Raw genomic sequence first — 144,179 nt, 5'->3', positions numbered from 1 at the left:
GACCCAGACATGGAATACACACAGACACAAGCCTCAGTGCAGCCAGGACACTCTGATTTATTCAACCAATGAACACAAAGTTCTTGCAAAATTGAGCTCAAGATTTTATTTAATGAAACTAAAACAAGCAAATCAGCAAACTTGAGTTTGAGAGTTGAACAAATAATAAATCCATCATACAATCGAACACGCCGTATATACAGTTTAATTATACAAATAGACACAAGTTTGATCTTCACAAAATTGAAGTGTCGGATGGAATTGAACTTAAGATGGTTAAACAAATGCACTTCATTCTGAGGAATAGGTTTAAAGATATTTCAAGGCTGTTCCACTTTTTCATCGATATTTCGTGCTGGCAAGAAGCCGCTTGACACAAATTGTATGAAAGATGTTTACACTCAGGGCAGTGCCAATCACTTTATAAAGTCAGAAGTCACACGGCACCAGGTTACGGTTCAACAGATCTATTTGAAATCAGACCTGTTTCCAGAGCGCTGCTCCACATCATGACTGCACACCCACCATCAACAGCAAATCTTCCTCTGCTGGACTCTGCAACTACCATTCCCAAACACTTAGACACATACAGCCCGAGCTCCCTCTGCTGGGGAGTTAAATGGTTTACATGCATATACACACACACAAACGAATGTTCCCCCCCCCCATCCCAGGGACTGTGAATATTTAACACACACACACACACACACACACAAACAACCATGGTCTCCCTCTGCTGAGGACTGGAAATGTTAAAGATGTTTAAATTCAAGATGTTTACACAACCACCTGATGAAGGAGCAGCGCTCTGAGAATGAGTGCTTCCAGATAAAGCTGTTGGTCTCTTACCTGGTGTTGTGTGATTTTTAACTTTGAACTCAGGGCAGTGTCAATTACAGCACACATACTACCAACAGCAATCTCCCTTCGTTACAGTCACAGTCACAGCTCGATCCCCCGTGTTGGAGGCTGGAAATGTCAGATTGTGGACATAGATACCACTATTACGCGTGGAAACACCTCCCACCTTGTACATGGCAGGTCCTCATGTGACTCAGCCAATGTTGTCTATCTTATACATTGCAGGCAAGGATGCCCGGAGGCATGGTACATTGGGGAAACTGAGCAAAGGCTACGACAACGGATGAATGGGCACCGCACAACAATCAACAGACAGGAGGGTTCCCTCCCAGTTGGGGAGCACTTCAGTGGTCCAGGACATTCAGCCTCGGACCTTCGGGTGACCATCCTCCAAGATGGACTTCGGGACAGGCAGCAGAGAAAAGTGGCCGAGCAGAGGCTGATAGTTAAGTTCGGTACCCATAGGGAGGGCCTCAACCGGGACCTTGGGTTCATGTCACATTACAGGTGATCACCATTGCACCACACACACACACAGATATTCCTATACACACACACTCTCACATACACACGGACACAGATACACTGACGTGCACACAGACACCCATACACACCCTTATAGACACACACTTCCACACTCACACATGCACCCCCTCACAGACTTAAGACACTCTGCACCCACTACACATACACACACACATACATACACTTTCTCACACTCACAGCCCCCATCCCAGACACACACACAGACAGACAGACAAAGACCCACATGCACACATATATTTTGTGGGGTGAATTTGTACTTGCAGAGTTAATTGCACTTTGCTCAAAAACTGCACGAATTTATGTAAAACTCTGGTATCGCACTTTTTAGATTAGAATCAATCTAAACATCAGATCATAGACAGAGAACACAGGGGGATAACACCTTCAACATATTGTCTAGCTATCACCATTGTTAACAGCTAACCCGAGAATGCAACTTTTAAAAAAAGGGTTTTGTGATTTACACATGAAAGAAATGAAACTATTACTGTATTCTAACAGATGAAAGGCTTAACAGATAATCAATTTCTCAATGTATAATTTCAGTTACATCACACTGTAAATTTTTGCTATACATTCTGTGTTACAATTGAGCCCTCCACTATCACCTGATGAAGGAGCGTCGCTCCGAAAGCTAGTGTGCTTCCAATTAACTATAACCTGGTGTTGTGTGACTTTTTAAACTTTGTACACCCCAGCCAATCACCGGCATCTCCAAATCATGGAAATGTGTTTTACACACACACACACACACACACACACACACAAATTTTTCTCTCTGTTGGTGACTGGAAACACTGCACAGATAGACAAACACATGCACACACAAAATTTATAAAAGTACTTCATAGCGCATTAGTCCCATGATATGAGGGATTGTGAGCGGCATCTAATGATCTCATTCACACCAAATTTCAATATGTTGGGAATAATTTAAGAACAACAGCACAACTGGACAAAAGTCTCATCGTAGGAATGGCAGACATTGAGGTTTTTCAGCTTTGGACTGCTGGAATGGAACAGCAATATGATAACACTACACATATGAGAAGAGATTTAACAGCACTCCGAGATGAGAGAGCAGTTAGCACTGTAGATGAACAATGTATAGACTGGCTGACTGGGAACTCCAGTGCTTACAAAGACCACATAGCAAATATGCTGAATTTGATAGAGTATTGGATAGTCCATTTCCACAGGCAATGCCAATTTCTGCTGAAACCCCACACTCCAGCAGTTGTACACAGCTGATTGCTCTCAATGGTCTGGTTTAATAAAGAGGTAAGCCTGCATAGAGAGTTACAGGCCTGACAATTCCTCTTACTTACACTTACCTCATTGAACAAATTGCATCCAGCATTTTAATTTTAATATACCTATTTTACAAATATAAAAGCTCAACATATCAAAAGCAACAGTTTGAGAGCATTATCTTTATCGAGCCTATCTCAACATATATTCAAATATATCCGGAAACTTCTCAGACCTGTTCTGGTGACAATCTGGCTTCCTTTTCAAGTCCTATTGCACAATGGGAATCCATGCTATAAAGTTGTTTGAGACATTACATTGCTGTAGATGGTGTCCTGATGTGTTGGCATTTGAGAGGTGCTCTCCTGATCAGTAGATTTACTTCGAGGCTGACAGAGAAATCAGAACTAATATCAAAAAAGTGAACAAGAGGGTAGCAAAAGAAAAGTAGTAAATATTTCAGCCAATGTACAATCTGCATGATCCAAGTCAAGATTAGAGAGGTACTGGAAAAGCACAGCAGGTCAGGCAGCATCCGAGGAGCAGGACAATAGATGGTTTGAACATGACCCCTTCATCAGGAATGAGCGTGTGTAATATTTTCAGTGATGAAGGGCTCCTGCCCAAAATGTCGACTTTCCTGTTCCTCAGGTGCTGCCTGACCTGCTATGATTTTCCAGCACCACTCTTAATCTTGACTCTGACCTCCGGCATCTGCAGTCTTCACTTTCGCCTCATCTGCATGGTCCCTCTACTGAGAACAATAAACTCCCTCCTCTTCTGTTCCTCAAGGCAACTGACAGTTGCCAGCCCTGGATTTCTAATGAGTCCTTATTTCAATGATATTTTGCTGTGAGTTTGAGCACAATCCCTGTTAGTGCAATTCAGTGCAATTTGGGAAATTCAATCCATCATTCGTTTCAATTCTCTTGCACACACCCAGATGGGCAACATGGAAGCTCAACTCTTGTGGTGCACAGTATGGAGAGTTATCAGACCAGCCATTTGTGGAATCGCCTCTGTGCAGTGCTGGGTTGGTTAAAACAAAACTAAATATCAATCCCTCTGAAGAATATCTGGCTATTTCAAATTCACCAAGTTGGTTGAGCTGCGTTTTTGGACATCATAACAAATAATATCGAGGGGGAAGCAAGGATTTGTAATGACTAACCTTATTGTCCTGTGTCTTCAATTTGTTGCTTATTATGGAGCATCCAAAAATTAAAATGACAATCGATATGACGAGTTCCAGAAATGCAAGGAGGAAGAGGGCGATGACGAGGCCTAAGCGATACCTCTGTGGAGAAGCAGCAAGAATATGTTAAAGGCATTTTGAACCAAGTTGCATTTTCCAAGTCCATCAATTGCATGCCCAGAAACAAGGAAATTGATCTAGACACCCAAAGTGAGTATTAGGTTGGTGAAACATTACATTTGATGCAATGGGAGTTTAAGGGATTTTGCACATCCTTTGTCACTGACAAAGGAACAAGTCAATTTCACTGCCATGATATCCAACTGAAAAGGAAACCCAAGTCACTGGGTAATGGGGAGCTGTGAGGAAGAGTGAAGGAAGCAGTGGATTAGGATGTGAAGCAAAGGGTCAGACAATGTGAGGATGGTCCAGTGGCACATTCATTAGCACCATCGCCTCGCAGTACTAAGGACCTGAATTCAATTTCACACTTGGGCAACTGTCTGCCTGGAGTTTGCTGTTCTCCCTGTTTTTGCATGGGTGCTCTCTCACAGTCCAAAGATTTTCAGGTTAGGTGGATTGGTCATGCTAATTTGCCCGTAGTACCCAGGGATGTGCATCTGCATCTCCAGCATCTGCAGTACCCATCTCCGCCCAAGGATGTACAGGCTGGCTGTGGTAGCCATGGGGAAATGCAGGGCCACAGGATGAGGCGAGGGTCAGTGGCAATCTCGATTTACCATAATCTGCTTCCACATTGTAGGAATTGTATGTACATTGGCAGTTCCACCTAAGAACTCCATGTGAATGCGTAAATTACATTTAAAATTAGAACCTCTTTCCTGTTTTTCCCCACATATTCTGTAAGATTGAGAGTATCAATGTAATTCAGTCATTAAGATACCAACCAGAAGGGTCTTTCAACTCTTCATGTTGTCATAATGTGATTTTTCTTTATTTTCACTTCTTCCGGGAAGGGATTGTGGGGCTAATCTGACATGTACATGGGTAAGAATGTGTGTCTGAAAAGATATTGCGAGGGATGCGAACATCAATTGCAACGTGTCAAACACACAGCATTAGCTCCCCATTGACCCGATACCATAAACCACTCAAATTGACCCATTTTTAAAAACAATGATTGCTGTAAATAAAGAATTAAGTTTTGTACTTACAGCCAAAGCAATGGACCAAGAATCACAAACATTTCCTGAATAGCAGACAATATCTGTTGTCCAAACGTGCAGGTTCATGGAAACGTGGATGACACTTGCGACAGCAATAAGGGCACTGACTGTATTCATGATCAGGTAAGCCACAAACTTGGGAGAAAAAGCAATGTTTAATCCAGACATCTGTAACTGTTGGTAATATCATAATGCTGCAAGCATATTACCTTGACATTGGGAAAGGCATTTGACACGTTTTTAAGTCATGTTCATGGGATGTGTGGTGTCACTCAGTCTGTTGTTAACATCCCTCTCTAATTACCCAGAAGGTAGTTGAGAGTCACGTGTAGGTCACATCAGCTAAGGCTGGCAGTTTTCCTTTTCCAAAGGATATTGTTGAAGCAGATTGGATTTTACGACAATGGCCAATGGTGACATTTTTCTCCCAGATTTTTTAAAATTCAAATTTTACAATGTGCCGCGATGGATTCAAACTCTAAACCACAGAGCATAGGTTTCAGAGTCTACATCACAAATTACACTGACACTCAGTCCAGTGACATTGCAACTTAGATTGGTTAACCCTGCCACTAATTTCTAACATTTCAGGACCCACTCAATACTCATTATGATTAAAACTTCTGATAATTCCCCACTTATCTACTGTTTTAAAAGGAAGCAATCACAAACTGCCCAGAGTGCAGAACAACCTTAAATCGCTTCAGGTTGAGGTGATTATTCTCGACATTCTCTGGTTCTGAAATACCTCCTTAACATTTAGCCTGAGGAAGCAGATGGCAATAATTGTCACTTGCGTCACTCATGTTTGATTCTAACCATGTAATCTTTCCTTTACAATAAAATAAAACCCAGAAATTGCTGGAGAAACTCTTCAGGTCTAGCAGAATCCGTGGAGAGTAAGCAGAGTTAACATAGAAAATGTTTTTGCTTTGACTATAATGAGAAAAAGGTTGGTATATATGCTGACGATGGGGGCATGGGAGAGGAGGAGTAAGCAACAGGTGGAGATGGAGCCCAGAAAGAGAGAATAAAGTTGAACAGACAAAGAATGGGTTAAGGTCAGCCTGGAAGAATAAATAGTTTCTAATGGGGACCAATGGTGCCTGACAATGGGTTGATTGAGGTTGTAGCCTATGTGACAACAAGGCCTGGTGTTGGACTAGAAAAGTGTCCAAGGCCGGTCATTATTGTCAGGCTGTGGAAGCGATGGCCTAATGGTATGATTGCATGGTCCGTTAACCCAGAGACTTGGGTTCAAATCCCACCACGGCCAATGATGGGGCTTGAAATCAATAAAAATCTGGAATTAAGAGTTAATGGTAACCATGAAACCATTGTCAATTGTTGGGTTCACTAATGCCTGTTAGGGAAGGAAACTGTTGTCTGGCCTTGAAGTGACTCCAAAAATGCACTATGTTGACACTAATTTCCCTCTGAAACAGCTTCACAATCCATTCAGGTCAAAGACAGAAAGGGAATAAATGCCAGCATTACCAGTGACATCCCACATCCCTGACAGGATTTCTTAAAAAGTCCTGAAACAATCTGGTTGCCATCATTATGATCCACACACTGTCGAACCCAAAATAAAAACAAAATATGTCCACAGTTATGCTGGTAGTGAGAAATATTTTACAATAAGTGGGTAGAAATTAGGAGAGCATGACTGTTTCCCCCACTGAGAGGAGGAGCTGGAATCTGCAATGCAATGACTTGAAAGTGTTGAAAAGACACAGAGCAAACAGATTCAATCTTATCTTTGGAAGCGACTCTTAACCCCTTAACAGGGGGTCAATGACCACAGCTATCTGCTTGGTGAAAGGAAAAATGAGTCATTGCTTTGCACGTTCAAAGAAATAGCACAGCAATTTGTGCTAGTTGAGTTTCATAGATTGTAGATTCGATTGTGTCGAGTAAAAGATAACCTCAAGAGGAAACTGTGAAGTCAGGCTGATCATTACAAGGGTGTTGCAGTACAAAGTTGCACATACAAATATCCATCTTGGAGATGAAGCTTAATCCAACGCAAGAAGCAATGACATCAAATGTTTGGAATGGCTGCCACTACCACATTATTGGTACTGGAATGACCTTGTGACTGAAGATAAAGTAGCTGATTTGTACTGGTCATTTCATTTGGAAGAATGCAGTATATGAAGTAGCATAGGCCTGATCACGCTATCAATAAAGCATTCTGCTAAACTAGTCCATGCTAACTGGCATTCTCCTGCTATAGTTAATCCCCTAAATGTCAACAATGTTTTCTTTTCATTACACTCTCAAGAGCTTCTCCAGTTTCCAGTTAAATACGTTCATTGATGAATTAGAAAAGAACTTGAAGAGAAAGAACACAGAAATTTTGAAGGGAAAAGGAGTGAAGGAGGTCATTCTATCAATCCCACCTTCCAAACACGATGGCAAAATAGCCTTGGATATGATCATTGGCTCATTGTAAATCTTAAGGCTAGTTTTAATTCACATATTAACCAGTTATTATGAGCGATTTGAGGCAAAGCTATATCCACGCAACACACATCCACGAGTCTGTTGCCATGTGCTTGTAGATTGGGAAATTAAGGTTTCAGCTTTCCCTAATTGTAGTGGGGACAGAGCTAGAAGATTATCCACTGGGAGACATTTGAGCCTTTCATGAGATCAATGAATATCCATTGCCCGAACCTGCTGTGGGAACCTTCCGAATGCAGGCTGCCTTCCTTAATTCGGGATGGTTGGTGTCGGCCACTGTATTAGGAACTACTGGCAACCCTCTGTCTCCTGTCACAGTATCATCTCTCAGCTCTGGTATCTGCAGTTGATCCTATGCTGCCTTCCTAAAGCCAGCCCATGGCATCAGGTCCCCGATCCCACGTTATCTGATTGCTGGTGGATTGAAAAACCTACTCACTCTCTATTTTCCCCTTGTGCCTGAGATTTAATAACACAGCACGTCCATATGCTCTGCCTGTCCATGATGTTGCTCTCAACCTAATCCCCGCCTCAGCAAAAACACAATTATCATCAATCCATAGCACAAGTAAAGTATTTTGTTAAGTGTGAGGTGTTCTCGGCACTCCTCAGTGATTCCCAAATGGGAAGATTTTCCACGTGTGCTCAATTAAAAACCTCATTCATCGATTCCCCTGTACATAGAGTGCTGGAGTCATGGAGCTGTGCTGCATGGAAATGGGTTGGTCTAGCTTATCTCTCCACACTTCAGGCTCACTGCCTTTATTCCTGATGAAGTGGCTTTTGCCCGAAGTGTCGATTTCGCTGCTCCTTGGATGCTGCCTGAACTGCTGTGTTCTTCCAGCACCACTAATCCAGTGGTTAGCACTGCTGCCTCACAGTGCCAGGGACACAGGTTTGAATCCAGCCTAAGCCCCCCTCTCTGTGTGGAGTTTGCATATTCTCCCCATGTCCTGGATTTCCTCTGGGTGCTCCGGTTTCCTCCCACAATCCAAAGATGTGCAGGTTAAGTGAGTTGGCCATGCTAAATTGCCCATAGTGTTCAAGGATATGTAGGTTAGGTGTATTAGTCAGGGATAATAGGAGACGGAAATGGGTCTGGGTGGGTTACTCTTCAGAGGGTTGGTATGAACCTGTTGGGCAGAAGGGCCTGGTTCCACACTGTAGCGATTCTATTCTATTCTATAGACACAGACCCTTTGATCCAACTTGTCCATGCTGACCAGATATCCTAAATTAATCTCCTCCCATTTGCCAGCACTTGTCCCATATCCCTCTTACCCTTCCTTACTCACTTACTCATCCAGATGCCTTTTAAATTTTGAAATTGTACCAGAATCCACCACTTCCTCTGGCAGCTCATTCCATATATGCACTATCCAGTGAAAAAGATGCCCCTTAGGTCTCTTTTAAATCTTCCCCCTCTCATCCTAAACCAATGCCCTCTAGTTTTGGACTCCCCTACCCTGGATAAAAGATCTTGGCTATTCACCCTATCCATGCCCCTCATGATTTTATTAACCACCATCAAATTTACTTGGACCACCTCAGGTGGAATCAGTCTCAACTTTGCTTGTCATACAGAAACTCTTCACCTTCCTGTCTGCTGCTGAGTTATTTGCGTCATCGATAGTCACAGGTGAGGTGCCGGAAGACTGGAGGTTGACTCATGTGCTGCCACTGTTTAAGAAGGGTGGTAAGGACAAGCCTGGGAAATATAGACCAGTGAGCCTGACCTCGATGGTGGGCAAGTTGTTGGAGGGAGTCCTGAGGGACAGGATGTATATGTATTTGGAAAGGCAAGGACTGATTAGGGATAGTCAACATGGCTTTGTGTGTGGGAAATCATGTCTCACAAACTTGATTGAGTTTTTTGAAGAAGTAACAAAGAGGATTGATGAGGGCAGAGCGGTAGATATGATCTATATGGACTTCAGCAGTAGATGTGATCTATATGGACTTCAGTAAGGCATTCGACAAGGTTCCCCATGGGAGACTGATTAGCAAGGTTAGATCTCATGGAATACAGGGAGAACTAGCCATTTGGATACAGGACTGGCTGAAAGGTAGAAGACAGAAGGTGGTGGAGGGTTGTTTTTCAGACTGGAGGCCTGTGACCAGTGGAGTGCCACAAGGATCGGTGCTGGGTCCTACTTTTTGTCATTTACATCAATGATTTGGATGTGGGCATAAGAGGTACAGTTAGTAAGTTTGCACATGGCACCAAAATTGGAGGTGTAGTGGACAGTGAAGAGGGTTACCTCAGATTACAACAGGATCTGGACCAGATGGGCCAATGGGCTGAGAAGTGGCAGATGGAGTTCAATTCAGATAAATGTGAGGTGTTGCATTTTGGGAAAGCAAATCTTAGCAGGACTTATACGCTTAATAGTAAGGTCCTAGGGAGTGTTACAGAACAAAAAGACCTTTGAGTGCAGTTCATAGCTCCTTGAAAGTGGAGTCGCAGGTAGATAGGATAGTGCAGAAGGCATTTGGTATGCTTTCCTTTATTGGTCAGAGTATTGAGTACAGGAGTTGGGAGGTCATGTTGCAGCTGTACAAAACATTGGTTAGGCCACTGTTGGAAAGATGTTGTGAAACTTGAAAGGGTTCAGAAAAGATTCACAATGATGTTGCCAGGGTTGGAGGATTTGAGCTATAGGGAGGGGCTGAACAGGCTGGGGCTGTTTTCTCTGGAGCATCGGAGACTGAGGGGTGACCTTATAGAGGTTTATAAAATTATTAGGGCCATGGATAGGATAAATAGATAAAGTCTTTTCCCTGGGGTTGGGGAGTCTAGAACTAGAGGGCATAGGTTTAGGGTGAGAGGGGAAAGATATAAAAGAGACTTAAGGGGCAACTTTTTCACACAGAGGATGGTACGTGTATGGAATGAGCTGCCAGAGGATGTGGTGGGGGCTGGTACAATTGCAACATTTAAGAGGCATCTGGATGGGTATGTGAATAGGATGAGTTTGGAGGGATATGGGCCAGGTGCTGGCAGGTGGGACTAGATTCGGTTGGGATATCTGGTCAGTATGGATGGGATGGACCGAAGGGTCTGTTTCCATGCTGTACATTTCTATGACTCTATAACTATCCCATTGTATTGTTCGGCTTGAGAATATTTTTTGGAAAGCTTGTCTCCACAAAGCACCCGAACAGTACAAGAGAGAATGATTCCCTTTTGAAAAATGAGCTTCTCTCTGCTTCTTGACTTCTGAATGTTAAAAGTCTTATGAGTTAATATTCATTCAGAGATATAGGCGTTCATGCAATCCCATTCTAAGTCATTTGACACATTATGTTGAAGCCAGCATTCTGTCTATGATGTGTAACTCTGTGCCAGTAACTCCTGACCATTGAGCAGTCCGCCAAATTTCCTTTTCCACTGCAGTCAGTTGAAATGAAACTTGGTCGGGAGACAAAGCAGGTTGCTGCTGTGCAGATTACCATTTTGAACGACTGTCAAATGTCAAGGTTAACCACATTTATACACGCCTGAACTGACCAATAGGACGTGACTCTCCACATAACGTATCTCGTAACCAAAACTTCAAACTCAATCATCTTTCCCAGCTTTTCAGTTCATTATTCAAATGGAAAACACATGTGGTGGTTACTTACCCGAACAGTAGATATTGTCTTTTCCACAGTATGCCATATAAACCCACAAAGTACAAACTGAAAAAGACAACAGAACTTCTGGTAAAGAGACCTGTCTCTGATGACAACAATTTGCTTGATAGTGCTATGGAGCAGGGACCGAGAGATTCAGGTACATGATACTTTGAAATTTGTCTCACAGTTGTGAAGATGTTTAACATGCTTGCCTTTAATGCTCAGATCTTAGAAGTCTAGGAGTTAGGACATCATTTTGAGATTATATAGAACATTGGTGAGGCCTCTTCTAGATTATTGTGAGCTAGAGAAAGGATATTGTTAAATTGGAGAGAGTTCAATTATTAGGACGTTGCCAGGAATGGGAGGTTTGAGTTATAAGGAGAGACTGGATAGGCTGGGACTTCTTCACTGGAGCATGGGAGGTTGAGGGCTGACCTTATACAGGTTTATAAAATCAAGGGGGCATAGATAAGGTAAATAGCAAAGGTCTTTTCCCCAGGGTTCGAGAGTTTAAAACTAGGAGATAAATATTTAAGGTGAGAGGAGAAAGTTTTAAAAAAGATATGAGGGGACAACTATTTTTTAACACAGAGAGTGGTTTGTGTGTAGAATGAACTTCCAGTGGAAATGACGGATTCAGGTTACAACATTTAAAAGACGTTCGGATAAGTACATCAATAGGTAAGGTTTGGAGGGATGTGGAACAAACGGAGGCAAATGGGACTAGTTTAATTTGGGAACATGGTCAGTGTGGAGTAGTTGAACCAAAAGGTCTGTTTCCATTCTGCATAATGCTATAACCAATTAGATTGCCTACAGCATGAAAACAGGCCATTTGGCCCAACAAGTCCTCGCTGACCCTCTGAAGAGGAACACACCCAGCACCATTGCTCTCCCCTATATTTACCCCTGACTAATACAGCGAACACTATGAGCAATTTAGAATGGTAATTTCATCTGACCTGCAGATCTTTGGATTCTGAGAGAAAACTACTCAGACACAGGCAGAATGTGCAAACTTCACACAGACCGTTACCCAAGGCAGCAATTGAATTCAGGTCCCAGGTGCTGTGAGGCAGCAGTGCTAACTACTGAGCCACCCTGCTACCCCCAATACATGAATACAACGAACTGGTGATTGGCAGCGAGTCTTTGGCATCTGCACTTTGTTCCCAATTTCTTTCTATTCATTTTTATCTATCAGGAAAATGTATGGAGCCAAAGCTAACCAAGCATTTATATTTGTTGGCATTCTTCTGTCTGATTAGAACGCTGTCCAAGAATGTCAAAAACAGATAAACCTTTGGTGGATCTGAATCAACATGGACTTAAAGAAATGGAAAAGAGTGTTTTGTAAATGGTCAGATGTTATGCAGAACGTAAGAGTAGAGAGAGTCAGGCATCGATTCGGGGAATTACTCATATGTGGCCATAGAATGTTCATATTCATTTGCCCTTTGGAATTAAAAGTGCAAATGATAACTTAGGGAGTGAAAACTACTTTTCAATTATAGTAGTGTTGAGCAAAACTGAAAATAGCACAAAGGCCCCTTTAATATACTTGCAGAATGTGAGGTGGAATAACATGCTGTATTGAATTTACTGAAATAGTGTACACCTCAGTAGAAGTCATATGGTGCCTGTACAGATTTAGAGATATTGTTTTTTATAGGGCAGAAAAGAAAAGATACTTTGTTGTAAAAATTCACCAAATTTTGGTTTAATACAACATGTAAATACTGTCAAAGCATTTATATATTGAGGACTATATTTGTTTCTTAAAACAACTTGGTTCACTATATATATTATAAAACAATAGATACATTATCATTAAATATCAAACAGTATACATATTATCATTATATATTATACTTTGAGGAATAGATAGCTTTATGTCTGTATTCTTAACAAAAAAAAACTTTAGCAGAGCTTGGGGGAATATGTAAATCAAAACTTCAAGGAATGAAAGTGCGTTCCTGTTTGAAAAGCCAAAGTGATTGAGTCCCTATCCTTTACAACAACAAAAAATGACTGAGTGGTGACTTATAACTATGCAGGAAAACATTCAAAAGGTTCAGTAGGAAAGAAAAAGGAGTCTCCACAGGTGGAGAGTCCAATGGAAATAGGTCTGAATCTAAGAATGGTTCTAATCAATCCAAAGGATGTGTGGGGAATCACACTTCAATCTAATAATAGTGAGAATGTGAGAAACAGAATAATTTTGATGAACAGATTTAACATATCTGATCTGTTACCCATTCTAAGGTGAGGTTTTGCCTTTTATACATTAACGTCCAGCTTCAAGATGAAACAACAGATTAAGAAAGGTAAATTTTCCATGCAGAAGAAAGTTGGGCAAAACATCCTCTTCTTAGGAGTTGAGGAGGAGTGAATAGCTTCCAAAATGGCATTGAGTACATTGGATGTATACATACTGACAGGCCGATCCACCACTGGATTCTGTATTTCCCTTCCATTGACACAGGTCGCAGAATTAATGGCGTCCAGCAGATTATAAAAAATACTCCCAACACAATCTGCACAAACTAAACAGAAGGAATATCACATTGTGCAATCACCGTATGTTATTCAAATTCAAACAAAGTCTCTCTGGGTTGGAGAGAGATGGAAATGAAATTGAAGAAAGTAACAATGCAAGTAAAACCACTTAGAAATGTGAAGATGATATTTGGGTTATATTCAATGCGTGGTGGTCTCCAACATTGAACACTGAAAGACCTCGTGTATACTTTTCAGGCATATTGCAGTAATTTGTCAAGATGCTATCGACAGTATGTATTGGACCTTTCATCCAGCAGTCAGAAGGACGAGAGCAATGAATACATGGAAAATATATGACTCCCAGTCAAGCTCTGAGTCAGGCAGACTCATTAAAAATTACATATTATCAAGCAATGGATATATGATGATTAAATATCAAACAGTAGATATATGACCATTATATATTATGCGTTATCAATTAGGTGATATAGGTTCACTATATATTCTCGAAAAGGAGAGTCATGGAGATGTACAGCATGGAAACAGACCATTCGGTCCAACCCGTCCATGCCGACCAGATATCCTAACCTAATCTAGTCCCATTTGCCAGCACCCCGGCCCATATCTCTCCAAATCCTTCCTATTCATATACCCATCCAGATGGCTCTTAAATGTTGTAATTGTACCAGCCTCCACTACTTCCTCTGGCAGCTCATTCCATACATGTACCACCCTCTGTGTGAAAAAGTTGCCCCTTAGGTCTCTTTTATATCTTTCCCCTCTCACTTTAAACCTTAGCCCTCTAGATCTGGACTCGACATCCCAGGGGAAAGGCTTTGTTTACTTATCCTATCCATGCCCCTCATGATTTTATAAACCTCTATGAGGTCACCCATCAGCCTTCGATGCTCCAGGGAAAACAGCCCCAGCCTGTTCAGCCTCTCCCTATAGCTCAACTCCTCCAATCCTGGCAACATCCTTGTAAATCTTTTCTGAACCCTTTCACGGTTCACAACATCCTTCTGGTAGGAAGGAGACCAGAATAGCATGCAATATTCCAACAGTGGCCTAGCCAACCTCCCAACTCCTGAACTCAATACTCTGACCAACAAAGGAAAGCAGAACATTTATCTGAATTAAACGCCATCTGCCACTCCTCAGCCCATTGTAATCTGAGGTAACCTTCTTCACTGTCCACTCCACCTCCAATTTTGGTGTCATCAACAAATTTACTAACTATACCTCATGTTCATATCCAAATAATTTATATAAATGATGAAAAGTAGTGGGTAAAAGCAAATTATTGCGAATGCTGGAATCTGAAACCAAAAGAGAAAATGCTGGAAAATCTCAGCAGGTCTGGCAGCATCTGTGAGGAGAGAAAAGAGCTGACGTTTCGAGTCTAACTGACCCTTTTCAAAGCTGTAGCGTGTAGCTGAAAAGTAGTGGACCCAACACCAATCCTTGTGGCACTCCATTGGTCACAGGCCTTCAGTCTGAAAAACAGTCTGAAAGTGGGTGGCACGATGGCACAGTGGTACAGTGGTGAGCACTGCTGCCTCACAGCGTCAGAGACCCGGGTTCAATTCCCACCTCAGGCGACTGACAGTGTGGAGTTTGCACGTTCTCCCCGTGTCTGCTTGGGTTTCCTCCGGGTGCTCCGGTTTCCTCCCACAGTCACAAAGATGTGCGGATCAGGGGAACTGGCCATGCTAAATTGCCTGTAGTGTTAGGTAAGGGGTAAATGTATGGGTGGGTTGTGGGTTGGTCTGGACCGAAGGGCCTGGTTCCACACTGTAAGTAATCTAATCTAAACCCTCCACCACCACCCTCTGCCTTCTACCTTTGAGCCAGTTCAGGATCCAAATGGCTCGTTCTCCCTGTATTCCGTGAGACCTAACCTTGCTAACCAGTCTCCAATGGGGAACCTTGTCAAAAGCCTTACTGAAGTCCATATAGATCACATCCACCACTCTGCGCTCATCAAGCCTCTTTGTTACTTTTTCAAAAAACTCAATAGATCTATTCTCATTATATATTATGTGTTGTGAAATAGTAGGTATATCAGCATTATATACCTATGCTATCAAACAATAGATATATTAATGTTATATGTTATCAAGTGTTGGATATATGATTCCTAACAGTTGCTGGAACATATACTTGAATATTGAGCCTTACATCATGTTAGAATTCTCGTCAGCACATTAAATGCACTGGTTCAGAAACATGGACCTTTCCAAAGATAACTGGGAGCGGACAAGAAATATGGTTCTTCCCAGAATCTTCCATATTCCTCATGATTTATTCTTGATATAATTCATACACTAATGCCTGTGAACTTGGTAACTGTGTTTACATTTCTCTGACAAGGTGATTTGAAATGTTTAATGTTGATGAGACAGGGTGGTGCATTGAAGAAGAATCTTTGACCGAGGTGGGTTGGTGTTCCACACTGGTAACTGACAAGAACCAGGAACAACTTGTCTTCATCTCAGCATTTTGTCATGTCCTTCCACCCCTCCTGCTTGCCTTCCAATTAGCTACATCGTATTTTCAATATGAAGCAAGCCGAGTGAATCTCTTTTATCTCATTTGTCATCAGCCTGTGAATATTATCTGAAAACTATTTTGTTCAAAGCATCTTCAAAGGCAATTGCTAATAGTGAGGACGAGGAAAGGGATTTTTTTTTGTGATTTACAAAATGCAGACTTACACCCAATGATTTGTGTCTTCCCATCTGAGTCGCTGAGGCGGATCCTGCTCCAATGGGTAGGTCAGTCTGGGGGCTCTGATATCTCTCTGCAGCGTTACTTGTCCCAGATTCCGCAGTCGGACAGGAACCAGCAACCCAAGGGTCACTGTTCAGCGAAGTCTCCATGTCCCTAGATGAAGACCTGCATGAACGAGAGGGAAGTGAATCAGATTTAAAAACTTAATGTTTCATGTTATTGGGGAGAAACTAAGTTCATTTCAGCCTGAGAGTGCTTGTTTTGTGGAAACAAAATTAAGTTGCCAGACCATCTAAAGCAATCCATTCAGAAGTTAATTCTTCCCTTGATGCTTTCAGTTTGGTTTGATTTAACAATTCAGTTTACACAGCTTTGTGATTACTCAGTTGTACTTATTGAGGATTTTAGTTATTTTTGTCTCTTTATTCAGAGGAATATTTCAAGAGAACATTCTCTCCAAGTCTTCAAGTTTGGATGCTGGCAGCAATCGATTTTCAATCCATGTCTTTCTATACCCTCCCACGCTCTGATCCGTTACCTCCCTTGAAACATGACATGCCCAGCTATAATCCAAAGGGCCCTCGGCATTTATCAGATTTGCCCAAACGGGCGACTGCGTTGGCAGCAACCTTAGGCTGAATTTCACAGGGATTGGAACAATTACCTCCCCAGAGAGGTAATCCCTTGTGCGTCATTCTGATGATGCCCTCCATTCATTATCCCTTGGTCCCAACATTGCTGCTTTTACTGCAAACCTCACCTTTACCTAACTACCCACTTGTTTAAATTAAGTAGGACATTCAGAATTCGTAATTTCAGTTCTTTCTGGTTTTTTTTGCCAGACTGATATCTCACTCCCTTCTTTTCAAGTTTCAGGTTGCACTTTTAAATAATCTGTGTTTTGCCTCACGAACCTAATGATGCAAACACTTGCGTAAATATTGCAATAAAAAGATCAGTTAAAAATAATCAAAAGAGTCAGACAGCATTTTGCTGGTAAATGGGCAAATGACACAGGAACAGCAAATGACAAGGGAACACATGATGAACGGCAGGACCCTGGGGGATCACTAAAAGGAACCTGGGTGCTCATTTACCTTGCATAAAATGGCAAAGAAAGTAAACTTACCCTTAGTAGTCGACAACATAGAGTTTAAGAGCAAGAACTTCACAAAATGTTGGTTCGACCACAGTTAGACCATGGCGAGCAGTCCTGGAATCCACATGGTAGGAGGGATACGACAGCACTGGAGAGAGTGCAGAGGAGATTTACCAGGATATTGCCTGGTGTGGAACAGAGGAGTTTTTCCAGGATGTTGCCTGGTCCAGGGCAGAGGAGGTTTTCAGGATGTTGTGCGGGCTGGAGCAGAGGAGATTTACCAGGATGTTGCTTGGTCTGGAGCAAAGGAGATTTCCCAGGATTTTGCCTGGGCTGGAGCAAAGGAGATTTACCAGGATGTTTTCTGGTCTGGAGAGTTTCAGTTCTGAAGAGAGATTGGACAGACTGGAGTTGTTTTCCTGAGGTCACAGAGGGACACGTCTCTGAGATATATAACATTATCTTGGCAGGGAGAAACTTCTCCCCTTATGGAGGGGGTTCAATGACCGTGAAGAATCGATTGAGGGTAAGGGGCAAGAGATTCAGAGGGGATGTGGGGAATTTAGATGAGAGTGGTCTTGGAGAAGCACAGCAGGGCAGGCAGCATCGGAGGAGTTGGAAAATAATTTTCCTGCTCCCCTGATGCTGCCTGACCTGTTGTGCTTTTCCAGCACCACTCTAATGTTGACTCTGATTTCCAACATCGACAGCCTCACTCTAGGGGGATTTATTTTCACCCGGAGGTGGAGGGTATCCCGAGCTCATTGTCTATAAGGGTGGTCAAGGCAGAAATACTCATCACATTGAACAAGTATTTAGGCATACACTGGCAATGCAGGAGTAGACAAAGACTAGGAGTCAAGTGCTGAAAAATGGGATTGGAATAGATAGGTGGTTATGTTTGACTGGCGATGGGGCGTAGGACATTTTCCTGTAGATCTTTGACACAGAAAATGCATTTTGATATAAACGCTGTACCTGAACAGACTGACCCGACATTCAGTGGTTGTGATTTGTTGTCCGAGTTGGGGGAACTGCTGTATACACCAATGAAGGACAGTAACACCAGCACACGACTCGCCTTTTGTAGAAAGTTCCAACTACATTTTTGGAGAGCAATTCACTGGAGCTTTCACGTACAGTCTATCGCGGGAGCAACAGAATATTCACTCAAGGGAAGCCATCACGTCGCGATATGTTTACAACTTGGAATGAAGGTATTGACTAGATCGGTGCCAACTGATTTCACCTCCCAGATCCACATTTCTTTGCTGGAAGTGCCATCGGGCGAGGCATTCACCGGGTCTCACTATTGTACTGAGAGCCGTAGCACACGGTTGAAAGATTACCATGAAAACCGCACATGCTGGAGAAATTCAGCGGATCTGACAACATCCGTGGAGAGAGGAACAGTGTTAACCTTTCCAGTCCGGAGTAACTGTACTTCCCAGGTATTTCTTTTTTCCCAGAAAGATTACATTAATTGCACAACAAACAAAAATCCCCAGAAATTGTTGGAAGAACTCAGCAGTGCTGGCAGTATCTGCGCCGAGAAATCAGGGTTCCCATGTTCAGTTGAGTACTTGTTAGGAAAGATGAACCCCGATTTCTCTTGCACAGATGCTGACAGATCTGCTGAGCTTTTCCAGCAAATTGCTGTCACGGCTCTGATTTCCCAGCATTAATTCCGGCTGATCCCGAAAGCAAAAGTAGTTTAGTTTTAAAAAGGAATGGTAGGAAATGTAAGGACAATCCCACCTGTGGTGGCCGATGACCTTTGGGAAAGGGAATCTCAGACCTGGAGACTTGTTCCCCCCCACCTCTCTCGGCGCACACTCCGCTGACGGGCATGAAACCTTCTTTTTGGAGCTGGCTGAGATTGCTCACTTCAGAGGGAATAAAAGCAGATTGGTAAAACCAGCCGCCAAGGGGTAAGATTAGGTTCCCTATACTATGGAAACAACATTGAACATAGAAAAATACAGCGCAGTACAGGCCCTTCGGCCCTCGATGTGGCGACGATCCAAGCCCACCTAACCTACACTAGCCCACTATCCTCCATATGCCTATCCAATGCCCGTTTAAATGCCCATAAAGAGGGAGAGACCACCACTGTTACTGGCAGGGCATTCCATGAACTCACGACTCACTGAGTAAAGAATCTACCCAGAACATCTGTCCTATACCTACCACCCCTTAATTTAAAGCTATGCCCCCTCGTAATAGCTGACTCCATACGTGGAAAAAGCTTCTCATGGTCAACCCTATCTAAACAACTCTACTCCGACGAGTAACCCATCCAGACCCATTTCCCTCTGGCTAATGCACCTATCGCTATAGGCAATTTAGCATAACCTGACCTGCATAGATTTGGATTGTAGAAGGGAACCGGCGCAGACACTGGGGGAACGCACAAACTCCAGACAGACGCCCGAAGCGGGAATCGAAGCCGGGTTCCTGGTGCTGTGAGACAGCAGTGCTAACCACCGAGCCACCATGCGGCCCAAGAGAGCCACCACTTCTTTTTGGGCAAGACCATTCCCACTATCGCCGCTGGCGTGCATCACCCTCAGTCTGATTGAGGCCAAGTGTGGATTCTCTTGTGCTGAAGTTGGTGGTGTTCCTACCTCTGAGTCAGGGAGGTCCTGGGTTCAAGTTCCACTTGCCACAGGAGGGTGGACTAACATCACTGAACAGGCTTATAGCCAAAACATATCTTTGTGAAAAACTGAAGGAGGAACCAATAATATGCTAGAAAGACTCCCCTGGCCGAAGCCGTTTGAGTAGAAACTTCCAATGAACTAACTTGCTGCTCACGCTGTATTTGGGAACAGTAAAGAACTTTCAGCTCGTCGTATGGAAGTCTCAAGTCAAACTGCTTAATATTCAGGTAAAATGTTTAACGTGCCCGTTCTGAAGGGTCAATGGACTTGAAATGTGTACTGTTTTCTCTATCTTACAGATACTGCCAGACCTACTGAGTTGCCCCAGCAGTTTTTGTGTCTGAGTGTGTTTGATGTGCCTGTTTCGGTCCGGACTTTAACCAAACGTCTCTAGTTGGACTCACTTACCTCGAAAGACTTCACAACAGCTGAAACACGCAGGGAAACTGCCGAGTTCTGCATGGCTCGGTGATGTGTACTGACATCAAAGCCCCCCTTATCTCGTTCACGAGGTAAAGCTTTTTTTTCACTGATGAGCACGGAAAACGACAAGCAATGGGTTTAACAAAAGTTTTGGTGGTTTAAAATGGATATTGTTGCGAGATGATTTGGTGGCTGAGCGAGAGAGAGAGAGAGAGGACGCGTGGTCAGCTTCTAGCTTCCGGTCCCCACATGATGTCCTCGCCTTGACCCGTTCCCCGTTCAGCTACAGACAGTGTGAGTGGGGGAACCTCGTCACAAGCCGTGCCTGCCGCCTCAATGCACAGCTCAGAACTGTCAAAGGTTTTGCACATGGTTCAGTCGCCACATCCAGTGGTTTCAACACCTGCACTCGCCGAGGCAGGTGCCCAGTTGAGTCCACCTTGCCTCAAGGCTGCAGTTACCTCCCTCTGCCAAATCCAATTCCTTATTTAACTTAAGCGTTTGGCCATTTCTCAGGTCTGCTGAAATAAATCGAAGATTTATAACCGAGTGAAGATTTTGAGGTAATGTCACCAACTGAAGATGTACAGACTTGCTGTGGTACATGCACAATTGGGAGGTGTCTATTTTATTAACACGTCACTGGCTCCCCCTTCCCCAATTACCCAGAGGGCAGTTAAGAGTCTACCATATTGTTGTGGGTCTGCATTCATATGTAGGCCAGACCAGGTAAGGATGGCAGTTTCCTTCCCTAAAGGACATCAGTGAACCAGATGAGTTTCCACCCCTCAGTGGACATTGGTTTCATCGTCATCATTTGACTCTTCATGCAAGATGTCTTTTTTCTGAACTGAATTCAAAATAGATGCAAGTTTGCTCGCTGAGTTGGAAGGTTCATTTTCAAACGTTTCGTCACCATGCCGCCCGTGGTGGGATTTGAACTCGGGTCCCCTAGAACATTTCTTGGGTCAATAGTCCATTGATGGCACCACGAGGCTATTCCCCGCCCAATTCCCTTTATCACGAAGGCTGCACGCCTCAGTTGTGAGGTCAGGAAATATCTCCGGATTGAAATGACAGCTGCCAGTTTCTTCCACGGTTGTGATTGGGGGATTCTTCCCACACATTGTCACTGGGAGCATTTGGCTTTCCTGCCAACTGTATTAATGATGTAAGTGGAGTTAGGGATTGACTGGCCAATATGTAGCTGACGAACTGATGGACACCATCCAAAAGGGTTACCACATCAGTTTTATTTGCCAATCCAACATCCCGCTGGTGTTGAAGCTGTTGCATTACGATTCCCCAAGGTCCATCTCGAAAGAATACTTTTATTCCCCCGAATAATTTGCTGCAGATTCCTATATTTGGAGCTGTATAAGTCCCTATTGCTACACTGTCAGGTTTTTTTTCTGAGTGTTTCTGGTACCCCTCCAGTTAATTCTTTTTCTAAAACAACAACAAAAAGTGTTACAGAGTTTAATTGAATTGTACTTAATTTACAGTTTGCATTTTAATACGGTTATTAACTATTTACAGTTCCCACCCGTATCCACCTCTGCCTTTCATAATTAATTCACAATGACCTACTTACATTCGGATACCATGTGAAAAATGTTTTCTTAAAATAGAAAGTAGGTTTTCAGTTAATGTGCTGTGGGCAGACCAACAATCAAGACAGAATTGGTTCAGATTAAAGGTACCAAGGCTCAACATGAGGAACTTTTTTTTAATATGGCAGTAGGTAATACCCGAAATTCTTGACTAACCACGTTAAATTCATAACTTATTAAAAGCAGGCAAGCATCCCTTATTCGCTACCATTCACTTGCATATTTCCAATAATGCAGAATTGTTAAAATGCTAAGGTCAAGACATGAGAAAATTGGTTGGTACTTTTCCAAAACAAAATACATATTGAGGTTATACAGGGCATTGGTGAGGCCTGTTCTGGGAATTGTGTCCAGTCCTGATCACCGTGTATTGGAAAGGATATTATGAAGCTGGAGAGGGTTCAGAAGAGATTTATGGAAGAATTGAGTTAGAAAGGAAAGCTGGACAGGCTGGGACTTCTTTCCACTGGAGTGTAGGAGGTTGGGCGGTGGCCACATAGAGGTTTATACAATCATAACGGATATCAATAGGGTTAATGGTTAGTGAATTTTCCCCTAGGCGGGGGGGATTTCAAAGTAAGGGGGCATATTCTTAAGGTGATAGGAGAGAGATTTAAATAAGACATGAAGTGCATTTTTTTTTACAGAGGGTGGTTTGCATGGGCTGGCTGGTGGGTGGGTGTAGAATTGAAATATTTAAGGGACACTTAGATAAGAGCATGAGCAGGAAAGGTTTAGAGGGATATGAGCCAGGAGTAGACAGGTGGGACGAGTTTAGTTTGGAATTACGGTCAGCATGGACTGGTTGGACCGAAGGGCCTGTTTCCGTGCTGGATTACTCTATTACCAGAGGTTACGCTTTTAAGGTGAAAAGTTTAAAGGGGAATACACGCGGCTAGTTCACACACAGGGTGGTGGGTGTCTGGAACACGATGCCAGCAGATGTGGTAGAGGCAGGCACAGTAGATTCATTTAAGATGCGTCTGGACAGTTATACCAGTGGGTGGGGAGCAGAGGGATACAAATGCTTAGGAATTGGGCGACAGGTTGAGACAGTGGATTTGGATCGGCTCAGGCTTGGGGGCCGAAGGGCTTATTCCTGGGCTGTACATTTTATTTGTTCTTTTTTCTTTGTATTGTATAAGGTGCAGCGAGGAGGCAGAAAAAAAAGTTTTAAAATGCAAAGATTTATAGGGCGTGTGGTAATGACCTGAAGAGGACAGGAGGAATTACGGTCCATGAGCGTTGGGAGGAGCGAGACACGACTTCCCAAAACTGAGGGGAATGATTTCCAATCTCCAGCCCAAAGCAGGGTTCAGCCACATTACAGGAAAAAAAAGTCACAGAAAACTTAAAAGGAATCAGCAAACTATGGTTTAATATCGCTCAGGGTAAGGACTTAGATTTTGACAGGAAAATAAACAGATATTATCGTTCACACTGACAATGTGAACTTTGCAACGCATTTTGACCGTAGCAGAGGCAAGCCGGCACTGTTCAGAGTGAATGTTCGTATCGCTGACAGGAGCCACACTGGAAAGGGGTTATAAGGGAAGAAGAAACGGGGAAAGAAGATCATGTAGATCGTACAAATCCATTCAGCAAAGATAGCCTGACAGATGGGTCAGGATTATATATATATATATATATATATATTTGGAGCCTGACAGACATATTTGGAGCATTTTCTTAAGGAAGTGCAACTGAGCAGGGAAGGGTTTGCTTGGTCAGATATTGTTGGGCAGGATTAATTAATGATACCTGATTTTGAAGTCAATTCCCCAGGGAACGGTGATCGTAATAAAGTGGTGGGTGGTAATTGCACAGTCCTCATAGGTACGAGTTCGTGAGTTGTTCTTGTGATTCTATTGTAGAAATTACACTTGTCACCTGAGTTCAGTGCTTGCGAGTCAACCCCCTGGGTCATCAGCTGAAGACAGGCAGACCACACAACCTTCATATAATAAGGTAAAAACAATGACTGCAGATGCTGGAAACCAGATTCTGGATCAGTGGTGCTGGAAGAGCACAGCAGTTCAGGCAGTATCCGAGGAGCAGTGAAATCGACGTTCTGATGAAGGGCTTTTGCAGTGAACTGCTGTGCTCTTCCAGCACCACTGATCCAGAACCTTCATATAATTCCAATTCAAAGATGGAAGTTGTCTTTACTGGATAGGGTCATTATAAAGTGGTGTGAGACATCAAATGCCGGTGGTAGGTAACTGGAGACAGTCAGTCAGCAGAATTCCAGTCCAAGTTTTGATTCGATCGATTTACTTATTTATTCATTGTCATGTGTATCTTGTTCTAAAAGTGCAGTGGAAAGTATTGTATTGCGTCGATAGTCTCCGGCGCCGTCTTCAAACACAGAAAAACAAACCAAAACGTAGTTGAGTTACTTGTGTGGTTTTCTATAATGAAGAATAACTGTGGAATTAAAACTGTATTTTTAACCTATCGAGCGGGGTCTCGGTGTCACATGGGGGGTGGGGTTTTGTGGGAGTCCTTCTTTCTGAGTTGACCGTTTTTTTTTCAATGGTGCGTTTGGAAATAGCCAGCCTGGTTAATGCTTGAGAAAGTTAGTAAGAGTCTGTGTCGGCTTTGGCACCGGTGAAGCATGAATTGCATGTCGCCCGTGAGAGGTCGAGCATTAAGTCCAGACTAGGACTGGAATGGAGTAACTCTAGATCGGGGGGGCTCATGGTGCAGAGAATTAGAACCTTGTACTCAGTTCGTGACAAAACCATTAAGGGGAAGTCGACACATCAGTTGAAGATTAAAGTGAGAAACTCACAACGAGTCTCCGTCAAAAGACAATTGGCTTCGTGGCTGTTTTGAGATCTGGATAAAGTTAAGAATCACACAACGCCAGGTTATAATCCAACAGGGTTATTTCGAACTACAAACTTCCCGAGCGCTGCTCCTTCGTCAGATCACCATGAGATCTGGTTGGAATTAGTTCCTTTCGCAGTTTGAACACAACCATATACTCATTATCTGGTGGATGATGCCGCCATGGGGGCTAGCACATAGATGCCTTCATTGGCGGTGTTATAATAGCGGCATGGTGGCTCTGTGCCTAGCATTCGCTGCCTTATAGCACCAGGGACTTGGGTTCGATTCCAGCCTCGGGTAGTTTGCACATTTTCCCCATTTTAGATGTGCAGGTTAGGTGACTTGGCCAGGCTGAATTGCCCATAGTGCATGAGCCAGGAGTAAGTGTAGAATATTTGGATAGGGGAATGGGGTTGCTCTGCTGAGGTTTGGTGTGGACTATTTCCACACTGTAGGGATTCTACGAATTCAAACTCAATAAGATGAGCTTAACAGGAATAACTCCGACGGAAGGAAAACCATGAATCACAGTTTACTTCAGAGAGTAATGACATACCTTGTGACTCAGGTCCAAGCGGAACCTTAGTTGACTGGAATCCAGGAGTAGAATTCAACTTCTAATGTATGTCGTTATGACCACAATGCCCCTCAATTAATGTATTGTTATAACGTCTGTATTTGCTTGTGAAGCATGTTATAATACAATTGGTGAAAATGAGGCAATGTTTTTGCTTCAAATCTCTATTCATTCTAAAACATAAGCATCAAAGAAATTTCACCGCCAGCTTGACACTGAGATAGAACAGAGGCTGGAAAGAATTCCTTCAAGCGGAGCAAAGGAATTGACAAGGGGGGTGGAAACACGCTTGGATAGCGTGGAACAGGCTTGGGATAGAAAGGCCGGATGATGATAAAACAGGGTTTGATATTTCCGCAGATATTTCGCACATTCTCAATCAAGGCATGTTTTGTTCAGAGAGATAGAGAGAGAGAGAGAAGAGAGGAGATAATTACTCTCTGGAAACCAACCAAACTCGGGCCATCAGAAGCTCTGGATCGTAAGAGACTCATAGAAATGTTCACAATTCAGCAAAGGCGAGGGATGACCCAGAAGATCTGTTTCATGTTAAAAATGGCGATTAGAATAATAAGAAACATGGAAATGAAGTGTAAGGGTACAACGGTTAAAATATTTGACCACACCACATTAACAAGAACTTTCACGCGTGTATAAAAAAAAGGAAAATAAATGACAACATGTCCTGCAGACGGTAAGGACTGGGCCAAGAATAATGACAAATGAGGACACGGGCAGTGGATTAATTATTTAGCTAAAATAAAACAAAGAACTGCGGATGCTGGAGATCTGAAACAAAACGATGAGGAGTCACCGGATTCAAAAAGTTAACTTTGCTTTCTGTCCACAGGTGCTGCCAGACCTGCTGAGTTTCTCCAGAAACTTCTGTTTTTGTTGCAAGCTCTTCGCGTCTGTCCTCTCGGTAAAAGACACAACAACCATCACATCGATAACAGAAAGGGCACTGCCTCTTTATCTGAGATCCCTCACCCCACCTCACTCTGTGCGTCTCTTTTATAAAAATATGCCACTCCACTCTGTGCGTCTCTCTCTCTCTCTCTATTTATATATAGGTATCTCCCACCTCACTCTGAGCTATATCTGCTTTCTCACTCGGTGCATCTCTACCTCCTCACTATGTACATCTATCTTGCATCCTCACTTTGTGCGTCTCTCCCTCTGCCTAAACTCCGCGCCCCAATTCATTCTGTGTCTCTCTCTACTACCTCACTTATTCAGCTTCTCTTCTGTCTTGCACTGCTATCCATAATCTCCTTGTTTACCTACAACTTTCATATGGTTTTTTTGCTGCCTGTGCTCAGACTCCACGTATCTGTTCATCTCTCCCTTTACATCTGCTCTCCCAACTTTAGCTTTAGCTTTTTCCGAGTTATAAGCAGCTCAGAAGATGAGTCACTGGACTCAAATGTTAACTTCGCTTTCTTAGAACCTTTCTTTGGCCCTCGATATTGCGCTGACCTGTGAACTAATCCAAGCCCATCCCACTACACCATCCCTTCATCTTCCATGTGCTTATCCAAGGACTGTTTAAATTCCCCTAATGTGGCTGAGTTAACTATATTGGCAGGCAGGACATTCCACGCCCTACCACTCTCTGGGTGAAGAACCTGCCTCTGTTATCTGTCTTAAATCTATCACCCCTCAATTTGTAGCTGTTTGACGTGTAAACTGACGTCATCATCCTAGGAAAAAGACTTTCCACTGTCTACTCTATCGAATCCTCTGATCATCTGGTATGTCTTCTTTGGTCAGATGCTGCCAGACTTGCTGAGTATCTCCAGCAATTTTTGCTTTTGTTTCAGATCTCCAGCATTATCAGTTCTTTGCTTTAATTTGCGAGAAATGGATAGAGTCTAGCAGAGGGAGAACGTTACTGGTAAAAGAGATTGTGTGTGCGTGTGTGAGAGAGAGAGAGACAGAGACAAAGAGAATGTGTGTGTGAGAGAGAAATCAGAGAGGTACAGATAGAATTCAGCAATGGATAATTGTTAGAAGGGGAGTGTGAGTGAGTGTGTGTGTGCGTGCAAATGCCTGTGTGTGTTTGTGCGTGTGTGTGTGTGATACAGATATAGTCCAGCAGAGGGAGACTGTTACTGATGAAGGGGACTGTGTGTCGAATTTAAAGGTAAGGTCACCCATACCAACGTGCTGCTCCCTCATCAGATACAACTGTTTGTGGTTTAACCCGAGGGTGACCACGCCTCAGGGGAAGAGAGCGAATCAGAAGGAGGAACCTTCATGGTGACCTTAACCAGGGCAGGAATATCGCTCTCTATCGACCCCTTCCCTCTGTCCATCTCTCTTTCTAACCACCTAACAAACCTCACTGCATGTGTCTTTCTCTGTTTCAGTCTCTTGTTTTTCTTTGTCTCCACCTGTTCCTGACTTCGGCAGCCTTTCTCTCTTTCCTCTTTGTCTTCTCTACCTCTCATACACTCTCCGTGGTAGCTTCTCTGTCTACCTCTCTTTGTCTGTCTCTGACTGCCTCCCTCCTTGTTCTCTGTCTCTTGCAGCCTCACATCGTGTCCTCCTCTCTCTTGTCTCCCTCTGCCCTTTCACGCTGTTCTGGTCTTCTCTCAGTCGCACATTCCCCGGATAAATAGTCCACATTCACAAATCTGACTCAGGGGGTCTGTTTTAAACAAAACCTCAGCTTTTCCACAATTACTGTGATAGTTCTGCCCATTACTGCAGAGTAGACGGCTCAGTGGAAACAAACACATCCTTCAGCAAAACACTTTTAAAAACCAGTGACCTTTCTCATCACCAGGTGGTTACCAAGTTCCACAGGTTTCCCCTCCTCATTCCATTCTTCATTTCATTTTGACTAAGGCAGCAAAGAGAATAGAATGCCTAGTATGGGAACAGGCCGGTCGGCCCAATAAGTCCACACTGACCCTCCAAACAGTAACCAAGCCAGACCCATTGCCCTACCCTATTAATCTACATTTACCCCTGACTAATGCACATAACTTACACATTCTTGAACACTATGGGCAATTTAGCATGACTAATTCACCTAACCTGCATATCTTTAGATTGTGGGAGGAAACCAAAGTAAATCCAGTTAAAAATCACACAACCCCAGGTTATAGTCCAACAGGTTTAATTGGAAGCACATTAGCTTTCGGAGCGACGCTCCTTCATCAGGTGATAGTGGAGGGCTCGATCGTAACACAGAATTTATAACAAAAATTTACAGTGTGATGTAACTGAAATTATACATTGAGAAATTGTTTGTTAAGCCTTTCATCTGTTAGAATACAGTGACAGTTTCACTTCTTTCATGTGTAAATCACAAAACTTTTTTTAAAAGTTGCATTCTCGGGTTAGCTGTTAGTAATGGTGATAGCTAGACAATATGTTGAAGGTGTTAGCCCCCTGTGTTCTCTGTCTATGATCTGATGTTTAGATTGATTCTAATCTAAAAAGTGAGATAACAGAGTTTTACATAAATTCATGCAGTTTTTGAGCTCAGAGTTCTACATGAATGTATGCAGTTTTTGAGCAAAGTATAATGTAACTCTGCAAGTACAAATTCACCACACAAAATATACGTGGGCACGTGGGTCTTTGTCTGTGTGTGTGTGTGTGTGTGTCTGTCTGGGGTGGGGGTTGTGTGTGTGTGTGTGTGTGTAGTGAGTGCAGAGTGTCTTAAGTCTATGAGGGGGTGCATGTGGGAGTGTGGGAGTGTGTGTCTATAAGGGTGTGTATGGGTGTCTGTGTGCGCGTCTGTGTGTACCTGTGCGCGTGTGTATGTGAGTGTGTGTGTGTGTGTGCAGTGCAATGGTGGTCACCTGTAATGTGACATGAACCCAAGGTCCCAGTTGAGGCCCTCCCTATGGGTACCGAACTTAGCTATCAGCCTCTGCTCGGTCACTTTCCTCTGCTGCCTGTCCCGAAGTCCACCTTGGAGGATGGTCACCCGAAGGTCCCAGGCTGAATGTCCTGGACCACTGAAGTGTTCCCCAACTGGGAGGGAACCCTCCTGTCTGTTGATTGTTGTGCGGTGCCCATTCATCCGTTGTCGTAGCCTTTGGTCAGTTTCCCCAACGTACCATGCCTCCGGGCATCCTTGCCTGCAATGTATAAGATAGACAATGTTGGCTGAGTCACATGAGTACCTGCCATGTACAAGGTGGGAGGTGTTCCCACGCGTAATAGTGGTATCTATATCCACAATCTGATATGTCTTGCAGCGCCCACCATAACAGGTTGTATGGAGTTATCCTGAGAGCCGGGCAGTTTGCTACGACAATGATCTGTTTGAGATTTGGCGGTTGTTTAAAGGCAAGTAATGGAGGTGTGGGAAAGGTCTTGGTGAGGTGCTTATCCTCATTGATAATATGTTGCAGGTCACGAAGAACATGGCGTAATTTTTCTGTGATGACTATCTTTGCAACATTCCCTTCGATCAGCTCAATGTGGATTAACTTACTTGACTTTGTTTTCAGCTTCTGGCACTTCCCTTTATCTTTGGTACTTATGACCTTCAATTTCTCCAATTCCATTTCAGGTGATCACCTCCTTGTCAATGTCATGTATAAGCTCACCAACTCCCACCATCTATCTTGTTCCCTGCCCAATCCCTTTTCCTTTACCCTGGTCACACTACTGTCCATTCCAGTGCTTCAGAAATATTCTCAGGCACGATCCATCCCATGCTTGCAACTGTTCAGTAGATCACATTTTCACATTACATACGACACGTATATGGCCATCGGGGTTGTGATATGATCTCAGTTAATTTGGTGGCAATTGCGATTGCATCCCGCAGGAAGTGTGCGCTCTCCAGCATCACTAATTGCTACCTGGTGGCTGTGGCAATGGCAGATCTGTTGTTCCTTACTACTGATGTAATTGTGTGCAAGACTGTTTATTATTGTTCCCCGCGTTATTTCCTGTACGTCACCCGCGTGTGTAGAGTCACCAATGTGTTGCACCGTGCGCCTACAGACTCTTCTGTCTGATTCACCGTTATTTTCACCTTTCATCGATTTGTGGCCATTTGCTGCCACAAACTAAAAACAAAATACTGCATTGAGAAAATGGGGTGTGTAATTCTAGAAGCTCAGCTCTGTTTGAAAATTCCATTTCTACCTGCCACTTGAACTTTAAAGGTAACTGATAACACTGGTGGTTATGTTTTGTAATAGAAAGCTATTACACAGAGGCTGGATTGGCAGGATTTAACTGGTTTGATACACTTCCAACCTTCTTGCTGCCATTCACTTTGATTCTGTTGCTCAATGCTCTGACAGTCAGACATATTTTAGTGTGTCGTCAAATCTGTAAAGGACTGAAGGGTCAGAACAAGAAAGAAAATCACAGTGACCCAGAAATGGAGAGCAGATGAAGTTTCTGATACTGTTACCATATTTGCCAGTTTCATACTTCTGTGGTTGGTTTAAGTTTTGCATTTCTTGTATAATTGCATTATGGGCAGAAATGGTAGAGATAATAACAATTCTGAATATATATTTAGTGAAGTTGGAGACAGTCTTCAATGCTTAAGCTGCCAACAAATACATTTATTTATGGGGCAACTCAGTCCAAGTTCAGAAACCAGCTCAAGATCATGGTGAAATGTCTACTAGCATCCATTATCGAATTAGTTAATGAACAAAATAGATGACAGCAGCAGATTGCTCTGGAGGTTCCTCTCCTTACATCATAGCAAAGAGGAACACACACTCCTCTTGTAAAAATATCAACTTACTGATTTATCGGAGAGACCAAATCATGTTGTTTTCTGGGTTTTAATTGTACATTATTCATGTATCTCTCCGTGCAGTTCAGGCTCTTCTCTCCTTCAACTCCTTGAAAATGTTCCTTCCTCTGAAATCTGTGCAATCATAACCACCACCACACACAGGCCACCTTTTTAAACAAGATTATGCCCCTTCCTCGTAAGATGAAAACTGTCAAGTTTTAAAGTGATGCACTTCTAACAGCAAGAAAAATATTTGACATCGTATTTCAACAAGGCCAGAATTAAAATTTGAACAATTCTTCCCATAGAGGTAGTCAAGAATGTGGTGCTGGAAAAACACAGCAGGTCAGGCAGCATCCAAGGGGCAGCAGAATCGATGTTTTGGGCAAAAGCGTTTTATCAGGAATCATTCCTGATGAAGGGCTTTTGCCCGAAATGTCGATTCCAGCACCACACTCTCGACTCTGATCTCCAGGATCTGCAGTCCTCACTTTCTCCCCCTTAACATGTAAGTAGACAGGATAGTGAAGATGGCCATTGGTACACTTGCCTTTATTGGTCAGTGCATTGAGTATAGGAGTTGAGATGCCATGTTGCAGCTGTATAGGACATTGGTTAGATCACTTTTTGAATACTTTATATAGTTCTGGTCTCCCTGCTTATAGGAAAAATGTTATGAAATGTGAAGGGATTCAGAAAAGATTTACAAGGACATTGCCAGGATTGGAGTGTTTGAGCTGCATGAAGAGACTGAATAGATGAGGGCTTCTTGTTGTGGAGCCTTGGAGGCTGAGGGATGATCATATAGGTTTATAAAATCATGAGGGACGTTGATAGGGTGAATAGTCAAGGTCTTTTTCTCAGGGTAGCAAAGTCCAAAACTAGACAGCATAGGTTTGATGTGAAAGGGGAAACATTTAAAAGGGATCTGAGGGGCAACCTTTTCACACAGAGGATGGATTGAGTCGCCCAAGGTAGTGGTGGGAGACTGCTACAATTATAACATTTAAAAGGCATCTGGATGCATTTATGACAAGAAAGGGTTTAGAGGGATATGGGCCAAATGCTGGCAAAAGGGACTTCATCAGTTTAGGATATCTGGTTGATATGGATGAGTTGGGCCAAAGGATATATTTCCATTCTGTTTGACTCTATTGTACAACCACTCTGCCCCTGTTATAACATGCCCCACATCCTGTTGACGATTTACCCGTGCATTCATTGCTTTACTGATTCCGGCTTTACTATTTCTATAATTAGCTGTAAGGTCTGTAACGTCTCCCTTAGATCTCCCTGAGTTTCTTGTTCGATTGACAAGATGTAACTTGAAACTGTTCTCTTTAACCCGACATTTCCTGCTCTATCCTAATATCTCATGGGCCTTTATCTGCAATATGTCTGCATGAAGATTGCTGGGAAAAACTGAGCAGGTCTGGCCACATTTGGGGACCAAAATCGGAGTTAACATTTCGGGTTGAGTGAACCGTTCCTCAGAACTGGGTGATACATTGACCTGACTTGATCTCACTGTCATAAGGTACTGTTAAATATGTCTGTGTGTTCCAGCTTAGAGTATGAAATATCATTCAGGTTCTTTAATACCATACTTGGCTTTAACTGCAATGTGCGGAACATAAACACTGAGAGAATTGAGGTGGGAAGACCCAATTAAAACAATCATTGTCCTGACCAAAGTCCATCCTCAGAATGGCTTCATTACAACATTTTTCCCTTCTGGAGACCCAAACAGAAAACCACATTCAGACATGGTTTTTTTTCAAGGACTGTATATCCCCAGATTATGTCTCATTTAGAATAATAGAATCACAGAATTATACAACACAGAAGGTGCCCTTCAGCCCACCTTTGCCAACCCAACAAACTGATCCCGCACTTTGCAGCACTTGGACCATAGCCTCGACATTTCAAGTACTCATCCAGACCTCTTTAAAGGTTGAGATTTCCCACCTTCACTAGCCTTACAGATTCGTGCTACCCTCTGCGTGAAAAGAGGTTTCCTGAAATTTCTTCTAAACCTCCTGTCCTTCACCTTAAAATTAATTCCCCTTCTTATTGACTCTCCAACTAAAGGGTAAAAAGTGAGATCTGCAGATGCTGGAGATCAGAGCTGAAAATGTGTTGCTGGTTAAAGCGCAGAGCAGCATCCAAGGAACAGGAAATTCGACGTTTCATTCCTGATGAAGGGCTTTTGCCCGAAACGTCGAATTTCCTGTTCCTTGGATGCTGCCTGACCTGCTGCACTTTAACCAGCAACACATTTTCAGCTCTTCAACTAAAGGGAACAGCTGCACCTTATCCATACCCCTCAAAATCGTATACACTTCTATCATGTACCCCTCCAGCCTTCTCTGAAGAATGATAACTTTACCCCCGGAGCGTAGATATAATGAGAGATTACTCACATTCGGCCTATTTTCTCTAGAATTTGAGAGATTAAGGGATGATCTGACATGGAAAGACAGGGCAGATAAGCCATTTCCACTGGTTGTAGACTCTAAAATGAGTCTGAGAATTAGGGCCAGACCATTCATGAGAGATGTGCGTAAGCACTTCGATACATAAACAATAATAAATATTTGGAACTCTCTTCCACAAACAGCAACTGATGCCAGATCAGTTGTTAATTTTAAATGTGAGATAAATACATTTTCGTGAAGCAAAGGTATTAAGGGATATGGGCGAAAGACAGTTAGTCCACAAGTTGGCCATGATCTCCTTGAATGACAGAATATGCTGCTACTCCTGTTGCTTTGATCTTCTGCTCTAAAGAAAACAAGCCAAGCCTGTCCAGTCTGTCTTACAGCCAAAATCCTGCATCCCAGGTAACATCTTGGTGAATCTCCTCTGCACACTCTCTTGTGTAAGATCTAATGATATCTGTTTCAATCAATACATGTGGTGACTGACTCCTGCTGTACGTTCATGGCAGTGATCTATGTACATGAATTCCAAGATCACTCTGCACATCTATACTACCAAAAATCTTGAGACAGTGCAAGGCCCTAAATCCCATGTCAGTGACTCAGTACTGAACCAATACAATCCAATAAATTAATAAGTCAACTGTATCTACTGGTAATTGCTGAACAACTCCTACCATCATTGCTCCGGACAATTCATGCTCTAAGGGCACTTCATACAACATGACAAATATGCAATCTCCATTAGGTTTCCGGTTTATCACTTTGGCTTTTAATGTACTATTTCTATGAAAAACAGCAGTGTTTACCTTCAGTCTCCCAGTTGCAATTAACATTACAATTGGATCAGCAGTTTCCTGCAGAGTTCTTTCCTGGACTTGCATTTGTGAACTGCAGTTAGTTTCATTGGCTACCCCAACAATGTCATGAACAAAGATGCTCACTTAGTTACAACAGAAACACAAGCTATTGATTTTCACTTCCAGCCGCAGCACCTTCCTTTCTGGCTCATGGAATGTATCCTGAGGCATTGCGAGTTGTCCCTTGCAAGTTGGCTACTTGCCTTTCTTTCACTCTCCCACTTTCAATCCTTTGTGGATTTGCAGAGTGACAGAAAGAAAGGCTTAATTTCATGGATCAGCTCAATCATCAGCTGGTAACAGTCGTAACACACTGGCCTTGAACATGTTCAATGCAGCTAAATGTGACGTGATTCACTTTGGGAAGAATAACTGGAAGGGAGAATTCTGGGTCAATGGAAAGATTCTTGGTAGTAAAGATGTGCCGAGTGACCTTGGAGTTCATGTACATAGATCACTGAAAGTTGCCACCCAGGTTCATAGTGTTGTTAAGAAGACGTACGGTGGGTTAGGTTTTAGTGGTCAAGGGATTGAGTTCCGGAGCCGTAATGTCATGCTGCAACTATACAAAACACTAGTGCGGCCGCACTTGGAATATTGTATACAATTCTGGTCGCCCCATTACAGGAAGGATACTGAAGCATGGAAAAGGTAGAGGAGATTTACCAGGACATTGCCTGGTCTGGAGGGAAGCTCTTATGAGGAAAGGCTGAGAAACTTGGGTCTGTTCTCATTGGAAAGAAGAAGGCTAAGAGGGGATTTAATAGAGACATACAAGATGATCAGAGGAGAACATAGAGTGGATAGTGAGAGTCCTTTTCCTAGGATGATGATGTCAGCTTGTACGTGGGGGCATAAATACAAACTGAGGGGTGATAGATTTAAGACAGACATCACAGGCAGATTCTTTACTCAGAGTGTGATAAGGACGTGGAATGCCCTACCTGCCAATGCAGTTAACTCAACCACATTAGGGACATTTAAATAATCCTTGGATAAGCACATGGATGATGATGGGATAGTGTTGGGGGATAAGCTTAGATGAGTTCAAGGGTCGGCGCAACATTGAGGGCTGAAAAGCCTTTTCTGCGCTGTGTAGTTCTATATTCTATGTTGCAAATAATAGTAAGTCTGTAAGTCCTTCTCAGAGAATATCTTTTCTTTGATCTTGACATGTGGTGGTTATTCCAAACGTCCCTATCTAAGAATCAAAATTACTTTGCTTTAACCGTTTAAATTCAATGTCGGCTTGTCTGGCCGTTCCCTTAAGCTGCAGAACGTTAGTATAATTTATAACCCAATTCACACACACTCAGAATAGTCTTTGTTACTGCATCCTAATAACCCTGTCAAGAATCCTCTAGTAGTGAGGCACACACCTCATGTGTTCTACCTATCAACCTGCTCCATATGGGCAGTGCTGAGAATGTGTTGCTGGAAAAGCGCAGCAGGTCAGGCAGCATCCAAGGAGCAGGAGAATCTACGTTTTGGGCATGAGCCCTTCTTCAGCTCTGATCTCCAGCATCTGCAGTCCTCACTTTCTCCACATGGGCAAGGTCCAGTTCACCTTCTGCCATTTCATTTTCTTCACTATGTTTTCAAATGACAAAAAATATTTCAACATCCTTTGTCACAAACTTTGCTTTGGCCTGTTGAAATGTAAACAGCTCTTTTCTGGACATTAGGCTATGCCTTGGGTTTTACCTCACGGCGTTCTTCTACAGCTGATGTCTGTATTTTATACTGCAGCCCTTGAGGTTGGCAGTCCTTATCTCTTTCCTATTTCCCTTGGTAATTCCAGTTCCATTTAAAAAAACCTCTCTTATTTTCTATCAGTTCTCTTTGAAGTTAAAGAATTTCTCAAATCCTTATTCGATCTCCATACTTTCCAATTCCAATACTTCCTTCATCTTTTTCCCATTTCTCTGCTCTTTGGAAGGCTATTTCTAACTGTTTCATTTCTTCATCATGTTTAAACTACTTTCAGTATCTTCTTCACAGACAATTCCAATGACTCGCTTATTCGAGTGCGTGATCCCTCATATTGCACACATTCCAAATGCTTTCACAAAATTTCAATGATGTCTTGTCATTGCACCTGCAAGTCAGTCCAAGTTACCTCCTCCTCCTCCTGCTGTATGGATTTAGCTGCTTCCAATGTCATCTTATGTTTAATACAAGAAACCTGGTCTGTATATTTTTGTTCCTCAACAATTACTCACCCCACATTGTCCACATTCAGAATTACATCACACAGCCTCCAAATTTTTGTCACAAGTCTAATAGATAAGAGTGCACAGATAACCAAGCGTAATATATTTGTACATACAAGCTGTTGAGACTATGTCCTCAGTCCCATATTCCTGATCACATTTGACTCTCTTGCAGGTAAAAATCTAACCATTTCCAATTGAAAAATATTCAGTCTCCACTTTTCATGAGCCATTACAATGTATAAATATGTTATATACACTATAAACATTTACATATTCATCCTGTATGAACAACTAATTGAATGACAAAATGGTTAAATTACCGATCTAGGGCAAAATAAACAGGTGACTTCATAAATAAAAACTGAAACAAAATAAACAAACTTTAACAAGTGACAAGATGGATGAACAATAACTAAAATGAAAACTGAAGTAATATCCTCTTTAATCTCAAATATACACACAAATAATATAGACAAGTGCAACAAACTGGCCAAACATCATCTATCTTTGCTTCACATTATGTGCATTTGGATGCAGGACCTTTAGTTTTAATTATGTAATTTCTAGCTTTTTCTGTTGATTGATTTATTCTTAAATTTGTCCTGTCTGACTCTTTCCATCATAGTCTGTTTCTCATATAAAGACTGTTCACTCTTGCCTTTTCCTGACACTTTGACTGATCACATCCACTAATACGTAATCACTTCCCTCACTATTTATATTCATACAGGACAGAAAAGGCCCTTCAGCCCATTGAGTCTGCACCAACATTACTACCACAACAGATGTGCTAATTCCAATTTCCTGCACTTGTCCCATATCCTCGAATGTTATGATATTTAATGTACTCATGCAATTTTTTTTTAAAGGTTGAAAAGGTTTTGGCCTCCACTACCTTCCCAAGCAATACATTTCAGATTCCCACCACCTGCTGAGAGAAAAATATTTTCTCTCAAATCCCCTCTGAATCTGCTGCCCCTTTGCCTAAAACTATGTCTTCACATGATTGACACCTCAACCAAGGGGAACAGCTGCTATTCATACCCCTCAATCTTATATACACCTCATTCATGTCCCCTGTCAATCTTCTCTGCTCTAGAGAAAACAATCCACCCCCTACTCTCTCCTTATAGCTTAATTTCTCCATTCCAGGCAACATTCTGGTGAACCTCCTCTGTATCCTTTCTGCATCCTTTCTGTAGTGAGGTGACCAGAACTGCACACAGTACTGCAGTTGTGGCCAGACCAATGCTCAGTACAGCTCCAACATTACCTCCTTTCTCTTGTATGCTATACCACGACTGATGAAAGCACATGCCGCCTTAACTATCCTATTCACTTATCCACTTAATGGCAAGGTCCTGGGGAGTGTTGCTGAACAATGTGACTTTGAATTGCAGGTTCATAGCCCCCTGAAAGTAGAGTCACAGGTGGATAGGATAGTGAAGAAGGCATTTGGTATGCTTTCCTTTATTGGTCAGAGTATTGAGTACATCAGTTGGAAGGTCATGTTGCGGCTACAAAGGACATTAGTTAGGCCACTTTTGGGATATTGTGTGCAGTTCTGGTCTCCTTCCTATCAAAAGGATGTTGTGAAATTTGAAAGGGTCCAGAAAGGATTTGCAGGGCTGTTGCCAGGGTTGGAGGATTTGAGTTCTAGGGGGAGGTTGAATAGGCTGGGGCTGTTTTCCCTGGTGGATGGCTGAGGGGTGACCTCACAGAGGTTTATTAACTCATGAGGGGCATAGATAGGATAAACAAAGTCTTTTCCCTGGGGTGGGGGAGTCCAGAACTAGAGGACATAGGTTTAATGTGAGAGGGGTAAGATGTAAAAGAGACCTAAGGGGCAACTTTTTTCATTCAGAGGGTGGCATGTGTATGGAATGAGCTGTCAGAGGAAGTGGTAGAGGCTGGTACAATTGCAACATTGAAGAGGCATCTGGATGGGTATATGAATAGGAAGGATTTGGAGGGATATGAGCTGGGTGCTGGCAGGTGGGACTAGATTGGGTTGGGATATCTGCTTGGCATGAACGAGTTGGACCAAATGGTCTGTTCTGTGCTGTACGTCTCTATGACTCTATCATTAATGGAAAATGGAGGCAAAATGGAACTAATTCTATGGATCAAGCGTCCAGACGACAAAAGTCAATGAAGGAACTTCCTCAAATTAGTGGCAAAATCCACAAGAAACATCACATTGTTGTTGACTGCAGTGAGACACTACATCATCAACTGAGTAGCTGGTCAGTTGGACCTAGGGTATTGCCCGAGATAGAAATTCTTTCTTTCTGAATCTTTTGAGTGTTTGATCATTACTCTCGAGAGGGAGAGACTAACATTGCTGTTTGCAAAGTTTTCAGAGATCTGTGTGTCACTGCCATTTCACAAATTGTGACAAACTGTACCTTAAACCCCCCCAAAGGTTGTTAAAACATTTCGTGTCTGCTGGCCTCAATAGAGGATTATAATCCAGTGTTTCCAAAGGTTACATGCCTTTGTTTCACTGATATGTGAATACCTCCCAGTTGCACTTTCAACCTTCGAGTTGTGAACAAAAACACACCTCACACTTTCTTTACAACATAGCAATGTCCAAACATCCAATTTTCCCAGTTTATGTCACATAGGAGAGGTCTTTGCATCAGCAACCCCTGATTTTCTCTTATTCTTTATTTCTCAAAGACGAATGAATAGATTCCAACAAAACCTGGTGTGCGGATAGTGTATGGCCCAGGGAAGAAATTATTAAAAGTTTTGGCAAAGAGGGGTGTGATAGATGCTGAGGAATTGGGGCAGGTCGGAGCAGTCTCCCAATGAGGAAGGTCTGTTGTATCAGGGACTGCAAGCTTGGCAGGACCTGTCTGACACCCAGTTCCAATCAGTGAGTTGTGTGCAGCACACCATCATGGCTTGTATAATTGACATAGCTGAAGATGCCAGTGGCTGACTTGCATTGTGGGTCAAAATGCTGACTCGATTCGTCATGTTTGCATCCTTTTATGTTGGTTGGAAAGAAAAGCTTGTGAGTGGATGTTTGTCATTGCTCACAGCTGTCTGTTGATCACCCAGTGCACAATGAGAGGCTGTGGGTCCACACTGGGCACTGGCGACAGAGTAACGGTGACTTAGAGCAGGCGGTTAGATGGGATGGGGTTGAGAACAGGTAAACTGTCTAGGCTGGTGTATGAACAGTGACTACGGTGAGAGAATGGGGTTGTACCCTAAGGGGAGTGTCAGCCACCCTGACTGTGTAACAAGAGCAGTGTATCTTTGTGGCCATTGTTGCTGAGGCTCAAAGCCAGATTACCAACTCTTCCCTGGGGTGTACCGCCGCCTTTCAAAGGGAGTGTGGCTGCAAGGGACGCTGGTCTCTGGGCAGTTAGTGGTGAGCTGTTCCAAAGGCACATGGTGTGAAGGGGTGGAAATCGCCCAAGTGAAAGACAGTGTGACAGGGGTTAGATCGTTTATATTTGGCTAAGATATGGTTAAGAAATCTCACTAGGCCTCACTGAGAGAAAAACTCCCAGAAACCAGTTCGACATGGACTTAACTCAAAGCAAACCCACAAGATTCAATGTGCAATTTCTACTGTATCATTCTACATTTACAACTTGTTTAATGTTGAACAGCCAGTGATTTTCCTGGATCAACTGCTTCATTTGACAAATACCAGTTTCAGAAAGTTATTTTGGCTGTGAGTGAATGACAGATACATCAATAAGGCAGAGTGTTTATTAAATACACGATATTTTTTTGGATAAGTAGAAAATTATTGATCATTTCAGTCCAATTTCTCACATGCTCAACAGCCTGCATTAACCCAATCTGATCCTCTCCCTGGGTGACCCAGGCAATGAGTGCTTGTCCCTATTTGACACTGATATCTCTCCCAACTCAGCAGCTACTGTCTGCATCGTGAACCCACACACCTTCCATGAGGGTTACTGGGTATTGATCCTGACCAGGACCCCTGTTTATTTTACCAACAAATCTCGGAATATGATTATAACTGCCAGTGTTCCAATACAGCCCAGCCTGAGCTCTACTCTGGCTCCTTCCTGTTTGTGAGTGAGGCCATGGTTTAGCTGAGGTGTGTAAGAACAATAAGAGGGTCATCTAGCTAAAAGTTATGACAGTGTTCCCACTGGCTCATGTAAACATAAATAAATCCTCAAGATTCTGTAATAAATATGGTCAAAATAAAAATAGAACGTGCAAAGACAGAATAAAATACAGGGTACTCTTAATCTATTCTAAAGAGTGTGCAGGTACACAGAATCCTTATAATGTGGGAAGGGGCCTTTCAGCCCAACAAGTCCACACCGACCCTCGGAAGAATAACCCACCCAGACCCATTCCTCTACCTTATTATCCTACATGTACCCCTAATACACCTAACTTACACATCCCTGAATACTATGGACAACTTAGCTTGGCCAATTCCCCTAACCTGCATATCTTTGGATTGTGGAGGGAAACTGGAGCACCTGGAAGTAACCTACGCAGACATGGGGAGAGTGCATAGACTCCACACAGACAGCCGTCTGAGGCTGGAGTTGAACGCGGGTCCCCGGAGCTGTGAGGCAGCGGTGCTAACAACTGAGCTACTGTGCCACCCATGATGACTTGTTGGGCCAAATGGCTTATTTCCTCACTATAGAGATTTTGTTCTATGGAATATGCAGCTTCAGCATAGAATAAGAAAGGCAAATGGAATCTGGCATTAAGTGGAAAAGGACTAGATTATAAAAGTAGAGACATTTGCTTGTATATGTACATTAGTCACTTCTAGCCTTCAGTGACTAGGGGCACAGAATTCAAGAGCAAGGGTGTTATAATAAACTTGCAAAGGACACTGCTTCATTCTCCGCTATGATATTGTGCTCAGTCCTCGGCAGCACAATATATGAAGGGTGTGAATGCATTGGACAGAGTGTAGAAGAAGCTTGAGAACTGTTCAGGGGATAAAAGTCTTCGTTATGAGGAAAGATTGGTGAAGTTGGGACTCTTCCTCCTTGTAGGGGAGATAGCTAAAGAGAAGGTTTCAAAACCATGAGTTTTGGACAGAGTGGATAGGGAGAATCTATATGGGCTCAAAAAGAATTGGAGCCAGAGGGCACAGTGTTAAAATATTACACAAAAGAGGCAAATAAGGGTGGAAAAGAAACATTCACACTGTGAGCATTTAAAGTCTGGAATGCATGCCCTAGAAGTGTCATGGAGGAATGTTCAATTAACACATTCAAGAAGGTATTAGATGACCATTAAAATAGAAACAATGTCAGGATCATGGGAAAAACACAGACGCTTGGCACTAAATTAAAATGCTCAGAACTGATAAAGAAATGATGGCCAAATGGCCTCCAGCTCTGCAACAAATTCTATGATACTGTGGGAGTGTCCTCAGTGTGGCTCAGTGCCATACTTTTACAATATTCTTGAGAAGGATTTTTTTTTTACAATACTGTACCAACATTAAGTTTTTGTATATCGTTGCACCAAGAGAAATAGACCACGTATTGGCAAAATGGGATTAGGTTGGAATATCTGGTTGGCACGGATGAGTTGGACCGAAGCGTCTGTTTTTGTGCTGTACATCTCTATGACTCTAAGCCAATTCATGCTACTTGAGCTCACCATCTAAGAACAGAAACTTTGTTTTTGAAAATATTACGTGAAAAAAATTATAAGTCCCATATAAAAAATGTATACATGTCGTTGCTTAGTGATACAGACCTTGAGTGTTGTAGAGTAAAGAGTCATACTGTTTCTTTGTCTTACACCCATCAAAACAAACCTCAGGATTATCAAACTTCCTTCCGACTCTGGGTGACCAGGCTGTGGTGCAGAGCAACACTTGGTATATGTATCATCCTTAACATAATTCAAAGTAATATTATAAAGCAAATTTTGACACTGAACCACATCAAGAGATTAGAGCAGAAAACAAAATGGTATAGAGGGAAAGTCTAATGAGGAAAGGCTAAGAGACTTGAGGCTATTTTTATTAGAGAGAAGAAAGTTGACAGGTAACGCACAAGATGATCAGACGGTTAGATAGGTTGGACAGTGACAGCCTTTTCCCTCAGATAGCGTGAGGGGACATGGCTTTAAATTGAGGGGTGATAGATATAGGACAGATGTCAGAGGTAGGTTCTTTACTCAGAGAGTAGTAAAGACATGGAATGCCCTGTCTGCAATAGTAATAGGCTCACCTACTTTAATGGCATTTCAAGGGTCATTGAATAAACATAAGAATGGAAAAGTGTAGGTTAGATGGGCTCCAGATTGGTTCCAGAGGTCGGGCCAACATTGAGGGTGAAAGGGCCTGTACTGAGCTGTAATGTTCTTTCTTCTATAATCTTTAGCAACTGATGTGATGATGCAGTCACTTTAGAAAGGTTATTTTGTCCTGGTTTTTTTTAAGAGAGGTGTTGAAGGCAGAGGTGCTGAGTGCTCTGGGAAGAGCCACGTTTAGCAATGGCAGTGGGGTCGCCAGTTGTCCCAGTTCCGGTTTTTTGGAGCTTGGTTTAACTGTGGCAATCAAAAGATGCTGAACGGAAGGAAGGCAAACTTGAACAAATGATTCCTGATTGACTTTCTCTCTGAAATCTCTTTGGAAGTTGTTCCCTCCTGCCTTTAAGAATTTGTCTTTCAATTTAGCTTTTTGCCAAGGGACGCAGTTACGGGATGTTACTGGGTTGGAACAGCTCCTTAGTTAAGTTGCTGAATCGGGTCGGTTAAGTTTGCCAATAGTTATATTATTCTAAATTCTGTTTTCTGTTCTTTGTGTTTCAACTGTAGTGTAAAATAAGTTGTGTTTTGCTTAAAGCAGAGTGGTTTGACTGGCTGTGTCACACCCAGAATATCCACTTCACGTTTGTCTTTAAAATAAGAAAACGTTAGGGTCTAGGCTACCTTCTTAAGATATTTTGAGGGGACCGCGGAGAGATTAGTAGTCGCGGTCAGGCTGGTCCATAACACAGAAAGATTCCCCGAACGAAACAGTCAGTCCACCTCGAGATTCCTGCAGTGACTTTAGATGCCTCTTTCCATTTGGACTGAACCGATTCTCCCACAGCCTGGAACAGATCAAATACAGCCATAAATAAGACCGAAGTAATCGTTCAATAATCATTGACAAACATTACCCAGAAGATAAACACTCACCCAATCAGCTCCAAACATCTGCAGGTCTGTATGAGACGGATGACAGCGGGGACAAACTGATCTGTGAGGGAATTTGATCCCAGATCCAGAACTTTCAATGACTGGTTTGTACTGACACCAGTGGAGAGCTCTTGAGCACAAGAATCTGAGAGATTGACGTCACACAAACTGGATAGAATGGAAACAGAAATGAAAAGAATCAAAGTCAACCTTCACAGTGTTCATTAAAACCACTAGCATTGAGTATAGTAATAGTGTGCAGCTTTTGTTAGTAAAACAGATACTTTTAAAGTGTCTATTTGAATCAATTCTTGATAGGAATCACCATGTACAGTATGACTGTTATGACATAGGGTAAACTCTCCTGCTTAATTTAAACCAGCACCACAGAAAAGATTTATCCCGTGCAGTAATTTGCGAAAATTCGAGAGGCCAAGAACTATTTAAAGTAAACATTAACAACTTTATTTCTTAAAGTAATACAGAGAATGATTAACTAACAACTATTTACAACTCCTTCCTCTAACCTATCTTTTACTTTCCCTTTCTCTAATACTAGCCTGATAAAACACCCGATTGAGATTTACGTAACAAAATTCCTAATCTCAAAACCAGGCAGCTTTCGGTTCTTCTGTATTCCTGTCTTCTTTCGTCTTCTGGGGGGGTGCGGTTCTGCTCCACAGGTTACTAAGCGATAAATGTACTTTTAAGAGAGCTTTCTTTTCTAGTGTTGGGGCGCCAGGGTAATTCAGTACTGGGGTGCCTTAGGTTGGGGTTAAACAATGTGCTATTAGTACTACAGCAGACATTGACAGTTTCAGTCCCTAAAGGGTTAAACACAGCCATGCAGGGAAACTAACAATTGCAAGACTGTCTGTCTGGGACCACATTCCCTGAAGATTAGATCAGGTCAGCCAGAACCTGGGAATTCAAAACCAACAAAGGAAAACCGGTAATAGTTGAAAGGTGTAAATTATACCATCGAAATGCCGATGTCCCCGATGACGTGAATCCCCATTGAAACCAGCGATAAGTTATAATGACTGTTGATCAACCTTTGTAGAACTATTCTCTCAGTCAGGGAATACGCCTAGGCAGAGAGACGCATACTAATGAACTTAACTGACTAAACAATGGACTACTAATTACTGGGATGGAAACTACCGGACCCATGAGGGCTGAATCATTATACAAACACAGTAGGGGTTCGACAGGTATAGTAAGGGTTTTGACAGGCACCTCAGTATGGCCAATGAGAGTCCAGGTCCACTCGCACACAACCGAATGGACCAACGAGGAAGCCTGATGAGGAAGGTGGAACTGGACACTCAGAGGAGCGGGGTTTAAAATATCGTCGGGTCCGCGAGGGAATTCAGAACGCGCGCCTTCTCCGGTGAGCGAAGCCGCTCACTGTACAATTCGCTCTCGGAATAAAGAAGTCTTTGTACCCTTTGAATCTGGCCTAGTGTCTCATTCCTCTGAAACGAGCACGGGGTCGGCAGTCCAGACCCAACACTAGGCAGGGTGTAGATGTCGTTGGTTTGGCAGTTCTTTTCTCAACTGTCCAATCCTCCCCAGTCTTATACCCCCAAAGCATCGGATTGTGTCATTGGCTTTTAAGATTGTCAACATACCAAATTCAAACTTGATTGGGATTTGGTACTTTCGCAGTATAATTTAAACTGATTGGTCGAATTTGTTTTTGTCTCATAGTAACTCAGCCAGTGCTATCTGTTCTGAACCAAATGTTACATCATAAATTCTCCAGCACTCGGTGTGCTTACCAAGTCCTTCACTCTCTTAAAGGTATAGTACACTTCTACACCATCATAACACCTCCCCCTTTAAGAAAAAAATGAACCATAAAATCTCATCTAAACCCTATCTGTTAAATCCATGATAACGCATCTGTGATTACATTCTTACGACCCGCAACATGTATGATTTTTAAATTTAAAGTCTGTAACATAAGACTCCAACAGAATAGTCTCATATTCCTGTCTTTAAAGCGTTCTAAGAATGTAAACAGATTGCAATCTGTGTACACAACCGTCTCTGACACATTGTTCGTGACATACACATTAAAATGCTGTAAGGGCAGTACCAAACTCAATAGCTCCTTTTCGATTGTGGAGTGTTTCCTCCGGTGGATGTGGATCTTCTTTGAAAAGTAACCAACTGGCAGTTCAATCCCATCCTCATCTTCCTGAAGGAGTACTGTTCCAACTCCAATCTCACTAGCATCGATGGCAACTTGAAAAGGTTTTGAAAAGTTTGATGTAGCTGAAACTGGTTTGGTGGTTAATATGGTTTTCAAATGCTTGAATGTCTCCTGGCATTGTCCTGTCCACCGAAACTTTTGTGTTCGTCTTCAGCAAATCGGTTAACAATGCTGCTGTACTTCTGAAGTTTGGAACAAATTTCGATAGAATCCGCTGAGTCCTAAGAATCGATGTACCACTTTCTTCAAGGCTGGTCATGGAAATTCCTCGATGGCCTTCGTCTTTGCATTCCGTGATGTTAACCTTCCACGTTATGTCCCAAGAACGTCACTTTTGCGCTCGTGAATTCAGTTTTATTTAATTTTATCACAAGTTTTGTTTCTCCTAGATGCCCAAAGAACTCTGCCAATTGTACCATGTGATCTTTCCAGGACTCACTAAAGATCACTACATCATCCAAACAGACTGCACAGTTTGTTGACCCAGCCACAACTCTGTTCCTGAGTCTTGGGAATGTGGCAGGTTACAAATGCAGAAATTTATTTCAGAGAAAGTGAGGACTGCAGATGCTGGAGATCAGAGCTGAAAAATGTGTTGCTGGAAAAGCACAGCAGGTCAGGAAGCATCCAAGGAGCAGGAGAATCGACGTTTCGGGCATAAGCTCTTCTTCAGGAATGCCTGCTTGGCACACCTTCCTCATTCCTGAAGAAGGCCCCAAAACATCGATTCTTCTGCTCCTTGGATGCTGCCTGACCTGCTGCGCTTTTCAAGCAACACATTTTTCAGAAATTTATTTCGCCAACTCCGATAAAGGTACCTGCCAGTAACCACACATTAAGTCCAATTTGGTGATGTAACTGGCTTGTCCAACTTTCTCAACACAGTCCTCCAATCTAGGAATTGGATAGGAGTCCAATTTTATTGCAGTGTTGACCTGCCGATGATTCACGCAGAATCCTTGAGCCCTGTCCAGTTTGGGAACTAAGGTGTTCGGCGAACTCCATTGCTCTGGCTTGGTTCGATGATGTCCTCGTCGAGCATGCCCTCCATCTCTATCTGGCACAGTATGGCTTTGAAAGGGTTAGGCTGATTGGGGTGTCATTGTATTGGAGCAGTATTCCCTATATCTACTTCATGCAACGCTAGCATTAGTCCTTCCCACCTGATTCGTACATCGGTCCTTATACATCGGTCCTTTTTAAACTGCTTTCTATTTTCCTGAGACAGATAGCTTACTAGCCTATCCCACTCCTCAAGGTCTTCTTCATTTCTTAATCTATTTTGAGGCACATCAAAATCCACACCATCTGGATTTGATTCCTCACTCTCCGGGTCAGTAACTAACACCTGTTTCTCCAGTTCTTTCTCTTGAGTATAACACGGTTTCAACATGTTCATATGACATACCTGATGCCTTTTCTTTTCCGATCTGGCATCTTTACTGGATAGTTCACCTGACTCAACTTCTTCTCAATTTGATAGGGACCACTAAACCTGGCTTTGAAGGAATCTCCTATCACTGGTAACCATACTAACACGTTATCGCTTCAGGAAAACGTCCAAGTCTCAGTGCTTTTATCTCACCTGCTTCATTCTATACTGTGCCCTCTTTAGGTGCTAGTTAGCTAACTCACTTAGTCTATTTAATCTCTCCCTCACCTCTGATACATAATATAAGTGGAATATCTCTGATTTTGGTCTTGTCAATTTTTCTTTAATTAATTTCAAAGGGCCTCCCACTTCACGACCGAATATTAACTCAAAGGGAGTGAAGTGTGTAGGTTCATTTGGGGTATTTCTAATGGCAAACAATATGAATGGGATACCTCTACCCAATTATTCGGGTAATCCTGACAGTATGCTCTTGACATGGTCTTTGAGGTCTGATGCCACCTTTCTAAAGCTCCCTGGGATTCAGGATGATATGCATTGTATTTAAAGTGCTTTACACCTAAGTTATCCAGAACCTCCTTAAACAGCCTTGCAGTAAAATTTGATCCTTGCTTCGAATGAATCTCTCTGGGTAGCCCATGCCGTGTGAAATCTACTAACTCCTCTACCATCTTTTTTTGCCTTGATACTATGTAATGGAATTGCCTCTGGAAATCTGGTAGACACATCCATTATGGTTACCAAGTCCTGGTTCCCACTTTTAGTACACAGTCAATCATAACCCACATGAAAGGTTCTTCAAATGTGGGAATTGGCAACAAAGGTGCTGGCTTTATTATCACATGTATGGCAAAAGTAAACCACACCCTTGTGCATTCCAGGCCAATAAACATGTTTTTGTACCTTAGTCTGAGTCTTTTATATACATAGGTGACCTCCTACAGGTAGTTCATGTGCTACCCGTAACATCTCCTATCTATATGCTACCGGCAACCCAATCTGGTGCACTTCGGCCATTACTCCTCTGCACTAACCTGCAGAGGAGGTCTCTATTTCTGCCTTAGCATTCTATCTTTCAGATAATAACCCTCTGGAATAATCTCTGCCTCCTTTTCAGAGTATGCATCCACATATCTATCTTTTATCGCCTTGTCTTGCTGTTGTCAGTCTCTTAGTCTTTAAGGACTGAACACTTCTGTCTGACCCTCTGCCTATTCAGGTTTTTCCTGCACCATTACATTAAACAGGGTGCCTGCTAACTGAACCTCAACTCCTTCATCTTTCTCTTTCTTCTCACTTGGTGCTGTGACTTCTGATAGTGGGATCTGGTTACCACACTGCCTAGGAAGATACCAAGGTATTTCTGTTTTAACTCCTCAGTTTCTTGGTCTTCCATGGGTTTCTTTACAACAAAGGGTGTCACTCCCACCTTGGATCCTGCCAATTCATTCAAAGAACAAACTGAATTCCTGGAAGTGACACTCTGTCAATCACTCTCACTGTATCTTTCCCAGTCTTGAGGTGGCACTCCAACCTGATCTTACATTGGGGAACTTTACATTTCTGTCCATCTATCCCACAAATTACCACACTCTCAGGTAACAGGTCAGAAAGAGTGTATTTTTGCTAAATCCCTTACAATCAGCGACTTGTTAGGTCCTGTATCTCTCAAAATTATAACTTCTCGTCCTTCTCCCCCATTCTTTCTGAGTAAACCTTACCCACAGACGTGAATTCTTTGTAGAGATCAGGTAGTAACTCCATACCCAGCTCCCGTCTAGGTTGTGCACTCTCCTGCAGCTTCTCAGCTCTTCTTGTGGTCCCCTCTACCATCTTCACTGATACCACTGGATTAGCATCTTCCACCACGTTTTTTCCCATAGTGCCTTTCTTTAATGACTAGCACTGTGTCTTTACGTGTCCCACTTTGCCACAGTGAGAACCTGAGGCCTTTCATCTCCTATCCACCCTCTTCGACTTTTTTTTTATCCTGTGGTAAATTCTTACCAGTGCTCTCTACTCTTGGTTTAGTAGTGTAGGAGCTCCCCTTTTCCCAACTTCTATCCCTCACAGGATGAAATTCTGCCCGCAAGTTTATCTTATGCAGCAACATGTACTCATGTGCTAATTCTGCTGCTCTTCTCACTTCCAGAACTTTCTGTTCCTCCACGTGAATTCTTACCATCTCTGGAAGTGAATTTTTAAACTCCTCCAGCAGAATAATCTCTCTGAGAGCCTCAAAGGTCTTATCTATTTTCAAAGCACATACCAATTGATCAAAATGACTGTGTTTAATTCTTTTGAACTCAACATAAGTCTGACCTGGTTCCTTCCTTGTGTTTCTGAACGGCTGTCTATATGCTCTGGCACCAATTCATAAGCACTTAAAATAGCCTGTTTAATCTCTTCATAATCTCTTGATCCCTCATCCGACAATGCTGCAAATATCTCACTAACTCTGCCTACCATTTTAATCTGAACCAGCATTACCCATAAATCCTCAGACTACCTCTACCTAGCCAATTTTTCAAATGAAATAAAGAAGGCTTCAACAAAATGTGGCAGAGTTTTGACATATTTATGTATATCACTAACATTCTTTTAATCTCTGTCCTGTTAACTTGACTTTGCCGACTAAGTCGCAACTTCTCAAGTTCAAATTCTCTCTCTTTTAGTTTGGCTGAGAACTTTCTCTATCTTTTTCCTTTCTCTCACTCGCTTCTCTCTCGCTTTTTCTCTTCCTCCCCCACCTCTTTTCTTTCTTTGTTTATTTTCTGACTCCATTTTCCTCAATTGTAATTTTAAGTTTTTATACCTTGATTGCACTTGTCTGTTTCTCTGACAGACCGAAGTGTTTGAGTAATTTCCTGATAATTTCAGCTTTACTTTTGTCCTTGGATAAACCCAAATCTAACTTATTTGCTAATTATAAAAGTATGGCCTTTTACTTTCCTTCTAAACTTTATTTGAGAATCATCTTCAAGTACCAGAACTTCTTTTGCAATTTTCTGAGCCATTTCGTTCACCTTTAATTTAATCAACCACAAGTCACCGAAAGTAAACAAATTGCCTCACTTGCATTTTATTTAAAGATCGAGAACACAAACCTGCAAGTGTTTAAATCTGCTGGGAATTTTCGTAGCCCCAAATTTATTCAAATGTGTCTAAACCAGTTCAAGATTGCGGGTGGCACAGTGGTTCGTACTGCTGCCTCACAGTGCCAGAGACCCAGGTTCAATATCTGCCTCAGACAACTGTCTGTGTGGAGTTTGCACATTCTCCATGTGTCTGCGTGGGTTCCCTCCAGCTGCTCCGGTTTCCTCCCACATTCCAAAGAAATGTGCAGATTAGGTGAATTGGCCATTCTAAATTGCCCATAGTGTTAGGTGAAGGGGTAAACGTAGGGGAATGGGTCTGGTGGGTTGCTCTTCGGAGGGTCGGTGTGGACTTGTTGGGCCGAAGGGCTTGTTTCCACACTGTAAGTAATCTAAAAAAAAACTCGAGCATCTCCAAAACAAACAATATTTAAGGGTGGCTCAGTGGTTAGCACTGCTGCCTCACAACACCAGGGCCCCAGGTTCGATTCCAGCCTCGGGTGACTGACTGTGTGGAGTTTGCACATTCTTCCAGTGTCTGTGTGGGTTTCCTCCGGGTGCTCTGGTTTCCTCCCATAGTCCAAAGATGTGCAGGTCAGGTGATTTGGCCATGCATTAGTCAGAGGGAGGGGTGGGTTACCCTTTGGAGGGTCAGTGTGGACTGGTTGGGCCGAAGGGCCTGTTTCCATACTGAAGGGAATCTAATCTAAAAAAATTATGGCCCTGAGCCCCCAAAACTGTTACGATATGGGGTAAACTTTCCTGCTTAATTTAAAACAGCATCACAGAAAAGATATGTCCGTGAAGTAATCTGTGAAAATTTGAGAGGCCAAGACCTATTTAAAGTAAAAATTAACAACTTTATTTCTTGAAGCAAAACAGAGAATAATTAACTAACAACTATTCATAACTCCTTCCTCTAACCTATCCTTTAGTTTCCCTTTCTACAATACTAGTCCGATAAAACACCCGATTAAGATTTACAAAACAAAACTTCTTATCTCAAAACCAGGCAGCTTTCGGTTCTTCTGTACTCCTGCTCTTTTCTTCATTTTGGGAGGCGAGGGGGCTTGGTTCACAGGTTATTGATCGATAAAGGTACCTTTAAGAGAGCTATTTTTCTGGGCAGTGTGCAGATATTGTTGGCTTGGCAGTTCTCCTTTAGAGTGGCGCTGGAAATACACAGCAGGTCAGGCAGCATGCGAGGAGCAGGAAAATCGATGTTTTGGGTAGGAGCCCTACACCAGGACTGAAGGGCTCCTGACTGAAACGTCAATTTTCCTGCTCCTGGCATGCTGCCTGATCTGCTGTGCATTTCCAGCACCACTGTAACCTTGACTCTAATCTCCAGCATCTGCAGTCCTCACTTTCTTATTGGCAGTTCTCCTCTCAACTGTCCAATCATCCCCAGTCTTATACCCGTAAAGCATTGGATTGTGTAATCGGCTTTTAAGATTGTCAATATCCTAAATCCAAATTTGATTGGGATTTGGTATTTTCGGGTATATTTTAAACTGATTGGCTGAATTTGAATTTGCTTTTGTCTCATAGCAACTCAGCCAGTGCTATCTGTTTTGAGCTGAAAATGTGTTGCTGGTTAAAGCGCAGCAGGTCAGGCAGCATCCAAGGAACAGGAAATTCGACGTTTCGGGAATAAGCCCTTCATCAAGAATGAGGGAAGTGTGTCCAGCAGGCTAAGATAAAAGGTAGGGAGGAGGGACTTGGGGGAGGGGCGATGGAGATGTGATAGGTGGAAGGAGGTCAAGGTGAGGGTGATAGGCCGGAGTGGGGTGGGGGCGGAGAGGTCAGGAAGAAGATTGCAGGTTAGGAGGGCGGTGCTGAGTTCGAGGGAATCGACTGAGACAAGGTGGGGGGAGGAGAAATGAGGAAACTGGAGAAATCTGAGTTCATCCCTTGTGGTTGGAGGGTTCCCAGGCGGAAGATGAGGCGCTCTTCCTCCAACCGTCGTGTTGTTATGTTCTGGCAATGGAGGAGTCCAAGGACCTGCATGTCCTTGGTGGAGTGGGAGGGGGAGTTAAAGTGTTGAGCCATGGGGAGGTTGGTTCGGGCGTCCCAGAGGTGTTCCCTGAAGCGTTCCGCAAGTAGGTGGCCCATCTCCCCAATATAGAGGAGGCCACATCGGGTGCAGCGGATGCAATAGATGATGTGTATGGAGGTGCAGGTGAATTTGTGGCGGATATGGAAGGATCCCTTGGGGCCTTGGAGAGAGGTAAGAGAGGAGGTGTGGGCGCAAGTTTTGCATTTCCTGCGGTTGCAGGGGAAGGTGCCGGGAGTGGAGGTTGGGTTGGTGGGGGGTGTGGACCTGACGAGGGAGTCACGGAGGGAGTGGTCTTTTCGGAACGCTGATAGGGGAGGGGAGGGAAATATATCCCTGGTGGTGGGGTCCGTTTGGAGGTGGCGGAAATCACGGCGGATGATACGCTGTATACGGAGGTTGGTGGGGTGGTAGGTGAGAACCAGTGGGGTTCTGTCCTGGTCGCGGTTGGAGGGGCGGGGCTCAAGGGCAGAGGAACAGGAAGTGGAGGAGATGCGGTGCAGGTTAGGAGGGCGGTGCTGAGTTCGACGGAAACGACTGAGACAAGGTGGGGGGAGGGGAAATGAGGAAACTGGAGAAATCTGAGTACATCCCTTGTGGTTGGAGGGTTCCCAGGCGGAAGATGAGGCGTGAGTCTCTCTCTCACTGCACCCCCCAGGTTTCTCTTCCTCCTATCTGTTTTGAACCAAATGTTACTTTGTAAAGTCTCTAGCACTCGGTGTGCTTGCCAAATCCTTCACTCTCTTAAAGGTACAGAACACTTCTACACCTTTATAACAATGACATCAATTTGCAGAAAAACAATTACAGAGTCTGGTACTTACTGCAGTTTCTGTAGTTTGCAGTCTGAGTTCCCCAGAACTGCACGCAGTAGTTTCATCCCTGAATCTCCCAAATTGTTACTATTCATGTTCAGTTCTATTAAAGACTGGTTTTTACTGAGGGCAGAGCTGAGAACCTGAACACAAGATTTTGTCAGACCATTTCTGTACAGCCTTTGGATAAGAGAGAAAGAAGTAACAGGAATCAGAGTAAATCCCCAGAATTGATCATTACTTACGCAAACAATAAATAGAAACACAGTCTCACACAGGTTTGAACTCACAATAGCTTCTGTAGTTTGCAATGAGGTTTCTCCAGAGCCTCTTCAGACAGTAGTTTCACTCCTGAATGTTTCAACTTGTTATTTCCGAGGTTTAGTTCTATCAGTGACTGGTTTGTTTTGAGTATTTCAGCGAGATCCTTAGCACAAGACTCTGAGAGATTGTTGTCACGAAGCCTGGGGATTACAATCAGAGAAAACACCCAGTTTTCATTCTTGTTTATGTTAATTGTAAAGTGCTAGGCATCTAGTTATAACAGACACTATTTAAAATATTTGGGTACTTACTCCACTTTCTGTATTTTACAGTTCAGGTTCCTCAGAGCTGCTGACAGCAGCTTTATTCCTGAATCTCCCAATTTATTATCATTCAGGTTCACAACGGTCAGTGAGCGACTTGTACTTAGAATGGAGCTGAGATCGTCCGCACAAGAATCTGTGAGCATGTTATTGTTGAGACTGGGGATCAGAGAGATAGGGGGAGGGAGAGAGGGAGTGAAAGAGACAGTGCGCACGCAAGAAAGCCAGAGAGAGGAAGCACACATGAGGGAGCCAGAGAGGGAGAGAGAGTGATTGCGCACGAGAGAGCCAGAGAGATGAGAGAAGGTGCAAGAGAGCCAGAGAGATACAGCATGCGGGAGGGAGCCAGACAGAGAGAAGGCATGAATAAGACAGCCAGAGGGGGGGGGGGGGGGGGGGGGGGGGGGGGGGAGAGAGAGAGAGAGAGAGAGAGCATGTGAGAGAACCAGAGAAGGAGTGCGTACAATTGTCAGAGAACCAAAGAGAAAAAAAACAGGATTTAGTATTAACACTATTGTTTATAACAATAATGATGTAAAGATTCAGATATCCAGATATCACATGTTGACATACACAACTGGAAGAGAAGCACGCCATTTGCTCCTATAGATTGCTTCTTCATTTAACATGATTATGGCTGATCAATTTGTGTTTTGAACTCTACATTCTGATCTACTTCCAGTTATGTAGATTCTTGCTACACAATGGAAAATATCTACCTGCGAATTAAAAACATTCAATTACCCCACTTCCATCACCTTCTGGGACAGAGAGTTCTAAATTCACACAATCCTTAAAAAGAAACTCCCTGAAAAGGACTCCCTAATTTAAAAACAGTGCCTCCTCGCTCTGAACTCACCCACATAAGCCACTATCCATTCCACATCCACCTCATCAAGACCCAGAAGGTCTTTGTACACTTTGACCAAGTCACCCCTGAACTTGTCTAAACTCCTGTGGAAACGACGAGGAAGTGAGTCTGCAGATGCTAGAGATCAGAACCGAAGAGTGCGATTAGATTAGATTAGATTCCCTATAGGGTGGAAACAGGCCCTTCACCCAACAAGTCCACAGTGACCCTCCGAAGAGCAACCCACCCCCCTCTGACTAATACATCTAACACTATGGACAATTCAGCATGGTCAATTCACCTAGCTTACACACCCACGCAGACACAGGGAGAACGTGCAAACTCCACACCCAGTTGCCTGAGGCTGGAAATGACCCTGGGGCCCTGGTGCTATGAGGCAGCAGTGCTAACCACTGAGCACTGCGTGGTCTCAGTCGAATCCCTCGAAGAACTCAGATTTCTCCAGTTTCCTCATTTCCCCTACCCCCACCTTGTCTCAGTCGAATCCCTCGAAACCTCTGGGACACCCGGACCAACCAACCCAACCAGTCCATGGCTCAACACTTTAACTCCCCCTCCCACTCCACCAAGGACATGCAGGTCCTTGGACTCCTCCATCGCCAGACCATAACAACACGACGGTTGGAGGAAGAGCGCCTCATCTTCCGCCTGGGAACCCTCCAACCACAAGGGATGAACTCAGATTTCTCCAGCTTCCTCATTTCCCCTCCCCCCAGCTTGTCTCAGTCGAATCTCTCGAACTCAGTACCGCCTTCCTAACCTGGAACCTTCTTCCTGACCTCTCCGCCCCCACCCCACTCTGGCCTATCACCCTCACCTTGACCTCCTTCCACCTATCACATCTCCATCGCCCCTCCCCCAAGTCCCTCCTCCCTACCTTTTATCTTAGCCTGCTGGACACACTTTCTTCATTCCTGATGAAGGGCTTATGCCCGAAATGTCGAATTTCCTGCTCCTTGGATGCTGCCTGACCTGCTGCGATTTTCCAGCAACACATTTTCAGCTCTGATCTCCAGCATCTGCAGATCTCACTTTCTCCACTGTGTGGTGCTGGAAAAGCACAGCCGGGCAGGCAGCAGCCGAGGAGCAGGCTCTTCCTGATGAAAAGCTTATGCTTGAAACATTGACTCTCCTGTTCCTCGGATGCTGCCTGACCGGCTGTGCTTTTCCAGCACCACACTCTTCCAGTGGAAATAAGCCCAGTCCATCCGTGTATTTTCATGAGATAAGCTGCCCATTCACAGTGTTAATCTCGTAAACCTCCTCTCAACCACCTCTAATGCATTTACATCCTTTTTTAATTAAGAAGATTAAGGTCAGAGTGAATTAAGACTGTAAGGATTCAATTGAGATTATTGTAGTTAAATAACAGAGCAGGCTTCAATTAATGAGCCTTGTACCAAAAGAACTTGATGCATCCTAGAGGTTAGTGTCAGCAGGAATCCATAAGTGACAGTTTGCCCCATCAAATCATTCCAAGGAGGCCTTAGGGCCAGAACAGGTTCAGAGGTAGGGAGTTGACAGACACTGATAAAGAGGGGGGCAAAACACAACAGACTAAATGATTCTTGACTGAGTGAAGAAGACTTGCATGTCATTAACCCATGACCTGGAATCAAAATCTATTTTCTTCTGCTTGTATGAAGCAACATTAGAATTTGGACAATGAGGGGCTTCTGGTATAAAGGTACTTAATTTTTCTGTATTCTCCAGAGTCTTACTCTCCCTGTATCGCTTGAATAAAATGACTAAAATTCTGTACTCAGTTTCCAGTGGTTGATTATAATAAGTTACTACAACAGAGGTCAAAACTATACACAGTATCTGAGATGTGATTTCACATGTCTTGTATAACTGAAGCATAATATCTTTACTTTTACATTCAATTCCACTTGTAATAAAGGATAGTTTCTCTTCACCTGAAGAAAGGTGCTGCAGTTGCATAAAATGTTTGTAATTCGTACTAGAACACCAAGATCCCTCAACACTTCAGAATTCCTCACTCAATCGCCTTTCAGGGAAAACGATGTTTAATCAACATCTCAGACTTCATCAAAGGATTACCATCTGCTTTGGATAAAGGGAATCTGAGAATTTACTATAAATGTGTTTGATCTCCCTATAGTTTCCTGCATCCCTTCATTTGTGAATAGAGGGATTATATTGGCAGCGTTCAAGACAAATGAAGTCTTTCCTAAATCTGGGAAATTTTGGAGAATTCATGCCAATGCATCTGTATTAGCAATCTCTGTGAAGGCCAATGAAGTCTGTCTGGAGCTGAAGACTTCTCAGCCCACCAGTTCATCGGTTTAATGAACAAAGCTCCCTTAATAACTGTAATCTCACTTTGTTCCTCTCCCTCTCTCTGAGCTCCTAATTTACAGCTAGTACTCAAGATTTTTTGTAACTGCTACAGTGAAGAGAAAAGCAAAATACTTCTTCAGTGCATCAGCTGTTTCTTTACTGTCAACCATTAACTCCACATTCTTATTCCCAAGAGGACTACACTCACTGTATGTACACATTTTGTTTTTTAAGTACCTGTGCAAACTCATGTTTTGTGGTTTTCAGCTCTCGAGCTTGTTTCTTCTCATATTCTAATTCCCTCCTCTGGATTAACATTTTAGTCATTCGCTGTTCTTTATTTTCAGATCAATCATCTGACCTACCTTCATCTTGGATGGTTTCTTTAGCTAATCACAGGCGACGAGTTCTCCCTCTTGCTTCAGTCAGAATATACTTATTCTGAATATTCTGAAATATCTGTCACCCCTACCTCCATTGATCTATCACCTAACTGATTATGCCATTCACTTCAGTTAGCTTAGCTTTCATACCCACACAGTGACCCTTGTTAAAAGTGAAAATACTTAGACCCAACCTGCTCTCTTTTGAATGGGATGGGAAATTGTATCATATTGCGATGGCTGCTACATAGGAGTGTCTTTACTTGGAGATTGTTTCACAAATCCTGTCACATCACACAATTCCCATTATATGATACATACTGCTGCCTGATTGCTCTAGAACATGCTGTTCGAAGAAACTCTCACAAAAGGAATTGATAACTTCTCATCCAGGCTACTACTGCCAAATTGATACGTAGAGAGTTGAAATGTAGATTCAAGTCAGTAACAATTATCGCCGTCCCATTATCACAAGCACCCAATCTTCATTCATATCGACCTTCTCCGACACTGTGGCCACCATTAGGGGGCCAGTAGACCACTCCCACAAGTGACTGCTTTCCTCAAAGAGTCCTTGTGCCAGAGTGATTCACTTCGATGTGGGATCTGGATTTGTTCACTTTGTTCTGAAAGTTGCCCACATTCAGATACGGAGCTTTTACTTTTCACTTTATTTTCTTTGTAACGCTAATTTTCATGGTCGCTGTATTCCTAGTTCCTTTTGGCCTCTCCATCTCTTTCAGCAATCCTTTGACTCTCATTTCTCATGAACTTTTTTTTGATAAACCACATCTGACCACCTTGGATCCTTTGCACCCACTATTGAGTGTAAAAACCTCTCTCATTCCCAAGTTCTGCAGTTTGAGAGAACACAGTCCTCAGCAGAGTTCAGTTTTACGCCGTCCCAACTGTACCTCTCCCACTTTCCCAGTGCCCTCTAAACCAGAATCCACTTCTCCAACACCAGTTATTGAGCTACATATTCTACACATATTTCAATTTTATGCATCTTATATCAACCCCCATGTGGCTCGGGGAGTATTCTACAGTATTGTGGCTCAGTTAGTATTCTATAATAAACTTTGAGGTTCTTTTTTTTATTTGTTGATTGGCTCCTCGTATTTTTGATGTTGAAACTCTTTCCTAGTTCTACCAATGACATTGATACCTACATGGAACAAAGTTAAAAATCACACAACATCAGGTTATAGTCCAACAGGTTTAATTGGAAGCACACTAGCTTTCGGAGCGGCGCTCCTTCATCAGGTGATAGTGGAGGGCTCGATCGTAACACAGAATTTATAGCAAACATTTACAGTGTGATGGAACTGAAATTATACTTTGAGAAATTGATTTTCTGTTAAGCCTTTCATCTGTTAGAATACAGTGATAGTTTCACTTCTTTCATGTGTAAATCACAAAACCTTTTTTTAAGTTGCATTCTCGGGTTAGCTGTTGACAATGGCGATAGCTAAACAATATGTTGAAGATATTAGCCCCCTGTGTTCTCTGTCTCTGCCATGATGTTTAGATTGATTCTAATCTAAAAAGTAAGATAACAGAGTTTTACATAAATTCATGCAGTTTTTGAGCTCAGAGTTCTACATGAATGTATGCAGTTTTTGAGCAAAGTACAATGTAACTCTGCAAGTACAAGTTCACCCCACAAAATGTATGTGTGCATGTGGGTCTTTGTCTGTCTGTGTGTGTGTGTCTGGGATGGGGGTTGTGAGTGTGAGAAAGTGTATGAGTGTGTGTGTGTGTGTGTGTGTGTGGTGAGTGCAGAGTGTCTTAAGTCTATGAGGGGGTGCATGTGTGAGTGTGGGAGTGTGTGTGTCTATAAGGGTATGTGTGGGTGTCTGTGTCCGTGTGTATGTGAGAGTGTGTGTGTATAGGAATATCTGTGTGTGTGTGTGGTGCAATGGTGATCACCTGTAATGTGACATGAACCCAAGGTCCCGGTTGAGGCCCTCCCTATGGGTACCGAACTTAACTATCAGCCTCTGCTCGGCCACTTTTCTCTGCTGCCTGTCCCGAAGTCCACCTTGGAGGATGGTCACCCGAAGGTCCCAGGCTGAATGTCCTGGACCACTGAAGTGTTCCCCAACTGGGAGGGAACCCTCTTGTCTGTTGATTGTTGTGCGGTGCCCATTCATTTGTTGCCGTAGCCTTTGCTCGGTTTCCCCAATGTACCATGCTTCCAGGCATCCTTGCCTGCAACGTATAAGATAGACAACGTTGGCTGAGTCACATGAGTACCTGCCATGTACAAGGTGGGAGCTGTTCCCACGCGTAACAGTAGTATGTATGTCCACAATCTGATATGTCTTGCAGCGTCCACCATGACAGGGTTGTATGGAGTTATCCTGAGAGCCGGGCAGTTTGCTACGAACAATGATCTGTTTGAGGTTTGGCGGTTGTTTAAAGGCAGGTAATGGAGGTGTGGGGAAGGTCTTGGTGAGGTGCTAATCCTCATTGATAATGTGTTGCAGGTCATGAAGAACATGGCGTAATTTTGGGAAGACGTGAACAACGAAGGATACCCTGTCAGTTGCAGCACGTGTCTGTCTCCTGAGGAGGTCATTACGGTTCCTTGCTGTGGCACGTCGGAACAGATGGTCGATGAGTTGAGCATCGTACCCCGTTCTTGTGAGGGCATCCCTGAGTACTTCCAGGTGTCCGTCACGTTCCTCCTCATCTGAGCAGATCCGGTGTATGCGTAGGACTTGTCCATAGAGGATGGCTGTTTTAATATATTTTGGGTGGAAGCTGGAGAAGTGTGGCATTGTGAGGTTGTCTGTGCGTTTGCGGTAGAATGTGGTGCTGAGGTGTCCGTCCTTGATGGAGACGCATGTGTCCAAGAATGAGACAGATAGTCGAGAGTAGTCCATGGTGAGTTTGATAGTGGGATGAAACTTGTTGATGTCACTGTGTAGTTTTATCAGTGACTCCTTGCCATGGGTCCAGAGGAAGAAAATGTCATCAATGTACCTGGTGTACAATGTTGGTTGGAGATCTTGCATAGAGAAGAAGTCTTGTTCAAACCTGTGCATAAAAATTTTGGAATACTGGGATGCAAATTTGGTCCCCATGGCTGTTCCGTGTGTCTGGATGAAGAACTGGTTGTCAAAGGTGAAGACGTTGTGATCGAGGATAAAGTGGATGAGTTGTAGGATGGTGTTTGGAGACTGGCAGTTGTTGGTGTTGAGTACTGAGCAAACCGAGCAAAGGCTACGACAACGGATGAATGGGCACCGCACAACAATCAACAGATTAGGGAGTTGGGGAGCACTTCAGTGGTCCAGGACATTCAGCCTGGGACCTTCGGGTGACCATCCTCCAAGGTGGACTTCGGGACAGGCAGCAGAGGAAAGTGGCCGAGCAGAGGCTGATAGCTAAGTTCGGTACCCATAGGGAGGGCCTCAACCAGGACCTTCGGTTCATGTCACATTACAGGTGATCACCATTGCACCACACACACACACTCTCACATACACACAGACACAGATATTCCTACACACACACACACTCTCACATACACATGGATACAGGTACACACAGACACGCACACAGACATCCGCACACACTCACACATGCACCCCCTCACAGACTTAAGACACTCTGCACGCACACACACACACATACACACATTCTCACACTCACAACCCCCACCCTAGACAGACAGACAGACACACACAGACAAAGACCCACATGCCCCCATATATTTTGTGGGGTGAATTTATACTTGCAGAGTTACATTGTACTTTGCTCATAAACTGCATACATTCATGTAGAACTCTGAGCTCAAAATCTGCAGGAATTTATGTAAAACTCTGTTATCTCACTTTTTAGATTAGAATCAATCTAAACATCATGGCATAAACAGAGAACACAGGGGGCCAACACCTTCAACATATTGTCTAGCTATCACCATTGTTAACAGCTAGCCCGAGAATGCAACTCTTAAAAAAAAGGTTTTGTGATTTACACATGAAAGAAGTGAAACTATCACTGTATTCTAACAGATGAAAGGCTTAACAGACAATCAATTTCTCAAAGTATAATTTCAGTTCCATCACACTGTAAATGTTTGCTATAAATTCTGTGTTACGATCGAGCCCTCCACTATCACCTGATGAAGGAGCGTCGCTCCGAAAGCTAGTGTGCTTCCAATTAAACCTGTTGGACTATAACCTGGGGTTGTGTGATTTTTAACTTTGTACACCACAGTCCAACACCGGCATCTCCAATACAAGATGGAACAAGATGTCAAGAGTTTCTCCCTCCTGTTAGATAATAGAAACACAATCTCGCATATTCAAATACTCACCCGAGGTGCTGCAGTTTACAGTCCAGATTCCTCAGAACCTTAGACAATAGCTTCACTCCTAAATCTCCCACTTTGTTACGTCCCAGCCTAAAGCAAAACAGAGAGTGTGAAATGAAGTGAATCAAAGGCTGGATTGAATATTTATTTTGCTTCTTGAATGTATACAGACATTGAAAGTCAGCAGAAAATAACCAGATTTTCCTGACACTAGCAACCAGTCTTATTCTGTTCCAAGCAGGTAGGCGAATCATCACTGAGCATGATAATATTTATAGCCTCTATAAACTGTGGTAGTTAGCACAGCTTCAAGATAACGTGTATGGTGGGGATTTAGGAGATTGAGGAGGCAATCCCACAGATACTGATTGTGGCCAACAGGTATGTGAACTGGTTGTCTCAGGACAAGGAGGATGACTGTGGAAGGACAGTTACAATACAGACAATACTACTCGGTGTCAAACACAGAGCAAGAGCAGAATGGAAATGTAGCAATAGGGAGGGTTTTCCTAATGAGGGACATAGGTAACGTTCTTTGTAGCCACAAATGAAACTTCAGTCGGGTATGTTACTTACCAGGCGTCAGTCTAAGGAAGGTCTCATGGCAGCTGGGAAGGAAATGAAAAGGAAGTGGGACAATCCAACTGTGGCGGACCAAGTCAGGGTGAAGGGGGATGGGTGCAGAAACAGCAGTTAAAAGATAAATTAAAGAGGGACCTCACAATTAATAACCTCTCGGTAACTCTCTGACCCACATGTAAATTAACTTCAAGGCAGTTAGATCAGAAGAATGGACAAGTGACTAAAGTGCTAATGTGGGATAAAATGGTGTCATTTCAAAGGACGTCATTCATCAGTCCTCGGTCAGGATGGAGCTATACTGAGGGGACAGACTCCAGCTGAACCAGGATAAGGCATCTGGTCTCCTGGAAAGAGCAAATAAGGAAGCAGAAAAAATTTAAAGCTAGTAAATACAGGTGGAATCGGAAATTAAATCAGTCTAAATATTAATGAAACTTGTAAAGATAAATTAGAAAAGAACAAACTAAGGACATAGATGAAGACAGATAAATAGGATTCAGGAATACGAGAGCAAAGAATAAGAGGAATCACCATTAAAATCTGTTAGTGTCTCAGGAGGATCTTGCAAAAATACCGAGGAGGAATTACTGAGGAATGGCTGCTGAAATAGTCCAGCAGAGAATTCAACATTGCAAGATAGAATGTACTTGGGAAAACAAATGAAAGAAACAAAAGATGTGTTAGTGCAGAAGCTGCAATTATTCAAACATTATATCAGCATAAATCAGCCAAATATAAATAGAACCATATAACTGGAGACAATGGTTAGCAGAGGATTGATTGCACATTAATACAGATGGAGGAAGAAATATAGACAGATTAGTAATATCAGCGAAAAGAAACATGGGTGAGTCTTCCGACATATCGTTGAGAAAAGGTAAGTGATGGGATAAAAGATTCAGGTCTTGCAATGTATTCAAGGCTCCTTTTGTACCAAATAGATAAATGTGTGGTGCGGATTAGATTACCTACAATGAGGGGAAGAGGCCATTTGGCCCGACAACTTGCCGAACAGTAACCTACCCAGATCCATTCCCCTATCCTATATTTAACCCTGACTAATGCACCTAACACTATGAACAATTAGGCAGGGCCAATTCACCGAACCTGCACATCTTTGGATTGTGGTAGGAAACTGGAGGACCCAGAGGAAACCTACGCAGACACAGAAAGAATGTGCATACTCCACACAAACAGTCGCCCAAGACTGGAATGAAACCTGTGTCCCTCGCATTGCGAGGCAACAGTGCTCACAGCCATGATCTGCAATAGGATTAAGGAACAATGAAGTGAAAGTTGTAGGTAACATGAAAACAACAATGGCCTTACTACTGTATGAGATATAATTCAGAAGGACATGAGTCGTGTTGCATTCTGTTTCCTTGTCTTATTATCTATGAATCTGATGACACATTGACCAAAATTCAACAACTTATTTTGGCTCATCAGGCAAAGACAGTCAAACCACATCTTACTGACAAGAATCCATTTAAGATTCTTCAGCCCGAGTGGAATCTGTCATCAATTTATTAACGAATTTTATGTTGAAAATGATTCTTCTTGGTCCAACTGAATTATTAGTCTCCCTTCATGATGGCGAAAAGGCATTATCCATGGCTGCTCAACAATTTGACGTAATTAGAGACAGGTAGTTACCTCAGCTCTTGGCATTTGTGAAGTACGGGTCCCAATTGCTGCAGTCCTTCATACTGAATGCAGCAGTTCTCAAGATCAAGTTCTTTGATTGAATCACTGAATTCAATAACAAAACAGAGGACGACACAGTCTATTGGGGTCAGTCTCAAGTCACTTAATGAAAGCGTTTCCACATCTTTCACTGAGTCCCGTGTGAGTGATTTACTCTGAGACTCAAACAGGTAGTGCAATGTATTCAGGAGTTTTCTTTTACCAGTTATAGTCTTAGTGTTTCCAATCTGTCCTTTAACATTGTCCTTCACCCAATCAATGACCTGACAGACTGTCTGATGAAGAAATGGACACAGAAAGTTTTCCAGAGGATGAGCTGACTGTGGGGAGGAGAGACCCACAACAAAACAGATGAAAATTTCAAATCGCCCATCTTCCTTACTATGGGCCTCACTGAGCAATTTCTGAATGTCCTTGGGATCGGGAGTCAGGAATTGGGCCAGGGCCGCTACGAATTCTTGGATGGTGAGATGTGGGAATGTGTAGCACACAATCTGTGCAGACTCATCTCTCTCCAAAAGTTCCATCATAAATCCAGACAGGAACTGAGAAGGATGCAGACTGTGCTGAATCAAGTCTCCATTTCTAAACACAATCTCCTTCTCAGAGATGCCAGTGAAGGCCATCTCACCAAGCTTCAGAAACACATCACGGGGGTTTTCAATCGGACGGCTATGGTTTGTCAGAATGTTGTAAATATAGTAGGAATACAGTTGGGTGATGGTCTTGGGAACCTGCTGCAGTTGCCTGCCCCTTTGTGTGAAGAAGGGACCCAGTGAGAGACCGAGGATCCAGCAGTACGAGGGGTTGTAGCACATGGTGTACAGGATCTCATTCTCCTCCACGTATTTGTAAACAGCTGCTGACACTGTCTGATCGTCAAAAAACCTGTTGAAATATTCCTTCCGTTTATCACGAACAAATCCCAGGACTTCAGCCCAGATGCTGATATCTGCCTTTTCCAATAAATGCAATGCAGTGGGCCGGCTGGTCACTAGCACTGAACATCCAGGGAGCAGCTTGTGCTGGATTAAACTATACACAATGTCAGACACTTCACACCAACATTCAGGATCTGTGCACATGAACTGAGGTTCTGTATCTCTCCGACTGTCAGAAAAATCAATACTCTCCTTGAATTCATCCAAACCATCGAATATGAAGAGCAATCCCTCTGGGTTCTTCCAGACCTCTTCCAGAATATTCCCAAAGTAAGGATACTGATCCAATACCAGATTCCTCAGGTTTATCCGACAATTAAGAGCATTCAAATCCCGGAATTTAAAACTGAATGCAAATTGGAACTCTGGGTATATTTTCCCAGTGGCCCAGTCATGAACCACCTTTTGGACCATTGTTGATTTTCCAATTCCTGGGGCTCCACTTATTACTGCTGAAATCCCAGGTTTGGACTTTCCCCTGGAAATGTTGCATTGGAACAACTGATCAACTTGGGTTTTTTCCAGTTCAGTTCGGAGAAGTCTCTCTCTCTGCTCTTCATAGTCTCGGCCTCTTGCCAGCAGTTCACCTTCTACAAGTGTCCGACCTCGAACAGGAGAAATAACTGTTAGCTCAGTGTATCGATCAACCAGCTGGAAAATCTTCACCTTCTCCTTTATTAGGATAGTGTTCACTCTCAGTTTTTCAGTTTGGACACGGAGTGTCTCCTTGTGTTTCTGCTGAACACCTTCAATTAGAACAGAGAGAAAGCAGTTTCCCAAGTTAGTTACATTAACATCGAAGAAAAATAAAAAGTCTCAATCCTTTACTTCTGTAACTGAATATATGTAAATCTAAAAACAAAATGCTGCATTACATGCACAGATTCAATACAGATTCGTGTAGAAGTTAAACTGCTGTCCAAGAAAACGTCACTTGTAAATGAGGGATGGTTGAGAAAGAACTCAAATTTTTATTTTTGGTTGTGGAAATTTCTACAAAGATGACATATTCCCTGCAAGGTTTATACAGAGGCTTATAACAGACATTATCTCCCAAATTCTCACATGTAACTCACCTATCTCCCAAAGCCTACCTACAAACTACAAGTCCAGCTGTGTGAATGGAATGCTCTCATTTGTTTGGATTCGAGAAGTTATAGAGTCAGAGTGTCATATAGCACAGAAACAGACCCTTCAGTTCAACCAGTCCATGCCAAACATAATCCCAAAACTAAACTAGTGCCACCTGCCTGTCCCAGCTCTTATCCCTCCAAACCCTTCCTATTTATGGACTTATCCAAAAATATTTTAAACACTGTAATTGTACCCACATCCATCACTTCCTCAGGAAGTTCATTCTAGACGCAAACCACCCTCCGCATAAAAAAAGCTCCCCATGTCTTTTTTTAAATCTCTCTCCTTTTAATGTAAAAATGAGCCCCCTCATCTTGAAATCCCTATCCTAGGGAAAAGACAACTACCATTTACCCTATCAATGCCCCTCAGTATTTTATTAGCTTCTATAAGGTCGCCTCTCAGCCTCCTACGCTCCAGTGAAAAAGTCCCAGCCTATCCAGCCTTTCTTTACAACTCAAATCTTCCATACCTGCCAACAGACTGCTAAAACTCTCCTGAACCCTCTCCAGCTATAGTAATATCCTTTCTATCACAGGGAGACCAGAACTTCATCCTTGGCCCCCATCCAGAACAAAGTATTCTGCTGGATTGGGAATGCTAATGCGATCTTCAACATTCACTCCATCCACCATGACTACAAGATGGCAGCTGTGTGCACCTTCTAGAAGATGTACTACCACAATTCACCTGATTCCTTAGACTGCACCTTCATAACCTGTAATTTGGAAGGACAAGGGCAACAGATGAATGGGACGACCACCACCTGAAAGTTTCCTTCAAAGTCAAACACTACCACAAAATTAATTCGCAGTCGCTGCGCCAAAATCCTGGTACTCCCTGTGGGTGTCCCAAAACTGTACACAAGGTATGTAGGGATTGGCAAAAAATACTGGTCTAGGCAGTGATATCCACACTCAGGGTATTAAATTAGAGTCATAGAGATGTACAGCATGAAAACAGACCCTTCAGTCCAACCTGTCCATGCCGACCAGATATCCCAACACAATCTAATCCCGCCTGCTAGCACCCAGTCCATATCCCTCCAAACCCTTCCTATTCATATACCCATCCATATGCCTCTTAAATGTTGCAAGTGTACCAGCCTCCACCACATCCTCTGGCAGCTCATTCCATACACGTACCACCCTCTGCATGAAAAAGTTGCCCCTTAAGTCTCTTTTATATCTTTCCCATCTCATCCTAAACCTAGGCCCTCTAGTTCTGTACTCCCTGACCCCAGGGAAAAGACTTTGTCTATTTATCCTAACCATGCCTCTCATAATTTTGTAAACCTCTATAAGGTCACCCCTCAGCCTCCGACGCTCCAGGGGAAACAGCCCCAGCCTGTTCAGCCTCTCTCTGTAGCTCAAATCCTCCAACCCTGGCAACATCCTTGTAAATCTTTTCTGAACCCTTTCAAGTTTCACAACATCTTTCCGATAGGAAGGAGACCAGAATTGGACACAATATCCCAACAGTGGCCTAACCAATGTCCTGTACAGCTGCAACATGACCTCCCAACTCCTGCACGCAATACCCTGGCCAAAAAGGAAAGCATATCAAACGCCTTCTGCACTATCCTATCTACCTGCGACTCCACTTTCAAGGAGATATGAACCTGCACTCCAAGGTCTCTTTGTTCAGCAACACTCCCTAGGACCTTACCATTAAGTGTATAAGTCCTGCTAAGATTTGCTTTCTCAAAATGCAGCACTTTGCATTTATCTGATTTAAACTCCATCTGCCACTTCTCAGCCCATTGGCCCATCTGGTCAAGATCCTGTTGTAATCTGAGGTAGCCCTCTTCGCTGCCCACTACACCTTCAATTTTGGTGTCATCTGCAAACTTACTGACTGTACCTCTTATGCTCGCACCCAAATCATTTATGTAGATGACAAAAAGTAGAGGACCCAGCACCGATCCTTGTGGCACTCTACTGGTCACAGGCCTCCAGTCTGAAAAACAACCCTCCACCACCACCCTCTGTCTTCTACCTTTGAACCAGTTCTGTATCCAAATGGCTAGTTCTCCCTGTATTCCATGAGATCTAACCTTGCTAATCAGTCTCCCATGGGAAACCTTGTTGAACGCCTTACTGAAGTCCATATAAATCACATCTACTGCTCTGCCCTCATCAATCTTCTTTGTTACTTCTTCAAAAAACTCAACCAAGTTTGTGAGACATGATTTCCCACGCACAAAGCCATGTTGACTATCCCTAATCCGTCCTTGCCTTTCCAAATACATGTACATCCTGTCCCTCAGGATTCCTTCTGAAAATGTGTTGCTGGTTAAAGCACAGCAGGTTAGGCAGCATCCAAGGAGCAGGAAATTCGACGTTTCGGGCATAAGCCCTTCATCAGGAATGAGGAGAGTGTGCCAGGCAGGCTAAGATAAAAGGTAGGGAGGAGGGACTTGGGGGAGGGGCGATGGAGATGTGATAGGTGAAGGAGGTCAAGGTGAGGGTGATAGGCCGGAGTGGGGTGGGGGTGGAGAGGTCAGGAAGAGGATTGCAGGTTAGGAGGGCGGTGCTGAGTTGAGGGAACTGACTGAGACAATGTGGCGGGAGGGGAAATGAGGAAACTGGAGAAATCTGAGTTCATTCCTTGTGGTTGGAGGGTTCCCAGGCGGAAGATGAGGCGCTCTTCCTCCAGCCGTCGTGTTGTTATGTTCTGCCGGTGGAGGAGTCCAAGGACCCGCATGTCCTCGGTGGAGTGGGAGGGAGAGTTAAAGTGTTGAGCCACAGGGTGGTTGGGTTGGTTGGTCCGGGCGTCCCAGAGGTGTTCTCTGAAGTGTTCTGCAAGTAAGTGGCCCGTCTCCCCAATATAGAGGAGGCCACATCGGGTGCAGCGGATGCAATAGATGATGTGTGTGGAGGTACAGGTGAACTTGTGGCGGATATGGAAGGATACCTTGAGGCCTTGGAGGGAAGTGAGGGAGGAGGTGTGGGCGCAAGTCTTACATTTCCTGCGGTTGCAGGGGAAGGTGCCGGGAGTGGAGGTTGGGTTGGTGGGGGGTGTGGACCTGACGAGGGAGTCACGAAGGGAGTAGTCTTTGCGGAACGCTGATAGGGGAGGGGAGGGAAATATATCCCTGGTAGTGGGGTCTGTTTGGAGGTGGCGGAAATGACGGCGGATGATACGTTGTATACGGAGGTTGGTGGGGTGGTAGGTGAGAACCAGTGGGGTTCTGTCTTGGTGGCGGTTGGAGGAGCGGGGCTCAAGGGCGGAGGAGCGGAAAGTGGAGGAGATGCAGTGGAGGGCATCGTCGATCACGTCTGGGGGGAATCTGCGGTCCTTGAAGAAGGAGGCCATCTGGGCTGTGCGGTGTTGGAACTGGTCCTCCTGGGAGCAGATGCGGCGGAGACGAAGGAATTGGGAATATGGGATGGAGCTTTTACAGGGGGCAGGGTGGGAGGAGGTGTCGTCCAGGTAGCTGTGGGAGTCAGTCGGTTTATAGTAGATGTCTGTGTTGAGTCGGTCGCCCGAGATAGAAATGGAAAGGTCTAGGAAGGATTCCTTCAACAACTTGCCCACCACTGAATTCAGGCTCACTGGTCGATAGTTCCCTGGCTTGTCTTTACCACCCTTCTTCAACAGTGGCACCACGTTTGCCACCTCCAGCCTTCCGGCACCTCACCTGTGACTATCAGCAGGAGGCCCAGCAATCACTTCTCTAGCTTCTCACAGAGTTCTCGGGTACACCTGATGTTCTCGTTTCCATATGATAAACCAGAGAAAGATACAAAAACAATTCACCACCATCCAAAATATGTGGAAGGTTGCGTTTAGCAAAGGAGACTGAATACGCCAGGACTCATCCCACCTCAGAAGAGATAAGGGCGAGGTTCACTTCATAAAAGCATTTCATATTATGAATATGATTGAAGGTTGACACAGTATATGAAGAGTGGAGGATTCCATATGGAAATGAAAATGGTTACCAATAAATCCTGAAGGTCATTCAGGTGAAACTTCTTTACTGCAGAGAGGTTTAGAATATGGACCTCACAACCAAAGGATTAGTTCAGATGAAAATATGGATGAAAGCTGGCTAAACAAACAGATGGGTTATGGAAATACAGGGAAGAGAAGGTGGAGACAGAACAATTGAGCTGAATGGCCTGCGTCCATGGTATCGACTCAAGGACTGAAGTCACTTAGTTTTTAATCTCTGCACTCGATCAGCAGGCAACAACCACTTACGTCAGATTCAAAATGCAGTTAGAATTATATCTCAGGAGTACTGAAATACTCCTGAGATACTTTTAAGTGCATAAGGATCCAGCCTGGGTTTCACAGTGTACCAGGATCCTCCATGTAAAACTGATACCTAACAGTGATCAGCACGTTCGTTCGACAAACTCATACAACTTCCACACATTTACTACGTAGGGGAGAAACAGCATGAATTAAAAGTTGAATAGACACAAAATAGCTGAACTTCCAAACCAGGTGCAATCATAGTTCCCAACTCGGGACTTCAATTCTCAAATTTTGAAACTCTAAACAAATGGCTAAAGTCAAACACGCTGATGCATAGAAATTAAATAAAATTATTTAAGATTTCCATATTGTTAATTACCTTTCAGATGGCTGGGTATTTCAGATAACTTTCGGATCATATCCATGTAATGAAATGGATCAAGACCTGTGCAGATTGTTTAGATTTTGTTAATTCAGATCTGTATAACACTGTGGCAAAATATAGAGTGCTCCAATCTGAAATGAAATAGTGTGCGACTCTACTGTACCATATCCCTCTATTTCTTTCAGTATTTCATCCAACTTTGGCGAGGCATGGTGCTTTTTCACAAAGGAATCCCACATCACCCTTTGGGCCTGAGGGTCTTTCTCCATCACCAGATTTAGCAGCACTTTGGAACTGTCCGCCCGGTTTCCCTTCTCCACGAGCTCAGTGATTGCCTGGAAAGAATAATCATTAACAGATTGAGTAGTGGAGTTAAAGATAAAGATTGTGTATGAGAAGGAAGGGATCTCCTCAGCAATGGGATTCCCCAGTTACTTTGAGCCTGGAAAGCAGTCACTTATCCTGATCCATGGTGAATAATGTGAGTACACTGTAAACCTCTTCTGGAAAGATGGGATCTCAAATACGCCATTTTGCCCTTGAGGATAGCCTTTCCATTAACTGTATCTCAGACTTGCTTTCAGTATAGTTACTGGGCAATGTACTGATCCAGTCTGATTAAAGGCAAAACAGTGAAGAACAGAAGTGGCCCATTCAGCCCCTCCAGTCTAAACTGTTCATCATTCAAAATCATGGTCAATGACCTTTTTCTGGAAAACACTTCACTTGTTTGCCTAATATCTTGCGCAAAGCCACATGCTCGTTGTTTAGGAAGACAATGATTTCAGCTCCAGCCAATCACTGTAACAGTATCTCAGCACTGTGTCCTGGGACCAACTGCGTTCAACTAAGCCCTGGCCGACAGCCTGGATGGGGTTGACAAGTGAGAAGTAATGCTCTTGGAACAGAATTGTCAACTGATCAGTTTCTGCAATAAGAGCCCGGTTTGCTGCCTTCCTTCCTCATTCAAGGGCATGACCATCTCTGTCTCACTATCACACTGAGCCTGATTCAATCCCAGTCACCGCTGAGCAGGTGAAGGTACAGAGATGTGAGGAAGAACCCAGACTCAGAAGGAACACAGATTTCAAGAGGTCCTGGAGGGTTACAGAAACAGTCTGGACTGAGATCATGAATGGACTTAAACTGGAGGCAGGAAATTTAAATTAAAGTCATTTGAGCAGCAGGAGCATTGAAGCAAGCACAAGAATACGAACTGAGTAGCAGGCAGGTGGAATACATGCGAAAGAGCTCTGGATGAGCTGACGTTTAAATACGGTCACAGTGTTATTTAAAGCATTATTGCTAAATGTGTCAAAGGCATGGGTGAGAGTTTCATCAGACTGAGATAGGAGACACTGGATAATGTTATGGAGGGTGAAACAAGCAACACTTGCGATGCAGAGGACAAAGAACTGAAAGCCCAGTCCACCAGCAAAGAAGACAGAGATAATAAAGTTAGGTGCAGCTTCAGACTGGAGTTGGGGAAGGGAATTTATTGAGGTAGTGAAAGGGCAAAATTTCTTCTGAGCTGGTGACTTGTGAAGTATTGGTACAGCTAACATCATCAGCATAAACAATTAAATATTTTAAAAAAAACCTTCAATAGTTTCAACTTATAGGAATTAGACTCCAACTTCTGTGTCAAAGAGGTTATGTGGTCTCAGTTAACAGGTCAGCAGGACAACGGCAAATGCATAAATGGGAACCCTCCAAAGTTCACACCACCCGGAACCTATACTGTTGTTCCCTCAACGTGGATAGAAACGTAGAATCCTTACAATGAGGAAACAGGCCTTTCGGCCCAACAAGTCCACATCAACCCTCCAAACAGTAACCAACCCAGACCCATTCCCCCCACCCTATATTTACCCCTGACTATTGCACCTTAACCTACACATTCTTGAACACTATGGCACCTGCACATCTTTGGACTGTGGAAGAGCACCCGGAGGAAACATGCGCAGACGTGAGGAGAATGTGCAATCTCCACATAGACCGAGGCTGGAATCAAACCCGGGCCCCTGGCGTTGGTGGGTAAAATAATAGGACTCTTTTCCCAACAGCAGCTTGGGTGCTCATATACGAAGGCTGGCAGTAGTTTAAGGTGATATCTCACTCCCCATTCCTCCCATGACTCAGGGATGGACAATAATTATTGGCATAGTCAGTGATACACACATCCCACGAACAGGGTGTGGCCAAACAGGCTGCTCATAAGAATGGAATTTTGAAAACGGGACAATACTTAAGATATGCTGGGAAACTGAGAGAGACCTTGGCCAAAAGTGACTGTGCCTCTGGAATAAACATGCTGCAGAATCTAGACTGGCTGCAGCTACAGACAGACAGTATGCAACTGACCCAGCAGCTTGAATTTGAATTGAATGGATTGACCTGAATGGCATTCCCAGGACAATCGGAAACATCGAGTAGTTCACCAGATAAAGGGAGCACCTCACACCCTTATTTGAAAAGGGCTACCTGACCTACATGCCCCCAACACCTCCAGGAAGAGATGCCCAAGGACCAGCCTGCCAGCGACATGTCAACGCCTGGTTGGGTCTGATCGATCTGGGTGATTGAGCACATCTCGATCACCCGGTGGACATTGTAGACTCTTGCAAAAGGCCACAAAGACTTCTAAGTAAAAGAATAGCCACAACACCACCCTCAGTAGTGGTAACTTGAGACCAACCACTATAAAGAGAAGACACCAAGAGTTAAGTTAAAGCACAAGATAGTTGATTAGACCTATAGTGGAAATTGTTTATTTATTTATTTAACACAATGTTTTAACATTACAAACTGTGGAGTGTATTTGTTGTTAAAGCATTGTGTTAAATAAATAAATATTATTGTTTCTTCTTGTTAAGAGTCAACTCGTAGTGTCTTTGCTAGGTATGAGTTGAACACATTGGGTGGCAGACACACAAGGGATAAAGAAAAATCAGTTTTGTAGTGTTGAATACAATATTGATGGCAGGAACTTCAATGAAAATATGCTAAACAGATTCAACATGGCGTGCAGTTACTAATAGAGAGAGGATTGAGAACTGTCAACTACAAAGTTTGTGCGAAGATTTGTAGCTCGGGTGCTTGTAGTAGTGGTTCTGTTCGCCGAGCTGGAAGTTTTTGTTGCAAACGTTTCGTCCCCTGGCTAGGAGACATCATCAGCGCTCTGGAGCCTCCTGCGAAGCGCTTCTTTGATGTTTCTTCCGGTATTTATAGTGGTCTGTCCTTGCCGCTTCTGGGTGTCAGTTTCAGCTGTCCGCTGTAGTGGTTGGTATATTGGGTCCAGGTCGATGTGTTTGTTGATGGAGTTTGTGGATGAATGCCATGCCTCTAGGAATTCCCTGGCTGTTCTCTGTCTGGCTTGCCCTATGATAGTAGTGTTTTCCCAGTCGAATTCATGTTGCTTGTTGTCTGAGTGAGTGGCTACTAGGGATAGCTGGTCGTGTCGTTTCGTGGCTAGTTGGTGTTCATGTATGCGGATTGTTAGCTGTCTTCCTGTTTGTCCTATATAGTGTTTTGTGCAGTCCTTGCATGGTATTTTATAAACTACATTAGTTTTGCTCATGTTGGGTATTGGCTCCTTTGTTCTAGTAAGTTGTTGTCTGAGCGTGGCTGTTGGTTTGTGTGCCGTTATGAGTCCTAAGGGTCGCAGTAGTCTGGCTGTCAGTTCTGAAACGCTCCTGATGTATGGTAGTGTGGCTAGTCCTTTTGGTTGTGGCATGTCCTCGTTCCGTGGTCTATCTCTTAGGCATCTGCACAAAACACTATATAGGACAAACAGGAAGACAGCTAACAATCCGCATACATGAACACCAACTAGCCACGAAACGACACGACCAGCTATCCCTAGTAGCCACACACTCAGACAACAAGCAACATGAATTCGACTGGGAAAACACTACTATCATAGGGCAAGCCAGACAGAGAACAGCCAGGGAATTCCTAGAGGCATGGCATTCATCCACAAACTCCATCAACAAACACATCAACCTGGACCCAATATACCAACCACTACAGCGGACAGCTGAAACTGACACCCGGAAGCGGCAAGGACAGACCACTATAAATACCGGAAGAAACATCAAAGAAGCGCTTCGCAGGAGGCTCCAGAGCACTGATGATGTCTCCTAGCCAGGGGACGAAACGTTTGCAACAAAAACTTCCAGCTCGGCGAACAGAACCACTACAACTGTCAACTACTTCCAGTGGAGGTAAGGAGATTAAATGGGAAGTTTCGCTAATTCTAAAGGATAATGATCAAATAAATCTTTAGTGAGTGTTCCACAGATTACCCTGACAGCATGTGTTTACAGATGAATGCAAACCATTCTGAATGAAGTTCTTCACCAGTGGCCTAAGTTTTGCTTCCTTTTGGTCAGGGCAGCTAATTTCTTTCAGGCGTTTTTGTTCTTGTGTACCTTATGTGCATGGCCTGTGTGGGAGCTTTTGGCTTGATGCACATCTGAGCCGATGAACATCTGAATAATGAACAAGCCACTCAGCCCTTCGAGCCCTCTCTCCCATTCAATATGATCACAACAGATCTCATTTTAATCCTAACTCTATATTCCTGTATATCTGATAATCTTTAATCCCCTTTGTAATCAAGAATCTATCTACATCTGCCTTCAAAATATTTAAATATTCTGCATCCACTGCCCTTTGACGAAAAGAATTCCAAAGACTCAACCTTCAGAGAAAAAAAGATCCTAATCTGTCTTAAATGGATGCCCCTTTTTTTTTTAAAATGATGACTCCTAGCTCTCAATTCTTCCACAAGTGGGAACATGCTTTTAAAAGTCATCTGGTCAATTCCCCTCAGGATCTTATATGTGTCAATTCAGTCACTTTGGACTCTTCTAAACTCCAGTGGATACAAGCCTAGCCTTCCTCTTAAGGCAATCCACTCATTCCAAGTATTAGTGTACCAAACCTTCACTGAACTGCTTCCAACATGTTAACATCCTTACGTTGGCCTGTACTGCACACAGTACTCCAGATGCAGTCTTAAACATGCCATGTACAACTAAAGTATAACCTACCTATTCTTACATTCAATTCTCCTCACTAAGAAACTCTATTGGGTTTCCTGATTACTTGCTGTGCCTGGCTGTTTAGCTTCAGCAGGGTTTTTCGGCAAACAAACCTTTTGTGGTTCATGCACGAGGACGACAAAATCTCTCTGCTTCTCAGAGCTCCACAATCTCTCACCATTTAGATTTTATACTTTTTTATTCTTCCTGCCAAAAATAATACAATTTCACACTTTCTCTCATAGTACATTTACCAGCTCACTTCATCTATTGATATCTCTTTATAGTTTCCTCATGACCTTTCCACAATTCACTTATCTTTATGTCATCAGCAAATTTAGCTACCGCACCTCTGTTATTCCTATTCTCTGCCTTCTCATTCATAGTCATAAAGTACAAAAGAGGACCTTTGGACCAAAGAGTCTGTACTGTCAAAACATACACGACTTCCTACCCGAATCCCACTTTGCCACACACAGACCATAGCTTTGAAAGCTTGAAATGCTGTTAAAGTACTTTTTAAAGGTTATCTGTTTCAACCAGCATTCAAGCAATGCATTCCACGCCCCACTGTCTCCCAGATAAAACAGTTTTTCCTTAAGTGACCGCTGCGCCTCTTGCCTTTCACTTTCAAACTGTGTCCCCTTATACTTGAACCTTCAACGAAGGGGAAGAGTTGCTTTCTATCCTCATAATGTTACATATCTTGACCAGGTAACCCCTCAACTTTCTCTGCTCTAAAGGAAAAAAGCCTGAGCTTTTCCAGCCTCTCTTCAATGCAGGACAGCCCCACACTCGTGAATCTTCTCTGCGCCCCATCCAGGGGAATTACTTCCTTTCTACACTGTACTCCAGCTGTATCCAACCAAAGTTTTGTACGGCTCCTTCCTGCTCCTGTAATTTATGCTTTGACTGACAAAGGCAAGGAAGACCATAAGGCATAGAGGCAGAAATTAGGCCATTCAGCCCATTGAGTTTGCTTCATCGTTCAATCATAGCTGCAACATTTCTCAACCGTGTTCTCCTACTTTCTCCCCATAACCCTTGATACTCAAGAACTAACTTCAGTCTTAAACATACTCAATGACCTGGCCTCCACAGCCTTCTGAAAATAATGAATCCCATAGATGCACCTCTCTCTGGCTGATGAAGCTTCTCCTTATCTCTGTTCTAAAAGATCTCCCCTTTATTCTAAGATTATACCCTCACGTTCAGTCTCTGCTCCCATGGAAACATCTTCCCAACACCTACTTTGTCCAGGCCATTCAGTATTCCATATGTTTCAATTAGATCTCTCCCTCATCCTTCTAAACTCCACGAAGTATAGACCCAGAGTCTTCAAAGGTTCCTCATATGTCGAGCTTTTCATTCCTGGGACTAATCTCGTGAACACACTCCAGGGCCACCCCATCCTTCCTGAGACTTGGGCCCAAAACTGCACACAATCCTCTAAATGTGGTCTGACCAGAGTCTTATGGAGCCTCAGAAATACATCCCTGCTTTTATATTCAAGTCCTTTCAAAATAAATGCCATCATTGCATTTGCCTTCCTAACTACTGACTCAACCGGCAAGCTTACCTTGAGAGAATCCTGGACTAGAATTCCCAAGTCTCTTTGCACTTTACACTTTTGAATTTTCTTCCATTTGGAAAATAGTCCTTGCCTCAATTCTTCCTACCAAAGAGCATGACCTCACATTTCCCCATGTTGTACTCCACCTGTCACTTCTTGGCCCATTCTCCGAACCTGTCCAAATCCTTCTGCAGCCTCCCTGCCTCTTCAATACTACTTGTCCCTCTATCCACCTTTGTATCATCTGCAAACTTAGCCAGATCGTTGATGTATGACGTGAAAGGTTGTGGTAAAAAATGAGGTCTGCAGATGCTGGAGATCACAGCTGCAAATGTGTTGCTGGTCAAAGCACAGCAGGCCAGGCAGCATCTCAGGAATAGAGAATTCGACGTTTCGAGCATAAGCCCTTCATCAGGCATCCTGATGAAGGGCTTATGCTCGAAACGTCGAATTCTCTATTCCTGAGATGCTGCCTGGCCTGCTGTGCTTTGACCAGCAACACATTTGCAGCTGTGAAAGGTTGTTGCCCCAACACTGAGCTTTGCAGAACACCACTTGACAACGGCTGCCGTCCTGAGAAGGACCTTTTTATCTCCAGTGTGCCCATATGCCTTCTCAGCGACCCTATCAACTTGTCCTCCTATGTCCTGTGTACAAACATCCCAAGATCCCTTTGTTCCTCTGAGATTCCAAGTGTCCTGCCATTCATTGAGTACGAAGTTAAAGACAAAGGAAAACTGCAGATGCTGGAATCCCAGGTAGACAAGCAGGAGTCTGGAAAGACACAGCAAGCCAGGCAGCATCAGGAGTTGGAGAACTCAACGTTTCAAATATAACCCTTCTTCAGGAATGGAGGTGGGGGTAGAGTGAGGTGCAGACAAAGGTGGGGCTTTGGGTGGGTAGAGGAGCGAAATGGTGAGGTAGTGATAGGACTATCTCACTATTCCACACCCAAACCTACCCCCCACCTTTATCTGCAGCTCCCTCTAGCCCCAACTCCATTCCTGAAGAAGGATTACACCTGAAACATTGACTTCTCCACCTCATGATGCTGCCTAGCTTGCTGTATTCTTCCAGCCTCCTGCCTATCTACTCACCTGTCTTGTTACTTCTTCCAAAGTGCACCAACACGTATTTATCATGGTTGCATTTCATCTGTTCATCTGATCAAGCTGTTTATGTCCTCCTGTAACCTAACCCTTTCCTCCTCACTCTCCACCCCACCTGGCTAATCATTGTATGGTCCACAAACTGACTTATCATACCCCCAACATTCTCATCTACATCATTTACAAGTGTCACAAACAATAAAGGCCCCAGACATTGATCCCTGTGGCATGCTGCTGTTGACCTGCTAATCTTCTATTCATGTGAATATGTGACCACCCATATCTTGAGGTTTTGTTTCAGAACCCTGTGGTTCTGAATGCTCTGAACCATTTGTGTTGCTCTCACTTCAGGTCCGGGTTTATTGTGGATGAACTGATTACTGTGATTCATTAATAACTCCGACATTGTTAGAACGTGAGACTGTCAGCATGTTGGGACACACCACTTTGGTCTTTTTCTTCACCCAGCCATTCCTTTGTTGTTGTTCTGCCAGTTTTGTGATAGTTATATAACTGAAACCCATTCTGTGCTCTCCACTTACCAAATGTTCTTTTTCATTGAAATGCTTCTTATCTTTTAACAATGAGCTGACACCATCCACCTCTTCTTCAATCGCCTGTTCAAGTCTGTGCCAGTAGAACTTCGTCAACTGGAATAAGTGATAGCTCTTACACGCTGCCAAGAACTTAGTGATTATGGCATCTGGGTCTGTGAGCACAAACATAAATAAAACACATCTTCAACTTTATACCTACTTGGCTATAATTTCTCTTGCATTGAGTAACTGAATGTACGTGTCAACCACATTATCAGCACAGACTTCAAATCTGTACGATCTGCCTGTCTCTATTCTTCAAAATTGGCCATATTTGTCAAACATGACTTACCTGTTCCAGCCTCCCCTGTTCATTCCTACACCAAGGAGATTACTGAGATACAAGCTACTGGACTAGGTGGGAATGAGGTTCACAAGGAAGAGGTATTAGAAATCCTGCAGAGTGTGAAAATAGAATAAGTTCCCTGGGCTGGATGGGATTTATCCAAGGATCCTCTGGAAAGCCAGGGAGGAGATTGCCGAGCCTTTGGCATTGATCCTTAAATCATCATTGTCTACAGGAATAGTGCCAGAAGACTGGAGGATAGCAAATGTGGTTCCCCTATTCAAGAAGGGGAGTAGAGACAACCCTGGTAATTATAGACCAGTGCGCATTACTTCAGTTGTTGGTAAAGTGTTGGAAAAGGTTATAAGAGATAGGATTTATAATCATCTAGAAAAGAATAATTTGATTAGGGATAGTCTGCACGGTTTTGTGAAGGCTAGGTCGTGCCTCAAACCTTATTGAGTTCTTTGAGAAGGTGACCAAACAGGTAGATGAGAGTAAACCGGTTGATGTGGTGTATATGGATTTCAGCAAGGCGTTTGATAAGATTCCCCACAGTAGGCTATTGTACAAAATGCGGAAGAATGGGATTGTGGGAGATATAGCAGTTTGGATCAGTAATTGGCTTGCTGAAAGAAAACAGAGGGTTGTTGTTGATGGAACATGTTCATCTTGGTGTCCAGTTACTAGCTGCATACCGCAAGGGTCAGTGTTGGGTCCACTGCTGTTCGTCATTTTTATAAATGACCTGGATGAGGGCGTAGAAGGGTGGGTTAGTAAATTTGCAGATGACACTAAGGTCGGTGGAGTTGTGGATAATGACGAAGGATGTTGTAGGCTACAGAGAGACATAGATAAGCTGCAGAGCTGGGCTGAGAGGTGGTAAATGGAGTTTAATGCGGGCAAGTGTGTGGTGATTCACTTTGGTCGGAGTAACCAGAATGCAAAGTACTGGGTTCATGGTAAGATTCTTGGTAGTGTAGATGAGCAGAGAGATCTCAAGTGTCCAGGTTCACAGATCCCTGAAAGTTGCCACCCAGGTTGACAGGACTGTTAAGAAGGCATAGTGTTTTAGCTTTTATTAATAGAGGGATCGAGTTCCGCAACCATGAGATAATGCTACAGCTGTACAAAACTGCGGTGCAGCCGCACTTGGAGTATTGTGTACAGTTCTGGTCACTGCATTATAAGAAGGATGTGGAAACTTTGGAAAGGGTGCAGAGGAGATTTACTAGGATGTTGCCTGGTATGGAGGGAAGGTCTTACGAGGGACTTGAGGCTGTTTTCGTTAGAGAGAAGAAGGTTGAGAGGTGATTTAATAGAGACATATAAGATAATCAGAAGGTTAGATAGAGTGGACAGGGAGAGCCTTTTTCCAAGAATGGTGACGGAAAGCATGAGGGGGCATAGCTTTGTGGGGTGACAGATATAGATATATGGAATGCTTTGCCTGCAACGGTAGTAGATTCGCCAACTTTAAGTACATTTAAGTCATCACTGGACAAGCATATGGGCATACACAGAATAGTGTAGGTTAGATGGGATTCAGATTGGTATGACTGATCGGCGCAAGATCGAGGGCCGAAGGGCCTGTACTGCGCTGTAATGTTCTATGTTTTATGTTTGCTAACTGTTGACTATTTTGGCATTGAAATATAAATTCCAGAGGTTCCTTCCTAACCACCCTCTTTGACCAACTGATAATAATTCCTGATCAACCCTCAAAACCTATCATTGTCCTCATGGGTCTTGTCCACAGAACATAAAGCAGATTACATGTAAAAAAAAACTCAACCTCCCTTTTGTTCAGAAAAGTTGAGTATGGTTAAAATGTTTGTCACATATCAGTTTGGCCACAAGTTGTACAGTGGATCACAGAGAGGCACCCTTGTGGGATTTCTCACCTGTCATTGTGTGGAGACAGTGAAAACATTGGAACAAAGAAAGTGCGGGTTCCTATTCTCGGAACCTGGTTCACTAACTGATCAGACATCTCGAAATGCATCGTGTTTACAGAGGTGTTAAAAGCAACTGTCCATTGCTGATATGCGGTCAGTGGATTTGTTTAGGTGGCAGAATCTCTTTTGTGAAGAAAGATAGCTTATGAAAATCTCCAGCCCCCATCATTATCCTCCAATGGCCACCGTCTTGTCACTCAAACTCAAACAGAACTTGTGAAGCAAACTACTTTTACCACCTGAGGAGCGAGGAGCTCCAGCTGACCTTGACATAATAGATAAGCTGAAAGTTAAAATCTCCTCAGAACTAGAAAAGAAAACCTTGAAATCACCGAGAGCAAAAAACTTAGCCCATCTATTAGTCTAGATAGGGATTACCAGCCCGGACATCAATGGCTGAAGGAATTCTTCAAAGACAAATCAGGGCAGGGATTATACACTTAGTAGTAAGATCTTAGGGAATATTGCTGAACAAAGAAACTTTAGAGTGCAGGTTCATAGCTCCTTGAAAGTGGAGTCACAGGTAGACAGGATAGTGAAGAAGGTGTTTGGTGCGCTTTGCTTTATTGGTCAGAGCACTGACTATAGGGGTTGGGAGGTCATGTTGCGCCTGTACAGGACATTGGTAAGGCCATTTTAGTATATTGTGTGCAATTCTTGTCTCTCTCCAAAAGGAAGGATGTTGCGAAACTTGAAAGGGTTCAGAAAAAAATTACAAGGAGGAGCTGTACAAGGGTTGGAGGATTTGAGCTATGGGGAGAGTCTGAATAGGCTGATACTGTTTTCCCTGGAGCTTTGGAGGCTGAGGAGTGACCTTATAGAGCTTTATAAAATCACGAGGGACATGGATATGATAAAGAGACAAGATCTTTTCCCTGGGGCGGTGGAGTACAAACTAGACAGCATAGGTTTAAGGTGAGAGGGGAAAAATTTAAAAGGGACCTAAGGGGCAACTTTTTAAGGCAGAGGGTGGTGTGTGTATGGAATGAGCTGCCAGAGGAATCGGTCGAGGCTGGTACAATTATGACATTTAAAAGGTATCTGGATGGCTATATGAATAGGAAGGGATTAGACGGATATGGGTCCAAGTACTGGCAAACGGGACTAGATTAATTTAAGATATCTGGTAGGCATCGACGAATTGGACCCAAGGGTCTGTTTCTGTGTTGTATATCTAGAACCAAAAAGATGGAAATTTACAGCCCAGGAACAGGCCATTCGGCCCTCCAAGCCTGAGCTGATCCAAATCCACTGTCTAAACCTGCCGTCCAATTCCTAAGCTTCTCCATCCCTTTGAACCCCACCTACTCATGCATCTGTCCAGACGCATCTTAAATAAATCTACCGTGCCTGCCTCTACCATCTCTGCTAGCAATGTGTTCCAAACACCCACCACCCTGTATGTGTGTGAAGTACTTGCCATGTGTATCCTCCCTTAAACTTTTCATCTCTCACCTTGAAAGCGTGACCGCTCGTTATTGAATCCCTCACCCTGGGAAAAAGCTTACCTCTATCTACGCTGTCTATACCCTTCATGACTTTGTAGACCTAAATCAGCTCCCTTTCCAATCTCCTTTTTTCTAATGACAACAATCCTAACCTAACCTATCTGTACGATTCAATGACTCTTGAATCCAGGTAATCGGATTCTGATCTATAACTACTAAAAGAGATAGACATGGAAGATAGGAGCAGGAGTAGGCCATTCATCCGCCATTCAATATGATCGCAGCTGATCATTGAGCTCAGTAGCTGAAAATGTATTGCTGGAAAAGTGCAGCAGGTCAGGCAGCATCCAAGGAACAGGAAATTCGACGTTTCAGGCATAAGCCCTTCATCAGGAAACTGATGCCCGAAACGTCAAATTTCCTGTTCCTTGGATGCTGCCTGACCTGCTGCGCTTTTCCAGCAACACATTTTCAGCTCTGATACTCCAGCATCTGCAGACCTCACTTTCTCCATTGAGCTCAGTACCCTAATACTGCCCTCAGACCACTTTAGCCACAAAAACTATACCTACCTTTTCTTGAAAACACAATGTATTGGCCTCAACCACTTCCTGTGGCAGTGAATTCCACAGGATGTGCTTGAAGAAATTCCTCCTTATCTTAATCCGAAAAGAATTATTAAAGGAAACTCACAAGGGACACCAAATCAATAAGAACAAATATTTTAGGAGAAAGTGGGTCAGGAGCAATGTTGGCCCAGTAAAGACTGAAAGTGGGGATATTGTCCATGTCTATGGGGAAATAGCAGCCAAGTTGAATAATTACTTTGCCTCAGGAGTTACAGCAGAAAAGGAGTTCAGCTTGCTAGAATCCTGAGGAAATTAATATTGGATCAGGGAAATTAATGGAACTAAAGGGCAATAAATTCCATGGGTGGTTGAAGGTGTGGGAGGGAGGAGGGGTCGACATCATACACACCCTAACTATAACCTTTTAGAATTTCTTGGATATCAGAGGCATCTATCTGGATGGGAAAATTGCTACTGTCACGCAATGTGATCAAAGAGGAAATTTAGGGAATTATAGACCAGTTGGCCTAACATCCTTGGTGGGGAAATTATTGAAATTTATGATCAAGGATGGGGTAACAGAACAGCTCAAAAATGTTCACTTCATCAGGGAGAGCCAGGTAAAAACAAGGACTGCAACAGATGCTGGAAACCAGATTCTAGATTAGAGTGGTGCTGGAAAAGCACAGCAGTTCAGGCAGCATCCGAGGAGCAGGAAAATCGACGTTTCGGGCAAAAGCCCTTAATTAGAGTGCATGCAGGGTGGAGAGATAAATGAGAGGAGGGTGGGGGTGGGGAGAAAGTAGCATAGAGTACAATAGGTGAATGGGGGTGGGGATGGAGGTGATAGGTCAGAGAGGAGGGTGGGGAAGGGTTGCAAAGAGTATAACGGGTGAATGGGGGCAAGGATGAAGGTGATAGGTCAGAGAGGAGGGTGGATTGGGTAGGTGGAAAGGAAGTTGGCAGGTAGGACAAGTCACGGGGACAGTGCTGAGCTGGTAGTTTGGAACTGGGGTGAGGTAGGGGAAGGGGAAATGAGGAAACTGGTGAAGTCCACATTGATGCCCTGGGGTTAAAGTGTTCCGAGGTGGAAGATGAAGCGTCAGGTGGTGAGGGAGCGGCGGTGAAGGAGGCCCAGGACCTCCATGTCCTCGGCAGAGTGGGAGGGGGAGTTATAATGTTGGGCCACGGGGCAGTGTGGTTGATTGGTGCGGGTATCTCGGAGATGTTCCCTAAAGCCCTCTGCTAGGAAGCGCCCAGTCTCCCCAATGTAGAGGAGACCGCATCGGGAGGAACAGATACAATAAATGATATTGGTGGATGTACAGGTAAAACTTTGATGGATGCGGAAGGCTCCTTCAGGGCCTTGGATGGAGGTGAGGGAGGAGGTGTGGGCGCAGGTTTTGCAATTCCTGCGGTGGCAGGGGAAGGTGTCAGGATGGGAGGGTGGGTTGTTGGGGGGCGTGCATCTGACCAGGTGGTCACGAAGGGAATGGTCTTTGCGGAAGGCAGAAAGGGGTGGGGAGGGAAATATATCCCTGGTGGTGGGGTTTCTTTGGAGGTGGCGGAAATGTCGGCGGGATGATTTGTTTTATGCGAAGGTTTGTAGGGTGGAAGGTGAGCACCAGGGGGGTTCTGTCCTTGTTACAGTTGGAGGGGTGGGGTGCGGGACGTGAACGAGATGCATTGGAGGGCATCTTTAACCACGTAGGAAGGAAAATTGCGATCTCTAAAGGAGGAGGCCATCTGGTGTGTTCTGTGGTGGAACTGGTCCTCCTGGGAGCAGATAGAGCAGAGGCGGAGGAATTGGGAATACGGGATGGCATTTTTGCAGGAGGTAGGATGGGAAGAGGTGTAATCCAGGTAGCTGTGGGAGTCGGTGGGTTTGTAAAAAATGTTGGTGTCAAGTCGGTCTTCCTTAATGGAGTGGAGAGGTCCAGGAAGGGGGGGGGAGGTGTCAGAGATGGTCCAGGTAAATATAAGGTCAGGGTGGAATGTGTTGGTGAAGTTGATGAATTGCTCAATCTCCTCGTGGGAGCACGAGGTGGTGCCAATGCAGTCATCAATGTCGTGGAGGAAGAGGTGGGAGTGGTGCCAATGTAACTACAGAAGTTGGACTGTTCTACGTAGCCAATGAAGAGACAGGCATAGCTGGTGCCCATTCGGATGCCCTTGGCTACTCCTTTCGTCTGGAGGAAGTGGGAGGACTCGAAGGAGAAATTGTTAAGGGTGAGGACCAGTTCAGTCAAACGAATGAGAGTGTTGGTGGAAGGGTACTGTCGGGGATGTCATGAGAGGAAGAAACAGAAGGCTTGTAGGTCCTAGTCATGGCAGGTGGAGGTGTAGAGGGATTGGATATCCATGGTAAAGATGAGGCGTTGGGGGTCGGGGAAACGGAAGTCTTGGAGAAGGTGGAGGGCATGGGTGGTGCCTTGAAAGTATGTGGGGAGTTCCTGGACTAGGGGGCATAGGACAGTGTCGAGGTAGGTAGAGTTGAGTTCAGTGGGGCAGGAGCATGCTGAGACAATGGGTTGGCCAGGGTGGTCAGGCTTGTGGATCTTGGGAAGGAGGTAGAACCGGGCAGTGCGGGGTTCCCAGACTATGAGGTTGGAAGCTGTGGGTGGGAGATCTCCTGAGATGATGTGGTTCTGTATGGTCTGTGAGATGATGGTTTGGTGATGGGGGGGTGGGTTCATGGTTGAGGGGGTGGTAGGAGGAGGTGTCTTCGAGTTGGCGTCTGGCTTCAGTAGTGAAGAGGTCAGTGCGCCAGACTACCATCGCGCCTCCTTTATCTGCTGGCTTGATGGTGAGGTCGGGATTGGAGCAGAGGGAGTGGAGGGCTGCGCGTTGTGAGGGTGAGAGGTTGGAGTGGGGGAGGGGGTAGACGGGCTGAGGCGATTAATGTCTCAGCTGCAGTTGGAAATGAAGAGGTCGAGGGCGGGTAATAGGCCAGCACGGGGTGTCCAGGTAGATGGAGTGTGTTGGAGGTGGGCGAACGGGTCCTCGGAAGGTGGGCGGGAATCCTGATTGTAAAAGAAAGCTTGGAGGCAGAGGAGGCGGAAGAAGTGTTTGACGTCACGGCATGTATTAATTTCATTGATGCGTACCACTCTAATCTAGAATCAGGGAGAGCCAGCATGGAGTCATGACTGGTAGGTCATGCCTGACAAATCTCATTAAATTTTTTGAAGAGGTGTCTAAGGAAGTGAATAGGGAAACGTCTATGGATGTTGCTTGAACAGACTTACAGAATATATTTGAGAAAGTCTCATATCAAAGACTGTTAACTAAGACAAAAGCCAATGGAACTGAGGGCAAATTATTGACATGGCTGGGAAATTGATTGAGTGGAAATAGGGGTAATGAGTAGACACTCAAATTGGCAGGATATGACCAGTGATGTCCCACAAGGGTCCATGTTAGGGTCTCAATTATTCACAATACTTAGGAGTGGCTTGGATAATGACACAGAAAGATATCCAAACGATACGGGCGGGCACTATTTCATTCGGACAATCGATTATTTGGTTACTTGATTGAATGCCTTTCCTCTGGGGCTCGGAGTTTTCTATTTCTGTTCAGGAAACTAGGCAGCAGCACACTGCGCAGGAGCCCCCCGGTAACCCCCTCCAATACCGCCCACTCCCCCCCGCCCCCACCACCAACCCTGCACCCCCCACCCGTGCCCCGTCCAACACTAACCCTTCCCCACCCTGCCCCCCATTCAACACTGCCAGTGCCCTAACCCCGTCCCCCCACCCATCAATCCCTGTCCAACACTGCCCACATCCCACCTCCGTTCAATCCCACCCCCAACCCATTCAACCTTGCCCCCAACTCCATCAAACAATGGCCCCACCCTCACCCCCCAACACCGCCTCCATCACCCCAACCCCAGCCGCCCACATGCGCCACCCCGTCCGCCCACACCTCATCTCCAGGGCAGCCCAACTGGACACCAACAAGACTGCTGCTGCTGCTCTTTCTGGTGAGTCTCCAAATAGCGCGCTCGCGCGCACACACACACACACAACCTTTTGCTGCAACCTTTGGCAGATTCCACCTTTGCTCTGTACAGGACAATGTTGAAGAGATTATCTGGAGGTTTAGGGTACGCCCCTGTATAGAGCTCCAGGGAAAGTGTGGGGGGAGGGGGAGAGAGAGAGAGGGCAGGTGGCCAGTCATTTGGAGACGGTGCCTGGGCTCCCATCAGTCCAGGACTGTTCTCGGAAGCATTTCAGCAAGCCGAGTTCACTTTTAATCAGTGTAAACAAAAGATGTGATCAATGTTGGACATATCTTTGATGTAATGTTTCTATTGGGACCTTGTGATCTCTTTTGGATAATCCGATATTTGGATAATTGATACTTGAATAATCGAGGTTCTTCTTTATATCCAAATTTGCTGATGACACAAAATTGGGCGGCAGATGACAACATAATATTACGATGTTTTAGCATCTCAGATTAGGTGAATGGGCAAAACTGTGGCAGATGGACTTCAAAGTCAGCAAGTGTGAGATTATCCATTTGGATGGAAAAAAGCATAGATCAGGGCATTGTCTAAATGGCACGAAGATAGTAGGAAGATGCAGAAAATAATCAAGAAAGCTAATGGAATCTGGCCTTTACATCAAGAGGAGTAGAGTACAAGGATGCAGAAGTTATGCTGCAGCTATACAAAATCCAGGTTAGATGCTACTTGGAGTATTGAGTACAAAAACACATCTTAGGAAGGTGATATTAATCTTGGAGGGAGTACAACACAGATTCACATAAACTTCAGTGTTTAATTTATGTGGAGAGATTATACAAAAAAAGGCCTGTTTACTCTAGAATTTAAAAAGTTAAGATGCAAGTTAAGATAGTGACAGGAAAAGGAAGAGTTGATTAAAATAAGCCATTCCCACTGGCTGGGGATTCGACCACAAGGGGGTAGAGGCTAAGATTTAGTGACTGAATACCCAGAAGAGATGTTAGAGCCGTAAGAGTCACACAGCATGGAAACAGACATTCGGTCCAACTCGTCGATAGCGACCATGTTTCCTAAACTAAACTGGTCCCATTTGCCAGCATTTAGCCTACCTTCCTCTAAACCTTACCTGTTCATGTACCTGCGAAAATGTCTTTTAAATGTTGTAACAGTACCTGCAAAAATATTTTTTAAATTGTAACTGCACCTGCATCTACCACTTCCTCTGGCAGTTCATTCCAAATATATACCATTCTCTCTATGAAAATATTTTCCCTCAGGTCCCTTTTTCATCTTTCCCCTCTCAACTGGGGGCACAGGGTGGTCGAGGTTTGGAACTCTTTTCCACAAATGGCAGTTGATGTCAGATCAGTTCTTAGTTTTAAATCTGAGACAGATGAATTTTTGTTGAGTGAAGGTATAAAGGATTATGGGCCTAAGGGGGTTAGGCCACACAACTGCCACGATCTCACTGAACGCTGGAGCAGGCTCAAAGGGCTGAATGGCCTCCTTCTGTTCCTTTGTCCTGAGTGCACTGTGAACCATTCTGTTTTGGTGTCAACATTTATGAACGCGGGATTGCTTTATTTTAGTGTACCTTTTGTTTGAAATTATATACATAATGGGAAGGTGGGAGGGGGATCATGATGATGCTCTACATTAAAGATGTTATTTTGCCCTGCTTTGTTTTAGGAGGGAGATTGATCAAAATAGTTCAAGTTGGCACAAGTGCAAACGTGCTTAGAATTGGGAATTTCAAGAAGTAATAGTTTTGGAGGCCTTGGAATTTTTTACAAATGCATCCTGAATGGGTGCGGCCAACTCTCACAGATCCTGATTTCTGAGTAGCATCAGAAGCTATTGGGATCGCAACAGAGTTGGAAGCTTCAGTGAATGTTTCCTGGCTGCTACTCTCCCTGAATTTTCATGATTTGCTTTTTTATTTCTGGATGAGAGAACTGCATGCGAGAATCTGTGTCTGAATTGTCCTTTATGCCGAGGGTGTGTGTTTATGGAATGTTACCATATTGGAATACTTAATTAGTAACAGTTACTACATTATTCTGTTAAGTTTTCCAATAGAGTAATGTTATTCTAAATTCCTCTTTCTTTGGTTGTATTTGAACAATTCTTTGTTTTGTTTAACGTTGAATAATTTGACCAGTTGCATTACATCTGGAATAGACACTACATTTGGTATTACAATAAGAAGCTAGGGAGTCCAGTACCTTCTTAAAACATTTTGAAATCATGTGTGCTGGAAGGGCGTGAGGTGCATTGCCAGGCGCCAACAAAGAGGAGGGTGTTAAAGAGGGGAGGGTGAGTGAGAGAGGGCAAGTGAAAGAGAGATGGTGAGAGAAAGAGAGAGGCAAAGGACAAGAGGGAATTTGAGAGAAAGGAAGGAGGTGAACTGAGTATGTGCGAGTGCAACTCTATCTGAGATGCAGGTTATGGTATGCATTCAGGGGTGCTTTTCAGGACAGATTGCATTTTACAGCAACTTCTCAACTGACCTGCATCCATTCTCCCACCTTCTGACATGTTGGATCTTCTTCCCTGTTCAATCAGTCAGCAATGCTGTTGATAGGTGTTTCCAGATTCTGATGTTCTGTAAGAGATATAAGATCAATAGGAGGGGTAGACAGAAATACTACAGTGATGAAAACATTGCTTTTTTAAACGTAATAGCATTCCTTCCTTTCCCATATCCATAACTTATAATAAGATATGATGAACTGACCCAATGACGTGTGTGACACAGACAGTTACCTAGTGAAATCCTGTCAGTCCCACTGACCTGAATGCTCCCATCAGCCCAGACTCAATGATTCATTGTCAAATTCCTGACTGAGAATATTCCAGGGGAAATTCCAGCAACCATGTGGGGGATTATTAACGCTACACTGTATGAACCAACGATGATAAAGGATCCAAAAATAAGAATTGGATGGTACTGGAAATGCGAATGGTATAGGCTGTCCAGTTAAATCTGCAAAATTGACTTGTCTAAAAATTTGGGAACTGGCAACATTAAGAGCAATATGCCAAAGCTGAATCAAGGAACGGTGTGACAGTCATTCTTACTGCGAAGACTGCATTAGAACTAATTTCACAGACATAACCATCACCATCATTCCCGATGTCCTGTCCCACCAGAAGGAGGGACCGACTGAAGGGGCAGCACAACGCTGGGTGGGTGTAGCACTGGGAGTGTTTAAAGTCCATGACATCAGAATAAGGAAAGCTCCCTCAGCTGATAGATCAGTACCCCTCCACATTGTGGGCACCACTTGGAAGAAACACTGAGGTTAGCACAAGCCCAAACGTGCTTAGAATTGGGAATTTCAATGTGTCCCATCAAAAGTGGCTCAGTAGCACTAAGCTAGCCAAATCATGAAGGGCATATTTGCCAGACTCTGTGGAAACAGAACATAGAACATAGAAAAATACAGCGCAGTACAGGCCCTTCGGCCCTCGATATTGCGCCGATCCAAGCCCACCTACACTAGCCCACTATCCTCCATATGCCTATCCAATGCCCGTTTAAATGCCCATAACGAGGGAGAGTCCACCACTGTTACTGGCAGGGCATTCCATGAACTCACAACTCACTGAGTAAAGAATCTACCCCTAACATCAGTCCTATACCTACCACCCTTTAATTTAAAGCTATGCCCCCTGGTAATAGCTGACTCCAGGTGGCAAGGGAGCCAACAAAACCTGCTGACTTTATCCTCACCTGTCGTAGATGCGTGTGATCTTGACAATATTGGTAGGAATGACTTTCACCTAGTCCTTGTGGAGACAAAGTCTTGTTGCCACTTTGGAGACAGCCTCATTGTGTTGTGTGGCACTACCACTGTGCTATGTATGTTAGACTCAGAACAGATCCAACAATTCAAATCTGGACAATCGAGATGACCTGTGGGCCACTGGCAGAAGAACTGGCACTCAACTGAATCCAGGCAAGAGTGAGAACAGTAGGTGCTGGAGATTAGAGTCGAGAGAGTGGGGCTGGAAAAAGCACAGCAGGTCAGGCAGCATCCCAGGAGCAGGAAAATCTCTTCATCAGGAACGAGGCTGGGAGTCTCAGGGGTGGAGAGATAAATGGGAGGAGGGTGGGGCTGGGGGACAAGGTAGCTGAGAGTGCAAAAGGTGGATGGAGATAGGGGTAATGGTGATAGGCCGGAGGGAGGGTGGAGGTTTCCTCATTACCCCCTCCCCCACCTTATTCCAGTTGCAACTTTCCAGCTCAGTACCATGCTTATGACCTGTCTTAGTTGTCCATCATCCTTCCCACCTGTCCACACCGCCCTCCCCTCTGACCTGAGTGGGGGGGGGAATCACACACTGTCTGATCACACTGTGGGGGGGTCACACATTGTCTGATCACACTGAGGGGGGGGTCACACACTGATCACACTGAGGGGGGGTCACACACTGTCTGATCACACTGGGGGGGGTCACACAATGATCACACTGGGGGGGGGTCACACACTGATCACACTGAGGGGGGGTCACACACTATCTGATCACACTGGGGGGGTCACACAATGATCTCACTGAGGGGGGGTCACACACTATCTGATCACACTGGGGGGGTCACACAATGATCACACTGAGGGGGGGTCACACACTGTCTGATCACACTGTGGGGGGGTCACACATTGTCTGATCACACTGAGGGGGGGGTCACACACTGATCACACTGAGGGGGGGGTCACACACTATCTGATCACACTGGGGGGGGTCACACAATGATCACACTGAGGGGGGTCACACACTGTCTGATCTCACTGAGGGGGGGGTCACACACCGTCTGATCACACTGGGGGGGTCACACACTGATCACACTGGGGGGGTCACACACTGTCTGATCACACTGAGGGGGGGTCACACACTGTCTGATCACACTGAGGGGGGGTCACACACTGATCACACTGAGGGAGGTGTCACACACTGTCTGATCACACTGAGGGGGGTCACACTCTGTCTGATCTCACTGAGGGGGGGTCACGCACTGAGGGGGGTCACACTCTGTCTGATCACACTGAGGGGGGTCACACACTGTCTGATCACACTGAGGGGGGGTCACACACTGATCACACTGAGGGGGGTCACACACTGAGGGGGGGTCACACACTGTCTGATCTCACTGAGGGGGGTCACACACTGTCTGATCACACTGAGGGGGGGTCACACACTGGCTGATCACACTGAGGGGGGGTCACACACTGAGGGGGGGTCACACACTGTCTGATCTCACTGAGGGGGGTCACACACTGTCTGATCACACTGAGGGGGGTCACACACTGTCTGATCTCACTGAGGGGGGGTCACACACTGTCTGATCACACTGAGGGGGGGTCACACACTGTCTGATCACACTGAGGGGGTGGGGGGTCACACACTGTCTGATCACACTGAGGGGGGGTCACACACTGTCTGATCTCACTGAGGGGGGGGTCACACACTGTCTGATCACACTGAGGGGGGGTCACACACTGTCTGATCTCACTGAGGGGGGGTCACACACTGTCTGATCACACTGAGGGGGTGGGGGGGTCACACACTGTCTGATCTCACTGAGGGGGTGGGGGGTCACACACTGTCTGATCACACTGAGGGGGGGTCACACACTGTCTGATCTCACTGAGGGGGGGGTCACACACTGTCTGATCTCACTGAGGGGGTGGGGGTCACACACTGTCTGATCACACTGAGGGGGTGGGGGGTCACACACTGTCTGATCACACTGAGGGGGTGGGGGGTCACACACTGTCTGATCTCACTTAGGGGGTGGGGGTCACACACTGTCTGATCACACTGAGGGGGGGTCACACACTGTCTGATCACACTGAGGGGGGGTCACACACTGTCTGATCTCACTGAGGGGGGGTCACACACTGATCACACTGAGGGGGGGTCACACACTGAGGGGGGGTCACACACTGTCTGATCACACTGAGGGGGGGTCACACACTGATCACACTGAGGGGGGGTCACACACTGTCTGATCACACTGAGGGGGGGTCACACACTGTCTGATCTCACTGAGGGGGAGTCACACACTGATCACACTGAGGGGGGGTCACACACTGAGGGGGGGTCACACACTGAGGGGGGGTCACACACTGATCACACTGAGGGGGGGTCACACACTGAGGGGGGGTCACACACTGTCTGATCACACTGAGGGGGGGGTCACACACTGAGGGGGGGTCACACACTGTCTGATCACACTGAGGGGGGGGTCACACACTGAGGGGGGGTCACACACTGTCTGATCACACTGAGGGGGGGTCACACACTGAGGGGGGGTCACACACTGATCACACTGAGGGGGGGTCACACACTGAGGGGGGGTCACACACTGATCACACTGAGGGGGGTCACACACTGTCTGATCACACTGGGGGGGGTCACACACTGATCACACTGAGGGGGGGTCACACACTGATCACACTGAGGGGGGTCACACACTGAGGGGGGGTCACACACTGATCACACTGAGGGGGGGGAGGGGGGAGGGTTATAAACTGTGGATTGTTTATAATTTGGCTCCAAAGCCGCGCCCTTTAGCAGTTAATGCGTCAAGTATAGAACATTAACACAGTACATCCCCACAGTGTTACTCCAATAAACCAGTCACACTCACCCTCTCACTGGGAACATTAAATACATTGCTCACCAACGGACAAAACTCCCACCGTCAACACGGAACTGCTCCTCGTTTGGCAACCGCGCATGCTCGGTGCCGCGCACGCGCACTCGCGCCGGTGCCCGTCAGACGCGCGCACTGTCGACCGTTGGCGGACATGCGCAGTTTACACATGCCGGTCGGCAGCTGCAATTCCTCCCTTCGCCACCCCCACGGTGGGGCGCTGCCACAAGGTGGTTGGGTGGTGAATGGACACTGAGCAGCAATCACCCAGACAGGCTTATCTTCCATCACACTCACTCTCTCTCTCTCTGTCTCTCAAGCACACACGTACAACACATATTGTGGGCGGCACGGTGGCACAGTGGTTAGCACTGCTACCTCACAGCGCCAGAGACCCGGGTTCAATTCCCAACTCAGGCGACTGACTGTGTGGAGTTTGCACGTTCTCCCCGTGTCTGCGTGGGTGTGCTCCGGTTTCCTCCCACAGTCCAAAGATGTGCAGGTCAGATGAATTGGCCATGCTAAATTGCCCGTAGTGTTAGGGTGGGTTGTGGGTCAGTGTGGACTTGTTGGGCCAAAGGGCCTTTTTCCACACTGTAAGTAATCTAATCTAAACATTACAGTGCAGTAAAGTCCTTAGGCCCTCGATATTGTGCCGCCCTGTGGAACAATACTGAATCATTTGTATGCTACACTATTCCATTTACATCTGTATGTTTATCCAATGACCAATTAAATGCCCTTAAATTTGGCGAGCCTACTGCTGTTGCAGGCAGTTATTCCATGCTCTTACTACTCTCTAAATAAAGAACCTACCTCTGACATCTGTCCTATATCTATCAATCCTCAGTTTAAAGCTATGTCGTCTTGTGCCAGCCATCACCATCTGAGAGAAAAGGCTCTCACTGTCTACCACTCTGATTATCTTATACGACTGAATTAAGGCCACTGTTGGAATATTGTGTGTAATTCTGCACTCCTTCCTGTTGGAAAGATGTTGAGAAACCTGAAAGGATTCAGAAAAGATTTACAAGGATGTTGCCAGGGTTGGAGGATTTGAGGGAGAGGTTGAATATAGCATTGGAGGCTGAGGGTTGACCTTATAGAGGTTTATAAAATCATGGGGGGCATGAATAGGATAAATAGACAAAGAGTTTTCCCTAGGGTCAGGGAGTCCAGAACTAGAGGGCATAGGTTAGGGTGAGAGGGGAAAGATATAAAAGAACCTACGGGGCAACATTTTCAGGCAGAGGGTGATACGAGTATGGAATGAGCTGCCAGAGGATGTGGTGGAGGCTGGTACAATTGCAACATTTAAAAGGCATCTGGATGGGTATATGAAAAGGAAGGGTTTGGAGGGATATGGGCCAGGTGCTGGCAGGTGGGACTAGATTGGGTTGGGATATCTGGTTGGCATGGACAAGTTGGACCGAAGGGTCTGTTTCCGTGCTGTACATTTCTATGACTCTAAGCCAGCCCTCAACATTCTCTCTAACAAAAACAGCTTCAAGTCCCCCAGCCTTTCCTCATAAGACCTTCCCTCCATACTAGGCAATGTCCTAGCAAATCTCCTCTGAACCCTTTCCAAAACTTTCACATCCTTCCTATAATGCCATGACCAGAACTGTATGCAATACTCCACGTGCAGCCGCACCAGAGTGTTGTACAGCTGCCGCAAAGCCTCGTGACTCTGAAACTCGATTCCTTTGCAAATAAATGCTAACACCGTATGACTTCTTAATAATCCCATGAACCTGGATGGCAACTTTCAGGGATCTATGTACATCTCTGCTCATCTACACTACTCAGAGTCTTACCATTGGCTGAGTACTCTTTATTCCTGCTGCTCTTTCCACACACACAAAAAGGTCTATGGGGTGAATATGGGATTTGCAGAATTGTATTTGCAGATATATTCTATTTGCTCAAGAAGCACACAATCTGCAGGCAGTCAATACAGGCAATCAATCCGTTTAACATTTCATAAATTCCTACTTTGGAAGTAGAACCAGTCTGACTCAAGGCAGACTCTAACCTCACACCTTTAATATGTGTGACGTCACCTTTTCTTGTATAAAACCGTGTAACCTTGAGAATGAGACTGAAGAGAAGTTCTGGGTTTTACATTTTAATGAACCAAAACCTGCAACCCATTTTAAAAGATGAACGACTTAGCACCAAACTTGGTTTGCTCAATATCTTCTTTTAGTTGCATGACAACTAAACATGACAACTCTTTTGCTGTAAATTCAGCGTCTTATGATCTTGCTTCACAGGATGAAGGAGTAGTACACTGAAAGCTAGTACTTCTGAAGCAAAAGCTGTTGGATTATAACTTGGTGTTGCCCGATTTTTAACTTTGTCCAGTGAGGTCAGACAGTGTGTGACACCCCCCCCCCCCCCCCCCCAGTGAAATCATACAGTGTGGGACCACCCCCAGTGAGATCAAACAGTGTGTGAACCCCCCCACGCCCAGTGAGGTCAGAAAGTGTGTGACCATCCCAGTGAGATTAGACAATGCGTGACTCCACAGTGTGATCAGACAGTGTGTGACTACCCCCAGTGAGATCATATAGTGTGTGACCCCTCCACCCCCCAGTGAGATCAAAGAGTATGTGACCCCCCCCTCACCCCTGTGAGATCAGACAGTATGTGACCCCCCCCGGCCCCTGTACAATCAGACAGTGTGTGACCGCCCTACCCCTCTGGGATCAGACAGAGTGTGACTACCCATCCATGTGCGATCAGACAGTATGTTACACCCCACCCCTGTGCAATCAGACAGTGTGTGACCTGAGACCGTAAGGACTGCAGATGTTGGAAGCCAGTGTCAATAGATGCAAAGCTGGAAAAGCAGAGCAGATTAGACAGCATCTACGGAGCATGAAAGTCAATGATTTGGACCAAAACCCTTTGTCAGGACTGGGAGGGGGAGGGAACCTCGAGGTTAATAGAGGAAGCGGTTGGGAGTAGGGGAAATGCAGATGGGATGGAGATAGGTGGACGCTGGTGTGGGATTACTGTGATTGGTCAGTGGGAATGGTGGAGCGGATAGGGGAGTAGGAAGGTTAGATCAGGTCAGGGAGGTGAGGAGGAGGGTGGGGCTAGACATGAGATATGGCTTGGAGAAGAGGCATTTTGAGGCTGGTGAAGTCAGCGTTAAGGCCACTGGGCTGGAATCTCCCCAGCTGAAATCTTAGGTGTTCCTCCTCCAGTTTACATTTGGCCTCCCTCTGACAGTGGAGCAGGCCAAGGATGGACATGTCACCAGGGGAGTGGGAATAGGAACGAGGGAAAAAACATTGGATGGCAACTGGAAGGCCAAGTTGGTTGATACTTTGCAAACTGGTCCCCAAGTCTGTGTTTGGTCTCCCCGATATAAAGGAGACCACATTGGGCGCAACAGATGTAATAGGGGACATTGGATGGAATGCAGGTGAGTGTCTGTCAAGTCTGAAAGGATTGTTTAGGTTCTTGGCTGGAGGTGAGAGGGAAGATATGGGAGCATCAGTGTTGGGGAGAGGGGTTTGAGGGCAGAAGTGTGGGAAACATAGGTGGTGCAGTTGAGGTCATCCTCAGTTACTGAGGAGGAGAAACTATGATCCCTAAAGTAGGAGTATATCTGGGATGTCCTGGAGTGAAACGCCTCATCCTGGGAGCAGATATGGCAGAAACAGAGGAATTGGAAGTAATGGATAGCACTTTTGCAGGAGGGTGGATGAGAGGAGGTGTTATTGAGGTAGTTGTGGGAGTCAGTGGATTTGAAATAGATGCCAGTGTTAATTTGGTTTCCAGGGCTGGAAGTGGAGAGGTCCAGGAAGGGGAGGAAGGCATTAAAAATTATCCAGTGAATTTGACAGTGGGGTGGATGTTGTCGGCAAAGTTGATAAACTGCTTGAGCTGCTTGTGGGAGCACGAGGCAGCACTGATGACTCACAGAGTCAGGCCAAACATAAACTGGAGGAACAACACCTGACATTTCACCTGGGGAACTCACAGGCCAATGGCCTCAATACTGGCTTCACCAGCTTGGAAATCCTTCCAACTCCAGGCTGTTCCATGTGCAGCCCTCCCTTCCTCTTCATCTCCCTGACCTGACCTAACCTGTCAGTCTTCCTACTTACCTATCTGCTCCAAACTCCTCACTTACCAATCATGAGAACGCCTATCTGCATCTACCTATCTCCATCTGACCTACCTTTCCCCACTCCCAACTCCCTCTGTCTATTTACTTCTGGGTTCACTTCCCCTCCCCAGTCCTGATAAAGGGCTTTGGCTCAAATTATTGACTTTCCTGCTCCACAGATGCTTCCTGACCCTGCTGTGTTTTTCCAACACCTCACGTTTAGACATTGTCTCTCCAGCATCTGCAGTCCTCACTTCCTCCTCTATTTCTGTCTACCCTATCTTTGCCCCTTATAGTTTTGTACATCTCTGTCAGGTCCCCCTCAGCTTCTCTGCTCTAAGGAAGACAAACCCAGCCTCTCTCGTCTCACTTCACAGGTGAAACACTCCAGCCTTGGTCAATCTACCCTGTGTCCTTCCTTATGAACATTTTTTTTAAAGATGGCGGCATTGGCAGGTTAGGTAGTCATTGTGTCCTGAGCCCATTCACATCCAATCACCCAGCCAATTGCATCCTTTTTTCTTTTCTCATCTTGTCTTCGTCTTTCTGTTCTTTTTGGTGGTGACGGTGGAGGAAGATGGCATCTGTGGTGGTGGCATTATGGGCCTAGTACGGGAATCCTGGCGATGGCAGCGAGTAGGCCAAGGTATGCAAACCAATTATTTTGACTGATCACATTGAATTGAAGTTGATGAGACAGTGGAGTGGAGATATCAAGCCAGGAAGATTGCAGCATTCACTGTCAATTTGAATGAAGCCAGACAGATATGCCAGCCATTCACCTTGATTGATGATCGAAGGTGTTGCTTTTGAGACACTGCCACAAGGTTTCAGGTACAAGAATAGATTTGAGTTTCAGTGGTGGACTCTCCCTCTTTATGGTCATTCAAGCGGGCATTGGATAAGCATATGGAGGTTATTGGGCTAGTGTAGGTTAGGTAGGCTTCGGTCGGCGCAACATCGAGGGCCGAAGGGCCTGTACTGCGCTGTATTTTTCTATGTTCTATGTTCTATAACTGTTGTTGAGATGGCTAGGCCTGTAGGGTTGGCTCTGTTAAGAAGGGGTAAGTAAAATATCCAAGACTGTCTGAGGTAACACCATTCCTGAGATGGAAATTCAATTTGAACTATACTAATTACATTGTTACGTCAAACTACTGCTAAGCCAGTGCATTCAGAAATGACCCAGAAACTCGCTAAAATAGGCCGCTCAAATCAGAGGAATCCCGTACACACTCCAGAGAACATTTGGACCAAGAATGCAGGATGCAGAGCTGGGCTGAGGATTGGCAGATGGTGTTCAACCTGGATAAATGCGAACTGATGCATTTAAATGCATTCAAATGCTGAATATAGGATTAAAGACAGTGTGGAGGAACAGAGGGACCTGGGTATCCAAGCACATAGATCCCTCAAAGTTGCCACCAAGTGGATAGGGTTGTTAAGAAAGACCTATCCCCTTCATCCCCAACTCCATCCACCCATTGTATTCCCCCATCCTCCTCTGTGACCTATCACCTCCATCCCCACCCCCATTCACCTACTGTACTCTTTGTTACCTTCTCCCCAGCATCCTCCACCCACCATTTATCTCTCCACTCTGGAGGCTCCCTGCCTCCATTCCTGATGAAGGGCTTTTGCCCGAAATGTCGATATTCCTGCACCTCGCATGCTGCCTGAACTACTGTGCTTTTCCAGCATCACTTGAATCTAAACTCTGGTATCCAGCAAGCGCAGTCCTCACTTTTGCCTTGTTAAGAAAGCATATGGTGTTTTGGCTTTCATTAACAGGGGGATAGACTTTACGAGCCGTGAGGGTTTGCCACAGCTCTAGAAGTCCCTGGTGAGACCACACTTGGAATATTGTGTCCAGTTTTGGTCAGCCTACCATAGGAAAGATACAGAGGCTTTGGAGAGGGTGCAAAGAAGGTTTACCAGGATGCTGCCTAGACTGGGGGGCTTGCCTTATGAAGAAAGGTTGAATAAGACCATAAGACCATCAGAGATAGGAGTGGAAGTTAGGCCATTCGGCCCTTCGAGTCCACTCCGCCATTCAATCATGTCTGATAGGCATTTCAACTCCACTTATCCACATTCTCTCCGTCGCCCTTAATCCCTTAAACTTAGACTTTTCTCTCTGGAGAGAAGGAGGAAGACAGTAGACCTGATTGAGTTATACATGATAATGAGAGGAATAGATAGAGTCAATAGACAGAGACTTTTCCCCAGGTCTGGGTTGACTGATATGAGTTGGGGGGTCGGGGGGGTCATGGTTTTCAGATATTAGGAGAAAGGTATAGCTGAGACGTCAGAGGTAGATTCTTTACGCAGAGAGTCGTGAATGCATGGAATGCATTGCCAGCGGTGGTGGTGGAAGCAGAGTTATTAGGGACATTTAAGCGACTGCTGGACATGCACATGGAGAGCAGTGAGTTGAGGGGTGCGTAGGTTAAGTTATTGTATTTTACATTAGGATTAAACCTCGGGCCTGTTCTGTGCTGTACTTTTCTATGTTCTATGTTCTAAGAAGCCGAAACCTTGGCAGTTGGAAGGACAGACCCAACTCCAGTTCGACAATCTGTAAACGGGTAGTGCAGATTTTAAGTTATCGTATGGACATAGACGTTTCAGAACTGTAAGGTTACTCGGGATATTAGAAGGAAAGGCTGATTTATCCACTTTGTTTTTCAAAGATAATCAACCATATTTCTTTTCAGCCACAGCTCAATATTACTGTAAAATGAGGCCCACAAGTCAGCAAGTAGTTCAGACCATACAAAATAAAACTTACAGGAGACATTTTCAACAGCTATGGGGAAGTGGTCAACATTTTCATTAATCATTTTGCCTCAGTATTTACAGGAGAAAACAAAATCAACAAGAAACTTTCCACCAAATGTCCTTAACAGAAGGAAACTGCCATCCTCACCTGATCTGACCAATATGTGACTCCAGACCCACAGTAAAGTCATTGACACTTAAATGCCCTCTGGAATGGGCAATAAATGCTGTCTGAGTCAGTTTTCCTCTCATCCCTTACAGAATCATCATCGTATCCCTACAGTGTGGAAACTTCGGCTCAACAAGAGGATTTTGAACGAGAGGGAGAGGTTGAATTGTTTGGGTCTGTTTTCCCCGGAGCGTTGGAGGCTGCAGGGTGACCTCATAGAGGTTTAAAAAAATCATGAGGGGCATGGATAGGATAAACAGACAAGGTCTTTTCCTTGGGGTGGGGAGTTCAGAACTAGGGGGTTTAGGGTGAGGGGAAAAGATATAAAAGGGACCTAAGGGGCAATAGTCTCAAACAAAGGTGGTGCCTGTATGGAGTGAGATGCCTTGGTACAGTTCCAGTATTTGAAGGGCATCTGGACAGGAATGGGTTAGATAGGATATGGGCCAAGTGTTGCCAAATGGGATGAGATTACGTTAGGATATCTGGTTGGCATGGATGAGTTTGACTGAAAGGTCTGTTTCCGTGCTGTACATCTCTGACTCTAAGTCCACACCGAACCTCTGAAACGTAACCCAACCAGAGCCATTCCCCGACCCTATTTACCCCTGACGAATGCACCTAACCTCCTGGCAAATGGCTTATGCCCAAAACATTGATTCTCCTGCTCCTCGGATGCTGCCTGACCAGCTGTGCTTTTCCAGCACCACATTCTTGAATCTGATCTCCAGCATCTGTAGTCCTCACTTTCCCCTACACTTTACCATGGCCAATTCACCTAGCCTGCACATCTTTGGATTGTAGGAGAAAACCTGAGCACCTGGAGTAAATGCACGCAGACGTAGGGAGAATGTGAAAACTCCACACAGTTGCCTGATGCTGAAAACGAACCCAGGTTCCTGGTGCTGTGAGGCAGCAGTGCTAACCACTGAGCCACCATGCCACCCGAGAAGGTTTGGCCACAGATGTTATGCTGCAGCTACACAAACCCCTTGTTAGATTCCATTTGGAGTATTGTGAGCAGGTCCAGGCACCATATCTTAGGAAGGATACATTGACCTTGGAGGGGAGTACAGTGTAGATTTGTAAGAATGATACCTGGACTTCAGGGGTCTAGTTATGAGGAGGTACTGTACAAATTAGGCTTGCTTCCTCTAGAAATTAGAAGAGAGGGAAAACTATTTCCATGGTTGGGGAATTTTAGTCAGCTGCAAATTAGGGCCAGCGTGTTCAGGAGAGATGCTAGGAAGTACTTCTACACTCGAAGTGGATGTTTGGAAGTTTCTCCCACAAATGGCAGTGGATATTGTGTCAGTTGTCAATTTTAAGTCTGAGCTTTTATTTTGTTAAACCTATGTATTAAGGAATGAGGCACAAAGACAGGAGTATGAAGTTAGCTTACAGCTTAGCCACTGATTGCTGGAACAGGCTCATGGGGGCTGAATGGCCTGTTGCTACGTCCCTATGATTATTCATCTCCTCCTAGAGCCTCAATCACGGAACTCATGTTCAATGAGACCTATCTGGCTGACCTCACCACAATCTGTAAAACTCCCCCTGTATTAACCCCCTCCCTGTGCCCCTGAAATCAACTTATTTTCTATAGACCTCTGCCCCTATTACTTGCTATTGAACCCTTTCCCTTTTCTGACTTTCATCCTCTCCCTCTTACTCTTTATTTAACCCTCTCCTATTGTGTATTTAATCCTCTCCACATTATTCTCTCCCTATTACAATCTTTAGCCCTATCTCTCTCTTTATTTAACTGTCACTCTTTCCACAGTGCTCTCCATTTATTGTCCCACCCCCTTCCATAATAGGCGGCACGGTGGCACAGTGGTTAGCACTGCTGCCTCACAGCGCCAGAGACCCGGGTTCAATTCCCGCCTCAAGCGACTGACTGTGTGGAGTTTGCACGTTTTCCCGTGTCTGCGTGGGTTTCCTCCGGGTGCTCCGGTTTCCTCCCACAATCCAAAGACACAATCCAAAGATGTGCAGGTCAGGTGAATTGGCCATGCTAAATTGCCCGTAGTGTTAGGTAAGGGGTATATGTAGGGGTATGGGTGGGTTGCGCTTCGGAGGGTCGGTGTGGACCTGTTGGGCCGAAGGGCCTGTTTCCGTACTGTAAGTAATCTAATAATGTGTGATCTGCCCCACAATGACCAGAGACCAAATGTCTCTACCAAGTCATTCCCCACAACTGCCGCTGCTCTCTGCTGCCGCCCGTCTGGCCAGTGTTGGGACTGCAGATTCATCCCGAAGTGCTGGAGGAGTTCAGCAGCACCCCCACATGGTAAGAGACAATATTGCTGATGTTATGGAAACAGGCACAACTTTAACATGAACTAATACAGTATTGATATATAAATAGGAACAGCTCCAATACACAACAGCATTTTCATATAAACGTGAACAATTTTGATACATAACTTTATATATAGAGAAACTGCAACATCTCCAACACTAAACAATATTTATATACAGGTACAAACTGTTCCGATGCACATTAATATTGCATGTAAACATAATCAGTTCTAATTTGCAACAATATTTGTACAGACTCAAACAGCTCCAGCATATGAGGCATAATTATTGTTCATAGAATCCCTATAGTGTGTAAACAGGCAATTAGGCCCAACAAGTCCACACCAACCTTCTGAAGAGTATCATACCAGACCCATTCCCCTACTATATATTTCCCATGACTAATGCACCTAACCTATACATCACTGAAAACAATGGGCAGCTTAGCATGGCCAATTCATCCAACCTGCACATTTTTGGACTGTGGGAGAGGACAGGAACACCCAGAGGAAACCCATGCAGATATGGGGAGAACTTGCAAACTCCACATACAACATTGCCTGAGGCTGGAATCGAGCACAAGTCCCTGTTGCTATGAGGCAGCAGTGCCAGCCATTGCACCAACATACCACTCTATTATGCTTATACATGTATGTATAAAAAACCTGCAATCCTGTGTATATGAATGACTTGGAGGAAAGAAAAAAATGTACTGCTGCCAAATTTGAAGATGACACAAAAATAGATGGGAAAGCAAGTTGGCACATTGCATGTGTTTTCTTAGGTATGGGGATAGTGGTGGTGTTCTTGAAGAAGATGGTGACTTCAGCTTTTTGGAGAGAGAGAGGGTGAAGATGTCGATGAATACCTCTGCCAGTTGGTCCATACAGGATCTAAGTGCAAGACCATGGACTCCATCCAGGCCTGTTGCTTCCCTTGGGTTGACTCTCAGGAAGACCGTTCTGATATCTGCAGTGGCGACCGAGGGAAGATGTGTGTCTGGAGCTGTTGGGGCAGGCATCACTGCGCCACGAGCATTCTGCTCAAAACGAGCAGAGAAAGGATTGACAACCTCAGGAAGAAATGTGTCTTTGTTTGCTATCTTGTTCAGCTTCATTTTGTATCCCATAATGTTCTTTGGACCATGCTTTAGGTGGCCGGAATCCATTTGGTAGGTTTGGACTTCTACCCTGTTCCAGTAGATTCATAGAGATGTACAGCATGGAAACAGACCCTTGGGTCTAACCTGTCCATCCCAACCTAATCTAGTCCCACCTGCCAGCACCCGGCCCATATCCCTCCAAACCCTTCCTATTCATATACCCATCCAAATGCCTTTTAAATGTTGCAATTGTACCAGCCTCCACCACTTCCTCTGGCAGCTCATTCCATACACCTACCACCCTCTGCGTGAAAAGGTTGCCCCTCAGGTCCCTTTTATATCTTTCCCCTCTGACCCTAAACCTATGCCCTCTAGTTCAGGACTTCCCCACCCCAGGAAAAGGAGGTCATATCTGAATTCCCTGTATAGATTTGGGTCTTCTGACTTGAATGTTACCCATCTGGTGTTCAGTAGGGAGTGGACTTCCTGGTTCACCCAAGGTCTTCGGTTGGAGCACACTTGGATTGACATCATGAATAGGCACTTGAAGATTGTGTTGGTGGAAAAGCACAGCCAGTCAGACAGCATCCGATGAGCGGGAGAATCACTTTTTTAAAGATTAGATTCCCCACAGTATCGAAACAGAGAGGGACAACATCTCCACACTGACCATCTAGAAGAGTAACCCACTAAAAGCCATTCCCCTACCCTATACTTACCCCTGCCTAAATTCACCTAACATTATGGGCAATTTATCATGGCCAATTCACCTGACCTGCGTGGCTTTGGATTGTGGGGTCAAATGGCAGCAAACCCACGCAGACACAGGGAGAATGTGCAAACTCCACAGACAGTTGCCTGAGGTGGGAATTGATCCCAGGTCCCTGGTGTTGTGAGGCAGCAGTGCTAACCACTGAGCCACCATGTCCCCTACCATGAGCACAAGTTCTTCATCGGGAATGAGGTGGTAGCCCAAGGGGGCTGAGAGATAAATGGGACGGGGTGGGGCTGGGGGAAGTCAGCTGAGAGTGTGATAGGTAAATTGAAGGTGGGGTGAAAGTGATAGGTCAGAGAGAAGGGTGGAGTGGATCAGTGGGAAGGAAGATGGTCAGGCAGGACAGGTCAGAAAGGCAGTGCTGAGTTGGAAGCTAGGCTCTGGGATAAGGTGTGGGGGGTAGAAATAAGGAAACTGGTGAAATTCACATTGATCCTTTGTGATTGAAGAGTCCCAAAGCAGAAGATGAGGCTTTCTTTCTCCAGCCGTCAGTGGCGAGGGTGTGGCAGTAGAGGAGGCCCAGGCACCTGCATGTCCTTGGCAGACTGGAAGGGGGAGTTAAAGTGTTTGGTCATGGGTCGATGGGGTTGTTTTGTGCATGTGTCATGGAGATGTTCTCTAAAGCTTTCTGCAAGTATGCACCCTGTGTCCCCAATGTAGAGGAGACCACATCAATAGCAATGGATACAGTAGATGATGTGTACGGAAGTGCAGATAAATCTCTGATATTTGTGGAAGGCTCCTTTGAGGCTTTGGATGGAGGTAAGGAGGGAGGTGCCATTCTTGCGATGGCAGGGGAAGGTGCTCTGAGGGGAAGGTGGGTTGTTGGGTGGTGTGAACCTAACAAGGAAGTTGTGGAAGGAATGGTCTTTACGGAGGTGGGGTGGGGAATATATCTCTGGTGGTGGGGTCTGTTTGTCGGTGGCAGAAATGGTGGAGAATGATACGAAACATCTGAAGGTTGGTGGGATGGCAGGTGAGGACCGGGAAGGTTCTGTCCTTGTTGCGGTTGGAGGGATGGGGTTCGAGGGCGAAGTTGTGGGAAGTGGAGGAGATGTGCTAGAAGGCATAACTGACCACGTGGGAGGGGCAATTTCTCGTCTATCCTAAAAATGCTGTCTTCATGAGGAAATAGACACCAACACATATCCAGGCAGATAAGAAATGGGCACAAGTTCATTCAGTCGTATTGCCAGTGGGTCATAGAAATGCATGTAGTGCATGAACTACCAGTAGGGGGGACATTTAGGTGTCCAAGCTAAAATACGGAAACTGTTTTACTGGCCTGAATTGCACAAGGATGTAGTTGGATTTTGCCAGACATGTCATACAGGTAGTAAAAGCTGAAACTTTAATAACCTTACCTGCATTTGAGGAACCTTTTACAAGAGTCCGTGAAGACCCAATGGTCCAGCTGGACCCATCACTCACAGCCAGTCCGTGTTTTTGAATCACTCCAACAACCTCTTACCATGAAATCACCATGCACCGTCCCTCATCCCCCCACTGTCATCTCTTGCCCCTTTACCTGCTGTTGCTTTGTCATGCCCTGCAATAATTTTAAGGTAAAAATGGACAGATTCCTGTTATGTCAGGGGTACACTGGAATGCAGATTTGACTTAACAACTGAATGGTCAGCAAATTTCTGGAATGGCGGGTGAACCAAATTCCAAGGGCTGAATGGCCGACTGCTGCTCATTGTCTGTGTCCCCCGATGTGTGTCGATCCATCAGTCAATCAGGGATAGCAGCGTGTTCATGAACGTGGTGAATGGTGACCCATTCTGTTTCCTTCTCCCCATCCACCATTGGGTGTTGTATTCAGATCCATGTGATTTTGCTGATGGAATCCTGGCCATACATATGCAATTCCTGCACCGTTGTTTTGCGGAGTCAGTAAGAGTTTACGTGACCATTTGGTGCACGGCATTCTTGAACTTCGCTCTGAACTTGGACAGAGTCACTGCATAAAATAATGTGTTCGTGCTGCAGCTGAAATCCTTGAGAATTTCTCCGACTTGTGGAAAAATGCAGCACTGCCCAATAGATTTTCCATTAATCCTACGGTATATGAAATGTATACCATACATTAACCACAGAAGTATGAAGCTGATGGATATGATGAAGAGGGAAATCACTGACTTCCTCCGGCTCTCCATCTCTGCATCTTTGTGACTCTCTGCCTTCCTCTGACCCTTCAGGCTCTTGCGGACTTGACTGGCCACTAAAATGTACCTGACCGTCAGCGTGTTCATCAACAGGATTAACACAAATGGGATGAAAGGGGTTAAAATGTGATGAAACCAGTTGAAACCCAGCCACTTGGGATCAGTAATGTAACTTGACTTTATTCGGCAGAACCACGGAACTTTGTCAATTATCCTCCTAGGTTCAAACTGAAAGTAGAAGGGAATGTTTTTTGAACAGAGCAGAATACCAGTTGCGGCCAGAGCTACAGCCAAGGTTTTCTCTGTCCAATATTTTCTCTTCATTTTTTGACAGCAAATGGCCACAAAACGATCAAAGGAGAAAAGGACAGTGAACCAGACGGAACAGTCAGTGGCTGCATTTGCCAGGGCAAAGATAGAACTGCACACAGGGGTGATGTCCAGGAAACACTTTGGGAAGTAATAGATCCTCAGTTGATTCAGTATAATGTTCGTGCCAATGAACAGTAGATCTGCAGTTGCCATAGCCAACAGGCATCGCATGGTACAGGTTGAGAGGCCGCATTTTCCCTGTGCGAGAACGCAAACCAGGAGGATATTAACTGCAAGAGACAGAAAGTAAAAAAAAATCAGAAATTATTGATCAAACACTTGCCTTGTCTCCCCAGTCTTAGGGGGATCTAAGTATCTTAATGGATCAGTTGGGAGATGTCAGAGAGCGCATCTAAAAATATCAGCTTGGAGCAGTCACTCCTGATATTAAGTAAGTAGACAAAGTTAAAAATCTGCTGTGCTTTAACCAGCAACACATTTTCAGTTCTGATCTCCAGCATCTGCAGACCTCACTTTTTACTCAAAGTTAAAAATCGGACAACAGCAGGTTATTGTCCAACAGGATTTTGTGGAAGTGCAAGCTTTTGGAGTGCTGCCCCTTCATCAGGTAGCTGGTGGAGCAGGATCATAGAACACAGAAGTTGTAGCAAACTATCAGGCTGTCGCACAACTGGTGTCATATATTGAACAAACGGAGATTGCGGTTAAGTCTTCCATCTTTTGAATTGAGTTCCAGGCTTCTATTCATTGATATCCAAATCCCAGAACTTCTTTCAAGTCACATTGCTGAGATAAATTAAGAGTTTATATAAAAAAAGAGAATTCTCAGCTCAGCATTGAAAGTGTGAGGTTAGTGTCTATACGTATTCCAATCTTGAATCAGACTGACTCTATTTCCAAAGCGTGAATTTACAAAATGTCACATGTATTGACTGCCTACAGATTGTGTACTTTTTGAGCACAATACAATGTATCTGCAAATGCCAATACGTAGACTTATACGTATGTGTGCATGTATGTATGGGAGGGAGAGTGAGGGTGAAAGTGACTGTGTGTGTGTGTGTGTGTGTGTGTGTGTGTGTGTGTGTGTGTGTGTGTGTGTGTGTGTGTGTGTGTGAGAGAAAGAGTGAAAATGTGTGTGCTTGCATTTGTGTGTGTGTTTGAAAGAGTGTATGAGTGAGTGTGATGGAATATATGCCTGTGAGAGGATGTGCACATGAGTGTGAGTGTGGTGTGTATGTGTGTGTGTGTGCCTGAGAGAGTGTGTGTATGAGAGAGGGTCTGCATGAGTGTGTGACTATATAAGGGAGTGTACATTGTATTGGGTTTTACCTGTAATGCGACATGAACTCAAGGTCCCACCTGAGGCCATTCTCATGGGCACAGAACTTGGCTATCTGCCTTTGCTCGGCCACTCACTTGTTGTATATCCTGAAGTCTGCCTTGGAATGTAGTCACTCAAAGATCAGAGGTAGAATGTCCCTTACCACTGAAGTGTTCCTGAATGGGGAGGGAGCATCTCTGTCTGGTGATTTTTGAGCAGTTTCCATTCACCCATTGTAGTAGCATCTGCTTTGTCCCACCAATGTACCATGCCTCGGGGCATCCTTGCCTGCAGTGTATGAGATAGACAACATTGGCTGAGTCACTTGAGTACCTAGGAGAAAGTGAGGACTGCTGATACTGGAGATCAGAGCTGAAAAATGTGTTGCTGGAAAAGCGCAGCAGGTCAGGCAGCATCCAAGGAGCAGGAGAATCGGCGTTTTGGGCATAAGCCCATTCCTGAAGAAAGGCTTATGCCCAAAATGTCAATTCATCTGCTCCTTGGATGCTGCCTGACCTGCTGCGCTTTTCTGGCAACACATTGTTCAGTTCACTTGAGTACCTGCCATGTGCATTTTGGGTGGTGTTCCCACATGTAATGGTAGTATCCATGTTGACACTCTAACACATTTACGTGGTCACTATGACAGGGTTCTACAGTGTTGTGGTTGATGTTGTCCTGAAAGCTGGATAGTTTGCTGTGAACAATGGTCTGTTTAAGGTTTGGTGGTTGTTTAAAGGCAAGAGGTTGAGGAGTAGGTCAGGTCTTGGTGAGGTGCTCATCCTCATCAATGATATGTTTGCAGGCTGTGAAGAACATAACGTAATTTCTCTGCTCCCTGGAAGTACTGGACATGAAGGTTGCAATATCTGTCATACCTCATGTCTGTCTCCTGAGGAAGGCATCATAATTTCTTGCTGTGGCACATTGGACCTGGTGATTGATGATTAAGCGTTGGATCCTGTTCTTATGAGGATGTCTTCAGCACTTTCAGGTTCTGTCAACTTTCTCCTCACCTGAACAGATCCTGTGTACGTGTCGAGCTTGTCCATAAGAGTTGGCTGTTCTCATACGTTTAGGGTGGAAGCTCGAGAAGTGCAGCATTGTGAGGTTATCTGTGGAGTAGAGTGAGGTACTGAGGTGCCCGTTCTTGATGGAGATCCGTGTGTCCAAGAATGAGACAGATATTAAAGAGAAGTCAGCGGTAAGTCTAATGTTGGAATGAAACTTGTTGATTTCACTATGTATTGTTTCAGTGACTCCTCATCATGGGTCCAGAGGAAGAAAATGTCATATATATATATATATATATATACACACACACATATACATATATATATATATATATACACACATATACACACACACACACACACGCACGCGCGCGCACACACACACACACACACACACACACACACACACACACACACACACACACACACACACACACACACACACACACACACACACACACACATATATATATATAGTATATAGTGCTGGTTGGAGGTCCTGTGCCACAAATAAAGTCTAATTCGATCTTTTGTTTGCAATTGTTGGCATACTAGGGTGCAAATGTGGTCCTATGGCTCTTCCATGTGTCTGGATGAAGAACTGGTTGTCAAAGGTGAAGACTTTGTGGTCAAGGATGAAGTAGATGAGTTGTAGAATGATGTTCAGAGATAGATATTGAGTACGGAGGCTGCTGTAGTGATGCTGCTGTCACAGAGGATGTTGGTGTAGAGTGCCAAAACATCCATTGTAATGAAGAATATTCCTTTATTGACTGGTCTCTGGGTGCTGAGTTTCTGCAAGAAATCTGTAGTGTCGCGACAGAAGCTGGGGTCTCTTATACTATGGGTTTCAAGATGGCCTCAACATAGCCAGAGAGATCCTCACGCAGGGTTCAGTTACCTGACATGATGGCATGTCCGGATGTGTTGGCTTTCTGTATCTTTGGAAGGCAGTAGAAGTACTCTGCATGAAAAGTACGGGGGATGAGACTGTGTAGGGAACTCTGAAGGACTGGCTCAAAAGTCTTGATCAATTCACTTCGTCATGGGTGTGTTCTTTGTTATCGGTAATTGCTGTAGTGTTTCTGGTTGTTCAGTTGTTGGCACACTTCCTTGCAATAGTCTGTTCTATTCTGAGTCACAATAGCTCCTCCGTTGTTGCTGGATTGATGACAATTTTGTGATTGGCTTTGAGAGCCTGCGTAGCATTGCATTGTGATTGGGTGATGCTTTTTCTACCTTATTAGTGTGGCTGATGAATCTGGCATTTACACATTTCTTGACAACATGGTATATTGGTGAGACAAAGCCGACACTATGACAATGGATGAATGGATTCTGTGGAAGAATCGTCAAACTGGAATGTTCCATCCCAGTCGGGAACACTTCAGCAGTTGGGGACACTTGGCCTCAGATTTTCAGGTGATTGTCCTCCAAAGTGGACTTCAGGATACACAACAAGGCAGAGTTGCCGAGCAAAGGCTAATAGCCAAGTCCTGTACATGCAAGGATAGTGTTAACCAGGACAGTCAGTTCATGTTGCACTACAGGTGACCCCAATAGATTGCATACACACACACACTCTCACAGACACACATTCCATTACACACACTTTCAACTACACACACACTTTCAAGCACAGACAGCCACACACTTTAAAACACACACACGTTCAAACATTCACACTATGTCTCTTCCACACATGCACCCATACAACTATAAATCTATGGGGTAAATTTGCATTTGCAGAATTCTACTTGCAGATGCATTCAATTATGTTCAAAAAGCCCACAATCTGTAGGCAGTCAATCCATGTTATATTTTATAAATTTGTACTTTGGAAATAGAACCAGTCTGACTGAAGATTGGAATACATACAGACTCATGTCACACCTTTAATATACTGTCTGAGTGGAAATGTCGCTTTTTTAAAAAGAAATTGAGTTATCTCAGGAATGTGACTTCAAGGAAGTTTTGGGATTGACATATCAATGAATTGAAATCCATAAATGAATTTAAAAGAGGAAAGACTTAACAGCAATCTAGGTTTGTTCAATATATCACGGCAGTTGCATGACACTGTGACCTTTTGCTGTAAATTCTGTATCCTATGATCCTGCTCCACTAGCTACCTGACAAAGGAGTAGCACTCTGAAAGCTTGTACTTCCAAATAATCCTATTGAGCTATAACCTGGTGTTGTATGATTTTTAACTTTGTCCACCCCAGTCCAACACTAGCACCTCCACATCTTAAGTAAGTGAGCCAGGGAATTGACAGACAACAATTTTTAAGGTGAAAGGCAAGAAGTTTGGACTTGAGGGAAAGGCTTTCACCCAGCGACTAATAGATTTGTGAAATGCACTGCCTGGGAGGATTGTTGGGGGCAGAAACCTCACAGCCTTAAAAAAAGGAATTCGATAAGCACTTGATGTGCCTTCCATTTTAAGGTTATGAGTCCAGTGCTGGAAGCGGGGATGATGTTAGCTTTGGTGTAGCTTTGATACGACAAGCTTATTGATGCAGAGGACCTCTTCTGCAGCGTTAGGTTTTGTGATTCCAAGAATTGTTTCTGTGAGATAGCTTACAAAATTAAACATTTTAATGATAAGTCAAACAGCTGTGGATGCCTGCAACATGAACTGAAACAAAAACAGCTGGAGAAAATCAACAGGTAAGGCAACATCTGTCGAGACAGAAACGGAGTTAACATTTTGAGTCCAGAATCACTCTTCATTCTGAAGAAGGGTCACTGGGCTCAAAACGTTAATTCAGCTTTCTCCCCAAGAAAGATTGTGTCATTGCAAATAAAGGACAGGTGTTCCTTTCCAAACAGGAATTGAAGTACAAAGCATTGAGACTCATTTACTTTGGAACCTTTGTTAGCCCACACTTAGCATACCAGATGTATGGTGAGCATGCTGCAATAACATAAGTTGATGCACTGTAGAAAATGTAATTATTTGATGGAGAATGCTAACAGAGCTGAGAAAGTTCTATTTTATGATTTAAGAGAGAAGGCGTCTTTGCCATGAGAAACGGGATATGCTGAATCATTGAATCCCTCAGAGCTTGTATTGGAAAGTCAACATTTAGCAAATGTCCCAAACTTGCATATGCATTGACTCAGCAAACAATGCAAACTTCAAATAGAGAAATGTTATTGTTTTAATGCTTTCTCTGCGTTGTCTGACTCAATTACTTTCAGACTGTGCTTGTCAACAATTTACGAATAAAGAACATAATGATAAAATCCAATAGGCAGTTCACTCATGCAATTATTTATTGCCATTGCTCTAATCCGTGTGTAATAAAATGTAATATAATAAAAATCCAGTCTCTCTGGCTCTCCATTGTGCTCTGATCATGTTAGGGGCAATTAGCAGTTAAACTGATAAACTCATTAGCCAGTAGTTCATGGAGAGAACGGGTCAACAAGCTTTCACATTAACTTTTGAACAAAAAAAATCTTCATTTTATAATGAGAATAATTCAACAAGTTAATCGGTAGGACTCATGAGTTCAGATGTTCTAACTCAATTTATTTCCCTCCCTTTGAAGGATGACTGTATTGGAGAAATTATAAAGCTACAAACCCTTCTTCAGGAGGCAGCTACAAGGTAGCCACAGCCCCCGCGAATTCACTTTAACTCTCCTCAATATTTCTACTATCTCATTGAACCGCAGGCAAATTATAGCACAGAAAGAGGCCATTCAGCCCACCATATCTGCATCAACTCTATAAACTGGTATAATTCAAATTTCCACCACCTGATCCACAGCACTGAACATTATTTCACTTCAGTTGTGGATCCTGGCTCACTTTAACTGAGTTGAAGATTGTCACCTGAAGCATTCTCCCCGTCTCCTCCCCTCCCCCCGAACTGGACAATGAATTCCAGACACATCACCACCTTTTGGATGAAAGCGTTAGCCCTCTTCTCTGCTATAATTCTTCCAGCAATCAGTCTCACTCTTTATCCCCTGGTAACTGATCTGCTCCTTTTTCCGGGTATCAGGGCTCTTTCTTAGACCCTCCTCAGATTGTACACCTCAATCACATCACCCCTCATTCTACTCTGTCCTCAGGAAAACAAACCAAATCCAAGCTAGCTTAGGTCAATGCCACTGTAATTTTCAGATGCTGGCAACATTCCAGTTAATCTCGTTTGTATTCACCCCAGTGCAATTCTATCTTTAATGTTAGGGGTAGCCAGACGTCCACGTAACATCACAGTTGTGAACTGCCCAGTGTCACATGTAGTTCTAGTGTTGCAGGAGATGAGGGAATTTGCTTTGACTCGGCTGAGTCCCAGGGTGAGTCGATGGCAGTTTGGGGAAAGCTGATGTCAACCTATACCCTGGTCTGGCTATCCCAAGAGGCTCTGGGGAATTTATTGGCTCTGGAAGGGTGCAGTTTGGAGTGGCTGATCGAAACATGGGGCCAGTTAATCATTTACTTGGGAGTTAGACTATGCGTTTAATCACCTCACTTCTGTCTGATAAAAATCAGAACGTGGCAGGGGCAGCTTGAGGGATCAGAACCTTATTTGTTTTGGTTTGAACAAAGTGATCTCTTATTGAATCGTAAACACGCAATGCTGCAAACATAGCCCAACAAAACAGAAGTCAGTTGTAAAGGGAAGGATGATAAAATAGAATAAACCAAACTACGTTCTTATAACCCAGATTCAAAGGCAATGAACAGCCACTAAATGTATAACCAGATTAATTCCAAATCAGTCCATAAATTGTGTGGAAATCAATCAATTTATATCAGATACAAACACCACCTTTTGAAAGCAACTCTCGTATAATGCTCTCGCCAGGTTTCCTGTCTGAAACACTTGGTTAATGATTAGTGACTTCCATTTTTACAATGTAACTAGGGAAACTTCTTCCTGCAGCCAAAACACAGCGCAGCTTCAATGGACTCAGCGTGGAGTTACCTCTTCAGGCTTTTTAAAAAAAATCCAACACTTCTGGTCTGGGATGAACACAAACTTTTCGCTCCAAGATAATCTAATTGACTAAATCCACCATTCCTTTCTCATGAGCACAGATCGATACATCCATCCAGTTCTAGAGTCTTCCAAAGACAAAGGGGAATGATTCAAATTTGAAACTGAAATTAAGGTTTCTCAGTCAAGGGTTTGTTCCTTCAGCACTGATTCCAGAACTCACTAACAAACATTTCAGTCCCCATTAACAACATGCTGAGTTGCAAACACTCGAAAAGAAACAAAAATGTATTCATACACAGTCATTCAGCCTACAGCCAGGCTTCAAAAGCAGTTTGTAAAAGAAATTGTTGTGGTTACAGAAATACCTTCAAGTAAACGATAAACTTCAAATGCACAGTGAAGGCCTGCACTTATTGACTCAAACAAAACAAGAACCAAACTCATCCAACATGCGGTTGCACATTCTGCATAAAAAAAATCAACAGTGTCTCTTACACTTTCTCATCGTGACTGCTTTACTTAATTCCATCGAAACTCTGTAGCCTTCAATTGAAGTGAAGGTTTCTAGAAGGTTCCAGAGGCAGTTCGGCTAGCGGAAAGTTCAATTTCTGAAAGTCTGCAGTGATGAGGTTTCAACAGGGTCCCTGTAATCTGAGGCTAAATTAGGGATCACCTGCCCCTGTGTGAGGGTGACCATAACATGCCCATGTCTCCTTGTCAGTGGCAGAGTGGAACCGCAGGGAATCCTCAGACAGATTCACCACAAATTCAATGGTGCACGGCACTTACCAGGAGTGATTACGATCGGGAAGGTCACGTAAAATATTACCCACACCAGTTGCATTTTCGGTGCGAATCTCTTTGTGCAGACAATCTGTCTCTGTGTGACAGACCGACGTGAATAATCCCAAAGCATCTCATTTTAGCTTACAGCACCCCGCCCCCCGCCCCCCGGGAATTTTCACTTCACGAGGTTCTTCTACTGTTTTAAAGGTGACGACATGAGTTAACCCCCAGTTGAGACAGACCATTCTTAGAACTGAGCTTCAAAGAATGAAGCAAATCTCAATCGGTGAAAACTAAATTTAGAAAATGCATGTGTGCCAGCATTGATACCCCCGAACACTATCTCTCCCACTTGGAGACTCATTTTATTTCACTGCCGTCCTCCATTTGACTTAAAACATTTTGTAATTAAATTATATTTGTTGAGTGTATCTCTGTGAACTGTTCTCCTCAACCCCAGGATGTCGCTTTCCTGTCGAACCTCGGCTGTTCTGTGACTGTTGGTTACTTGAGGTGACACATTATTAGTTTTAACAAATACAACATCCTAACAGAATTCTTCGCCTTGCGGTCTCAATCCTTTATGACTTCGCCAATTAGTACCATCAGACCATAAGACATAGGAGTGGAAGTAAGGCCATTCGGCCCATCGAGTCCACTCCGCTATTCGATCATGGCTGATGGGCATTTCAACTCCACTTACCCGCATTCTCCCCGTGGCCCTTAATTCCTGGTGACATCAAGAATCTACCAATCTCTGCCTTGAAGACATTTAGCGTCCCGGCCTCCACTGCATTCAGTGGCAATGAATTCCACAGGCCCATCACTCTCTGGCTGAAGAAATGCCTCCCCATTTCTGTTCTGAATTGACCCCCTCTAATTCTAAGGCTGTGTCCTAGTCTCCTCGCCGAACGGAAACAATTTCCTAGCGTCCACCCTTTCCAAGCCATGTATTATCTTGTAAGTTTCTATTAAGTCTCCCCTTAATCTTCTAAACTCCAATGAATACAATCCCAGGATCCTCAGCCGTTCCTCGTATGTTAGACCTATCATTCCAGGGATCATCCGTGTGAATCTCCACTGGACACGTTCCAGTGCCAGTATGTCCTTCCTGAGGTGTGGGCATACAATACTTTACCCGAGTAAAACAACTCAGCAAAAGATATTGTCAACTGTTAGAGAGCTTCCATAAGTACCAATCCTCCTACCAGGGTGAAACAGTCCTGGAGATGAATCAGATCTGACTCTGGGACACGTTCAGAGCTCTTGCAGCAGATATAAGTAAATCATTCTCTGTTCCCTGCAGTTTACAGGGCATGCACAGAGGCTGGGAAAGAGACACCCACGAGCTGTACAGCAGCAGATGGGAAAGAATCATTTTGTTACGTACAGTTTATGGGATATGTACAGTGAAGAATCCTAAAATATTTGACTGACGATGGAATAGAGCAGGTTGAAGGGAGCTGGAGGTTGAGGACAAGTAGGGATTTGCACACACGAGGCATCAGGATAGTCACTAGAAAAGCACACCAGGTCAGGCAGCATCTGAGGAGCAGGAGAATCGATGTTTCGGGCATAAGCTTTCATCAGGAATGTGGCGGGGGATAGGGTGGGGGAATGGTGCTGAGAGATAAAGAGAAGGGTAGAGGTGGGCAGAAGATAACTGGGAAAGCTACAGATGGATGCAGCTGGGATAGTTCAGTGGGGAGACTGGAGACGATGCACCTTCCCACTTTCCTCTCCACTCTCCCCAACGATCTATCACAGTCACCTCCCACCTGCATCCACCTGCCCTCCATGTTACCTTCTCCCCACCACAACCCACCTGTTTTTCTCTCAGCAGCCTTCCCCTCCTCCCTATGCTCCGCCACACATTCCTGATGAAGGGCTTCTGCCCCGAAACGTCTCTCTCCCCCGCTCCTCCGATGCTGCCTGACTCAGTGTGCTTTTCCAGGGCCACACTTTTCGAAGCTTTTCCCCTGAAGGACCGATCCCTTTACTTTTCCAGAAACAATCTACCTCTGTCTTAACTGGACTCAATGACTTTCCATTCACTGCCATCTCTGGCAATGAGTTGGGCAGTTTCACCACGCTCTGGCTGAAGAAATCCCTCCTCACCTCAGTTCAACAGGATTGCTGCTTCACTCTGAGGCTGTGCTGTTGCATCCTACCAATGGCAACATCTTCTTCACTTCCATGTTATGCAGGCCTCTCAAGTACTCTGTAAGTTCCAGTCTTCCCAGCCCTCAACCTCCTGAACTCCATCGAGTACAGACCCAGAGTTGTAAACTGCTCCTCTTATGAACAGCCTGCATCATTCTGGCATCATTCTTGTCCACTTCCTCAGGACAACATTTAGCGCTTGTGCTATGTTCCAGGTCATCCTCCGTAAGCACTTCAAGAAAGTAGTCTAGACCTTACTTTGCGGTATGTTTTAAGCAGGCATCAGGCAGATATTCCAGGAGAGATGAAGCTGGTCAAACCACTTTCAGTTTTAATCAAAACAGAATTTATTTACTCTCTTACCGAATGAAGCAAAAAAAAACCAAACGAGAATATAAAATAACTTAACCCATCCCGTGTTCAATTCCCGACTCAGGCGACTGACTGTGTGGAGTTTGTACGTTCTCCCCGTGTCTGCGTGGGTTTCCTCCGGGTGCTCCGGTTTCCTCCCACAGTCCAAAGATGTGCGGGTCAGGTGAATTGGCCAAGCTAAATTGCCCGTAGTGTTAGGTAAGGGGTAAATGTAGGGGTATGGGTGGGTTGCGCTTCGGCGGGTCGGTGTGGACTTGTTGGGCCGAAGGGCCTGTTTCCACACTGTAAGTCTAATCTAATCTAATCTCTTTACAAAAAAAACCCAGCCGATTACCCCAACTAAGTGATGCTGTTCCAAATACCCGCAAAAATCCCCATAAACACCCCTTAACAACGAAGGAAAAAAATTAAACACATCTTCTTTTGGGAGAGGTGTCCAAGAGAGGGAGGATCATCTTAGATTTGCTTCTTTGGGTCTTGCTGCTTCAAAATCTGACCGCTGAAACCATAGCAAACAGAGAAAAGCTGAACTGGGTGAACTGGCTGCACCCCTTTCCTTGTGCACGTGTTTTAGCTTACCTGAGGCAGTGTCTGTTAGCAATAATCAAACCAGCCCTAAAAACGTACAAATCTAAACCTTGCAGAATCTTTTTCTGAGAGAAAAAGAAGGCCGAGCACAGCATAACCTTGTTAAAGGAGCAGCATCGTCACACTAGTCCATCATTCCTTCGACATGGGATTCAAAACTGCTGACAGTGTTTCAAATGCAATCTGAACAGAGGTTCCGCTGCTCCTGTAGTCTTGCCCTCTTGAAATGAATGCTGATATCTGGCTTGGCTTCTTGAATGGCAATTGAACCTGCATGTCAACTTTTAGAGGATCCTGAAGGATGACTCCCAAGTCCCTTTGCACCTCAGAATGCCGCAACATTACCTCATTTAGAAAGTAATGCTTTCACCTCATTCTGCCTGTACCACTGCAGCCGCCTCCTGTCCCGCTTCTCCTCTCTCTCAGCAGAATAACCGTAGTGCCCTCTTCCCCTTTGTCAATCTGCATGGAATCCGTGGAACCTGTACGGGCAGGGATAGGAAATACAACAAACAGTAAATAGACCCAAAAGAGTACTGTAGACATACGTGAAAGCTAAAACAGGATACATGCAGTTTACAGCTGCAATCATGGCTAACTTTAATGTACATACTGGTTGGACAAACCAAACGAGCAATAATACTGACGATAATTTGCTGAAGTCTATATTCGATGCTGTTTTAGACCATATATTGCGGCTGGAGAACTATTAAGGCTATTGTGTTTGGGGGTGGTGGTGGGAGGTGTGTGGGCATTGTGCAATGAGATGGCACTAATTGATAATTTGACTGTGCTGGAGAAAAAAACATAAAATGCTAAGATTATTTCTTGATATGAAAAATTGAATCCGAAATGAGAATCCTGAGCCCAAACAAAAAGCAGAAGAAGGGATTGATGCATAAATTGGTAATTATTGATTGAACATTACTGAACGTGGTAACAGTGGATGAGCAATAGGTAACATATCAGAAATGTACGAATGAGTTGCGATAGCTGTTCCTTCTCCACTGGTGCAATTATAAAACAAGAATGGTGAAAGTAAAGAGCTCCACCAGACTACATTTCTGATTGGGAAACTTTCAGCTATGCACCACCTTGACATGCAACAGAAACAGGAAATCTGTCTTTGAGTGGAAAACCCTGTCTGCTCACAAGCAACACATCATATATAAGTAGGAATCGTTTCAATGCGCAATACAATTTACATACAAACAATCACAGCTTGAATGCACAACAATATTTATAAGTGAACATGAACAGCTCCACTCCATAAATAATTTTTACTTATAAATACAAAGAGTTCCAATATATGACAATATTTACATAAAGACACAAAGTGCTCCAACATATGACAAAATACAGTAAATTATCCGTAAGTATGCATGGACATATGTATTTGTTATAAAATACATGTATAATATTAAATATTGCATAAATGAATGACTCGACAGTGGAAATGAATGTACTATAGCTAGATTTGCAGATGACACAAAATTAAGGGGGAAGGCAAGTTTGCGACAGGGTTACAATCAGTTTAGAGAGAGATATTGATGAGTAAAGTAAGTGTGAAAAATTCTAGCAATTAGTATATAATTTTGCAAAACGTGAATTTGACCATTTTGGAAGTTCCAATAAAAGAGCAGAGTAATATTCAAATTGAGACGAAACTGCAGAAATCTGCAACATAAAGGGACTTAGGCGTAAATGGGCATGAAACTCAAAAGCAAGCACATGTGTTTCTGAACACTACTTTTGGAGAGGCTTGAAGTGATTAAGGGTAGTCCATATGGCTTTGTCCGTGCGAAATGATGGCTCCCTAATTTGACTAAGTTTTTTTTGAAGAAGTGACGAAAAAGACTGATGAAGGCCCAGTGGTGGGAAATTTCTGTAATCATTTCAGCAAGGCATTTGACAAGATTCCGTATAGCCAGTGGGAGAACTGCAAGGATTGGAGCTAGTTCCACTGCGATATGTGATTTATGCGAATTGTTTGGATGTGAATACAATAGCAATGGTTGTAAATTTGCAGATGACATCAAAATTGATGGTGGAATAGACACAGAGTCGTCTCAGAGTGCAATAGGACCTTGGACAGATGAGCCATTGTACTGAAAAGTGACAGGGGGAGTTTAATATAAACAAATATGAGTTTCTATAATTTGGCAGTGCAAATCAGGGCTGAAAGTGAATTTGCAGGTAGACAGATTTTCCTTGGATCATCGGAGGCCTGGGGTTGCAGAGATTATAAAGTTACAAGGTGGCTGTGTCTTGCAAGGTCTCCTTCCAGCGGCGAGGGCTCCAAAACCAGAAGGCATCAGTTTTGAGGGAAATACATTGTCCTCTGAATGAGTGAATGATTTAAGGAAGGTAGTCCAGTAATATTTCCACTTATTTTTCACAGGTATTCTGTGGAATGATGCAGTAGTTCCAACAAAAAAAAAACATTTAGTTACACACAAGCAATGATATAGCCAGGAAAGGGATTGAAGATTTGAAAAGTGATTTACAGTGAGCTAGGTAGTAAGCTGAAGAGCAGGATGAGTGGAGTATTTTTCTCAGTTTTGCTACTAGTGTCACGAGGCAGTGAGGTGAGGAACAGTCAGCGAATGCAGCTTAACATGTTGCTGCGGGGCTGGTGCAGAAGGGAAGGCTTCAGATACTTTTACCATTGGGATGCCTTCTATCAAAGGTGGGACCTGTAGAAGAAGGACGGGTTGCACCTGAATTGGAGGGGCACAAATGTCCTAGGCGGGAGCTTTGTTCGTGTGGTTTGGGTTGGATTAAACTAGTTTGGCAAGGGAGTGGGAACCACAGCTACATATCTGAGGGGCGGGGGGGCGGTAGTTGTACATGGGGCAGTGACAGGATGTAGTATATCTTTTGGGAAGTTTTCTCACATGATGCAACAAAGGGATCGATTAAAGCGTATCTTCTTTAACACAAGAAGTGTCAGAAATAGTAGTGTATGAGATGTAGTGTATCTATTGGGAAGGTTTTTCACGTGATGAAACAAAGGGATCGGTTAAAGCATGTCTTCTTTAACACAAGAAGTGTCAGAAATAAGGGTGATGAACTGAGAGCACGGATCAGTACTTGGGAATATGATGTTGTGGCCGTAGCGGAGATGTGGGTTTCACAGGAACAGGAATGATTGTGAGTTATTCCAGCATTAAGAATGTTTAAAAAAAACATGGTGGGTGGCACAAGAGGAGGGGGTGTAGCATTGCTAATCAGAGAGTGCATCACAGTTACAGAAACGAAGGTTGTTGAGGAATGTTTGTCTACTGAGTCAGTATGGGTGGAAGTTAGGAACAGCAAGGGGGTTTCTACAGACCTCCTAATAACAGTAGGGAGCTTGAATAACTCATAGGCCGGCAGATTTGGAAAAAATACAGAGGTAGCAGGGTTGTTGTTATGGATAACTTCAACTTTCCCAATATTGACTGGAACCTCTGTGGTCTGGATGGTTTCAATGGAGTCATTTTTGTCAGGTGTGTTCAGGAGGGTTTCCTTACTCAGTATGTAGACAGGCCGACCAGGGGAGAGGCCATTTTGGATTTTGGGTTCGACAATGAGCCATGTCAGCTCGTGCGGTGGGAGAACACTTTGGTGACAGTGACCACAACTCAGCAATTACCCTCAGACAGTACGGCACTCCCTCAACACTGACACAGTGTGGCGCTCCCTCAGTACTGTCCCTCCGACAGTATTTTGTTGTTCCACCTGCACTGTGTTATTGTTACACTAAGAGCAGTGCAGCTGTATGGCATCGACACAACTTTGTTGCAAGGTCCGAAAGCCCTTACACAACTGGATAATCTGAACAGAAACAGGGAAAATAAAATTTCACATTTTGCCCAGGAATATCCTTTACAGATACTCAATCTCAATGAAGTGTCAAGCTCTCTGATTTTTTCCTCTGATTTTTTTTTGCTGCAAAGATATTCTTCCTTCATAAAAATAAATATTTATGTACATGTACAATGAATGAAGCCGTTCTTGTCTATACTCTCTTTACATACAGAGAACAAATTGATTCTTGACGTTCACCATTCTCTATATTTATAACCAAACTCTTGGCATTTAGCCGAAGCATCAGCCCAACACACAGAGTTTTATTGAAAATTATGCTTTTCTCACAAGAACAGATCGTGTACAGTTCATGAAGCTACTCAGATCTATACTGTCTTTATTTACAATGCCACTCTCCTTAAATTTAATTTCTAACTTAACTGGCTCTTTGCAGGATTTATAGCTTTGTGACATTTTTGCAGGACTGATCACCCAAACCTCTTTTCAGTTTTGACAGTTTGAGAAAAGTCGACACAAACTCTCACGGCACAGATACTTTGCAAATGATTCTTCTGAGGTTGAGTTTTCCTGCATATGACCAGACTTCTCTACTGGGCTGACCCACATTTCCTGCCCAGGAAACATGGTGGTTCAGAATTGTATTCAACCTATTAGTGGCTCCTGGCCTTTTTCTCTGTATGTCATAAAACTAACATTTACTCCATCAGTTATCACCATAGATAGCTGACTAAGTCGAAAGTCACAGGCCTTCTTGGAAATGATACCTTTAGTTCACTGTTCCAGATGACTTTCTGACCATTAAAGTATATCCTTTCCCAGAACTAAATCTGCATCTCTATTTTATCTCGCCTTCAAAATCCAACATACGAATGACAGTCTGTCAGACACCATCTTCCATGTGTTCAGATAAAAGCTGGTATCTCTCAGCAACAATTGTTACTCAAATCCACCTGATCTCACTTGTAGAATCGAAAGAATCAATGGCCACAAGTAAATGCTTCAGTTTTTTTTATTGAATGTTGTGGGTTGCAATTACAGTTTAAGAACTCGTCAGCTTCAGTATGTATTGTCAGAGTAATTTTTTTTAGATCTTCCATATCTCTTTAACTTCCTCCAGCTCCCTCCACCCCCATCTCTGTAACCCACCCCAGCTCGTCCAAATTTGAGGAAAGACATTCTGTCTATTGAGGGAGTGCAGCTTCGGTTCACGAGGTCAATTCCTGGAATGGCGGGATTACCTTACACTGAAAGACTGAAGCGACTGGGCTTGTATACCCTTGAGTTTAGAAGAATGAGAGGGAATCTGTTTGAGAAATATAAGATTATGAAAGGATTAGACACTCTGGCAGCAGGAAACATGTTTCCACTGATGGGTGAGTGCTGAACCAGAGGACACAGCTTAAAAATACTGGGTAGACCATTTAGGACAGAGATGAGGAGAAACTTCTTCACCCAGAGAGTGGTGGCTGTGTGGAATACTCTGCCCCAGAGGGCAGTGGAGGCCCAATCTCTGGATTCATTTAAGAAAGAGTTGGATAGAGCTATCAAAGATAGTGGAATCAAGGGTTATGGAGATGAGGCAGGAAGAGGATACTAATTAGGAATGATCAGCCATGATCATATTGAATGGCGGTGCAGGCTTGAAGGGCTGAATGGCCTACTCCTGCACCTATTGTCTATTATCTATTGTCCTACACCCTTCCCATCTCTGTAACATCCTACAGTCCCTGCACCTCTCCCTATCTCTGTAACCTTCTCCAGCCCCTGCAGTCCTGAGTTTCCATGAGCTCATATATTTCCGCCATCTCTTTTGTTCTTTACTGGGGGAATTACAGAAATCTGTGATCAAATCTACCCCAAATAATGTATGCCCAGTGACTTGAGCCATTGGTTCATTGAAGTAGCAGAGAAAACGAATACAACAGAGTGCAAACTTTTCAAACACTGAGCTGAGGAGTTTTCCCAATGAAGTGATCTCAATATTCATCCAAGGAGGGAGCAAGAAGACTTTTGAAACAGTGAACAGTGAAGTGCAGGTTGCATTTAGATGTGAAGTAGGAACACGTGAGGGAAGATTGTGGTCAGGATGTCAGTAGATTGGATAGCGGCAGAGAAGGCATCACGGAGAGCAGCAGGAAGTGGGGTTGTCTGATACAGAGTTGGAAGATGGATGTCACAGGGACTGCAAGGGTTGATGTGTAAGGATGTTTTGAGACAGAAATGAGTATGACAGACTGCGACAGCAGATCACAAAGGCAGGAATAGCGACAAGCAGGAAGGACAACATCCTGGTGGGTCAGTACATAGAGGCGCTCAGGACAAAATCAGATCCTGAGTGAATGGCACTGCAGGTCCAACTGACCAGATACCTTTGTAATTGATCTGGTCTTTAGACAGAGCTTCGGGATAGATTGTGAGGAGAAAACTGCCAGAGGAAAACAGGGTATTTGTGTTGACAGACTTTGATGAAGTAATTCGTTTCAGCAATCACTTGTGAGTGATATGAGATTGCATGATAAACATGCGGAGGTCGATTCAACTTTTGCTCAACTGAGGATTTCAACTAGGGATAAACACAATTGAGAAAAAGAGACAATGTCAGCATTAATGATTAATACAGTCATGGCCAGAAGGTCAGTATTGAGAACTTGTTGCACTGTTGGAGAGTCAGTAATGCGGGAGTGCCACACTGTCAGAGGATCAACACTGAGAGAGTGCTGCACTGTTGGAGGGACAGTACTCAGGGAGTGCCACACTGTGGGAGGGTCAGTACTGAGAGAGTGCCGCACTGTCGGAGGGTCAGTACTGAGGGAGTGCTGCACTGTCGGAAGGTCAGTGCTGAGGGAGTACTGCACTGTCAGAGGGTGAGTGCTGAGGAAGTACTGCACTGTCAGAGGGTAGGTAGTGAAGAGTGCCGCACTGTCAGAGGGTCAGTACTGAGGGAGTACCACACTGTCAGAGGGTTAGTACTGAGGGAATGCTGCACTCTCAGAGGATCAGTCCTGAGGGAGGGCCACTCTGCGGGATGGTCCGTACTGAGGGAGTACTGCACTGTCAGTGAGTCTGTGCTGAGGGAGTGCTGCACTGTCAGAGGGTCAGTGCTGAGGGAGTACCGCACTGTCAGAGGGTGAGTCCTGAGGGAGTGCTGCACTGTCAGAGGGTCAGTGCTGAGGGAGTACCGCATTGTTGGAGAGTCAGTGCTGATGAGTGCTGCACTGCCAGAGCATCAGTACTGAGGAAAAACCATACTTTTGGAGGATCCGTACTGAGGCAGTGCTGCACTGTTGAATGGTCAGTGCAGAGGGCATGCCGCACTGTTGAACGGTGAATGCTGAGGATATGCTACACTGCCAGAGGGTCAGTACTGTGGAAGTGCTGCACCTTTAGAGGGTCAGTACTGACGGAGTGCTGCGCTGTCAGAGGATCAGTACGGAGGGAGTGCCGCTCTGTTGGAGGGTCATTGCTGAGGGAGTGTTGCAATGTTGGAGGGTCTGTACTGAGGCGGGGCTGCACTGTGGGACAGTCCGAATTGAGGGGGTGCTGCACTATCAGAGCTTCAGTGCTGAGGGAGTGCCACCCTGTCTGAGTGTCAGTGCTCAGAGAAAGTGAGGACTGCAGATACAGGAGATCAGAGTTGAGAGTATGGTATTGGAAAAAGCAGCATCCGAGGAGCAGGAGAATCGACATTTTGGGAAAGAGCCAGGGTCAGTACTGACTATCTGCTGCATTGCAAGATAGTTCCTTTCAGTTGGGACACTAAACCAATCCCACAGACAGTGGTGAAAGTTGAGCTGATGTCAAAGTCTTGTGCAGAAAGATTTTTTCCTCAATCACATCATTCCAAGTTTGAAACAGTTCATTCTAACCTTTGTCCTTTCTGAGATCTTGCTCTACATAAATGTCATGTGAAGTCTGTAACTCACAGCATTGTCTTGTAAACAAACACCTCAGTTTTATCAACGACTCAGTGGTATCCAGAGTTGGTGAAGTGTAGAGTGGATCAGTCTGGTTTGTTCTACAGGGTAACATGAATAGGGAGAAAGGTTACGTACCGACTGCACAATGGCCTGAATCTCAGGAGTGATGGCTGCAAACTCAGGTAAAGCACCAGGTCCTTTGATGCATTCGTGTTGTATCTTTCCCACTCTCTAGCTTACTCTCGCTCTGTTTCTCCGTTCTGCATTTATAAAGTTTCCTCCCTCCTCTAGTTCATGCCCTCAGTGATGAGGTCTTTCGACAGGGAAATCGCTCCCATTCTCTGAGCTTGACCCTCAGTCTTTCACCGTTTGTTCAGTTTCTCCAAGCTGGAAATTGGGGGATAGTGCTGATTCCTGTGAGCGATTGCCTCACCCCGTCCTTCCTTCGTTCCCTGACAGGGAAAACTGCCACCTTTTTTTTTAAATTTCCCGTAAATTTAATGATAAGGACTGAAACTAGGAATGAGCTGAACAGTTTTGGATGAGCTTTGGTGCCCAGGGTCGGGTCTTGGGTGGGGACAGACAAAATATCATCAACTCTGACTAACTGTACTCCTCTCCCAAGGAGCCACGTTGAGCTGAATGGCCGTCTTGCACTTTCTATGATACCACATTTCCCAGCTTCTGTTGTTGAGCTGTTGTTCTAAAGCCCTAATTCCCTCACAGCGCCTCATGTCACATTGAGAGTTCACTGCTTATTGTATCCATGACCAAGTATCAGAGGCTGTGCACTAATAAACCTGTGTATACATGCCCCCTGCCTCAGGGTTCATTCTGCAGGTTTGGAAGCCTCGTTTTCTCTGTTGGCGATGAGGTTAACAGCGTGAGAAAATGAGAAGACAGAGTAACATAGAAAATGGGAGTAGGAGTAGGCCAGTTGGTTCTTCAAGCCTGGTCCACCATTCAGTAACATCAGAGCTGTTCTTCCAACTCAGTCACCTTTTCCGATTTTGTCCCCATACTCTTGAATCCAGTTAGCACCAAGAACTGTAACTAACTCCCATTTGAAAACATTTAATGTTTAGGCCCAAAGTGTTTTCTGTGGCACAGGCTCCCGCAGGCTCACCACTCTCTGATGAAAAGATGTCTCCTCTTCTCTGTCTGAAATGATTTAATCTGCATCCTTGAACTTTGATCCCTGGTTTTGGACATGCCGAAACTGATGCACTGTTTACTTTTTCAGGGAGAGAATGATCGGTTGTTCCTGATCATTACTGAGTCACAGTGTCCCTCATTTCCTAGATCTGAAAGAGCTGGGCTTCAAAACTTACACAAGAGATGTAACACATGGTGAGATATTACGTTGCACAGCAGCTCCAGATTTGCGCTCTGCCCTCAGTAATGATTTTCTAACAATGCAATATTCCCTCAGCACTGACACAATTAAAGACTTGACAGTGTGAAGGAACAAAGGGATCTTAGTGATCAAGTGCATATATCCCTCAAAGTTGCCACCCAAGTGGATAGGGTTGTTAAGAAAGTATATGATGTTTTGGCTTTAATTAAGAGGAGGATCGTGTTTAACGGCCACAAGTTTTTGCTGCAGCTCTCCAAGACCCTGGTGCGACCACACATGGAGTATTGTGTCCAGTTCTGGTTGCCCTACAATAGGAAAGATATAGGGGCTTTGGAGAGGGTGCTACGAAGGTTTACCAGGATGATTCCTGGAATGGAGGGCTTGTCTTCTGAAGAGAGGTTGACCAAGTTTGGACTTTTCTCTCTGGAAAGAGGGAGGAGGAGAGGTGACCTGATAGAGGTATACAAGGTAATGAGAGGCATTGATAGAGTTAATAGCCAGAGACTTTTCCCAGGGCAGGATTGACTGGCACGAGGAGTCATAGTTTTAAGATATTAGGAGGAAAGTATAGAGGAGACGTCAGAGGCAGGTTCTTTATGCAGAGAGTTATGAATGCATGGAATGCAATTCCAGTGGTGGTGTTGGAAGCAGAGTCATTCAGGAGATTTAAGTGACTGTTGAACATGCATTTGGGCAGGAGCGAATTGAGGAGTGCAGAGGTTAGGTCATTTTATTTTAGATTAGGCTTAATCCTCGGCATAACATCGTGGGCCGAAGGGCCTGTCATATGCTGTACTTTTCTATATTCCATGTTCTAACAAAAGATAACAGAATACCAAATAAAATAATTGTACTGAAACCCTAGTCGACTCGATCACAACTTAATGATGCAGTTCCAAATGCTTGAAACATCCCCATAAATACCCCCTTGGCAGACAAAATGAAAACGATAAAATCAAACACAGGTTCTCACAAGAGAGATGTCCGGCGTGGGATTGTTTCTTTGCATGCCCAATAGCTTCCCTGTGTTCCCAGCTAAAACATGACCAGTGGATGAACACAAAACAGCTGGCAAAAACCAAATCAAATCAAACCCTGATCTGGTAGATCTGGCCACTTCGTTATCATTGTATACGCGTTTCTAAGGGGAAAAAAACCTGAAAAGCTTTCTCAAGTAGATAAATTCAGACGGATCAGAACCTGTGCATTTAGGGCCCCTCTGAAAAAAACTTTCAAGATCAAAATAAATTTGTTTACGGAGCAACATCGTCACAATCTGATTATAATAAAGTGCAAATGGAATTCCATCTCAATCATCTGGACAGTGTTGCCAATAAGCCATCAACATGGTCCTTCATGTCTGATGCCAGGTTTCTAGCGCTCCCTGTGATTCTGCATGGCATGCAGTAGATTTGAAGTGTTTTATTCCTCAGTTGTCTATAACATCCTTGAATAATTTTGACGTAAATTTTGATCCTTGATCTGATTGTATATCTGTGGGTAGTCCGTATCTCGTGAAAAAAATTGAGTAACTCCACTACAGATCCATGGTAGCCTTTGCTCGATATTGCATAATGGAGTGGCCTCTGGAAATCTGTGGACTCATTTATTATTGTCAATAAATACTGATTTTTTTTTTGTTTTAGGTAGGAGGTCCTACGCTATCAATTAAGACTCTTGAAAAGGGTCCTGCAAATGCAGGAATGGGTATTAAAGGTGTAGGTTTTATTACTTCCTGCGATTTTCCAATTACCTGACATGCATAACGCGTCTGGCAAAATTCAATTGCATCCTTGTCCAATCCAGGCTAATAGAAGTGTTTAGTATTTTAGCTTGAGTTTTTCTTACTTCAACGTGACCACCTGTTGTTACTTCATGTGCCTTTCCGACTGGGGGAGCATCTGCTCATTTCCCAACTGCCTGAGTGTGTGATGGTCTCCATTTTCACATTAAAACATTATCTTTAACACAGTCGCACTCAGGGATTCATTCGGATTCTTTTCCCGTTTCTACATTCTGATACAATTGCTTCAAGTTTTCATCTTTCTGCTGTAACTCAATTAATTTTGCAGGGCTCGAGATTTCTACTTTATCAGTCATCTGCTCCTGGTCCTTTTCAACTATTGATCAAAAAGAGTCTCTGCTAATTCCACTTCAACATCCTTATATATAAACATTTTGATCTTGGCTACTTCAACTGATGACTTTGTGACCTCCTTATCACACAGTCAGGAATAATCCCAAGATTTTCTTTCTGCAATGCCTCAGCTGTCTGCTTTCTCATTGGATTTTTAACCACAATAGGCAATACTCCTACTTGTGAATCAATACATTGTTAGCAAGGGAATATTATATTGCTGTAACTCAGAACTTGTCCAATAGTCCTACTCCAACTTCTCCACTCTTCACTGGACACTCTAACCTCACTCTTCGCAAATGAGTATTTCTTCTCTCACCCTGAATTCCCGTGACTAGCACTTTTTTCTGGAAATAGTCCTTCAGAGGTACATATTTCTTTATCTTTCAACATCAAAGATTGAGATGATCCCACATGTCTTAACATTATAATCTCTTTACCTGCTGCTCCTGGCACATGCAAACAAGCTTAACCTACACACGTTCATGGATTAAGATGAGCTGGCATTTCCTCCTTAACCAACCTCCGACCAGGCTGCACATTCTGGTGCATCTTTCTAGACTCCAATGTGTTTTCCATTATCACTCCAACAAACTACACTGGCTTATCGTGTTTTCCTCTATCTATCTTCCCAATGTTTTTTTCTAACACACCAATACTGTGATTTTATGTGGCCTACTTTATTGCCGTGAAAAGACTGGAGTCTTTGAACGTCTGTTGCCCCTTCAAGGGATGTTTTTTTTACCTCTCGGTAAATTATCCATATGATCTCCACCGAGATCTGCCTTTCCCTTACCACGTGGGGATTTCTCTTCTCCCCAGTTTCTATCCCTCATGGATTGAAATTGACGTTGGATGCCAAAATTTGATTTCGCAACCATCTCCTAATCATTGGACATTTCAGCTGATAATTGTTCCATTTTAACTGTCTGCTCTTCCACATGAGGTCTTGTTACATCAGGAAGTGAATTTTTTAACGCCACCAAAATAATTGCCTTTCCTCGAGGGTCATAGGTTTGCTGTATCTCTTGCCCTTATCCACCAATCAAAAATAATTTAATTGATGATTTCATCCTCAATATAGGTTTGACCAGGCCCCCTCCTTAGTTTCCTGCTGTCTGTCAGATTCTAGCGCATGCTCATATGCACCTAAAGTGGCTTTATGCCCCTTGTACCTCCTCTGATTATGATGTAAATACCTCACTAGATCTATCGCCAAGTTTTGTTTTGACTAACAAGAGTCACATGGTCACTGGCCAGTTTAATTGTTCAGCCACCTCTGAAATGAGATGAAAACGGCTTCTGCATCCTTACCCTCAAGTTTAGGTAATACTTGAATATATTTTATCAGATCCATTGGCTTGCATTGGATTTGTTCATCCTCACACTGTTCCCCCCTCAGCTTACCTTCAGACTTTATTTTCTTCTTTTTAAGCTGACTTTCCTGTCCAAGTGTCAACTTATGAAGTTCAAACTCCCTGTCTTTCCTCTTTCCTCTCACTCCTTTTCTCTCTCTTCTGCTTTTAATGGTAACTCACCTATTTCATTCTATTGCCATTTCCTTGTCATTTACTTCTAACTCAGGTGCTTCATTTCAATTGAAGTTTAGCAATCTCTAAAGATTCTAGTGGCGGTTGCAACAAACTCCAGACAGCACTGTTTAATCCAACACCCAGAAGAAAATGACACTAATACCTTCCACTTGAATACGACAACCCGAACCCAATTTGGAACTGCATAACAAATCCCACACAGTGTCATAATCTATTATGCATCAGGCCATAACCGCTAAAAATGTTTCAGGAAGGTTGCTAAAAACCTAACTTTTTCTATTGTTTTAATCAGGTATATAGTGGAAATTCCAGGAATAGTGCAATTGGCCCAATCATTTGGTTTGAAACAAAGCAGAATTTATTTAAGATTAGATTACTTACAGTGTGGAAACAGGTCCTTCGGCCCAACAAGTCCACACTGACCCGCAACCCACCCATACCCCTACATTTACCCCTTAACTAACACTATGGGCAACTTAGCATGGCCAATTCACCTGAATCGCACATCTTTGGACTGTGGGAGGAAACCAGAGCACCAGGAGGAAACCCACTCAGACACGGGGAGAACGTGCAAACTCCACACAGTCAGTCGCCTGAGTCGGGAATTGAACCCGGGTCTCAGGCGCTGTGAGGTAGCAGTGCTAACCACCGTGCCTCCCACGAAATGATCAAAAGAGAACCGAATATAGAATAGCATATGTGAAAACCAATTGACTTTGTCACATCTTAATGATGCTGCTGCAACTACTTGCGACATCTCCACCGACATCCCTTTGGCCAGCAAAGGTAAAATCAAACACAGGTTCTTGCAGAAGAGATTCAAAGAGAGAGAGAGAGAGAGTCAGTCAGGAAAGGTCTGTTGAATCCACAAGGTATGCAGTTTTCTTTGACTAACAATTCCAAACCGACTACTTAATAAAACCAAACCAAACCAAACCTTGAACTGGGAAATTAACCACACCCCTTTCATGTGCACGTGTTTAAAAAGAAGCACTTCAAAACCTTCTCTAGTACATACTTCCAGAAATATCGGAATCTCTGCCTTTATGAGACTTTTTGTAAAGAAAAGCCAAGGACAACGTGACCTTGCTCAAGGGGCAGCATTATTAAACGCCATAATCTGGCACCATTCTAAAATACAGGAAGAAAAAGAAATATATAAATCAAGTTCATCTTCATTCATCTATGTCTAGGGGGGTCACTTCTCTGGGCCTCCCGCAGCCAGGAGTCCCTCATCCAGGAACTGACATTGCCAAAGTGGATGACCCACAGATGCCGCAATAAGTCCACACCGTCAGGCTTACCACAGAGAGGAGTCCACCCTCCAGGCCGACTGCAGCCAATGTTCCATTCTCCAGGCCAATAAAGCGATGAGTCCCAACCAACACCATCCGACCTCCCAGACATCAGAAGGTGAACGAAACAAAATGAATATAGAAGACAAAAAAGGAGAGAGGGAGAGAAAAAGAGTGTCGCCCACTCAACATAAACACGACCTGCACCTTTTCTGTTGGGAGATTCCGGGCTAAGTTGGAGCCATGTCTGACTCACCTCAGTGATGCAAGCCCTCGCTTTTGCTCTGTTTCCTCGTGTACTGCGCTTCGTTGCGTATTTCCCTTTCTTGTTCAGTTAGTTAGGTCTTTGAACTGAAGTAACAATTCACCTTTCAGGGTTCATGGGGTTAGAGATCCTGATATTTCGAATTATCATCGGTTCCAAGTAATACCCCATTGAGAGCGATTTATGTATCAGGATCTGCCATTAGTGTTTAATCGTCCTTCCTCAGGAGAGAGAATTTCAGGATGAGGCAGAAACAGAACCACCCTACGACAAACGCCCATCTCCTCCCACACATACAGAAATACAGTCACATGAAGAGACATTACACACCAACATGAAAAACGTTCCAGAAACATTCCTACACACACACACATGATCACACACATTAACAGAACTGTACACACAATTAGATGCAGACATTGAGCCGAAAGTCATAAACAAACACACACACACACACACACACACACACACACACACACACACACACACACACACACACACAGATCCTGTTGGAGATACAGCCAAATCTTGACACGGACAGACAGCTAACCTTAGTCTGAACAGCACAATCACATGCTTGAACAGGAGTAGTCAGGTAGAGACACACATGTGGACTCCCACAATAATACCCCGAGGAAGACATGGAGTAACATAACCATCATGAGACGCTGACAGTAACGCACACATGTGTGTGCATACACACACACTCAGCAGACGCACGTTATGGGAATGTAACCACACAGTCACACACTCAAATACTCAATGAACTTGCACACAGACAGAAGCACAACAGCTGTACAAGACCAAAACACACACAGATGCACTACCAGAATGTGTAGTCATGACTTAGACTGGAGTGGACAAAGATAAAAATCACACATCACAAACTAACTTTCAGAGTGCTACTCCTTCCAACAGGTGATGAAGGACTGGTGCTCTGAACGCTGGTGCTTCCAAATAAACCTGTTGGACTTAGACATAATGTTGCATGATTTTAACATAAAGCACAGTAACAAACACATACATAGAAACACTCACAGTCACAGAAGCACACAAACACAAGAAGGATAATACGACAGACACACACAGAGTGACATTCCTCCAAGGACAATGAAGCTGCCCACACACAGGCTGTCACACACCGAAAGAGAAAGACACACAATCTCCCTCATTGACACGGGGGTGGGGAGGAGGTGGAATGGGGAGAAACACAGTAGGAGAGAGAGGAAGAGAGACAATCAAAGTGCCACAGATAAATGGGCACAGAACTTTACAGAACTGTAATTAATATTGTGTCTCTGTATTATTGGTTGTGTCCAAACATGACGAATTTTCGAAAATCACTTCCTGCTGTAAAATCAGTGACTGGAGGGATGAGGAAGGAACTTGAGCCAATGCACGTGAACATATGTTAAACTGAGTCAAATATCTGATTTCATCAATGAGAGAAAGACGAAAAGAGAGAGAGAGGAGACAGACAGAGAGAGAGAGAGAGAGACGTAGAAAAAATAAAACAGAGAGACAACGAATGAAAGAGACAGAGAGTGAGAGAGACAGAGAGAAAGTGAGAGAAACAGAGATAGTGATATATGTGGGGAGAAGACAGAGAAAGACCGAGGAGAGCGAGAGTCAGAGTAAGGGGGGGGGGGGGGGGGGCGAGAGAGAGAGAGAGAGAGAGAGAGAGAGAGAGAGAGAGTGTCAGAATAACAGAGTGGGAGACTGACAGCAAAACACTGGAAGAGAGGGAGAGTGCCAGAGATAAATATAGTAAAATAAAGCAACAGACAGAAAGAGGGAGATAATGACAGGGCAGACAGAAAAAGGCAGAGAAAAGAGAGAGGGCAATATACAAGTGTTCTGAGTGGACAGGAGTTGGGCTTAAGAAAACCTTTAAAAATAAATAGAAGAATAGAAAATAATTCCAAATTTCGATGAGAGCATCAACAACACACCGAGCCTTTCTCTTCTTGTAATATGTTGTTTATTGCGAATTTGTACAGAGTGTCTGACAATCATCATGGTGCAGGCAGGACTGTTTCTGCCCCTACAGACCTTCCTCCACTGCAGGCGAAATGCAGAGAACCCCCTTGACAGTCTTTAACACTCATCCATACGGCTGTCCGTGAAGACTCAGTGTTCCAGCTGAACCCAACATTCATAGCCAGTCTGTCATTTAGAATCACTTTTCCAGTCTCTATCCATTTTAAACTGCCCGTCAGTCAACTCTTGCTTTCTTACCGGCAGTCGCTTTGTGATCTCGTTCATTAATTTTAATGTAAATGGACTATTGTTCAGCTGTAGAAGGTGAGGGTCCTCTGTAGGCAGACGTGAATGCAGATTTTACGTTGTTATCAGATTTGCCATGATTTTATGGAATGTCATGTGGACCAGAAACGAAGGGCTGAATGGCCTGGTACTGCTCATTGTCTGTGTGTCCCCGTGTATGGCAATTCGTCAGGTAATCAGGGACAGCAGTATGTTCCTGAGCATGTTTACTGGTGACTGATTTTACTTCCCCCCTTCCTCACTAAGTGTTGTATTCAGATCCATGAGACTGTGTTGATGGAATCCTCGCTGTACATATGCAATTCCTGCACTGGGAACACTGAGGACCTCCCTCAGTTGTTTTGCTGAGTCATTAAGAGAACTAATTTACGAGACCAGTTGTTGCACCGCATTCCTGAATTTCGCTCTGAACTTGGACAGTGTTACTGCATAAAATAATGTGTTCGTACTGCAGCTGAAATCCTTGAGTACATATCCAATTTGTTCATAGGCACCAATAGTTGTTCTATTAATGACATAGTATAGGAAACTTGTACCGTACAGTAACCACAGAAGTATGAAGCTGATGGATATGGTGAACAGGGAAATCACTGACTTCCTTCGGTTCTCCATCTCTGGGTCTTTGTGAGTCTCTCCCTTGCTCTGGCCCCTCAGAGTTTTGCGGACTCGACTAGCCACTAAAATGTGCCTGACCGTCAGAGCGTTCATCAACAGGATTAACACGAATGGGACGAAAGGTGTTAAAATGTTATCAAACCAGTTATATCCCAGCCACTTGGGATCAGTAAAAAAACTTGACTTTGTTTGGCAGCCCAACGGAACATTGCCAATTACCCTCTCAGGTTGAAATCTAAAGTAGAAGGGAATGTTTATTGAATAGAACAGAATGCTAATTGTAGCTAGAGCCACAGCCAAGGTTTTCTCTGTCCAATAGTTTCTCTTCAGTTTCTGGCAGCAAATGACCACAAAACGATCAAAGGAGAAAAGAACAGTGAACCAGACCGAGCAGTCTGTGGTTGCATGAATTAGAACAAAGACAGCACTGCACACAGGGGTGAGGTCCAGGAAATTTCTTGGGAAGTAAAAATTATTGAGTTGCCATAGTATGACGTTCACGAGAATGAACAGTAGATCCGCCGTTGCCATGAACACCAGGCATCGCGTTGTGCAGTTAGAGAGGCCACACTTTCCACGTGCGAGAACCAAAATCACGACTGAATTAACTGTAATAGATAGAAGGTAAAAGGAAAATTGGAAATTGTTCATTAAACATTCTCTGCGTCTGTTCAGATAGCGATGGTTGTTCATAGTACTGAAATGCCTTAGTTGGAATGGGTCTGAGGTCAAATCTAAAAATGACAGTATAACCAAGTGTCTGTGTGTGTGTGTGTGTGTGTGTTTTGGGGGTGGGTGGGGGCACGAATTGACAGGCAGCAAAGCTGCATAATTTTCAGGTGAAAGTCCTGAGCTTTAGAGGGTATTTTAAGATAAAGCTTTCGCTGAAGAATAGTGGGTTGCTGGAATGCACTACTTGGGAGCATAGTGAAGAAGGAAACCTAGAAACTTTAACCAGTCCTTCGGTGAGCATTCAGGATCACCTTTCAGGACATCTTCAACTGAAGAAGTTTCGCTGGACTCAAAACGTTAACTATACATTCTCCCCACAGATGCCACCATAGCAGACAGCTTTCTTCGGCAATTTATACTTTTCTTTGAAATGTTTCCTTAAGGCTGTAAATGGTTGTCTTATCCTGCTTTTTAAGATTATGGTTGACTGCCCAAGATTCAAGAATTCGGAGAAGATGTAGTCGATTTAGCCCTTTGAACTTGTACTACCATTGAAATTGTGGTGGCAGATTCTCAACAGCAATGCTTACTTTCTGTCTATTCCCCTTTGTGCCCTTAAGATCAAAAATCACATCTGTCTCACACCCAGAAAACAAACTCGAAGTTTGAAGGAGAGAGATGGATTGTTGGAGACTGGAAGCAGTATCTCTTCCTCCATCACATGACCATCAGGGTCTGGATCAACTTGAGGATCATGACACTGGAGTTGCATCCCAAGACTCGGTTTTTGAAAGCTTTCTGTTTCCTGCACTCTAACCATATGCTTATTATTAGATTAGATTGCCTACATGTGGAAACAGGCCCTTCGGCCCAATAAGTCCACACCCACCCTTCGCAGAGCAACCCATCCAGACCCATTCCCCTACACCTAACACTATGGGCAATTTGACATGGCCAATTCACCTGACCTGCACATTTTTGGACTTTGGGAGGATACCAGAGCACCTGGTGGAAATCCACGCAGACATGGGGAGAAATGTGCAAACTCCACACAGACAGTTGTCTGAGGTGGGAATTGAACCCGGGTCTCTGATGCTGTGACACAGCAGTGCTAACCACAGTGCCACCATGCCACCAATCTCTTTTGTCAGGAGATCATTTTCTCGTCAGCAATGTCTCACATAGCACTTTGCAAATGTCTTCTGGAACTACAGAGTCCACATGCACAATCTACATTCAAGAATGTCGTTGCAAATACAAATATTAGTGCTCCTAATTTGAATTGAGTCATACAGAACAGAAAGAGACTCTTGTCTGCAACTCATCCATGCCGAACTATTCAAGACCTATTTGCCAGTATTTGAACTACATCCTATTTATATACCCATATAGATGCCTATTCAATGTTTTAATTGTACCAGCCTCCAGTAATTCCTCTGTCAGCTCATTCCATAAACCCATCACCCCCTGCACGGAAATGTTGATTTTAAATCTTTAACTTAAGTCGATGTGCTCGAGGTTTAGATTCCCTTACAATGGGGGAAAAGAAACATCGGCTTTTCCCCATGTCCGTGCTCCTCAAGAATTTGTAAACCTCTGTTAAGTCACCCCTCTTCCTCTAATGCAACAGGCAGAAAAGCCCCAGTCTATTCAGCCTTTCCCTGCAGTTCAAACCCTTCAATCCTGTAACAGCCTTGTCAATCCTTTCTGAGCTTTTACAAGTTAACAACATCTTTCCAGTAACAGGGTGATCAGAATTGAATACAACATTCTGAAATTACTTCAGTAATGAATTGTACGATTGCAACATGACGACCCAAATCCTGTACTCAATTCACTGCGAATGAAGGCAAATTTGCTAAACATCGTCTTTAACATTCCATCTGCCTGCAACTCATCTCTCTCTGTTCGACAAAACTCCCCAAGACCCGACCATTATAAGTATCAATCCTGCCCTACTTTGCCTGACCAAAGTGCAACGTCCTGTATTTATCGAAATTAAACTCATCTGCGTATTCTATGTCCAATGGCCAGGTGATCAATGTACTGCTCTCCTTTGATATAACCTTTTGATGCATCCAATCACTTGTTCTGATGTCATCTTAATATCTGATAAAAGATCACTGCTTTATTGGCATTCAAACATTTACATAAATGATGAAAAGGTAATGGGACCAACACTTACGGCATACTGCTGTTTGATAAGTTTGAAACACAACTGTTTAAATAGTGGTGTGCATTGAATTCTATATCCCTAAAGTTGTGAAATGGCAGAGTGCAAAATTTCCTCTACTTCTGAAAGGAGGGAAACAGAATCCAATACATTACGATACAGTAAGTACTACATGCATTTGGAAACTAGAGCAGACCGTTGTTCTCCCCTCTGGTAGCAGAGAGATGGCTGGTGGTGGTGAAATCTGATGTCTTGTGCCTCAGCCAATGACAGAGATTGAGAAGTAGAATCCATCAATGGTAACCTCAACCCGTGCAAGAATTGAACGCACACTGTTAGCATCACACTGTATTCCAAAGTAGCTACCCAGCCGTTTGAGCTAACCGACGGCAGAACACCACAGTGCATATTTAAATGAAAATAACAACCGCAAGTTGGTCAGAAGGATGATTTTCAAAGATTTCTTGGAAAAGAATGGATGCAAATGCGATTCTTGCATTTGGGAGCTCAGAGGGACAGATTACAAACGTGTAAAATAGCGTTAACAGGGCAACAAAGCTTCTTTCAGACTGGTGTTCATTCCCAGAAAGGACTTGAAATATAAAGAGTTAAGATTCATTTACAATGGGAGCATGCTTAGTTTACCTGATCGATTTCTAGTAAACATAGCACAACAGCATGACTTGATGCAGTGGACAATATATAATTATATGACGAAGAAAGATTACTGATCTGAGAAAAGTCTGTTTAATCATTAAGAGCACATGCCACTATCTAAACTCTCTCTGTTAACACAATGATTAACTTCAGAGACACAGAGAAGCACGCCGGTTAATTACTCAAAAATCAGAATAAAACTCACCATAAAGGTTATAGCACTTACTGCAAAAAATTTCCACAAGTTATAACACACCATCCCAAAGTGACTACTTAATTCTACTGAAATATTCCGAAGTCTCTGATGAAGACAGAGATTGACAGAAGGTTCCAGGAGGACATGAATTATCCAGTGGGAAATTGAATTGGCAAGCAATTTCTGCTGAGTCAGCGATGCTGGGAACCTGTAGCCTCAATCTAAATCACTGATTGTCTTCCCCTGTATGAAGGTTGTCACATCACATATCACTGTCAATGGGAGAGTGAAATTGCAGACTATCCTCAGACAGATTCACATAAATTCAGTGGTGGAAAGCACTTACCAGGAATTGTTATAATTGGAATGATCACGTAACTTATTTTCCGTACCTGATGAATTAACTGATACATTTTCTGCACGAATCTCTTTGTGCAGATAATCTCTCTGCACTAAATTCTGAGGCAATATTTTCTCAAATCATTTCATTTATACATGATGGTGTCACCAGGGGAATAGTCACGTTACTACGCCACTCAATTGTATTATTTAAGAATTTGAGCAAACAAGTGACGATAGTGAATTAACCCCAAGTTGTGACAGAACATTTTTTCAAGTTGAGGTTTCCTGGAGGACGCAAATTTCAATCGGTCAATATCAAATATTGGAAAATGCGTCTCTGATACCCAAACTCTGACTGTCGCACCTTGAAATCTCCTTTCAATTCAATGTCATCCTTCCCTTGATTTTGACCAGTTAGTAATCAAATTCCGGTTCTTAACTGTTCTCCTCAACGCTGGGATGTGGCTTCCCTGTCTAACAGCAATTGTTCAGTGAAGAGATAATGGTTTCTAAATGGAGATCATACATTGTAGGTGTCAACAAATTCAACATTGCAATAGAATGCCTCGCAGTCCACAATATCACCTCAAACCACTATAACTTCACAAATGAAAACAAAACTTTAAACAAGTCAAATAACTCATTGGAAGATATCCTTGACGGTGACGTATCAGCTGAACACGGGGCTGCAGGGATAGTGTAAGAGTGAATGTTTCAGGTACTTGGATAATTGGAGGTCATTCTGGGGAATGTGGAACCTCTACAAACAGGACAGTCTTCACTTGAACCTGGAAAGTACTGATATGGCAGATTGGAAATTTGCTGATCCTATTCGTGTGGCTTTAAACTATCTGAGCAGAGGGATGGGAACCTGAGGTGTAGTTCCAGTGCACGAAGGATGAGGGTAGGGAGGGAATGGACAGGACTTAGTGGTATTTGGAAGGTGTTGGCAGACAGCAAGCTGGTTTGAAGTGTGTCTACTTTAATGCCAGAAAAATCCGAAATAAGGTAGATGAGCTTGCAGCATGGATAGGTACTTGGAATTTCGATGTTGTGGCAACTTCAGAGACATGGATGGAACAGGGTCAGGAATGGATGTTGCAGTTTTCAGAGTTTAGGTCTTTCAATCAGAACTGGCAAGGTGGTAAAGGTGGGGGGAGGGGTGTGGGTGAAGGTGGGGGGAGGGGCGTATGGCCTTCTTAGCCAAGGATAGTATAAGGGTAGCTGAAAAAACTTTTGATGAGGGATCGTCTACTGAGGTTTTATGGGCTGCGGTTAGAAACAAGAGAGGAGAGGTCACACCGCACAGTTACAGTGAGGTGGAAGAGAGGATTGGCAAACTGATTCTGGGTAGATGTGAAAAGAACAGAGAGGTCATTATGGGGGTCTTTACGTTCCCCAACATTGATTGGAAATGCAATAACTCCAGTACGTCTGATGGATCGGTTTTTGACCAATGTGTGCAGGAGGATTTTGTGACACAGTATGTCGAACGACCAACAAGAGTGGAGGGCGCGGGGGCGGGATCTGGTGCTTGGAAGTGAACGAGGCCAGGTGTTTGATTTAGTTGCAGCTGAGCACTTTGGAGAGAGTGACCATAATTTAGCTACATTCAGGTTAGTGATGGACAGGGATAGGTACATGCCACAGGGCAATAGTTACCGATGGGGCAAGGGCAATTATAATGTGATGAGGCATGACTTAGGATGCATAGAATGGCGTAGGAAAATGCAGGGGATGGAGACAATCGAAATATAGGGTGGAGATAGCAGAGCCTTTGGCTTTGATGTTTCAGTCGTCATTGTCGATAGATTTAGTACCAGAGGACTGGAGGATTGGAAATGTTGTGCCATTTTTCACGAAGGGCATTAGAGATGACCCAAGAAATTATAGACCAGTGAGCCTCACTTCTGTTGTAGGAAATGTTTTGCAAGGATTATAAGAGATAGGATTTATAATCATCTAGTAAGCAACAATTTAATTGGAGATAGTCAACATGGTTTCGTCAAGGGCAGGTCGTGTCTCACAAACCTCATTGAGAAGGTGGCCAAACATGTTATTGAGGATAGGGCAGTTGACATGATGTACATGGACTTCAGTATAACCTTTGATAAGATTCAACAAGGTAGACTGTTGGAAAAAATACAGAGGCATAGGATTGAGGGTGATTTAGCAGTTTGGATTGGAAGCTGCCTTTCTGAAAGAAGGCAGCGAATGGTGGTTGATTGAAAATATTCAGCCAGAGTCCAGTTACGAGTGAAGTGCCACAAGGATCTGTTTTGGAACCACTGATATTTGTCATTTTTGGTAAATGTCTTAGATGCAGGCATAGGTGGATGGGTTAGTAAGTCTGCAGATGACACTAAAGTCGGTAGAGTAGTGGAGAGTGTGGAAGAATGTTGCAGCTTGCAGGGGGACTTAGATAAACTATAGAATTGAGCTGGCAGGTGGCAAATAGAGTTCAATGCAACTAAATGCGAGGGATTCACGTTGGGAAGAATACCAAGGCAGTAAACTGGGACAATGGAAACATTCTTGGTGGTGTGAATGGGCAGAGGGATTTTGGAGCCCATATGCGTAGATCCCTGAAAGTTGCCACCCAGGGTGATAGTGCTGTTAAGAAGGCATACGCTGTGTTAGGTTTCATTGGTAGAGGGATTGAGTTCCGGAACCGAGATGTCATGCTGCTGCCATGGAGTGGCATGGTGGCTCAGTGGTTAACACTGCTGCCTCACAGCACCAGGGTCTCAGGTCCAATTCCATCCTTGGGTGACTGCTTGTGTGGAGTTTGCACATTCTCCCTGTGTCTGCGTGGGTTTCCTCCGGGTGCTCCGGTTTCCTCCCTCAGTCCAAAGATGTGCAGGTCAGGTGAATTGGCCATGCTAAATTGCCCATAATGTTAGGTGCATTAGTCAGAGGGAAACGGGACTGGGTGGGTTATTCTTCGGAGGGTCGGTGTGGACTTGTTGGGCCAAACGGTCTGTTTCCACACTGTAGGGAATCCAATCTAAACTATACAAAATGCTATTGCAGCCGCACTTGGAAGATTGTATACAGTTCTGGTACCCCATTACAGGACGGATGTGGAAGCACTGGAAAAGGTGCAGAGGAGCTTGACCAGGTTTGGAAGGAAGCTCTTATAAGGAAAGGCTGAGAGATTTGGGTCTGTTCTTATCGGAAAGAAGAAGACTAAGAGGGGATTTGATAGGAACATACAAGATGATCAGAGGTTTAGATAGGGTAGAGAGAGGAAGTCGTTTTCCAGGGATGATGACGTCAGCCTGTTCGAGGGGGCGTAACGAAAAATTGAGGAGTGATAGATTTCAGTCAGATGTAATAGGCAGGTTCTTCACTCAGAGAGTAGTAAGCACCAGATCTAGTGTTTCCTCCCTTCTTGTCAACCCTTCGACATACTGTGTCCGGAAACCATCCTATACACATTGGACCAAAAGTGATCCATTCGACATACGAGAGTTATAGCATTCCCAGTCCATGTTAGGGAAAATATGTCCCCCATAGTGACTATCCTGTTCCTTTCACTCCTACCCAGAGTAAGTTTGTTAATCCTCTGTTCCACTTCTCTGCAACTCTGTGGAGGCTGATTAAAAAATACTCCAAGCAGTGACACCTCTCCTCTCCTGTTTCTAACCTCAGCCCACACTACCTCAGTAGACAAGTCCTCATAAAAAGTTCTTTCA

The 144,179-nt window shown here is 44.1% G+C and overlaps 2 protein-coding genes across 3 annotated transcripts; both read right to left on the bottom strand.

Annotated features, from left to right (window-relative positions):
- Positions 1 to 242: 242 nt before the first annotated feature.
- Positions 243 to 18,508, bottom strand: LOC132834492 (uncharacterized). Its single transcript, XM_060853411.1, has 7 exons — positions 18,446 to 18,508; positions 16,353 to 16,533; positions 13,569 to 13,679; positions 11,137 to 11,193; positions 5,029 to 5,175; positions 3,830 to 3,955; positions 243 to 3,047 (listed from the first exon to the last, which is right to left on the bottom strand). Exons 2-7 carry the CDS (start codon positions 16,515 to 16,517, stop codon positions 2,952 to 2,954), a joined length of 702 nt encoding a protein of 233 aa, XP_060709394.1. The 5' UTR covers positions 16,518 to 16,533; positions 18,446 to 18,508; the 3' UTR covers positions 243 to 2,951.
- A 10,191-nt stretch (positions 18,509 to 28,699) lies between these two features.
- LOC132834479 (NACHT, LRR and PYD domains-containing protein 12-like) lies at positions 28,700 to 94,309 on the bottom strand. 2 transcript variants are annotated; one of them, XM_060853388.1, is made up of 13 exons: positions 94,231 to 94,309; positions 90,086 to 90,180; positions 79,285 to 79,451; positions 71,176 to 71,347; positions 71,007 to 71,072; positions 64,293 to 66,030; positions 62,058 to 62,144; positions 54,158 to 54,328; positions 53,873 to 54,046; positions 53,592 to 53,762; positions 44,003 to 44,170; positions 43,751 to 43,914; positions 28,700 to 29,678 (listed from the first exon to the last, which is right to left on the bottom strand). In XM_060853388.1, the coding sequence occupies exons 2-12, from the start codon at positions 90,111 to 90,113 to the stop codon at positions 43,785 to 43,787; spliced, it is 3,072 nt and encodes a 1,023-aa protein (XP_060709371.1). In that variant the 5' UTR covers positions 90,114 to 90,180; positions 94,231 to 94,309; the 3' UTR covers positions 28,700 to 29,678; positions 43,751 to 43,784. The 2 variants fall into 2 exon arrangements, with proteins under 2 accessions (XP_060709371.1, XP_060709372.1); XM_060853389.1 differs by having other exon boundaries at positions 94,264 to 94,301.
- Between the last annotated feature and the right edge of the window lie 49,870 nt (positions 94,310 to 144,179).

This window comes from Hemiscyllium ocellatum, chromosome 40 (assembly GCF_020745735.1).
Source record: "Hemiscyllium ocellatum isolate sHemOce1 chromosome 40, sHemOce1.pat.X.cur, whole genome shotgun sequence".
Taxonomy (NCBI): Eukaryota; Metazoa; Chordata; class Chondrichthyes; order Orectolobiformes; family Hemiscylliidae; genus Hemiscyllium; species Hemiscyllium ocellatum.
Note: the sequence above shows the minus strand (reverse complement) of the source record. Positions and strands in the feature narration are given on the sequence as shown.

Excerpts from the sequence above, each read along its gene's own strand:
- LOC132834492 (XM_060853411.1), bottom strand. The coding sequence starts at position 16,517 with ATGGAGACTTCGCTGAACAGTGACCCTTGGGTTGCTGGTTCCTGTCCG. Across the intron at positions 13,680-16,352 it reads GAAGACACAAATCATTGGGT|TTTGTGCAGATTGTGTTGGG; the intron begins GTAAGTCTGCAT and ends CCTTCTGTTTAG. Across the intron at positions 3,956-5,028 it reads CTTGGTCCATTGCTTTGGCT|AGGTATCGCTTAGGCCTCGT; the intron begins GTAAGTACAAAA and ends GCTTCTCCACAG.
- LOC132834479 (XM_060853388.1), bottom strand. The coding sequence starts at position 90,113 with ATGTCAGAAGGTGGGAGAATGGATGCAG. Across the intron at positions 44,171-53,591 it reads TGCAAACTACAGAAACTGCA|TTTGTGTGACGTCAATCTCT; the intron begins GTAAGTACCAGA and ends CATTCTATCCAG. Across the intron at positions 43,915-44,002 it reads AGATGTTTGGAGCTGATTGG|GCTGTGGGAGAATCGGTTCA; the intron begins GTGAGTGTTTAT and ends GATCTGTTCCAG.